The 110641-nt window shown below is 39.5% G+C and overlaps 1 protein-coding gene and 1 long non-coding RNA gene across 8 annotated transcripts; one reads left to right on the forward strand and one right to left on the reverse strand.

Annotated features, from left to right (window-relative positions):
• Positions 1-26032: 26032 nt before the first annotated feature.
• Positions 26033-94324, reverse strand: LOC105498088 (uncharacterized). 6 transcript variants are annotated; one of them, XR_011615852.1, is made up of 13 exons: positions 94232-94324; positions 92245-92740; positions 88597-88712; positions 78372-78527; positions 75305-75372; positions 74584-74662; positions 49360-49509; positions 48701-48807; positions 41632-41804; positions 40750-40962; positions 40138-40212; positions 38083-39533; positions 26033-26224 (listed from the first exon to the last, which is right to left on the reverse strand). It is a non-coding gene; the product is annotated as an uncharacterized lncRNA (long non-coding RNA). The 6 variants fall into 6 exon arrangements; XR_011615856.1 differs by lacking the exons at positions 38083-39533; positions 41632-41804 and having other exon boundaries at positions 26043-26224; XR_011615855.1 differs by lacking the exons at positions 41632-41804; positions 48701-48807; positions 49360-49509 and having other exon boundaries at positions 26035-26224.
• LOC105498087 (Fc receptor like 4) lies at positions 65900-90086 on the forward strand. Of its 2 annotated transcripts, XM_011769929.2 has the most exons (12): positions 65900-66263; positions 67820-67840; positions 74569-74820; positions 75922-76176; positions 76481-76765; positions 77548-77835; positions 82340-82453; positions 83595-83622; positions 85072-85154; positions 85382-85450; positions 88526-88557; positions 88646-90086. In XM_011769929.2, exons 1-12 carry the CDS (start codon positions 66233-66235, stop codon positions 88754-88756), a joined length of 1569 nt encoding a protein of 522 aa, XP_011768231.2. In that variant the 5' UTR covers positions 65900-66232; the 3' UTR covers positions 88757-90086. The 2 variants fall into 2 exon arrangements, with proteins under 2 accessions (XP_011768231.2, XP_070939284.1); XM_071083183.1 differs by lacking the exons at positions 88526-88557; positions 88646-90086 and having other exon boundaries at positions 85382-85697.
• Positions 94325-110641: the final 16317 nt, after the last annotated feature.

The raw sequence follows: 110641 nt of genomic DNA on the forward strand, positions 1-110641 counted from the left end.
TCATGCTTTAAAAATATTCTAAGACATGAGGTTAATAGCTTTATAATACTGCATCATATATAGGTACCCTAATTTATCATTCTTCTGGATATTTTTGCTTTTTTACTTTCATAAAAACTTTGAGATGAAATCTTTTCCTCTCTTCCTCAGAATAAACTTTTATTGGGAAAAGTAGTATAAGGAACTTTGCGTCTCATAATCCAGAAAGTTTTTACATTGTATGGTACCAGCAGGAAATAGTTTATGAGTTCCAACACTGGGTGCTGTAATTTCTTTATTGTTTTTGTAAAAATGATAACAAAAATTACATTTTATTGCTTAAATTTTAATTTATTTGACTATTAGTTAAGTAGAATATAATCTTACGTGTTTTGGGGAGTGTTCTTTTTTAATCAATAGTCCATTTAGGATAACAATTTTTCACATTTTCAATAAATTAAGATACTCTTTTCCTAACAAATTATGTGAGTTTTTTTAAGTGAACTAAGGATAGTAATCCTTTATTAATTATGTGTGATGTAGACATCCATGGTATGTCTTTTGCCTTTTACTTCTGTTTATGGTATCTTTCATCTACCAAGGTTATCTAATAGATTATGAACATGTGCTAATTTACCAAGATATCTTGCTTAGCCATAGGTTAAGACATGAGGACTTCAACTGAAACTTCTCTAAATGTGGAACCAAGACTTCATCTGAGTTTGAGATTAAGAGAAGAAATTATCACAGGTAATGTGGAGATGAGCCACTTCTCCAATTGCGTTCTCTAAAGTGTGGTGTTTTGATGGTCAAAACCTCCTAAAATTAGGTCCAGGAGAGAAAGAATTAGAAATAGGAATTGCTAATAGAAAAAGACCATTTCAGAATCATGGACTAAGGGTTACTGTTCAAGAGAACTATAACCCTTGGGCCACTCAGTCCAGAGAGCAGCTTCACTTTTTGCAAAAGTGAATATGGTGGCATATAGATTAAAGTATTAATTTTATTCTGTGCTACACACTTACAGGAGAAAACTCTTAATATCCAAGACAAAAACAGTGCCTTGCTGATGAATGAAGAGACATGTGTGTCAAAAATATAACTGACAAAAGGCCGGGCATGGTGGCTCACACCTATAAACCCAATACTTTGGGAAGCTGAGACCAGTAGATTGCTTGAGCCCAGAATTTCAAGACCAGCCCGGGCAACACAGCAAAACCCCATCTCTACTAAAAAAAAAAAAAAAAAAAAAAAAAAAAAAGAATATAACTGACAATGTAAGAGCCTCTTACAGGTTCCTTTGATGCCTTGGTTTCCTCTGTCTACTCTGCTTTTTGTGGTAAAATCATATTTGCAAACTCTTCACTTCCTATTATAAATTCTTATCTCTCCCTTATTTGGATTGAAGAAAGTTGACTGAACCTGTCTACACAAACTACTCTTAAAATGGATCATTACCCTCTTCCCTGTCCATGGGCAATTACCATGATTCTTCTTGAGTAGCTACTGTTTCTTCAGCCCTTCTGCTAGGATAGGACTGCTTTACATACAGCGTATGGAGTCAAAAAAAAACAGAGAGTAGTAGTCACAAAAAGAGGAAGTAGTGGTTAGTGGGTTCTTGAGAAAGTTCTCCAAAGGTTACAAACTGAAAAGACTGAAAAATTAACAGTTCTATGCTAATCTCTGGTTTCTCCTTTTTGGCAGCTCCATGCAGAAGAAAAAATAATCAGTGACTTCTGTACCTTCTTCATGATCTCTGGGCAAGACTGACTCTCTGACCAATGCACAGGAGACTCATCAATATCTATCTAAGCCCCTTCTCTCTAGCAGCTGCAAGAGCGTGGTCTTCTATCATCTCAGGCCAAGGAAGCGCAATGGTTACACTCATCTCCACTCTGGTCACCTGCGTTCCATTTTGTGTGAGCGGGTCTTGCCCTAAAAAGTAAATATATCTACTGAGAAATGCCAACGAGGGAGACAGAAGGGATCTTCAAAGGGAAGGACAGATGTTGTAAGTGGTTATTGATGGACCAAAGTCCATATTATAAATCTTCTCAGGGTACAGTAGTTGATTTAACTCCATTGAGATGGACCCTGAAAACAAATATGCACAAAAGGAATTTTGCAGATAAATCCATGTTCCATGCCTAGAATAAAGTAATATAATTATAATCATTATCTGCTTTCAACGTCCAGCCCTGCCATTTAGTTTCAGCTTCAGGTCCACCGGATCCTTCAAATATTTCTTCATACAATCTCCTTTTGTCCCTCAGGACCTGTTGGAAAGAAAGGCCTCCAATGCTAATAAGGAAAAGAGAAAAGCCTTCCTCTCCATGCAGGTTTAAATCTGCTGAAAGTGGAAATTACTCTTTTATCTATAAATACTGATAGGACTCTTTTGGTAGCAGGGAACATGGACCAACTTATGCAACCTTTTTTTTGTTGTTTTGTTTTGTTTTTTATTTTAACTTATGCAATCTTAAGTAAGAAAAGGTAATTTATTGTAAAGGAAAATGGATAGCTGTTAGAATGCTAAGCAGGAAGGTCATAAACAAGCTGGAATCAGAAAGTGGGAGGTTGTTGGGATCCTTGGAACTACCTCGACCCTGCAATCAGACAGACTCCTCTACCTGCCATCTATGTCCTTGGACAAAGTGCTCAACCTCACTATGCATCAGTTTCCTCATCTGTAAAATGGGCACAATGATATCCATCTTTTAGGATTTTTGTGAGGATTGAATGAGTTAACACAGGTAAAGAGATTGGACCTAGGTCTGAAATTTGCTAGCCACTCAAATACTAGTTACTGTTATTGGTTGTTTCATATTTTCTGCCCACATATGTTGATTTCTATTTTGTTTCTTTAAAATAATTTGCCACTTTCTGAAATTGTCTTATTTACCTAATTGCTTACTTGTAAAGCATGGGTCTTCTCCTCTAGTATGTAAGGTTTATCACTCCCTCAGTAGAGGGAAGGCAATGAGTGTTCTGCTACGTGTCCTGTTTGCTGGAGCGGAGAACTTTCAGCCTATTTCTGACCCAATCCTCTGAGTACCTCTGCTCTGAAAGCTGTAACTGTCTCTCATTCCCAGGGCTGTTTCTATTTCCTTAGCCAAAAGCCAGACTTTCTAACCCATGGAGGGGAGCTCAGTGAATCTCAACTGTAAGGCTGAATCAATCAGGATTAATTTAGTTTCAAGCCAGACTGAGTAGATGACCATTACTACTGCTACTACCTCAAGTTCTGCCCGCTTTCAAGGATTTCCTTCATCACTTTCTTTCAAGAACAACACTAATTGCGGTTGCATAATGCAACAGTCCACTTCCAGTTTTGCTAACATGTTATATAAAATCATCTGTGAAGCAAGTTCTGGGTTTCCATCTGAGGCTATAGATGTGAACTGCAGGAGAGGAGGGAATGCAGGAAAAGTTGGTGCCTTAGCAGTTTAAGCCACCTGCTCATACAACTTACTTATGCCAGGTTAAACCCAGTTTCATATATATATATATATATATATACACACACATATATATATACACACACATATATATATATACACATATATATATATATAAAATCCCACTCATGATAAGCAGTTCAAATTGCAGATTGCGTGGTCACTTGAAGTCCCATGTTAAGTATTAAGTTTTTAGTAAGGTCTAGGCAAACTTGATGCTATCTCCTAAAAGAACATTTACCTCCAGAAGAGAGTATAACTTTTATCTAAAATTCTAGAAGTCTGTGCTCTAATTTACTTTTCTGACTCCTTAGAAGCACCATACAACATCCGTATTTGCTACAGTCATTTCAGGCTACATTGGATCTACCACAAGTCTCAAGTGGTCAAGCAGCTTTCAAGGCAATCTGGAATTATTGCAGAGCCTTCTCTTGCCCTGAGCCTCACTCAAAACTAATAATGTTATGGGCTCCTCAGCAAATGGGTAAGCGTGGTGCACTTAAATGAGGATATATTGCATCCAAATTCCAAAGATATCTACCAGGTATTGTGCCTCTTCTTTAGTAATAAGAAGGTGCAAGATGCAGCAATTTTTTTTAACTTTGAAGACATTCTGACATGTGAAAGACAGCGTAATCTAACTTATAGGGGTTTCCTGAAAAGAAAATGAATTACTTAGCCCAACACATGATATTAAGTAAGTGTTTCATAAGTATGAGCTATGATGATGATGACAATTATGTTTATTATTACTACTCTAGTTGAAATTTAAGCACGACTGCATAGAGAAGGCCTTTTTAGATTTCCAAAAACTTCCCTTCTCCACCTCCCAACTACAACATACTGCAATCAGAGGAGTAAAAGAATAGAAATAATGTCTGAGGTAGAATTAATTGTATCTATATCTCTTCATAAAAAGTAGATATCAAATTCAAGAAGTCAGTTCTACCAGTTGTTATGTGCTGAATAGTTTTACATGTAACAATACGTTCCAGTAAAGTCTTAGACTGCTTTATGGTTTTTAACAAAAATGTGGCAGGAAGTGTCCTTACTCCATACTGATTCTATATGTTTGTGTGAACTTGTAGTGTGGGAAGGGGTGTGGAGAACAGCTCGGGAAACAGTTGCCTCCACCTCCAAGAAGATAAACAGGACTTTGGGACTGAAGAACTTAACCCTCCTTAATCCTAGAAGAAATAGGTCTTTAGGAGCTTCTGTGTACTCCCTAATAGACAACTAATCTCTACTTTGGAAAAGAGAATAAATGTCTTGAGTTCAGCAGTCAAAAGCAGTGGTGGATGGAACTGGAATGAGAATGAGGGGAAAGGAAAGAAAAACAAGATTTGGGTCAAGGAGGAAGGTAGTCATCTGCTCTTGAACAGATAGTGCTCCTCAGTGTCTCCCTGACACCGTTTCCAGGGCCTGCCTATGTCTCAGGAAGTGCCAGGGTCATTCAACCATAGAATCCACTACTGGGAAGGCCATATTACATTCTTTCCAATGAAGCTTCCTGAACACTCTTATGGTATCATTGTCACCCACAAACTTCAGAGCACTGGCCACACACTCAGCTGTGGAACTGTCATAAAAAAACCCGGGATACTTGTAAAATCGATGGAGCACTAAGGACCCACTGGGTGAAAAAGAGCTGGGCAGTATATACTCTGGAAGTGGACTGGAGCAATTTAGTGCATGCCAAGTTTGAGACAAATAGTCATCTCTTTTTTTTATTTATTTATGTATTAAATATGTCAGGCACTATTTGAAGGGCTTTCACATATTAACTCACATATTAACTCACATATTAACTAGTGATGAAGAAGTTGAGATTTTTGCCCAAGGAGAGAGGCAATAGCTTTTAGAGCACAGGAGTATGTTTAAAGGGTGTAGGCAAAACAGAATCTATAAGGAGCCACATGGTATACCGAAATATGGCAGATAAGAAGTACTCTTTGTAGGGAAAAGAAAGAGATATCAGACTGTTACTGTGTCTGTGTAGAAAGGGAAGACATAAGAAATTCTATTTTGATCTGTACCTTGAAAAATTGCTTTGCTGACATGCTGTTAATTTATAACTTTGCCCCAGCCACTTTGCCCCAGCCACTTTGCCCCAACTTTGAGCTCACAAAAACATGTGTTGTATGGAATCAAAGTTTAAGGGATCTAGGGCTGTGTAGGAAGTGCCTTGTTAACAAAATGTTTACAAGCAGTATGCTTGATAAAAGTCATCGCTATTCTCTAGTCTCAATAAACCAGGGGCACAATGCACTGCAAAAAGCCGCAGGAACCTCTGCCTTGGGAAGCCAGGTATTGTCCAAGGTTTCTCCCCATGTGATAGTCTGAAATATGGCCTCATGGGATGAGAAAGACCTGACCATCCCCCAGCCCGACACCCGTAAAGCATCTGTACTGAGGTGGATTAGTAAAAGAGGAAGGCCTCTTGCAGTTGAGATAGAGGAAGGCCACTGGCTCCTGCCTGCCCCTGGGAACAAAATGTCTTGGTATAAAACCCAATTGTACATTTGTTCAATTCTGAGATAGGAGAAAAACCTCCCTATGGCAGGAGGTGAGACATGTTGGCAGCAATGCTGCTTCACTGAGATGTTTGGGTGGAGAGAAACATAAATCTGGCCTACATGCACATCCAGGCATAGTACCTCCCCTTGAACTTAATTATGACACAGATTCTTTTGCTCACATGTTTTTTGTTGTTTTTTGTTTTGTTTTGTTGTTGTTGTGGTTTTTTTGGCTGACCTTCTCCTTATTATCACCCTGCTCTCCTACCGCATTCCTGTTGCTGAGATAATGAAAATAATAATCAATAAAAACTGAGGGCACTCAGAGACCGGTGCCAGTGCAGGTCCTTGGTATGCTGAGTGCCGGTCTCCTGGGCCCACTGTTGTTTCTCTATACTTTGTCTCTGTGTCTTATTTCTTTTCTCAGTCTCTTGTCCCACCTGACAAGATATACCCACAGGTGTGGAGGGGCAGGCCACCCCTTCACTCTTGAAAGATATCAAGTTTTTAAATTCTAATAGGAAATAGAGGACATGTTATTCTCTATAAAGTCTTTCTACCCTTATTAGACTAGAAATTACATGAAGATAAGGATCATGTCATCTTTGTTCAACACTGTGAAACCAGTGAAACACTGTGAATACTCAATAAATAATTGTTAAATGAGTGAATGAAGTCCCCCAGACACAGAAGCTAAGGAGACTCGAACCTTTCTAACAGGATAGCCAGTCTTAGTTTGTATAGCTGGATAGCTTCTTGTCTACTTCAGCCATAATGTCACCCTGTATTTAAGAAGACTTAAAAACAAGAAAACAACTTCATTTCCTTAGGACCCACCGCAGAGGAAATGCCAGTTAGCAAATAGCAGTATCCTTGCTTCCCTTTTTCAAAATCTCCTAGGCAATGCTCATGGGTGCCAATGTGGAGAGCATCTGTACTCACACCTGAATCGTATGGTCATTCTCCAATATAAACTTCCTTAGGGTTTTCCAGGACGGGTCCTCATGTTGCTATGGCCTTTGATGCTGGTTCTAGATGAGTGGACACCATGAATCTAGACCTGGATTGGGGGGCACTGAGCACTGACCTCAGATGCTCACAAAAGCTTCTGTTGTACTTTGTCCTAAGGCAGTCTCTAGGCTTAGAGGGGGCTGGGCAAACGTTTTTGGAATATAAGCCCCTGGCCTCTTAAATAAGAATTTAGCAGCACGTCAAAACAAAAATGATGATAATAGAAATGCTAGCATTTGTTGAGTGCTCACTAGTAATTTATATGTTTTAATCCATTTTAATCTTTACACTAAATACTACCAAGTATTTGTATCAGAATTGAAGCCCATATGGAAATTCACTGTTATTACATGAAAAAAAAACACATTAAAATGCTAAATAAAAGAAACCATATTGGTTAGGCACAGTGGCTCATAATCCTAGCATTTGGAAAGCTGAGATGTGCAGATCGCTTGAGCCCAGAAGTTTGAGACCAGCCTGGGCAGCATAGCGAAAACCCGTCTCCACAGAAACAATTAGCCGGGTGTGGTGGTGTGTGCCTGTAGTCCCAGCTACTCAGGAAGCTGAGATGGCAGGATCACTTAGCCTGGGAGGTTGAGGCTGCAGTCAGCTGTTATCACATCACTGTACTCCAGTCTGGGCAACAGACTGAGACCCCGTCCCTCAAAACAAAAACAAAAAACAAACAAAAAAAGAAATTGCATAATGACAACACATGTCAAAAGTATTGACATAAGTATTAAAAATCAATATCCATTCCAAAAATAAGTATTCTTAAGCCAGAAGAATACTACTTAACATGATAAAGAATATGTGTTCTAGACTGACAGCCAATATTACACCTTAAAAACAGGACTAAAATTGCCATTCAAATTGAAGCTAGAACCAAGATTATTGCAATCATCATCATTTGCAATAGCTTTTAGAACCTGGCCAACACACTAAATTAGCAACAAAAATAGGAAGCATACACATAGGAAGCCAGGATTTTAAAAAGTATTATTTATTCTTTATTCATTTGTACTGCATTTATCGATCACCAGCTTGTTTGCTATTATTGCTATGAAATATGCAGCCCCTGCCCCCTGCTCTTGATCATATCATCTATGTGGTATAGTTAGAAATGTATGAATATTCATGAATTGGGAAGATTGAACATAAATATTCAAAATTATGAAATCCATGAATATTATTAATTACCACTTGGAGATTATAATTAAGAAGTATCATCTACAATAGCAATAAAAGTGAAAACATAGGAATAATTAGAGTTTTTTAACCTAGAAAAGGAAATATATAAAACTGTACAAAGGAAACTTCAATGTGTAAGGACATATCATTAGTCTGGATAGAAATATTAAAGTAAAGATGTTATAAAGAGATCGGTTCTCTCCAAGTGGATTTGTAGATTCTGTATAATTTCAAACTACCTGTGGAATTTTCCGTGGAACTCAATAACATATTCAAAAGTGTACCTTGAAAAATACGCTGGTAAGAATGCCAAAGGATAGATTCTTTTTTAAAAAAAACAGAAACGTTGGAAATCTAATTTATATATTAAAGAATAGATCCCATATAAATATAGGTCAATGGAAAATAATACAAACCCAGAAATATATCTAATTACAGGTTATTTAATATATTAAAAACAGATATCATAATACAATAGACATTTACAATTCTCTTACAAATTTAAAAATAAAGTTCAGATAATCATAATTATATTTTTAATTTGTATCAGAATTGAAGACTATATGGAAATTCGCAGTTATTATATGAAAAAAACATAAAAATGCTAAATAAAAGAAACCATATTGGTTAGGCACAGTGGCTCATAATCCTAGCGCTTTGGAAGGCAGAGATGTGTAGATTGCTTGAGCCCATAAGTTTGAGACCAGCCTGGGCAGCATGGCGAAACCAAAAACATGATGGAAAATAAAATTAAGACTATTTTTTAACATAGATTACTTCTTCCTAAACATTGAAGTAGTAGAAAGATTAGCAATTTTAAATCCAAAACTTAAAAACGTATTTATTACAATAACATAACTTTAGTAGAAACTAATGTTGCATTAGGATATTTGTAGCAAGTAAGGCAAATAATTGAGATATGATACAAAGAATTCATGTTCATTGGCCAAAAAAACTTGAAAATGTTATTGGGTAAATGGATAAATATCAGAATTATAGAATACACAAACACTTCTGTAGCTGCTGCTTATTTGCCTGCAAGCTTCATAAAACCCATTGCTTGTCCTCCAAACCCAGCAGAGTGCCTGGAACATAGTTGGCATTCAATAAATATGCCTTATATTAATGAATAAATGCATTCAGTAAATGCACACAGAGGTACAATTTGCAGTCATTAAATTTGCAGCAACAACAACCCCCAAATGCTGGATACTGTACAGTGTAGGCAGGTTGGATAAGTTATACATTGCTGTGGCAGTGGAAATGGTAAAGCTCAATTAGAAAGCCAGTTAACAAGAAATAACATAAATAAGTACGTTTTGACTCAGTACTCCCAGTTCCAGAAAGCTAAGATAAAGTGGTAAGACTGCAGAAGATAATATTCATTGTAGTTATTATGGTAATAATGAGGGGAAAAGAGCAGAATAGTAAACAGTGTCTTAACACTCATGAAAACTAGGTTAAGATTATGCACATACAAGGTTAGTGTTTGGAAGGGAACAAGTAGTGAAACCAGATGAACTATGAAATTGAGAGTATGCATGGATTGTTTCACTTTTTAAAATACAAGCAATATTTAAAACATTTGAAAAATGATAGAAAAACTGAATCTCATGTTTTAACAAAACAGGCTCAACATTTTGACTCTGACTCATTCCTGTTATATGACAAGCTGCATAAACGGTCTTTTCTTATTCAGTAAAAGGGAGAAGTTGGATATTCTTTTCAGTGCTCTTACAATGCTCTATGTTTCCCATTATCATAGCCCCACCACACTGTGTTATATCGCTTATTAACTTAGTTTCTCCTCCAATAGATTATAAGTTTCTTGAGGGCAGGAGCAGTATTTCATTCTTCTTGGTAACTACAATATTTAGGCCAATGCCTGCACAGTAAGTGCTTAAAGAATATTTGTTGAATGAGTGAATGAATGAATGAATGAATGATCAAGGAAGTTGCCTCCATTGAGTGCTCTTGCAAAGGCACTCTCTGCCAGGTAAGATCTTGGTAAGATCAGGCATCTGCTAAACCCTGCTTTGTATAGTAAAGCCAAACCAGAGAGCAATTAGGGAAACCAGCTGCTGAGGAAAGGGAGGGGTTGGATGTCCTTCTCCTCTGTCCTTCCTGCCTCTGTGAAATTCCACATCAGCATCTGGTACCAAAGAAAGAGAACTGCAGAGGAGCCAATCCATCCTGATGTTGAACTGGAGAAGTGTTCTTTGCTGTTTGGGTTGAAGCAGAGTGACACAGAGAAGGCACAGAAGGAAGGCACAGAAGGGAAAGTGTGAGTATGCAGCAGAGGCTAATTTCTCATGCCTGTCCCTCCTGCAGTTCCCGTCAGAGGACAGTCCTGTAAGATTCCCTCTGTTTCTTCTCCTTGGCTTTGGAGTAATAGTGCCCAGCAGAGGAGCCTGGGAAGCCTGCACCAACCCATGTCCCCAACAGCGGCAGGGAACTATACTCCTTTCCACCAGGCCCAGTCACTTTTTTTCTGCCTACCTTGCTTGCTCTCTCTGACACCTTCCTGCTCGGCCCTGCACAAGAGTTGTGATTTCTGATGCCTTCTGCAAAGGGAAAATTGTTCACCTGACAAAGGAAGGGCAGGCATCGAGACAGCCTGTTTCCCTGCTCACAGATGGACTAAGGCTTCTGGGGACTCCCCAGTTGGAAGTCCATACTGGGGAGCATGGAGGCAACTCTGGAAAAAAGATATTTGCAGAAATGGTCTTATATCCAAATCTTTGGTCCAGGCTCAGAACAAGTTGCTGTCGTTTCTTCCTTTTTTACTTACATAGTCAGTATTTGATACTGACCCTGGTTCAACTTCCTAGCCCCTAGTCTGCACAAGGGTCAGAAGCCATTTGGATGTAAAAGGGGAATATCCTGTGCCCAAATATTTACTTATTTGTTCTGATCCATTTGATACCCTGATACAAGAAATCATATGAAGAAAGTCCCGTAACTACCCTACAGCGTGTGTACTCCCTGGTTCCTTAGCCATCCCCGAGCAAGAGATAAGGCTTTTGCTAACCTATTTAATGTTAGGGTCTCTTTCTCTGACTTTCTCAGACAGAGAGCACAGTTTAATTAAAAGATCATGGTACTAAAATTTAGAGACAATGAGGTTTATCCTATCTTTGTAACATTCTAGCTCTGTGACCACAGGGGCAAAACGACCTGAGGCTAATTTAATTATTTAAAAATTAAACATGATGATAATGAGTCCTTGGATTCAATGATCTCGTGAAAAGAATGTAGCCTGGAGTCTGGTGCCCAAGGGAGGCTTAATTCATGTCCATTTCCTTGCCCTGCCTTCTAATCAGTCTCCCCACTTCATATTGTGTTTCACTGAAGTCTGTCCACTTACAGAGTGCTCCATCGAAGCTCAAATTCTATCCCTGTCAATCTCCTTCTTGAAACCATTCCATGACACCTTGTGGCTTTTGTAATAAAATTAGAGCCACTTCCTCGGGACCTGCATGCTTCTCTGATCCTATTTTCCCCAACACTCCCAACTCCTGAGCACCAATCTCATTTCTCCACCTCTGTGCCCTTTCTGCCTTCATTACCCTCCACATCGTCTCTCTCCACACACAAATGCTAACTTTCACCTGCAAACTCATGTTCTCACTCACAGTTTTCTGAAGTATCATCTCCTTCAGGTACCTTCCAGGATCCATCCACCCTCTTCAACAAATATACACACAAACACACACTCTACACACACACATATATACTACACACAGGGCTAGGTGACTCTTCTGTCCCCAAGATACCCCATGTACTACACCCTGTGTTATAATTATATTACTTTACATTGTGTTTCTGTTTTTCCACCAGTCAACTTCTTGATGGCAGATACCATTTTTAAAATGCGTTTTAAAAATCCAAGCACCATGCCTTAGTATATATGAATATTTGATGAAAAAATACTGGATTTTTAAAAAATGAATTTTTTAATGGGAGAGGTAATACCTGCATTGGGGTAAAAAAGGATTTATCTTCTTAAAACAAAATAACCTTAGCTCTATATTCATCTCTGGCTCTTATTTTTGCAGCTCCTGTCAGTGGACAGTTTGGTGAGTTCTCCTGTCTTTGTCTCTTCAGCGTCTCTGGTTGAGTGTCTCTTCCTAATCAATAGAGAACATTTGTGATGGCTGCCTGAGATCTCTAATATCTCCTGTTTTCTCGCTGAGGTCAGCAGGGATGTGAAAGTGATGCCTGGTTTTTTGGCATCTCCCAAGGGCCAGGAGAGCTCCATGGTCACCCTCTGACCCTCCCGGGGGGGAAGGGGTGAATGCCCAAGCAGCTCCTGGCCTTTGCTAAGCCCTGCATTTACTGTTATTGCCAACAGATCCCATTTAGCCAGGCAGGACATCTTCAACTCCACGGCAAGTGTGCTGGACTCAGGATAGGATCCTCTCCCATCAGCAAGCCAGAAAAATCCCCAAAAACATCCCACTCTGCTGATGCCAGCAGGAATGCTGCATTCTCTGCAGCTTTGGAGTAAAATCCTCCTGGACATCCAACAACTGGGCCCTTACAAAAAAGAAAGGCACAGAAAGGGGAGAGAGGGGAGAAGACAAGTTATCTGCATCCTACATTTAATTAGTTCTGGCTCTTACTGCCGTTCCTTTGGCTCAGAGTGGATGATTGAGAACCCAGGAGTAGCAAGAACCCTTTACATCCCCTCTCCTTGTCCAAATCAGTGGTCCCAGCTGTAACCTTGTCCTAGTCACCTCTGGATGCCAGTGAGTGGCTTGCCCCTTCCTTGCTCTGCCACAATTAGCTATGATGGGGTTCTTCTGGGCATTTGAATCACCATCCACAAAATGAAGATGTTAGGTAAGTTGAGCTCTCGAGGTTTTCTCAGGGACAAATCTTAAGATAATATGATTTATTCTCTTAGGGAAAGTGCAAAATTGTGATTTTAACATCACCTTTGGAGTTTCTTATGAGTGTTTGAACATGATGAAACGGCAGCGCAGCATTGATTTTCTCTGGGACCCACTTCCATGTAAGGCTACCTAACTGTGATATTTGACGGTGAATCTTGCTGATGTCACTCTCCTGAAATCATTTTGCCCATTGCCATCCCCTGGGCAATTTCTCCCTTGGGTGAGATGAGGGCCACTGGCTGACAGGGAGCTTTGAGCTATCAGTGACCCTCCCAGAGGACCTCTTTCAGATCCTCCAAACCCAGGTCCTTCAGGCTATGCAACAAGAGGCCCTGAGGCTGGGCCTGCAGGTGCCTCCACCTCAGACTCCTTTTCTCTTTCCTCTCCAGCAAGGACACACAAGTCTGTTATATTCCTCCAGCCTCCATGGACCACAGTCTTCTGAGGAGAGAGAGTAACTCTGACCTGCAAGGGATTTTGTTTCATCATCAACCTGAGGATAGAAGTACTTCGTGGCCACAGGAGCAGATGGAAAGGCATGCCAATCTGAGTTGGGAAGTTAGAACATAGTTCTTAGAAGAACTCATGTGTGAGTTGAGACCTGAGGATGAGTGGGAACATTTCAGGAGAAGAGGATTCTAGTGAGGGAGGGAGGACATGTTCCAGAAACTGGAGGGGAGTCGGTTCTTGATGACTGAAGCATAGACTGAACAGTGGAGAAAGGAAGGACAAGGCTGGGGAAGAAGACAAGGTTAGACCATACTTAGAAGTAGAGTAAGGGCTTGGGCCATATTCTGCAGGGCAATCTGGGCTGCACGAATGGTTTACATGTTGGGGAAAACCACTTCAGCAGTACAGTGAGAAACAGGTCATAGAGCAGCCAGTTTGGGGAGCAGCCAGGAGTGAAAGAGAGGGCCCCACAAGAGAGTGTCCAGTTGGAGGAGGCCAGTCCTGGTAGAGGAGGTGGGACATAAGAAAGAAGAACTTTGGGCAAGGAAAGAGGCACTATGAGAGTGTGCCCCACTGTCACCAAGGGCAGAATGAGTACTAAGCAGAAGAGAGTGAGCCGGTTTGGATAAGGCAAAGCTAAGAGATGACAAAAGATAAAAACTAAGTCACATCCAGTGAATTTAGCCACAAAGTACTCTTTAGCAGAAGAACACAGGCTAGAGTCAGAATACCTGGGTTTGACTACTGCCTCTTCACTTACTGTGTGACTCACCCACTTGGGTCCTCAGTATCTTCATCTGTGAAATAGGGACAACAATAGTACCCACCTCAATGAATTGCTTTAATGATTAAATTAGTGTCTCTCTATATATCAATATTTACAAATTACATCCAACAAATATACGCACACCAGAACTTAGTTAAAGACACCATAGTGTTATTATAACAGACATCTATTTTATTATTTTTATCATTATCACCATAATTATACTCAGAAACATGAAAATCAACTTTAGTAAATTGTTGGGGATAAAAACAGAGTTGGAATGAACAAAATGCGCGTATAAGATGTGAGATAAAGAAGTAGAGATGATAAACGTCTGTCACTTATTCCAGAAGACTGACCACAGAAAAGTGGAGAAACAGACTGTGAGGAACTTCAAATGCAAATAGGGTTGTTTTTCTATTGTCTACTGGTTTTTCTAACATGGAGAGGGTTAAACACATGAAAATGGTGTTTGCAAGAAGCCAGCAGAGGTAAGAATATTTTATGTAGGACAGAGGCAGGTGTGCACAGGATCAAGAGACTGAAGACAATCCCCCCAGGCAGGCCAGGGAGGCTCTTCCATGGTCTCAGGGCACAGGAAGGAGTGAGGAGCTGGTGCAGGTAAGGGTGTGGTTCGGCTGGTGACAAGACAAGGGAATTCTTGCTGAAAGCAACATCTTCTCTGCAAAAGAGAGGTAGGGCATACAACAAGGGGAGCTGGGAGGGGAGAAAAGACGAGCGGTCTGGTGGAAATGGAACAGGAAGGGAAAGACCAGCATGGAGGACAGGAGAGCTGGTGAGAGAAGCCTGGGAAGTGGCTGGGTCACCCTGTGGGTAGGTGGAACCTGGAGACTGTGGACTGGAGACTGAATATCTGCATTGGCCAAACATTGAGTCTTTGAGCCAAAAACTACCTGAGACAGGTCTCAATGAATTTGGACGGTTTAGTTTGCCATGGTTAAACACATGTGCCCCAGATTCAGCTCTCTGCCTTCTCCAAAGATGATTTTGAGGGAAGAACAGACATTGGAGAAAGAGGAAGAAATTTTTAAAAGGTATTCATACATAAGAGACAAACAGTTTCACTCTTTTGAGTTTTTGATCAGCATTTATCAGAATATACAATTTACATGTGAGAGACAGGGCAGAGGAATAGTCACTTCTGTCTTCTTCTAGCCCAGTGAGTCTGCATTTTGAAATCAGGGAAAAAAATCAGATATGCATTTGTCTCGTGCAAGCAGGGATGACTTAGAGTTCTGTCTTTTGTCCTGTACCTGTGAAAATCAGCTATCAATTTACATTTTTAGGGTAAAACAGAAACATTTAAAACAGAACCATTTTAGGGTGAAGATCTTGGGGTCCACAAAGTTTTAGAGGGCAAATTTTCAGGGAGGTATGTAGCTTTGTAAAAAAGCCTTTGTGGCTATCTTATTAAGGAATAATTTTTTTAAAAAAAGGGTTTTTTTAAGGTCAGATTTGCCTGAAACAGTTCCCAGGTTGACTTTTCCCTTTGGCTTAGTGATTTGGGGTTCCCAATATTTATTTTCCTTTTACAAAATCTACAGTAAGAGGCAGAAACAAATCTTAACTAATTTTTTCTCTCTCTCTCAGTCCGTGTGTCTCATCCTGTCCTCACCCTCAGCTCTGCTGAGCACCTGAATTTTGAGGGAGCCAAGGTGACACTTCACTGTGAAGCCCAGGGAGGTTCACTCCCCATTGTGTACCAGTTTCATCATGAGGATGCCGCCCTGGGGAATAGGTCGGCCCACTCTGCAGGAGGAGTGGCCATCAGCTTCTCTCTGACTGCAGAGCATTCAGGGAACTACTACTGCACTGCTAACAATGGCTTTGGCCCCTAGCGCAGTGAGGCAGTGAGCCTTTCTGTCACTGGTAAGCCCTGGGTTCCTGCCAATCACCCACCCCTGGCCGAGAGTCCTCTCTCACCCAGTCCTTTAGAAGTCAGCATGTACCTTCCGGTTTCCTCTGCTTCTTCTTTGGGACAACCTAATGTCCTCCTCCACTCTGGCTCGCTGAACCTGCTGTCCACCACTTTCAGCCTTGTCTCACTGCAGTCTGGGTGCCTTCCTACCCCTGCCTCATGATGCAGCAGCTTTCTCTTCCCTGCTCCTCAAATTCTGAGCAGTCAATTGCTTTTCTCGTGCTCTCCACTTGTCCTGTAGATCCGCCAGATGCCTGATTTTCATTCACAAGATTGTTCTCAGTAGATATAGACTCAGACTCAGTTCTAGGAGCACAGAAACGTCCCCGTCCAGTTAATATCAGACATCAGTGAATAACCAGATGCAAAGTCATGCAAGATACAAAGACAAGTAGCTGGATCACAGTTACCCCAGCATGTCCCTCTTGCTCAAGCCTTTTTTAGAGTTGATTGGGCAGTTGGTAAGAAAGGCACAGGCAGTGGTGGGCTGGCGGCAGGCCAGAAGACAGCTTCACCTCCACTTGTTTGACTTAATGCCCTCACAGCTATTCAAGCAGCTGTCAAATACTTATGACATCAAAAAAGTTTCTGTGGTACTTTGGGTCTCATTTTGAACCATCCTGACTAAATGCCAGGTCCAATTTTTTTTTTTTTTTTTTGAGACGGAGTCTCACTCTGTCACGTAGGCTGGAGTGCAGTGGCATGATCTCGGCTCACTCCAACCTCTGCCTCCTGGGTTCAAGCAGTTCTCTACCTCAGACTTCCGAGTAGCTGGGATTACAGGCACCTGCCACCATGCCTGGCTAATTTTTGTATTTTTAGTAGAGACAGGGTTTTACCATGTTGGTCAGGCTGGTCTTGAACTCTTGACCTTGTTATTCAACCACCTCGGCCTCCAAAAGTGCTGGAATTACAAGCGTGAGCCACCACGCCCAGCCGCTAGGTTCAGTTTTTAAGCAGACAGTGTGATTTGGGCCTATACTTTTGACAGAGTGTCCAGTCTTTGCTGGGTCTGGAAGCAGTCTCAGTTTCCTCTCCTGTAAAACAATAATACCAGCTTGGAAGGCAAGGGAGAATCCAGTCCCTCCCACATGGATGTGTGAGATTGTAGAGGACCAGCGAATCCGCGGGGGGAAGATATCCAATGACTTAGAAAGAGAACTGTGCCCCTGACATCCAAAGGCCCAAGGAAAGTGGAGACAGTGACGTTGTGATCAAACTCACTCAGAGATGTATAAAGTCCTATTCGATGACTCATTTCTTCACCTAATAAATATTGATTGTATTTATCAGTAATAATACATATATTCAGTAATAAATACTGACTATTCCATGGATCAGACTGTACTGACATCTAAGGATGCATCTGAGACTAGACTAACCTGGCCCTGCCCACACAGTTCATAGGGACTAATAGCAAATGCAGACAAGTAATAGAGAAAACATCAACCTTAGGTTAGAAGTACCTGGTGGCTGCAGGAGCAGATGGAAAGGCATGCCAATCCGAGTTGGGAAGTGAGAAAAAAATTTCTTAGAAGAGCTCACAGGCGAGGTGAGACCAGCACGAGAAGACGATTGTGGTGAGGGAGGGAGGACACTTTCTAGTTCCGGAGAGGGGTCAGTTCTTGATGACTGAAGCATAGACGGAACAGTGGAGAAAGGAAGGATAACGTTGGGGAAGAAAACATGGTTAGAACCTACTTAGAAGCAGAGTAAGGGCTTGGGCCATATTCTGCAGGGGAATTTGGACTCCATGAAGGTTTAAATGTTGGGGAAAACCACTCCAGCAGCACAGTGAGGATCAGGTCATAGAGTAGCCAGTTTGGGGAGCAGCCAGGAGTGAAGGAGAGAGCCCAACAAGAGAGTGTCCAGTTGGACAGAACCCCCAGGCCAGTCCCAGTAGGGGAGATGGGACATGAGAAGGAAGGCCTCTGGCTGAGGGAAGAGGCACTATGAGAGTGGGTACCACTGTCACCAAGGGCAGAACGTGTTCTAAGTAGAAGATAGTGAGCTAGTTTGGATAAGACAAAGCCAAGAGATGATGAATGATAAAAACTGAATAACAGCAAGGTGCAGTGGCTCACACCTGTAATCCCAGCACTTTGGGAGGCCGAGGTGTGTGGATCACCTAAGGTCAGGAGTTCGAGACGAGCCTGGCCAACATGGTGAAACCCCATCTCTACTAAAAACACAAAAATTAACCGGGCGTGGTGGCAGGCGCCTGTAATCCCAGCTACTTGAGACGCTGAGGCGGGAGAATTGCTTGAATTCAGGAGGCGAAGGCTGCAGAGTGCCACTGCACTCCAGCCTGGGCAACAGAATGAGACTCTGTCTCAAACAAACAAACAAAAAGCAAAAACAAAACTGAGTCACATCCAGTGAATTTAGCCACAAAGTACTCTTTGGCAGAAGAACACAGACAGGAACCAGAATGCCTGGGTTTGACTGCTGCCTCTTCATTTACTAGCTGTGTAACTCAACCACTCGGGGCCTCAGCATCTTCGTCTGTGAAACAAGGACAACGATAGTACCCACCTCATTGAATTGCTTTGATGATTAAATTAGCATCTGTATACATATAAATATTTACACACTACAGCTGACAAATATACACACACCAGAACTTAAAGGCACTATACTGTCATTATGACAAATATCTTTTTTATTTTTATCATGATCATCATTGCTACATTCATAAACATGAAAAATCAGCTTTAGTCGATTACTGGGGTTAAAAACCAAGTTATAATGGACAAAATGTGCATACGAGATATAAGATAATGAAGTAGAGATGATAAATGTAGGTCACTTCTTCCAGAAGACTGTCCACAGAAAAGTGGAGACATAGACTGTGAGGAACTTCAAATACAAATAATATTGTTTTTGCATCGTCTGATAGTTTTTCATATATGCAATAAAATGACACTGATTTTAGTGGATTAGAAAACAAGGGATCATAAAAACTCCAGAAGTTTGAGGAGTTGGAATTTTATTGCATTATTTAAAAAAACTTTTGTTGAAGTGTGACATACATTCAAAAAACGTGTGCAAATTATACGTGTATGATTTGGTGTCTTTTAGGAGCTAAGTTGCTTCTTTATTATTATTATTATTATTATACTTTAAGTTCTAGGGTACATGTGCATAACGTGCAGGTTCGTTATATATGTATACGTGTGCCATGTTGGTGTGCTGCACCCATTAACTAGTCATTTACATTAGGTATATCTACTAATGCTATCCCTCCCTCCAACCCCCTCCCCACAATAGGACCCGATGTGTGATGCTCCCCTTCCTGTGTCCAAGTGATCTCATTGTTCAATTCCCACCTATGAGTAAGAACATGCAGTATTTGGTTCTCTGTTCTTGCGAAAGTTTGCTGAGAATGATGGTTTCCACCTGCATCCATGTCCCTACAAAGGATACAAACTCATCCTTTTTTATGGCTGCATAGTATTCCATGGTGTATAGGTGCCACATTTTCTTAATCCAGTCTGTCACTGATGGACATTTAGGTTGATTCCAAGTCTTTGCTATTGTGAATAGTGCTGCAATAAACATACGTGTGCATGTGTCTTTAAAGCGCATGACTTATAATCCTTCGGGTATATCCCCAGTAATGGGATGGCTGGGTCAAATGGTATTTCTAGTTCTAGATCCTTGAGGTAGCGCCACACTGTTTTCCACACTGGCTGAACTAGTGTATAGTCCCACCAACAGTGTAAAAGTGCGGATCACGAGGTCAGGAGATCGAGACCATCCTGGCTAATATGGTGAAACCCCGTCTCTACTAAAAATACAAAAAACTAGCCGGGCGAGGTGGTGGGCGCCTGTAGTCCCAGCTACTCGGGAGGCTGAGGCAGGAGAATGGCGTAAACCCGGGAGGCGGAGCTTGCAGTGAGCTGAGATCCGGCCACTGCACTCCAGCCTGGGCGACAGAGCGAGACTCCGTCTCAAAAAAAAAAAAAAAAAAAAAAAAAAAAAAGTGTTCCTATTTCTACACATCCTCCCCAGCACCTGTTGCTTCCTGACTTTTTAATGATCGCCATTCGAACTGGTGTGAGATGGTATCTCATTGTGGTTTTGATTTGCATTTCTCTGATGGCCAGCGATGATGAGCATTTTTTCATGTGTCTGTTGGCTGTATGAATGTCTTCTTTTGAGAAATGTCTGTTCATATCCTTTGCCCACTTTTTGATGGGGTTGTTTCTTTTTTTCTTGTGAATTTGATTGAGTTCTTTATAAGTTCTGGATATTAGCCCTTTGTCAGACGGGTAGATTGCAAAAATGTTCTCCCATTCTGTAGGCTGCCTGTTCACTCTGATGGTAGTTTCTTTTGCTGTGCAGAAACTCTTTAGTTTAATTAGATCCCATTTGTCAATTTTGGCTTTTATTGCCATTGCTTTTGGTGTTTTAGACATGAAGTCCTTACCCATGCCTATGTCCTGAATGGTATTCCCTAGGTTTTCTTCTAGAGTTTTTATGGTTTTAGGTCTAACATTTAAGTCTCTAATCCATCTTGAATTAATTTTCGTATAAGGAGTAAGGAAAGGATCCAGTTTCAGCTTTCTACTTATGGCTAGCCAATTTTCCCAGCACCACTTATTAAATAGGGAATCCTTTCCCCATTTCTTGTTTCTCTCAGGTTTGTCAAAGATCAGATGGCTGTAGATGTGTGGTATTATTTCTGAGGGCTCTGTTCTGTTCCATTGGTCTATATCTCTGTTTTGGTACCAGTACCATGCTGTTTTGGTTACTGTAGCCTTGTAGTATAGTTTGAAGTCAGGTAGCATAATGCCTCCAGCTTTGTTCTTTTGGCTTAGGTTTGTCTTGGCAATGCAGGGTCTTTTTTGGTTCCATATGAACTTTAAAGCAGTTTTTTTCCAATTCTGTGAAGAAAGTCATTGGTAGCTTAATGGAGATGGCATTGAATCTATAAATTACCTTGGGCAGTATGGCCATTTTCACAATATTGATTCTTCCTATCAATGAGCATGGTATGTTCTTCCATTTGTTTGTGTCCTCTTTTATTTCACTGAGCAGTGGTTTGTAGTTCTCCTTGAAGAGGTCCTTTACATCCCTTGTAAGTTGGATTCCTAGGTATTTTATTCTCTTTGAAGCTATTGGGAATGGGAGTTCATTCATGATTTGGCTCTCTGTTTGTCTGTTACTGAAGTATAAGAATGCTTGTGATTTTTGCACATTGATTTTCTATCCTGAGACATTGCTGAAGTTGCTTATCAACTTAAGGAGATTTGGGGCTGAGACGATGGAGTTTTCTAAATATACAACCATGTCATCTGCAGACAGGGACAATTTGACTTCTTCTTTTCCTAACTGAATACCCTTGATTTCTTTCTCTTGCCTGATTGCCCTAGCCAGAACTACCAACACTATGTTGAATAGGAGTAATGAGAGAGGGCATCCCTGTCTTGTGCCAGTTTTCAAAGGGAATGCTTCCAGTTTTTGCCCATTCAGTATGATATTGGCTGTGGTTTTGTCATAAATAGCTCTTATTATTTTGAGGTACATTCCATCAATACCGAATTTATTGAGAGTTTTTAGCATGAAGGGCTGTTGAATTTTGTCAAAGGCCTTTTCTGCATCTATCAAGACAATCATGTGGTTTTTGTCTTTGGTTCTGTTTATGCTGGATTATGTTTATTGATTTGCGAATGTTGAACCAGCCTTGCATCCCAGGGATGAAGCCCACCTGATCATGGTGGAGAAGCTTTTTGATGTGCTGCTGGATTCAGTTTGCCAGTATTTTACTGAGGATTTTTGCATAGATGTTCATCAAGCATATTGGTCGAAAATTCTCTTTTTTTGTTGTATATCTCTCAGGCTTTGGTATCAGGATGATGTTGGCCTCGTAAGATGAGTTATGGAGGATTCCCTCTTTTTCTATTGATTGGAATAGTTTCAGAAGGAATGGTACCAGCTCCTCCTTGTACCTCTGGTAGAATTTGGCTGTGAATCCATCTGCTCCTGGGCTTTTTTTGGTTGGTAGGCTATTAATTATTGCCTCAATTTCAGAGCCTGCTCTTCATCTATTCAGGGATTCAACTTCTTCCTAGTTTAGTCTTGGGAGAGTGTAAGTGTCCAGGAAATTATCCATTTCTTCTAGGTTTTCCAGTTTATTTGTGTAGAGGTATTTATAGTATTCTCTGATGGTAGTTTGTATTTCTGTGGGGTCAGTGATGATATCCCCTTTATCATTTTTTATTGCATCTATTTGATTCTTCTCTCTTTTCTTCTTTATTAGTCTTACTAGCGGTCTATCAATTTTGTTGATCTTTTCAAAAAAACAGCTCCTGGATTCATTGACTTTTTGGAGGGTGTTTTGTGTCTCTGTCTCCTTCAGTTCTGCTCTGATCTTAGTTATTTCTTGCCTTCTGCTAGCTTTTGAATGTGTTTACTCTTGCTTCTCTAGTTCTTTTAATTGTGATGTTAGAGTGTCAATTTTAGATCTTTCCTGCTTTCTCTTGTGGGCATTTAGTGCTACAAATTTCCCTCTACACACTGCTTTAAATGTGTCCCAGAGATTCTGGTATGCTGTATCTTTGTTCTCATTGGTTTCAAAGAACATCTTTATTTCTGCCTTCATTTCGTTATGTACCCAGTAGTCATTCAGGAGCAGGTTGTTCAGTTTCCATGTAATTGAGTGGTTTTGATTGAGTTTCTTAGACCTGAGTTCTAGTTTAGTTGCACTGTGATGTGAGAGACAGCTTGTTATCATTTCTGTTCTTGTACATTTGCTGAGGAGTGCTTTACTTCCAATTACATGGTCAATTTTGGAGTAAGTACGATGTGGTGCTGAGAAGAATGTATATTCTGTTGATTTGGGGTGGAGAGTTCTGTAGATGTCTATTAGGTCCACTTGATGCAGAGTTGAGTTCAATTCCTGGATATCCTTGTTAACTTCTGTCTCATTGATCTGTCTAATCTTGACAGTGGGGTGTTAAAGTCTCCCACTATTATAGCATGGGAGTCTAAGTCTCTTTGTAAGTCTCTAAGGACTTGCTTTATGAATCTGGGTGCTCCTGTATTGGGTGCATATATATTTAGGATAGTTAGCTCTTCCTGATGAATTGATCCCTTAACCATTATGTAATGGCCTTCTTTGTCTCTTTTGATCTTTGATGGTTTAAAGTCTGTTTTATCAGAGACTAGGATTGCAACCCCTGCTTTTTTTATTTTCCATTTGCTTGTTAGATCTTCCTCCATCCCTTTATTTTGAGCCTATGTGTGTCTCTGCATGTGAGATGGGTCTCCTGAATATAGCAACCTGATGGATCTTGACTCTTTATCCAATTTGCCAGTCTGTGTCTTTTAATTGGACCATTTAGTTCATTTACATTTAAGGTTAATATTGTTATGTGTGAACTTGATCCTGTCATTATGATATTAGCTGGTTATTTTGCTCGCTGGTTGATGCAGTTTCTTCCTAGCATTGATGGACTTTACATTTTGACATGTTTTTGCAATGGCTGGTACCTGTTGTTCCTTTCCATGTTTAGTGCTTCCTTCAGGATCTCTTGTAGGGCAGGCCTGGTGGTGACAAAATCTCTAAGCATGCTTGTCTCTAAAGGATTTTATTTCTCCTTCACTTATGAAACTTAGTTTGGCTGGATATGAAATTCTGAGTTGGAAATTCTTTTCTTTAAGAATGTTGAATATTGGCCCCCACTCTCTTCTGGCTTGTAGAGTTTCTGCCGAGAGATCTGCTGTTAGTCTGATGGGCTTCCCTTTGTGTGTAACCCGACCTTTCTCTCGTGCTACCCTTAACATTTTTTCCTTCATTTCAACTTTAGTGAATCTGACAGTTATGTGTCTTGGAGTTGCTCTTCTCAAGGAGTATCTTTGTGGTGCTCTCTGTATTTCCTGAATTTGAATGTTGTCCTGCCTTACTAGGTAGGGGAAGTTCTCCTGGATGATATCCTTCAGAGTGTTTTCCAACTTGGTTCCACTTTCCCCATCACTTTCAGGTGCACCAATCAAATGTAGATTTGGTCTTTTCACATAATCCCATACTTCTTGGAGGTTTTGTTCATTTATTTTTACTCTTTTTTCTCCACACTTATCTTCTCACTTCATTTCATTCATTTGATCTTCAATTGCTGATACTCTTTCTTCCAGTTGATCAAGTCTGTTACTAAAGCTTATGCATTTGTCACGTAGTTCTCTTGTCATGGTTTTCATCTCTATCAGTTCTTTTAAGGTCTTCTCTGCATTGATTATTCTAGTTATCCATTCATCCATTCTTTTTTCAAGATTTTTAGTTTCTTTGCACTGGTTACGTAGTTCCTCCTTTAGCTCTGAGAAGTTTGATCGACTGAAGCCTTCTTCTCTCAACTCGTCAAAGTCATTCTCCGTCTAGCGTTGTTCTGTTGCTGGCGATGAGCTGCATTTCCTTTGGAGGGGGAGATGCGCTCTGAGTTTTTGAATTTCCAGCTTTTCTGCACTGCTTTTTCCCCATATTTTTGGTTTTATCTGCCTTTGGTCTTTGATGATGGTGACGTACTGATGGAGTTTTGGTGTGGGTCTCCTTTCTGTTTGTTAGTTTTCCTTCTAACAGTCAGGACCCTCAGCTGTAGGTCTGTTGGAGTTTGCTTGAGGTCCACTCCAGACGCTGTTTGCCTGGATATCAGCAGTGGAGGCTGCAGAAGATAGAATCTTGTTGAACAGCGAGTGTTTCTGTCTGATTCTTGCTCTGGAAGCTTCGTCTCGGGGTGTACCCCACTGTGTGAGGTGTGAGATGTTGGTCTGCACCTAGTGGGGGATGTCTCCCAGTTAGGCTACTCGGGGGTCAGGGACCCACTTGAGCAGGCAGTCTGTCCGTTCTGAGATCTCAACCTCCATGCTGGGAGATCCACTGCTCTCCTCAAAGCTATCAGACAAGGGCATTTACCTCTGCCGAGGTTTCTTCTGCTTTTTGTTTAGCTATGCCCTGTCCCCATAGGAGGAGTCTGCAGAGGCAGGCTAGCCTCCTTGAGCTGCAGAGGGCTTCACCCAATTTGAGCTTCCTGGTGGCTTTGCTTACCCAGTTAAGCCTCAGCAATGGCAGGTGCCCCTCCGCCAGCCTCGCTGCCACCTTGCAGTTAGATCTCAGACTGCTGTGCTAGCAATGAGGGAGGTTCCGTGCGTGTGGGACCCTCTGGGCCAGGTGTGGGATATAATCTCCTGGTGTGCCATTTGCTAAGACCCTTGGTAAAGTGCAGTATTAGGGTGGGAGTTACCCGATTTTCCAGGAGTTGTCTGTCTCAGTTTCCCTTGGCTAGGAAAAGGGATTCCCTTCGCCCTTGTGCTTCCCAGGTGAGGCAATGCCTCACCCTGCTTCAGCTCTTGCTGGTTGGGCTGCACCAGCTGACCAGCACTGATTGTCCAGCACTCCCCCGTGAGATGAACCCAGTACCTCAGTTGAAAATGCAGAAATCACCCATCTTCTGTGTCACTCATGCTGGGAGCTGGAGGCTGGAGCTGTTCCTATTCGGCCATCTTGGGTGCCCCCACCTTCTGTTTTTACTTGAATCTTTGTTTAGCAGAAACTGGGGGAATATTTCTTTTCTTTTCAGAGAAACAACATGGTATGATAGAAAAATCTTGAAACTGATGTGTCAGACATGCCCCTAGTATAACTTGTTGAGTAAATAGGTCATTTTAAAAATGTAAATTTTCTGAGACTACTCCAAAATCAGAGCCAAATCTATCTAGGAAGCTTCTAGGCTTCATGCATTCTGTATCCCATTACCATGTTTTTATCCATGTTTTACTTTCTTCTCATATTTAGCAGCATCTTAAGCCTCTTTATTTTCTGTTTCTTCATGGTCACCCTTAATGCCAATGGAATGTAAGCTTCATGAGAACAGAACTGCATCCATCTTGGTCTTCACAACATCCCTGTGCCTACTCAGTGTTTTGAATGCAGTAGGTCCTCAGTCAACATTTGTAATTTAGTGGACAGATGATATGACAAGATGATGAGAGGAGATTTTTAAAAATCATCTAGCAAAGCCCTAGAGGAAAAACAACAAAGCTATTTTAGAAATGCCAAATTGAAGCAGTAAGAATACAATGGATACCTGTGAAAATGGTTAATTGAATGTAGAACCAATCTGAGAAAACAATACAGAATGCAAAGTAGAAAGACACAGAAATAAGGGCAAACATTATAATACGGAAATCAGACAATGGAGCCCCCCAATTATCCAGTTATGTCGATAATTAAAATGGAGACCCTCAGAAAATTGAACCAAAGAGTAAAATGAAACTCAAAGATGTAGTAGAAGTAAAGAAAACTTGAACATGTAGATCAGAACATATATGTTGATGAGGTTATTGACCTTTGAGGTTAAAAATTTATGTATGTGTTTATGATCACGGGGAAAAAAGCCATCATCTCAGAAAGAAAAATATCGAATTAGTCTTAGACTTTGCAGAGCACTCAGTGCCAAAAAGAGAAGAGTGATGACCAGACTTGGACCTCTGAGGGAGGAATAATAACTGAAAATTTTATATCAAATCCAAAAGGCATTGTCAAAAATACAGGGATTCGGAAACTGAGACTGCACTAAGCTTTTTTGAGAAACCATCTGATGACAAAATCCAGCCCAACAAGATGTAAATGAAGATAAAGGACTCATAATGAGGAAACTGCACTATGACTGGTTCTCAACCCTGGCTGCACATTAGACTCGTCAAAGACCTTTGTAAAAGACACATTACTAAGCCCCTCTCCAGACTAATTCAATTCAGAATCTCACAGATGGGGCCACAGAATCAATACTTTTTGACTCAACCTCAGGTGAGAATGTTGTGTATTGACCACTGATTTAGATATAGAAACAAAGGCTAATCAACTGTGAGAATTATGGTCACAGAATAGAAAGTAACTATTATAAACACTGGAAATGTGAAAAAAAAAATGTAACAAAGAAATATCAGTTGGTCAGAGGAAGGAGAGGAAGTAAAGGAACAATCATTTTCTCATGATTATTACTATTTCAGAGTAAATTGTGAATTATTTCACAATTCAAAAAGAATGCACAGGTTTTTGTTTGTTTGTTTGTTTTCTTTTTTTTTTATACTTTAAGTTCTAGGGTACATGTGCATAACGTGCAGGTTTGTTACATATGTATACTTGTGCCATGTTGCTGTGCTGCACCCATCAACTCGTCAGCACCTATCAACTCGTCATTTACATCAGGTATAACTCCCAGTGCAATCCCTACCCCTCCTCACTCCCCATGATAGGCCCCGGTGTGTGATGTTCCCCTTCCCAAGTCCAGGTGATCTCATTGTTCAATTCCCACCTATGAGTGAGAACATGCGGTGTTTGGTTTTCTGTTTTTGTGATAGTTTGCTAAGAATGCTGGTTTCCAGCTGCATCCATGTCCCTACAAAGGACACAAACTCATCCTTTTTTATGGCTGCATAGTATTCCATGGTGTATATGTGCCACATTTTCTTAATCCAGTCTGCCACTAGTGGACACATGGGTTGATTCCAAGCCTTTGCTATTGTGAATAGTGCCACAATAAACATATGTGTGCATGTGTCTTTATAGCAGCATGATTTATAATCCTTTGGGTATATACCCAGTAATGGGATGGCTGGGTCATATGGTACATCTAGTTCTAGATCCTTGAGGAATCGCCATACTGTTTTCCATAATGGTTGAACTAGTTTACAATCCCACCAACAGTGTAAAAGTGTTCCTATTTCTCTACATCCTCTCCAGCACCTGTTGCTTCCTGACTTTTTAATGATTGCCATTCTAACTGGTGTGAGATGGTATCTCATTGTGGTTTTGATTTGCATTTCTCTGATGGCCAGCGATGATGAGCATTTTTTCATGTGTCTGTTGGCTGTATGAATGTCTTCTTTTGAGAAATGTCTGTTCATATCCTTTGCCCACTTTTTGATGGGGTTGTTTCTTTTTTTCTTGTAAATTTGCTTGAGTTCTTTGTAGGTTCTGGATATTAGCCCTTTGTCAGACGGGTAGATTGCAAAAATGTTCTCCCATTCTGTAGGTAGCCTGTTCACTCTGATGGTAGTTTCTTTTGCTGTGCAGAAACTCTTTAGTTTAATTAGATCCCATTTGTCAATTTTGGCTTTTATTGCCATTGCTTTTGGTGTTTTAGACATGAAGTCCTTACCCATGCCTATGTCCTGAATGGTACTACCTAGGTTTTCTTCTAGGGTTTTTATGGTATTAGGTCTAACATTTAAGTCTCTAATCCATCTTGAATTAATTTTCGTATAAGGAGTAAGGAAAGGATCCAGTTTCAGCTTTCTACTTATGGCTAGCCAATTTTCCCAGCACCATTTATTAAATAGGGAATCCTTTCCCCATTTCTTGTTTCTCTCAGGTTTGTCAAAGATCAGATGGCTGTAGATGTGTGGTATTATTTCTGAGGGCTCTGTTCTGTTCCATTGGTCTATATCTCTGTTTTGGTACCAGTACCATGCTGTTTTGGTTACTGTAGCCTTGTAGTATAGTTTGAAGTCAGGTAGCATAATGCCTCCAGCTTTGTTCTTTTGACTTAGGATTGTCTTGGCAATGCGGGCTCTTTTTTGGTTCCATATGAACTTTAAAGCAGTTTTTTCCAATTCTTTGAAGAAACTCATTGGTAGCTTGATGGGGATGGCATTGAATCTATAAATAACCTTGGGCAGTATGACCATTTTCATGATATTGATTCTTCCTATCCATGAGCATGGTATGTTCTTCCATTTGTTTGTGTCCTCTTTTATTTCACTGAGCAGTGGTTTATAGTTCTCCTTGAAGTGGTCCTTTACATCCCTTGTAAGTTGGATTCCTAGGTATTTTATTCTCTTTGAAGCAATTATGAATGTAAGTTCATTCATGATTTGGCTCTCTGTTTGTCTGTTACTGGTGTATAAGAATGCTTGTGATTTTTGCACATTAATTTTGTATCCTGAGACTTTGCTGAAGTTGCCTATCAGCTTAAGGAGATTTTGGGCTGAGACAATGGGGTTTTCTAAATATACAATCATGTCATCTGCAAAGAGGGACAATTTGACTTCTTCTTTTCCTAACTGAATACCCTTGATTTCTTTCTCTTGCCTGATTGTCCTAGCCAGAACTTCCAACACTACGTTGAATAGGAGTGATGAGAGAGGGCATCCCTGTCTTGTGCCAGTTTTCAAAGGGAATGCTTCCAGTTTTTGCCCATTCAGTAAGATATTGGCTGTGGTTTTGTCATAAATAGCTCTTATTATTTTGAGGTACGTTCCATCAATACCGAATTTATTGAGAGTTTTTAGCATGAAGGGCTGTTGAATTTTGTCAAAGGCCTTTTCTGCATCTATTGAGATAATCATGTGGTTTTTGTCTTTGGTTCTGTTTATATGCTGGATTATGTTTATTGATTTGCGAATGTTGAACCAGCCTTGCATCCCAGGGATGAAGCCCACTTGATCATGGTGGATAAGCTTTTTGATGTGCTGCTGAATCCAGTTTGCCAGTATTTTATTGAGGATTTTTGCATCGATGTTCATCAGGGATATTGGTCTAAAATTCTCGTTTTTTGTTGTGTCTCTGCCAGGCTTTGGTATCAGGATGATGTTGGCCTCATAAAATGAGTTAGGGAGGATTCCCTCTTTTTCTATTGATTGGAATAGTTTCAGAAGGAAAGATACCAGCTCTTCCTTGTACCTCTGGTAGAATTCAGCTATAAATCCATCTGGTCCTGGACTTTTTTTGGTTCATAGGCTATTAACTATTGCCTCAATTTCAGAGCCTGCTATTGGTCTATTCAGGGAATCAACTTCTTCCTGGTTTAGTCTTGGAAGAGTGTAAGTGTCCCAGAAATTATCCATAAGAATGGACAGTTTTAAAATATTAGTGACAGATTTCAAAATGTTCATTTTGTAAATCATTTCTGAATACTTTGGCAACAGTAACTCATCATTAATGGTTTATACTTCACTAAAATTCCATGAAAAACCAACTAGTAGCCTGTAGGATCACACAGGATAGAACATGTGAATTCTTTGGGTCAAGCAACCATAGATGTTATAACTGACAAAAAATAAATTATAAAAACAAACCTGTACATTGATATGACCATAAATGATCAGGGAAAGAAGAAACAGAAAGTCTTGTACCCCATTATTACCAGTGTAAATTGGTTCAACCTTTTTTTCTTAATTGACACATTGTAATTGTATATATTTATAGAAGTGATGTTTTGATACATATACATGGTGTATAATGATGAAATTAGGATATTTACTGTACCCATCATCTCACACATTTATCATTTCTTTGGGATAAAAACAGGATAAAAACATTCAAAAGCCTCTCTTCTAGCTCTTTTGTAATATACTATACCTGACTGTTAACCATCATCTCCCTACTGTCCAATAGAACAGAATTTATTCCTCCTAATTATAACTCTGTACCCATTGACCAACTTCTGCCTATCCTACTTCCTCTCCCCTCCCCAGTGTCTGATAACCACTGTTCTACTCTCTGCTTCTATAGTATCAACTTTGGGTTTTTTAGATTTCAAATATGGGTGAAATCATACAGTATCAGTCTTTCTGTGCATGCCTAATCTCATTAATTATTACCTCCTCCAGGTCTTTTCATATTGCTGCAAATCACAGGATTTCATTATTTTTTATGGCTGAATACTATTCCACTCTGTATATATACCACATTTTATTTATCCATTCGTCTGTTGGTGGACACTTAGATTGCTTGTATATCTTGGCTATTGTGAATAGTGCTGCAATAAACTTGAGAGTGCAGATATCTCTTCAACATAGCAACTTTATTTCCTTTGAATATCCACACAGCGGTGAAATTGCTGGATAATATGGTAGCCCTATTTTTATTTTCTTGAGAAACTTCCATGCTGTTTCTTGTAGTGGCTGTACTAACTTACAATGACACCAGCAGTGTAAGGATTCCATCCTCTCCACATTCTCATCAACACTTGCTTTCTTTTGACATTTTGATAACAATCATTCTAACTGGAATGAGGTGGTACCTCATTGGAGTTTTGATTTGTATTTCCCCAATAATTAGTGATATTGAGCATGTTTTTTCATGTACCTGTTTTCCATTTTTATGCCTTCTTCGGAGAAATGTCTGTTAAAGTCTTTTGCCCGTTTTTTAATCAGTTTCTTTGTTTTATTGCTGTTGAGTTATTTAAGTTCTTTATATGTTCTGGATATTAACACCTGGTCAGATGTACACTTCGCAAATATTTTCTCCCATTCTGTAAGTTGTTTCTTCACTCTGTTCATTGTTTCTTTTGCTGTGCAAATTCTTTTCAGCTTGATATAATCCCACTTGTCTCATGTTTGCTTTGTTGCCTTACTTTTGAATTTTAAAAGGTCCAATCTTTTAGAAGAACAATTTGACATTATATGTTATTACTTAAAATGTTTGTATACTTCATCCCAGAAATTCCATGTCTAAGAATTTCTCCTAAGAAATGCATGTGTAAATATGCAATAATATATCTACAGAATTATTTAATGCAGCATTAGTTGACATTTAAGAAACAACAACATCCCAAACATCCATTAATGGGAAAATGCTTGAATGTGTTATAGCGTATCTATGCAATGGAATACTTTGTCATTGCTAAGAATAATCAGGTAATATTTATCCAAAATTATCAAGTTGTAAATTTAAGACTTGTACTTTATTGTGTGTAAATTATGCCTTAATATGAGTTTTACAAGTTAGTGATGTCGATCTTTAAGTAATACCACAGAAAGATGCCCATAATATATTGCTTAGGGGAAAAAGCAGGTTGTAGCCAGTATGTTATTGTGATCCCATGCACGTGTGTGCTCTTAATGTATTTATTTATGTGTCCACATGAGTATACTTATACATAGAAAATATCAAGAAAGTATCACCAAATACTGAACAAAGATAATTTCTGAAAAATAAAGAAAATGGTAAAACTTTTTATTTTTACTTAGGTAATTCTGTAAAGTTTGATTTTATTAAATGAAGATCTGGGTTTTCATTTTTTAAAACATTTCTGTTGTTTTGGGGAATAAGTGGTGTTTAGTTACATAAGTAAGTTTGCTTCAGACCTTTCATGAGTGGACAATTTTATTTCACACTGTGGTAAGACAGGGAGAGAGTAAAAAGTTCACAATACAACCAGACAGGGAATGGGATTAGCTGCTTAAGTTTACATATTAAAATGATGAAAATTTAAACTATCTGTATAAAACTCATTGAGCCCAAGGGACACTGACTTCAAGCAGTGTATCTAGAAGGAAATAATTATCATAAATATCAACTAAAGTTTGCATGAATGAACCGTGTGAACACTGTAGTTTCTACTGAGGGCATTAATGTCTCTAAACTCATGGTTCCTTCAATTTGAGTCACATACCCGGAGCAGTTTATTAATCATGCAGATACTCAGGACCTACCCTATATTTACTGAGTAAAATGCTAGAAGAGTAGGGCCCAAGAATTTGTATTTTTGCAAGCTGCTTTAGTAAAAGAGTATTTGAAGAGTAATTTATTTGAAGGTTCCTGAATCTATGTGTAGTTTTAAGCCATATTATTTGTTTGCAATAAATAAGTAGCAGGAGTTTTATTTTCTATTTAGAGAAAGAAAGAGACAGAGAGAGAGAGAGAGAGATAATGGAGAAGTAGAGAGAGAATGACAGATAATGGAAGAGACATTTCCTTTTTTGCCCTAAAACCACCTGTTTTGAAATTGAAACCACGTCATCCTAAAGTCCTTTAATTTAGTGAAAAAAGAAGCAGTGTGGTAGCAAGGAACAAATAAAATGCTTATGCTCTTTGACTTAACAATCTCTCTCTTAAGATTCTGCCTTCTGAAACGATCATAGATGTACATTCCTGAAAATTGCAGACCCTAAATTGTCAAGAATAAGACTCATTAAATAAATCATGTTTCAGCCATTTAGGGAACATTTTGTGGCCACTGAAAGTCAGATTCAGGAATGATATTAATAACATAGAAAAGTTTTCATAATATACTAATAGAAAAACAAGTTATCAAGTCTATAATTATAATTCCTATTCCATAAAAAATACACATAGACTGTCAAGTATATGAAGATGGAAAAGAAAACTGGAAAAACATATGCCAAAATGTGACTGGTGAGACATTAGGTAATTTTTACCTTTCAACTTTTTGCTTTTGAACTTTTCTCAAAGCTCATGTGTTTAAACAGAAAAAAAGAAATTATAATTACTGTAATAACCCTTTTTCCCAACCCATTTTTTTGAAATACAGTCTATTTGGAAAAACAATGAGAGGAAAAGGGAAATGATGAGATGAACCAAATAGCTGCTGTTGTGTTTCTCAGAGCTTCGCTGATCCTGCAAGCTCCACTTTCTGTGTTTGAAGGAGACTTCGTGGTTCTGAGGTGCCGGGCAAAGGCGGAAGTAGCACTGAGTACTGTGGACAAGAATGGTAACGTCCTGGCATTCCTTAAAAAATCTCTGACTTCCGTATTCATCATGCAAGTCTCAAGGACAATGGTGCATATCACTGTACTGGATTTAACGGAAGTAATTTCTGTGTTTCTTCCAACATAGTCAAAATCCAAGTCCAAGGTAAAGCCTTGATTATTTTGTGAAGTGAGTTGGTCAAATGGAGACTCCCTGGGGACATAGAGGTAGAACAGGAGGAAAAGGGTGGGCTGGAATACCATTAAACCTCGGGGTATATTCCTGCAAGGACCAAAAGAAGTACAGTAGTGTTTTGGGCTGAAGGAAGTCAGGGATCGATGGCATCCATTTCTTTGCCTGCTTTTGGATGTGCTGCTGCTTGAAGTGTGTTTTTCTCCAGAGCACATCTCAGCCTCATTGCTCTGGGACTATTGTGATTCTTCTCTCTAGAGCTGTTTTCACATCCAGTGTTGAGAGTCAGCTCCTCCCAGCCCATCAACCCATCAGACAGAGCCCAGTGACCCTGAGCTGTGAGACCCAGCTCTCTCTAGAGAGGTCAGATGTCCAGCTCCAGTTCTGCTTCTTCAGAGATGGCCAGACCCTGGCATCACGCTGGAGTAGCTCCCCGAAGTTCCAGATCAGCGCCATGTGGAGTGAAGTTTTAGGGTCCTTCTGGTGCGAGATAGATACTATGGCTCACACGGTCGGAAAACTGAACCTGAGATCCCAAATATGTGTGCAGAGTAAATGTTTGTAAAGGGGATATTGGAGACAGAAAGAGGAGGGTAGAGTAGGGACATTGCTTACACCTTAGTTCCTTTTTTCCTCTAAGTGGGCAGCAGGGGTCTATTCCAGACAGATTCTAGTGCTATCTTGAGTTCTGCTTTCTGCTAGTGCATTAAGAGTGGAATGATTATCAACAGACTCCAAAAAATATCAAAACTTCTGGATCTTTGCTAAATCTCTCCAAATTTGCCCTTTCATATTGCAAAATTATCAGATATTTATTGGGTGTCCATAATTGTGCTATAGTGGCTGTGGAGGACACAGATGATATATGAAGCTTTATCCCTACAGGCAGGAAACAACTTGCATTATAGTTGGAAAAGAAAGAGAGTACTCTATAATATTCATTAAAATTTGCTTTGTGCGCTACTAGTAGTGATTGTCAACGTTTATAAATGTTCCATTTGTACCTGAAAATAAAATCCTTCCTTTAATTATTGAGTGTTAGGTTTGGTACTTACCTATTAAATCAAATTAGAATTTTTCTCCTTATATATTTTTATCTGTATTTTCCAATTACTGAGATTCCTGTTAAGATCTCTTACTGTGAAAATAGATTTGTTTTTCAGTTCTTGCAGTTCTGTCAATTTTGTGTTATATATTATAAGGCTATGTTATTGAAAGTGTTGTTACGCATTGCTGGTAGATGAAGAATTATTGTATGACCCACACTATGGTCTAAATATATGTGTTCTCTCCAAATTCATACATTGAAACTCAACTCCTAAGATGATGGTAATAGAAGGTAGGATCTTTGGGAGGTGATTAGGTCATGCAGAGATCTCATGAATGGGGTTAGTGCCCTTATAAAAGATACACTAAAGAGCTAGTTACCCCCTTCACCATATAAGGACATAGTGAGAAAGTACCATCTATGAAACAGAAAGCAAGTCCTCACCAGACACTGAATCTGTGGGTGCTTTGATCTTAGACTTCCCAGCCTCCAGCTGTGAAAAATAAATTTTTGTTGTTTATAAGCCACCCAGTCTATGGTATTTTATTATTCCAGCCCAAATGAACTCAGACAATCTCCTTTCACTCTATCATGTCTCTTATAAACACTAGCTGAATTTACCTTTCTCTCAAATCTCTTCATTTCTGGTGTCTAATTGGTGAGGTTTTTCCCATTTAAGGTATTGTGACTGCTGATGTATATGGAATTATTTCTATCACCTATTATTTCCTTCTATTTGTTGTGTTTTACCTATTTTCTTTTCTACTTTCCTTCATGTAATTAAGTTGAAATCTTTATTCTATTTTTTCTCTACTTTTTTGGAATTTATACACTGTATTTCCATTCATGTAGAGATTTGACCTGAAATTTTCATATGTATCTCTAACACAAAGCCTATATAAATATCTCTTCATATCCACTTCCTAAAAATTAAAGGACTTTGAAGTACTTTCAAACTTCTCATCTTCTTCTTGTCTCATTCAATATTATTATTTTTCTGTATTTCCACTACCACAATTATAAATTATTATTTTTTATGAAATCAGTGTTCAGATTTATTCCCTGTTTGCCAATTTCTCTGCACACTATTTCTTGTCCCTTTTCAAACTTTCCTTCTAGGACCATTTTTCTTCATCATGAAGCTCTTTAGTGCTTGTCTAATGGTGGTGTGCATTCCCAGTTTTATTTTGCCTGGAAATCTCTTTAGTTTATCCTTGTTGAGTAATAGTTCCACTGAATAGATAATTCAAAGATTAATTGAATTGAATGTATAATGTTTGATGACATTATACATTATATAATCCTGCTGTATTGTAGTTTTCCTTTCATTCTTTTGTAGATAATCTGTCTTTTCTACCTCTGTTTATTGTACAATTTTATCTTTGTCTATAGTGTGTAATATATTTATTCAGCTGACCCAATCATAGGCAAAACCAGTGCCAAATGAAGATCTGAGTTAGACCAATCAATAAATTTAAAAAGTGGAAAATTAATAATATAACATTTATAATACAATCAATGCTTCCAAGAAAACAAGGTGTATAAGAAATGACTAAAGACCCCTGGGAAAAGTGAGGAGCTCAGGTCTAGAGAAGGTGTCTGGGGTTAACCAAGCCTTCTGCTTCCATCACTGGGGATAGAGCATCTCCCGCCCCAGTGGTTCCTGAAGGCACCTGATTCCACTGTGACCCTTAGTGAGATATTCTCAGTCAATGGAGGTCCACTTCTGACACGCACAGGCTCCCAAGTTGTGACTCCCTGGATTTACTTCCCTACTAAGGAAGTTTGAAATATTATCTGAATATATAGATATATATTTACCATCAATACTTTTTAATATTTGCTAATGTCTTTTACCTGTTTCTTTGCTTAAGATTCTTCCTTCTCATTCCCTCCTGCCTGTTTTTTCTTCAAAATATTTTGTTTTGTATTACAGGCTTGACTTCTCCCTTTAGCTCTTTCTAGAGTTTAAGCATAGTTTTCTGAAGCTCTGTTGCAAATTTCTCTGTTAACTGTGGTTCCCAGACTGAGACTTCTGGTTAGTGGCCTTTGCTAACTCTCTGTCAGAAGCTTGTGCATTTCCTAACATGTTGGTAATTTTTTACTGTTATCATATCTTCAGCAGTGATTGTTCTTTACAAGAGCCTACACTATGCCCTGAGCTGAGGAAGTCTCCTCTTGGTTTTATTGTTTCCCCTGCTGGGGTCCTATAGGTTTCATCTATTTTTAAGGTAGCTTCTGGGGTCAAAGTTCTAGCACAAAGTGAAAACTGATGTCCACACTCATTCACTGTGCAGGATTGGATTCCAATTTCTCACAGATTCCATCTTTAAGACAGGACAGGTGGCATTCCCCAACCTGGTTTCCCAAACAAGAAGACAGACTCGTTCTCCCACCCCAACCCCTCATCTGGCTTTGTGCAGCTTCACTACAAGCACAAACACAGCCTAGACTTCATTCTCATGTAGGGATATCAAACATGGGCCTCTAAGGTCTGCTTCTGGTTCTGATAACTTCTTGGGTCTCCAGAACTTCAAATCCCACTCACCCCCTTAGCATTGAGTTCCTTCTTGTTTCTGTACCTGGAGTTTTCCTGAACCTAAGTTACATAATTAAAATATTTTTGTTATGTTTTTATCAAGCACTATTGTGTGGTCAGAGTGTTAGGAGGGGCTTACTGAGTCAGTTCAAGTGCCTTCTTCTCTGGAAGTTTCCGAAGTATCTTTTCCATTTCTGTAATTCTTGTTGCCCACAAACATCCAACATTTGGGATGTAGGCAGCCATTACTTCAGGCAGAGATTAGACCCTACTGAGAACGCAGAACTCAGTGTTCACCTTTTGACTGCCAAAATGGGCAAGAACTAAATTTTACCGATAGAAAAAAAAATAGATTTGTGTGTTCCAAACCAAAGATTGTAGATTCAGAGGATAGAGTTCTTCCAAGTCACAAACTAAAACAATGCCAGGTAAGATATGTAATTTTCCACCATCTATATATAACATTCTGGATCTAAGTAAGCATTGAAGAAATGCCTAAAGTTGAGACTCTGATTATGACTTAGAAGGAACTTGATATCACCATTTCCTAGGGCTCAACAGAGGGGGCTGTGGGGCAGAAGGGAACAGAGCAGGCCAGGTGATAGGACCTCCAGATAGGCTGACAAGAAAAACAAAGGCAGGGGGATTAGGTCTCACTTACCTTTGACAAGGGAGGGCAGGGCCTCCTCCCAGGGGGCCCTGTTGAGCAGAAATTGGGGCATGGTATGTTTCAGAAGAACAAAGTCCTCTAGAAGTGCTACAATTTCTCCTCAGCCTGTGCATGATGCTGGGAGATTCTGAAGTTCTCTTGGGCCTCTATAGAGAAATGAATTACTGAGAGAGGTCGTGGGCCAGAAGATGCCTAAGCTAAAATAAGGAAGGTCAGAGTGCATGGACTTCATTACAGAGGCCGTGGCAGGAACCACAGGCGTCAGCAGCACCTGCCCACCCCAGTCCCTGCCAAGCAGGACCAGTCCCATCAGCAGCAGATGTGGAGAGTGATACCCAAAGACCAGGACAAAATTCCCTGTAAACACCTACAAAGGTGACAGAATAGCCAAAAAATGGACTTCCTTCCCCCAACTCCATGGGGACAGGCAGGGAGAAGCGGTAAAGAGGATGGAGATGAAAGAGACGGGAAAGGCCTTCCTGAGTAGTTCTACGTGGCCATCAGTTGGTTCTCTGGGCTTGACAGTGTCCAGGTGAATTATTTCTCCCCCAGGGCATTTTCACAGCTTCTCTGGATAGATGGCCTTTTTCACCCATGCTGAGAATCTGTATCCTACTTTGTCATTCACAACACACTCTCAGGGTGACCACTGATGACTCTCTCTTTGACCCCCGTTTCCTGGCTGCTCCGTTTCCATACAGACTCTCCCTACTAGGGTTCTATTTTCAAGTGACCCTCTTGAACAATTCTTTTAAGATCCCATGTCCAGCAGATGAAAAGCAGGTTCACTTGACTCCTCAATGGGGAAGCAGTTTCCCCACTGGTGGTCCTGACTCTGCGGCCATAGGCTGTTTCAGCAGCATCTCCCACCTGAGTTTCTCAGATGTGAGTCAGGCACCTGTCCAGTGCATCCCCAAGCTGCAGGGGACACACGTTGAGCTCTCCAAATGGTCTCATTGATGTCCCTCTCACCAGGATTGAGGTGAAGGGTAGGTACTCATGGGGTATGGAGGGAACTCACAGCATAGCTCTTTCCAAAGAACTTTTCTTCCCATGATCTCCAAATCCTAAGTTTTTATGCCTTCAATATAAATGAGAGCATAAGAGTCTCAAACCCAGTTTTCAGAACTAGCTTTGCAAATTCTTCAGTGGAAGGCATTTTCCCAAGAGGTTTTATTGTACCCTGCACGTTCTCTGGGGATTGTAAAGGGTCTGATGAGGCATTTGAAGAGCAATGAATGTGGACTCAGCTGCATCTAGTACAGGCAGGGGACACACAACTGGTGGAGGAAGCTGCGAGACTTTGGCTGATACACCTTCTCTAAATCTGGGGTTCTGTACCACTTTCTCAGGATATGACTTTGGGCAAACTATTTTACTTCTTCGAATCCTGGTTTCTTTGGCTGTGAAATATCTTGCCTGCTCAGCAAGGTGCTCTGAAACTAAATTAGATAATCAATGAAGAACATGCCTCAGAATAAAAATAATTATTATTTTATTCCCTCCTTCCCCAGAGTCTGTGCCCCTCCCCCAGATCCTGGCTCAGTCATCATCCATTATACCAGGCTAGTGCTACGTCACCATGGAGTGTAGGGTTCCAGGGACCACAGAGGACCTGAATGTGACCTGAGAGAGCCAGGGCCTCCCCAGGGAGCTAGAGCAGAGAGGGACACTAGGACCAGTCCCCCAACCCATGGACTCTGGCAGTGAGCCTGCTCCCAAGCCAGTGCAATGCCAGCCTCACTTGTGTGGTCAGCAATTATGTGGACCAGAAAACTGCCACCAAAAACCTTGGGGAACTATGTTGGGCTCAAAAAAGTGCCAAGGAAGGTGAGTATGCTCAGCTCAGAAGACATTTCTTTTCCTGGAGATTGGGGTAAGGGGAGTTGTGCTGACCATCCCATGCCAACCTTGCCACCTCTGGACAATAAATGCCAGCTGAGAAGACTCACCAATAGTAAAAATTTGCATATGCCCCAGGAAACTATCCGAGGAAGGGATGGAATCAGAGGTTTTGGGAAAAGAATAGCTATACTATGCACTTACCTCTGCTCTACTCTGAATCCTACTTGAACAGCCACTGAGTGTGTGAGGAGTCACATTTGTAGCAAGTGATTTCAACTGGGAAACATGAAGAAGTTAGAGAAAGGCAAGTTTTAACTCATAATATTAGAGAAGAGCTTTCTATGGTCAGAGTCATACAAAAATGGAATGGAAGACTTAGGACACACTGAGGCCCCTGTCATTGGTGGGGCATAAGCACAGCCATAGCCACTTGATAGGGGTATTATAAGGGCAGACAGGGGCAGGACTTTATGGTAAGGTGTTATAAGTGCATGAGGGGAGCAGGACTTTATGGTAAGTTTCCTTCCAGAATCTAGAGTTACCTAGATTCTAGGTAACTGTCTTTGACAAAAATCACATAGGCTTATTCCCAGCCACAAACCACCAGGTGGAGCAGAGTGCCTGACACTGAGCTAGTCCTCTGCAGGAAGCATGGCAGCCCCAGGACCCAGTCACCCAGTCACCTCTCTCTCCCTGCTCTGTTTCTGACCCAGTAGGGACTGGAACTTCACTCTTATTCCCATTACCATGGACGATGCTTGCAAAAAGCCTTGTGCTCCTTGGGCTCCTTGGGAAGCTGGGAGTGGAACTCACCAGGAAAAAAATTCCAGCAGAAGGGAAGTAAGAACTACCCAAGCAGCCTTGACAACTGGGTGGGACTTTATTCCTTGTTCACCAAGTTTTCTGAACCATAAATGAAAGCTTTCTATCTTCTGCCAAGATGTACATTGTATTTGTTATTACAAAAATGGTCTGTTCATTACAAGTTTGAGTGAATCCACTGTCAGTAGGATTTGGTCCTTAAGCCTTTGAGAGAGAAAAGATGAATATAAAGTTTTAAAGTATTTCCTGTGTTGGTTTTTTGAGTTTTATACACACATGTAAACCAATTTAAGTAATTTATGTTTTCCAGAAATTGTACATTTAGTGAATATTTTACATTAAATAGATGTTAATTATATATTATATCTCTTAGAGTTTTTTCTTGTTGTTGTTTGGCTATTTCATATGTGACAGCAGCTTGGTCAAAGGCTAAGTGATAAATTTGATGAAGATTCTAACCTTGAGAGCTACAGAATCCCATTCACCAGTTCACAATTTTTCTCATTGGATCTGTTTACCAAAGCAGTTTGGTGATTCAGCAGTTACTATGTGGTATGTGGTATATTGAGGGATGTCCTCTTCCTCTACTCCATTTACTAAGAATTTGGAAGTAAGGGAAATAAGGCTGTGCGGTTTTGTTTGTCTGTGTTTTAGCAGTTAAATGTAATTCTGTGTACCTAGCTCACAGGAGAGGTATAGAAATTCTATAAGGGTAAGACTTAATCTCTTAAGGGTAAGACTTAAGCATAAGACAATCTCACATGACCTAAGAAACAATACGTCAATCAGAAAGACAGGTAATTAGAAATGAAGCACAAAGAAAGGTACGTGATAGAGACAAATAAAGTGCCCTGTTAAACTGGAGGAGATTACTTTGCACTGATTCAGTAAGTCCTGTTGTCCTGATCTAGTAAGTATTACAATGTACAAGAAAAGCTCAGACTCCAGATTGTTGGCGGAATCCACACTAGCAGCATCTGCTCACTGGCTCTGACTCCCAGCTCCCCAAGCAGCTTATGGACGTCTTGGTTTCCCATGTGTTCTGTCTTTGGAAAGAGGATGCACTGGTTAGGGTAACAGAAATATCCAGTCCAGTTGACAAGTATACTTCTTACTGTCAATTAATAAATATGCATTCTGGACTCGTCTATTCATAGTTTATCACATCTGTTAGCAAGATTTTGCATCCCCAAGACAGGTCAGCTTTGGACATTATTTGATGAAGCATGAAGCCACTAGTCTCAGTCTCAGGGTCTGAGGGTCAGACTCAGAACCTTGGTGAACACACCAGGATAAAGCCAAACTGTGGGACCTCATCATTCATTCATTCATTCCTCAGCCATTAATTATTGTGCTGTACACTAAGGACATGCTGAGGATTGTCGTGGAAGACAAGCTGTCAGCCTCTGCTTGCCATATACATTCCCGTTTGAATTTTATGAAGATTCCACAAAAACCACATGTTTGAGTTCTCAAGTGCAATTATGCATGAGAATTACATATTGACTTTTTAAGAAACACAGATGATCCGCAATTTGGGGATAGGGTCCAGACATTTGTGTTTTTAAAAGCTCTGTGTGTGGTCTAATGAACAGCCAGGGTTGTGAGCAATTCAAAGGATTGTTCATTTGGATCAGCTAGACCAAAATTTCACTTTGCCTGTACTGTCTACACAGATCCAGAGATGATTATGAGTGGTTTCAGTAAAGATCCTGAAGGGGTTGTTTCAACACAAATAGAATGCAAAAAGAGGAGCATGGACATAAAAACTATAACTGGATACCAAGATGACAAGCCTCTTGTTGGCATAATGTGGCTTTATCTATTTGGAGCACAGCACTGAGCATGTCACTTGCGTGCTAAAAAACTGTAATAGATAATCTCTTTTTCTGATAAGTATTACAGAGAATCTGATGACACAAAATAAAAAAAAAAAACAGACCTCAGAAAATAACCACTGTTAACTGTTTCAACTTTTAGGCTTCCTTTATGCCCACGTAAACATGTGAATAGAGACAGAAGACACACTTCACAATTTCAAATCTTAACAGAAAGCTAAAATAATCAAGATGATGTAGCACTGACACAAGGATTGATCACGGGAATAAAATTTAAAGCCCAGAAATAAATCCATCCATCAATACACAATTGATTTTCAACAAGGGTGCCAGAACAATTCAATGGGATGAAATTAGAAATCAATAATGATAATAAGTTTGGAAAAATCACAAATCTGTGAAAACTTAAAAAGGTACTCTTCAACAACCAAAATGTCAAAGAAGAAATCACAGTGGAATTAGAAAACACTTTAAGATTTAAAAAAAAACCTTGAAAATACAACATACCTCATACCATAAACAAAAATTAGTTCAAAATGTATCAAAGACAAGATTGTAAGAGCTAAAACTAAAAAACTCTAAGAAAAACATAGCTGAAAACATTCATGAATGAAATTATTTGCTTATTAGGCAGTAATTTCTTAGATATGATATCTAAAACACAAACAACCAAAGAAAAAACAGATAAATTGGACTTCAACAAAATTAAAAACTTTTATGCAGCAAAGAACATTATCAAGAAAGTGAATGATGACCCAGGAAATGGAACAAAATATTTGCAAATCATACACCTTATAAGAGTCTACTATCCAGAAAATATACGGAGCTCTTATACCTAAATGATAAGAACACAAATAACTCAGTATTTTTAATGAGCAAATAATTTGAATAGACACACCTCAAATGATGTGGAAAAATATTTCACATCATTAGTTATTAAATAAATGAAAATCAAAGTCACAATGAGATACTTCTTTATATCTACCATGATATTATAATTTAAAAGTCACACAATACCAAATGCGACAAGCGTGTGGAAAAGTCAGAACCCTCATTTATTGCTGGAGGGAATGTGAAATGGTGCAGCCACATTGGAAAGCAATTTGGCAGTTTCTCAAAATGTTAATCACATAGCTTACACATGACCAAGCAATTCCACTCCCAGGTAAGCTTCCAACAAAATTGAAAACATATTTATATAAAAACATGACATTATTCATAATAAACAGGGTGAAAATAACTGAAATGTTCATCATCTAATGAATGACTGAACAAAATGTAGTATATGCATACAATGCAATATTTAATCTTTATTATTTTCTTCCTTCTGCTTGCTTTGGGTTTGGTTTGCTATTCTTTTTCTAGATTCTTAAATTGGAAGGTTAAGTTATTGATCTAAGATCTTTCTTTTTGTTTAACATAGGCATTAATAGCTATAAGCTGCCCTCTGCATACTGCTTTCAATATATCCTATAAGTTTTGGTATGTTGTGTTTTCAGACTTTTTCATCTCAAAGTATTTTCTAATTCCATTATTATTTCCTCTTTGACACTTTAGTTGTTGAAGAGTGCATTTTTAAATTTTCATAGATGTGTGATTTTTCCAAATGTCTTATTGTTACTGATTTCTAATTTCATTCCACTGGCTTTGGAGAACATACTTCGCATGATATCACACTTAAGTTTATTGAAGCTCATGAAATAAAGTTTTATGACCTAATATGTTGTCTTTTTGAAAGAACATTCCAGGTACAGTTGAAAAGAATGTGTGATTAGCTCAATAGCGAACAAGCAGTTCAAAAGAAGGAAGATGAATAGTTCAATAAACTTGTTAGGTCTACATGGTTTAGGGTATTCTATTGTCTTCTATTTTCTGAATAGATTTTCTAGTCATTATTGAAATTGTTTTATTAAAGTCTTTAATTGCTGTTGTTGAATTATCTATTCATACTTTCAATTCTGTCAGTTTTTGCTTCATCTTTTAAGGCTCTTTTGTTAGTTGCATGTATGTATGTTTATAAGTATTATGATTCTTTATTCCTACATTCTCACCTTTTTCATATCAAACAATTATTTTGTATGGTGTCATTTTAGTTCCCTTCTTATACTATATATTTTGCAGTTATTTTCTAAGTGGTTTTCCTAGGGATTACAATTGACATATTAATTTATACATATTTGGATTGTATTAATATCAGCTTAATATAAGCATTAATAATATAATATATTGCAGGATCTGGCAGCAGCCCACAATGCAACGGGGCTCTCTTTGTTCCCAGGTGGATCGGCAGGTTGAGAAATAATAGACACACACAAGACAGCAAAAGCTGGGTCCAGGGGGGTCACCGCCTTCTGGTCTCGCGGTGCCAGCAATGCACTGGATATGCCAGCATTTATTATTAAGTTTACTGAGGGTGGGGGCAGGTTAGTGAGGGATTTAGGGTCATTTGATTATGAGGTGAGATGGTCACATGGGGATGAAGTAATTCTTTAACATAACATCTGTATGCAAAAGTACAGTATACAGAGGTAAGAATTTACAATATAGTGTGTGCATCAGTAATTTCTAACAGAGCCTTAAAACAGGAATACAGTCTTTCCATAACCTATGATTAGTAAGATATTAATCAGCAGTAACAGTTGCAGCAAAAGCTGGTTGCAAACAATTCATAGAAATAGGACGTGAAGTTAGACAGCCGATTAGACCAGAATTTCTCAGAAGGGAGTATGCCTTAACTCTAAAGAGGCCTAGAGGAGTCGCAGCAAGATGAGGGCATTTATAGCCCTATCTTATCCATATGGACCAGCCCCCCCCCCCCCATGCATCCATTTATAGGCTCTCCACAAGGGTCGCATTCCATTACCAGAGCTATGAACATCTGCTTTTCTGGGATAGGAATCTTGGTGATGTGAAACCTCCCTGACTGCACGTCCATTCATAGGCTCTCTGCAAGGGGAAGCACATCACGTGCTGTTGGCTCATTCTGGCAGTCCAACCTGGCATTGTCTTTACACAATTCTGCATGCAATTTTGTATTTACAATAATCAGGAGCATTTCATCTTTTATTCCATAGCAATAGTTTCAGGGGGTCTCCCTACAACAATATATAATATTTAAATAACAGAACTCATTTAATTGTTCTGAATTTAAGGTCAACATATTAAAATGCATAATATATTACAACCAAATGTAAAACATAACTGAAGAAGAAAAGATACAATGCACAAAATTAATTTTTTTAATAAATGTAGAAAGGGTTATCCTTAACTGGAGATTGTCTCTCCCTCTCTCCCTTGAAGTTCTCAAAAGATCGTCAACCATTTTTTCACACTTACATATTTTAGGATAGAGAGGTAGTCAAGCCTTCTTTGCTCTTCTCTGTTGTATCCAAATCACAGTTTCTCCACAAACTGTTTGATACCCAGTCCTTTGAGGATATATCTGACTATATCACACTCTACACCTCCTTATTGCAGTCATCTATCTACCAACCTCCTGGTCATTTCTCACCAAAATCAAACTCAGACATTTTCTCTAGCCAAATTCCTGTACTCACCCTGCATGGCATCAGCACCCATGCATGCATCAACTAGGATACTTGGCTGCAAATAACCAGCTCTGATTCGGGGTCAGGAAGTCACCACTAGCACTGCTGGCTGCAGAGTCATGCCATACCTTCTAAATGCACATTGATTCAAGAAAAATCAAAGACCAACACCTTTTCTCCCAATACCCACAGATATAGAGAGACACATGTGGGCCTCTGCTATGGCAGAAAATCCAGTGACACCATCACTGTCCTTAACACAGAAGACCAGAAAAAGCAAAAGGGTGACTTCTGCCTCACTTCCAACCTCCAATCCCACCTCTGACAATGAAGCTTAAATCACTTTCAGAGCCCCAGCTGCCACAGAACCTGGTAAATGTGGGGTTTGCTTTACTGCCTCCAGGGTAGAGGAACTCCACTGAGTACCTGCTCACCATATCTACCACACCTCTTTTACTACCCTGCTAAAATCCCATGGATAAGCACATCGAACATTCCAGCCAGGCTCCTAAATAACTCTGTTTCACTACCACCAGGTCTTACCTAGTTAGCAAATCATGAACCTTGTATTGATCCAACCTCTGCACAACACTCACACTGCCTGACAGAATCACCAGTCTTCTGGATGATCTATCACAAATTCACAATACCTAACCACAACAAAATGTTAACACCATTCAACAACCAGTTAGGTGCATGACAGCTAAAGATAATATAAACTAATAATAGCCAGCACATATTGAGTGCTTCCTATGCGCCAAGACTCTCCAAAGCATTCTGCAGGTTTTAATTCATCTAATCCTCATAAGCACTCTGTGAGATAGATGTCACTATCCCCGTTTACAGATTTTAAAGGAAGAGACATAGAAAGACTAAGTCATTTCTCAAGTCCTCACAGCTGGGAAGTATCAGAACCAGGATTTAAATCCGGGTAGTTTGAATCCAGAGCCCACACTTTCATCATTCTGTTGACTGCCTCTCACATTCTCTCAAACTTCCATCTGCTGTGGACTGAATTGTGTTACCCTCCCCTCCCAAAATTCTTATGTTGGATCCCTAAAGCCCAATGTGATGGTGTTTGGAGATCAGAACTTTGTGAAGTAAGTAGGTTAGATGAGATCGCAAGGGTGGAGTCTTTATGATGGGATTAGTGTTCTACAATAAGACGAATATATCGACCTCTCTCTCTCTCTCTCTCTCCCCCCACGCCCCGCCCCTCACCCACCCCCATCACTCTCTAGCCACCTTGTGAGCACACGGTGAGAAGGCAGCCATCTGCAAGCCAGAAAGAGAGACCTCACCAGAACCCAACCATGCTGGCTCCCTGATCTTGGATGTACAGCCTCCAGTCTGTGGTGTTCTGTCATGGCAGCCTGAGCAGACTAAGACACTAACCTACCTTATCACTCATGGTAAATGACAGAACCTCCCATTTTTCAGAAAAAAATGAACAGTAGAAAGTAATGTCTTCAAGTTCTTACCAGTACACTTCCTACTGACCTGCCTTTATATTCATCTGTCCTAATTCTCTCCTGTCCCCACACAAAGCAGTGTGCTCCTGTTGTCTAAAGTGAGTGCCTTCTCCCGTGGTTCAAGTCCCTTTTCCTCCCACTGTTTCAGGAACACCGATCTCTAACGCAGTTCCCCTTTCTCTGGTGTGTTCCATGGACCCTGCTCACTCCTTTGCTGCAGCCCTTAAACATTCTCAGGACTCTCCCCTCTCAGCATCCCCTTAACCTCACCCTGCAACTATCTCCTGTTTCTTCATCTTCCATGTCACAGCTGCACTTGTACACTTGCTCCAAGACCCTCACTCGTCCGACTTCCTCCACCAGCAAGTACCCCTGAGAACTCCACCGGGTGACCAGGAACCGCCCAGCATTTGACACTGTTGACTCCTTTCTCTGTCTCTTTCTGAGAACTGTCTTCCTTGGTGTCCCTGATATCACTCTCTCCTGAATCCTCCCTCCACCATTCTCAGGCTCCTTTGCTGCCTCCTCTTTCTGCACCTCCACCCTCCCCTCAAGCACTGGGTCTTGTCATGAGCCCATTTTCATCTCATATTTTACATTCTTACTAGGACATCTACTTCCCTGCCTTCAACGATCATTCCCATGCTGCTAATGCCCATGTCTGTATCTCCACCCCCTACCCTCTGCCTAGCATCAGACCCTGCATTCAGCTCTCTACTAGACGTCTTCATTGACGCCTCAAGCTCAGTGTGTTCACTGCTGTGTTTATCTTTACCTTCTAGTCTATTTCTGTGTTCTCATTCTCAGCAAATGACCCCATCCAGGAGCCTGGGTATTACCCTTGGCTCCTTCCTCTCCTGACCCCCTGGGGCAGTTGATCAAGGACCTAGAATGTGTCAGATCCATTGCCAAGCACCTCACATGCAATGGTTTCATTTTATTGTCATAATCTTAAGAGAGAGGAAAGAAATAATTAAACTTCGGCTGTTTCTAGCACCTATTGGTGAGAACATTGTAGCAGAGCTCCCTAAGCCATCACACACCATCTCAGCTTCCCCACATTTTGTGGCATTTTCTTCCTCACCTCTGTTCCTAGGCCCAGACCAGCTCATGGGCCCTTTTGATGTTCTTCACTTGTCCCTTATCACACTATTTTGCAACATGGTAGGTTCTTTGTTTTATCATATGGAACTTGGAGGAAAAAAAAGATGCATTATTTGTTACAGAAAATGAAAGCAGAAGCTATTATTGTGTGTATTATCTGGCAATAAACTGGTATTTGTCTCATGGGAAAAGTTAGAATAGTTTCAGGTGATTTAACTGGTCCTGCAAAAAGATATTAAAAACTATCCTCTTCTCTCGCCGGTCCCCATCACTACCTCTATTCCTCATGCAAACAAGGTAACCTGTTTTTTGCTCAATTTTTAATGCAAACAAAAAAAATTGTCTGGTTTGTCTCTTCCCTTCAATCTCCCCAGCTTAGCCTTCAGTTCCACCTGTAGTATTCAGATTCCCAGAGATCAGAGGGGAACCAGAAAAATTTATTATCCCTCATCCCCAGCCTCTTCAAAGAACACACATACATGTACCACAAACACATGAATGTGTAAATACATACAAACACACAACCCACACACACCAGCTTCCAGTCAGGCCACTGTGTGTGAATTATAACTGAGATCATCCCAAACTATGAAGATTATATGTTAAACAAGGATTCTAAGTACCCGAGGACATAGTCACCTACTAGATGAGTTAGGGAGCAGCATTTCTCCCTAAATTGTTCAAGTACGTGTTCTGAATGTGGCTCCTTCCCCTTTAGGGTTCCAGAAGTTCAGCCTTGCTGGTGGGCAAGAAGCAGGTATTTTTCTTTCCAGGGTACACTGAGATGCACTATAATAGACAGTAATATTTTCCAAATAATCCATGGAGGAAGTGCCCCCAACTTGAATGGAAAAATGGTTCCTATTTTCAATTTATACCGAATGGTAAGGGAGACAGATGAGATTGCAGGTGAGTACACAAGTCCATGATCAGTGCTACAAAGCTTAACAGGGCTACATGCCACCACAGCCCTGTCCTCCCCTCTAGTCCATTTTAGAGGCCTGTAGAGATTATCTTCCTCTCTGCACACTCGTTCGAGGACCTCAAATGTGAGAATCCAATGTTTTCCCTATGTTAGATGTGAGGCCTGGTGGAAAGTGATCAGATCACGGTGGCAGATGCCTCATGAATGGTTTAGTACCATCCCTTTGGTGATAAGTGACTTCTCACTCAACTAGTTTGGGACCTCCCCCTTCTCTCTCTCTTGCTCCTGCTCTAGTCATGTGACATGCGGGCTCTCTATCACCTTCTGCCATGATTGTAAGCTTCCTAAGGCCACAGTAGAAGCAGATGCCAGCACCATGCTTCCTATAAAGTTTGCAAAACCATAAGCCAATTAAACCTCTTTTCTTTATAACTTATCCAGTCTTAGGTATTCCTTTAATTCAACACAAGAATGGCCTAGTACATCTTACTAAGCTCATTTGTTGGTTCTAGAAGGTTTTCTACGTAGAGAAACATGTTATCTACAAATAACAATGGATTTTCTCCACTGTCCAATCTATATAACTTTGTCTCTTTTTCTTGCCTTACTGCACTTGATAGAACTTGAAGTACAATGTTAAATAGAAGTGGTGAGATGGCATATTTTTATTGTTTCATTCATTTCTACTCTTTACTATTTGCTTTCTTCTACTCGATCTGGGTTTTTACTTTTATTTTTTTTCTCTATTCGGAATCTGCAAATTTAAATTCTAATGAGACATTTCTTCTTATCTAATGTAAGCCTTTAATCCTACCAGTTTCCCTTTAAGCACAGATTCAGCTTCATCCCACTAGTTTTATACATTATATTTTCATTTTCATTTAGCTCAGATACGTTGTAACTTCCTTTCAGACTCCCTCTTTGAACCACTGAATGCTTAGAGATATCTTATATAATTTCTAAGTGTTTGGAGATATTTCTGTTATCTTTCTGTTATAAAGTTGTAGTCTAATTCTATTATAATCAGAGAATATGGCTTACATTATTTCAAATCTTTGAAATTTGTCACATTTGTTTTGTGACCCAGGATAGGACATATCTTAGTGAACTTCTCATGTGCCATTGAAAAGAATGTGTTTTTTGCTGTTATTGGGTGGGGTGTTTTATTAATATTAATTGTGTCTAGGTGGTTGATGGTGGCATTCAATTCTATATTCCTGCTGATTTTCCCTCTAACAGTTCAAAGAAGTGTTAAAATCTCTTACTATAATGGTGGGTTTCTGTATTTCTATTTTAAGTTTTGTCAGGTTTTGCTTCATTTTTTGAACCTCTGTTTTCAGTGCATGCACATTTAAGATTGTGGTCTCCCATTGGTGAGATAACTTGTTCATCATTAGGTGATGTCCCTCTTTTTCCCTCATTGTGCTATAAAGTTTACTTTCTCTGATACTAATTAGCCATTTCAGCTTTTTAAGGGAAATTTTGTGTTTTTATTAATACAGCAAGTTGTATATACTTTGGGGTACATGTGATATTTTGACACATGTATACAATATGTAATGATCAAACCGTGTTAACTGGGATATCCATCACCTCAAACATTTGTCTTTTCTTTCTGTTGAAAACATTGAAAGTTTTCTCTTCTAGCTATTTTGAAATATACATCAAACTATTGTTAGCTCTAATTTCTATATTACACTATCAAATACTAGAAATTATTCCTTCTATCTGACTGCATTTTAGTGTCCATTAACCAACTTCTCTTTTTTCCCTCATTCCCCTTCCTTTCCCAGCTTCTGGTAACTATCATTCTACTCTCTACCTCCGTGAAATACACTTTATAACCTCTTACACATGAGTTAGACCATGCAATAATTATCTTTCTGTACCTGATTTATTTTACTTGATATGATGACCCCAGTTCTATCCGTGTTACTGAAAATGACAGGGTTTCATTCTTTCTTATGGATGAATAATAACCTACTGTGGATATATACCACATTATCTGTTCATCTGTTGACAATCTGTTGACAATTCCATATGTTATCTATTGTGAATAGTGCTGCAATAAACTTGAGAGTGCAGATGCCTCTTTGGTATATTGATTTCCCTTCTTTTGAATATACACCAGGCAGTGGGATTGTTGGATCTCATGGTAGATCTCTTTTAAGCTTTTTGAAAAACCTCCATACTGTTCTCCATAGTGGCTATGCTAACTTACATTCCTATCAACAGTGCACAAGTGTTTTCCTTTCTCCACATCCTTGCCGTCGTTTACTACTTTTTGTCTTTTTGATAATAGCCATTCTAACTGGGGTAAAATAATATCTCACTGTGTTTTTGATTTGTATTTCCCTGATGACTAGTGATGTTGAGTGTTTTTTCATATACTTGTTGGTGATTTGTATGTCTTCTTTTGAGAAATGTCTATTCAGGTTATGATTTATTTTTAATCAGATTATGTATTTGTTTTACAATTGAGTCATTTGCATTCCTTATATATTCTGGTATTAATCTCCTGTCAGGTGGATAGTTCGCAAATGTTTTCTCTCCTTCTGTAGGTTGCCTCTTCACTTTGTTTTATTTGCTGTGAAGAAGCTTTTTATCTTCATAAAATCCCATTTGTCTATTTTTGTTTTAGTGACTTGTGCTTCTGAGGCCTTACCAAAAAATCTACGCCCAGAGCAATGTCCTGGAGTGTTTCCCTAATGGTTCAGTAATTGCATAGTTTCAGTTCTTACACTTAAATCTTTAATACATTCGGAGTTGATTTTTGTATATGGCAAATGATGGGAATCTAGTTTCATTCTTCTGTATATGAATATTCAATTCTTCCAGCACCATTTATTAAGGAGACCATCATTTCCCAAATATATATTCTTGGTGCTTTTTTGAAAATGAGTGGGCTGTAAATGTGTAGATTTACTTCTGGATTATCTGTTCTATTCTATTTGTCAATGTGTATCTCTTTATGTGAGTACTACCCGGTTTTGGTTACTATAGCTTTGTAGTAAATTTTGAAGTCAGATAGTGTGAAGTCTTCAGCTTTGTTCTTTTTGCTCCAGATTGCTATAGCTATTCAAGGTCTCTTGTGGTTCTATGCAAATTTGAGGACTTTTTTTCTTCTTATAGTTCAGTAGTTTTTGAATACAGGTAGTTTTGGGCTACATGGATAAGTTCTTTAGAAGTGAATTCTGAAATTTTAGTGCACCCATCACCCGAGCAGTGTACACTGTATCCAATAAATAATTGTTTATCCCCCACCCACCTCTAGACCATCTCCCCTGAGTCCCTAAAGTCTATTATATCACTCTTGAGCCTTTTCATCCTCATAGGTTAGCTCCCACTTATAAGTGAAAACATACGATATTTGGTTTTCCATTTCTCAGTTAATTCATTTAGAATAATGGCCTACAGCTCCATCGAAGAAGTGCAAAAGACATTATTTTGTTCCTTTTTATGGCTGAGTAGTATTCCATGTTATATATATTATATATATCATGTATATATGTACATATAAATGTGTATGTGTATATATATGTGTATATATGTGTGTATATATGTAAAACATTTTCTTTATCTACTCATTGGTTGGTTGATGGGCACTTAGGTTGGTTCCATATCTTTGCAATTGCAAATTGTGCTGCTATAGACATGTGTGCGCAAGCATCTTTTTCATATAGTGACTGCTTTTCCTCTGGGTAGATACCCAGTAGTGGGATTGCTGGATCGAATGGTAGATCTGCTTTTAGTTCTTTAAGGAATCTTTATGTTGTTTTCCATAGTGGTTGCACTAATTTACATTGCCACCAGCAGTTTAAAAGTGTTCCCTTTCACTACATTCATTCTAACATCTATCATTTTTTGACCTTTTAATTATGGCCATTCTTACAAGGGTAAGGTGGTATCTCACTGTGGTTTTAATTTGCATTTATCTGATGATTAGTGATGTTGAATATTTTTTCATATGTCTGTTGGCTATTCGTATATCTTTTTTTGAGAAATGTATATTCATATTCTTTCCCTATTTTTTGATGTGATTATTTGTTTTTTTCTTGCTGATTTGTTTGAGCTGCTCGTTGATTCTGGATACTAGTCCTCTGTTGGATGCACAGTTTGCGAATGTTTTCTCCCACTCTGTGGGTAGTCTGTTTGCTGATTATTTCTGTTGTTATGCAGAAGTTTTTAGTTTAAGTCCTATTTATTTATTTTTTGGTTTTGTTGCATTTGCTTTTGGATTCTTAGTCATGAATTATCTGCCTAAGCTAATGTCTAGAAGAGGTTTTCTGATGTTATCTTCTAGAATTTTTTATGGTTTTAGGTTTTAGATTTAAGTCTTTGATCCATCTTGTATTAGGCGAGAGATGAAGATCCAGTTTCATTCTTCTGCATGTGGCTTGCCCATTTTCTCAGCACCATTTATTGAAAGGTCGTCCTTTCCCCAATTTATATTTTTGTATGCTTTGTTGAAGGTCATACAATATTGAAGGGTGTCCTTTCCCCAGTTTATGTTTTTGTATGCTTTGTTGAAGATCAGTGGACTATATTTGGCTTTATTTCTGGGTTCTCTATGCTGTTCCATTGGTCTATGTGCCCATTTTTATACAAGTACCATGCTGTTTTGGTAACTATAGCCTTGTATAATTTGAAGTCTGGTAAGGTGATGCCTCCGGATTTGTTCTTTTTGCTTAGTATTGCTCGGCTATGCAGGCTCTTTTTTGATTCCATGTGAATTTTAGGATTTTTTTTCTAGTTCTATGAAAAATGGTGATAGTATTTTGATGGGAATTGCATTTAATCTGTAGATTGCTTTGGACAGTATGGTCATTTCATAGTATTGATTCTTCCCATGTATACGCATGGGATATGTCTCCATTTGTTTGTGTCATCTATTATTTCTTTCAGTAGTGTTTTATAGTTTTCCTTGTAGAGATCTTTCATTTCCTTGGTTAAGTATATTTCTAGGTGCTTTATTTATTTCTTGTATTTGTTATAAAAGGGACCAAGTTCTTGATTTGATTCTGAGGTTGGTCATTGTGGGTGTATAGCAGTGCTACTGATCTGTGTACATTGATTTTGTAACCCAAGTCTTTACTAATTCGTTTATCAGATCTAGAGCTTTTTGGATGAGTCTTTAGGGTTTTCTTGGTATGCAATCATATGGTGAACAGCAATAGTTTGACTTTCTCTTTTCCAACTTGGATGCCCATTATTTCTTTCTCTTCTGTGAATGCTAGGATGAGGATTGTTTTTATATATTTCTGTGAAGAATGTCATTGGTATTTTCATAAAAATTCCATTGAATTTGTAGATCATTTCAGGCATTACAGACATTTAACAAGATTAATTCTTTCAATTCATGAGCATGTACTATCTTTCCATTTTGCGGGTCCTCTTCAATGATTTTCGTCAGCGTTTCATATTTTTCCTTGTAAAGATCTTTCACTTCTTTGGTTTAATTGATTTCTAGGTATTTTATATTCTTTGTATCTATTGTTAAGTGAGTTTTTTTTTAATTTATTTTTTAGATTGGGTGCGATTAGCAGGTAGAAATTCTACTGATTTTTATAGGTTGATTTTGTATTCTGCAACTTTACTAAACTTGTTTATCAATTCCAAGAGTTTTTTTGTGGAGTCTTTATTTTTTTCTTAATATAAGATCATGTTATCTGCAAACAAGGGAGATTCAACTTCTTTCAGTTTGGATGCCTGTTCTTTTATTCACTTGCTTAATTGTTCTGGTTAGAACTTTCAGTCCTATATTGACTAAAAGTGGTGAATATAGGCTTCATTGTCTGCCTCCAGATATTAGTAGAAAGGCTTTCAATTTTTTCTGTTCAGTTTAATATTAGCTATAGGCTTGTTATATGGCTTTTATTGCATTGTAATATGTTCCTTCTATACCCAATTTGTTGAGGGTTTTTATCATGAAGAAGTGTTGAATTTTATCAAATGATTTTCGGCATCTATTATAATCATCCTACTTTTTTTCCTTCATTCTGTTGATATAATGTTATCATGTTTATTGATTTGCATATAGTGAACTATCTTTGCATCCCTGGGGTGTATCCTACTTGACTATGGTGAATGATCTTTCTAATGTGTTGCTGAATTCTGTTTGCTAGTATTTTGTTGTGGATTTTGCATTTATGTTCATCAGAGATGTTGGCCTATAATTTTCTTTTATTGTTGTTTCTTTTTCTGGTTTTTATATCAGAGTATTTCTGGCCTTCTCAAATGAGTTTGGTTGTATTCCCTCCTCTTTGATTACTGAAATAGTTTGAGTAGAATTGGTATTAGTTCTTCTTCAAATGTTTTGTGGAATTCAGCAATAAATCCATCAGGTCTTTTGATTTTCTTTGATGGGAGAAGTTTTATTACTGCTTCCATCTCATTACTTCTTACTGATCTACTGTGGTTTTCTGTTTTTTTATGGTTCAATCTTGGTGCCCCTTTTGCTATATAACACAGATTCTAATATGTTGTGCTTCTATTTTCATTTTTTTCAATAAGTGTTTAAATTTCTTAATTGATTCATTGAACCATTGTTCTATCAGAAATATGTTGTCTAATTTCCAGGTTTTTGTGCAGTTTTCAAAGTTTCTCTTGTTATTTCTAGTTTTATTCCATTGAGGTCAGAAAAGATATTTGATATAATTTCTACTTTTTCAGATTTGTTAAGACATGTTTTGTGATCTAAAATATGGTCTATCCTACAGAATGTTTCACGTGCTGGTGAGAAAAATCTGTATTTGGCAGCAGTTGGATGAAATGTTCTGTAAATGCGTGTTAGGTCCAATTGGCCTAGAATATAGTTTAACACTGATGTTTCTTTGTTGATTTTCTGCCTGGAAGATCTGCTTATGGCCATAAATGGGATGTTGGAGCGCTCTACTATTATTGTGTTGCAGTCTATTTTTATTTCTCTATTATCTATCTCTTAACAGATTATTACTATAACAATCACATTTTAACATTTCTTATGGAATAGGTCTGATAAATTTCTTTACTTTTGGGGGCCAGAAGGGGTTCTGGGAAAGTCTTTGTCTCCTTTATTCCTGAAGGATAACTGTGCATGGCACAGTATTCTTGGTTCTTTTTTTTTTTTTTTTCTTTAGCATGCTGAATATATCATCCCATTCTCTTTTGGCTTGTAAACTTTCTGCTAAGAAGTCTGCTGCCAGGTGTACTGGATTTCCCTCATATGTTATTTGCTTTCTTCTCTCACTGCTTTCAGGATCTTCTTTTTTGGTTATAATTTGTCTTGTGGCATTATAATTTGGGTTGAATCTGATTGGAATCTTTGACCTTCCTATAACTGAATATATAGATAGATCAATATCTGGATATATCTATCTAATTATCATCATCATCTATTACTTATCTATATCTAGCTTTTCAAGGTTTGAAAACCCTTCCACTATTATTTATTTAAATAATAACACTACACTATAATAACACAATAATAATACCACTTTGCCTTTCTCTAGTTCTCTTTTTAACTTGAATAACCTGAGTATTTGCTTTTGATGTTGTCTCATAGATACCATAAGCTTTGTTTATTCCTTTTAATTATTTCTTTTTTTTCTCCTCTGACTGTGTACTTTCAAATAAACTGTCTTCAAACTCACCGATCTTTCTGTTTGATCAATTCTGTGATAATCTCCACTGCATTTTTTGTTTCATTTATTGCATTTTCAGCTCCAGGGATTATTGTTTTTTATTATTTCAATCTCTCTATTAAATTTCTCTGATAAATTTATAAATTCATTCTCTGTGTTTTCCTGAATTTTTTTGAGTTTCCTTAAAACAGCTATTTTGGATTCTTTGTCTTAGAAATCACACATCTCCATTACTTTAGGGTCAGTTTCTGGTATCTTATTTTGTCTCATTGGTGAGGTCATATTTCTCTGAAGTTTCTTGATATTTGTGGAAGTTCAACAATGTGTGCAGATTAAGATATTAAGTATTTGTTTTAAAATAAAAAAGCCACAGTCTGGCTTTTTGTGTGCCTGTCCTTCTTCAGAGGTCCTTCTAGGCATTCTAAGTTTTCTGACAGTTGTGTCCCTGACCCTGTGACCACTGCAGTTTTCTCAGCAATAAGAAGATTTTCTAATCTCAGGCTTTCTGTGAGTCTCATGAGGACTCTGATACAGCTTTCCAACCCAGGTGGATCTGGAGAAAACCCAAGGAAGGTACTGGGCTGCATGAAAACACTGGTCAGGGACCTTGGGCCAAAAGTCTGCCCTGGTGAGCCTTGAGTGGCATCCCTCTCCCAGCAAGTTCCTGCACAGCTGAGATAGCTCCCCGATTGCAATAGGAAGTGCCAGAGCTGAGACTGAGACCCCTCAGGATCCTCTGTAGTACAGAGCCTGGAGAGCCTGTGTCATTCATCCAGTCAGATATGCATATTTTAGCAGGTCTGAGAACATATGAGATAGTTCCCCATCTGTAGCAAGAGGAACCAGAGCTGAGACTGGCCCCCCTTGGGATCTGGTATAGGACAGAGGCTAAGGAGCCCATTGGTAAAGGTTAAACTCCCAGGCTATGAGGTATGGGTGAATCTTCCTCTGGGTCCTTATATAAGTAGTTCTGACGCCGGACCTCAGCTGAAGAAGGCTGTAGCAGGGCAACCAGGCAACTTTCAGGTTCACTGCCAAGACTGATGTCAGCAAACAGATGAACCTTTCTGCCAAGGCACTGGTGTGCACAATTTTTTCTCAGGCCCTTGACAGGTAGTTTTGCTTGCAAACTCAAGACCAAACAGAAAAGTAATCAACCCCCTGGGGCACTGGATTATTTTGGGGCTTGAACCCAGAAGAAATACTGGCAAGGCAGATCAGCCACCTGGATATCTGTCTGCACTCTCAAAATTTCCTTCTTAGATCTTTAGCTCCACTGGGCTTTTACAAACTCCTATCTATGAGCAGAATATCTTCTATTCTGCCATCTTGGTGACATCACTTTGATCAGTTTCAGCTTTCTTTGAACAAGTGTTTGCATAGTACATCTTTCTTTTTTTTCTCCTCTTACTTTTAACCTACTGATACCATTAATTTTAAAGCCAAGCAAGGTGGAGAATTGTGGTTGTGAGTGTCCAGTTGCCAGACTGCTCCTCCAGCTAAGGTATTCCCTCCACCACCCTCTGCCCTCTTCCTGTTTCTCCTCCACCTAAATGTCCATGTCGAAAAGCCCTACATAAATTACATTACCCCATTATTCATAGAGGACCTTTCTTTTTCTTGACTACTGATTTTCCGAGATCCTCTCTCTCAAACCTCTTTCTTCCCAGTTTATCTCCCATTCTCATTTATGTCTCAGTCAAAATATCATGTTTTATTTTTCTTGCTGTCATAAGGGTCCACTCAGCCCTAGATAGTGCCTAGTTGCCCAGCTGTAGCCAGTGTACTGCAATGACAATTATTTCCTTTGGGTTGATGTTTCAGGACTAGACTCAAGGGAGAGAAGACATGTGGGTAAGGGACTAGGAGTTGAGGATTGGAGGAGTCTCCTCACCACTTCAGCCCTGCTGATGTTCTCAAGACAAGAATGATGACAACAAGTGATGTTGATTTTACTCATCAAAGTTGATTACCATTGACAGAGACCAAAGACATATTGCTTGTCATGTCACAAAGACACAGGCCAAAACATATTCAAGAGCTAGAGAAACAAATTCCACCTCTCTAGGTAAACAGCTACAAAGTCACATTGCAAATATATGGATTCAGGGAAGAGAAGAATTTGTGGCCATTTTTATAATCTACCATGGGTCCTGAAGAGTTGAATGTAGTCTGGACAAATTAGTTAACATAATAGAGAGGTGACCCTATTGTGAATGGGGCTAACATTGAACTTGTTATGAAATTTAAATTCAAGATGGTAATGTTTTGTAATGACAGATAACTTAAATCTCATTATATTATTCACCAGACTCACTCTGCACCAAAGAGTTAAAAACAGAACATATCTCAAACTCAGTAATTAAAACCATGAGTTAGATATATTCCTGAGGTTAGAAGCACAGAAGCGTTAGCACTTTACTTGATGAATTAGATGCAAAGTATGCCGATCAACTATACATGAATTTTAGGTGGCTTGCTTGTGGCATGGTGAATTGAAAAAAAAAATAACTCTTTCATTTCACCCAATGAACAAACTTGGTCTTGGCTCCTTACCAAAGATTAGATCAAATACTTGGCCTTTTTACTGAACAATACAACCCATTTAAACACTTTGAATCTTTCTCAGATAAACATTTATGAATAATTACCGAAAATTATAATCCTATTCACTGAAATCAGTTTCCAGAAATAAAAGGATTGAATTATATATCCTAAATTGCTGAATTGAAAAGTGAATTCAGAAAGTAAAAATCTAAAAATAAACCAGCATGGTTGAATTGACTTTTTTCAATTAATATTGATAGCGGGACTGAAGAGTTACAAATAGCAATAATTATAGAAGTAGGGAAGACAATACTGAAAAACAATATGGCAATGTAGGAATGCCAGAAATCTACAAATATCTCAGAAGAAGCTATCCTAAATATAAAACTATTGTGTAAAGTTTCTATCCATGGGCAGAGTGCCTACATTTGCAAACAGCAATTTGCCTTTATAAAACAATAAACTAAATATCGCAACCATTTAAAGGATACAAAGCTGAATCCTGTGTTGCACATACACTGTGAAATGTAAGTTTTGCCGCTGATTTCTTGGTGCAAAAGAAGAGATGTCAACTTTTTAGTCCCCAGTTCAGAAATAATAAATAATAAAGGAAAAATTAAAAATTAATTGTGTCTGCATTCCAATTTGTATTTTTCAAATGTGAATTTAAAATATAACCTCCAACCAGTGTTTGTATTATGTTACACACATACCCAATAGTTCAGCAAAAATAATCAAATTTTATTAAATTTTGGCAGTTAGTTTTTCTCCCACATTACTTTCTTCATTCTACATTGCCTATCTGGCTCCCATAGGTTTTGAATTTACAGCCCCTGAAATAGGCTGAGCCAGATTAAAACTGATGCCAGGGGCACCAATCTACAAAAAGTAATCAAACCAGGGTGAATCGGTAAAATGTAAACTTCCTCCTCTCCCATGAAGTGAAGCTGACCATCCAGTTTAATTTTGTAAATACACCTCTCTAAAGTGTTTCTCTGTTGAGTGTTTTTGTGATGTGCAGTTCCAGCTAAAAATGAGTAGTTATAGACAAAATTTGGAAGCCATCAAATGCTTAGCTTAATGTTGTTTACCAGCGGATGCGTGATTTTACTTTAGCACCTAATTTTTTAATACTTCAATACACAGTCTAATAAATTGCTTCGTTTAAGAAATCTTGAAATCTAAAAATTATGATTTTAAAACTTTTATTTTGGTGATTCTTTTTCAAGAATCAACTCAGTTTTGGCTAATAGAAATGAATGTAGTAGAAAATCAGTTTCCACATAAAGTGAATTAATGGAAAAGCAGTATCTCCCTTCCCCTTCTAGGTAAGTGTTCTGTGCCTCCCTAACTTTTGTAGAGGCCCTGGCAACAGTGCAAGTTGAGGTCTTCCTAATACAAATCTGGGGATTTAAAAGTTATAAATTGGCCGGGCGTGGTGACTCACGCCTGTAATCCCAGCACTTTGGGAGGCCGAGGCGAGTGGATCGCAAGGTCAGGAGATGGAGATCGTCCTGGCTAACATAGGTGAAACCCCGTCTCTACTGAAAATGTAAAAAATTGGCCGGGCGTGGTGGCGGGCTCCTGTAGTCCCAGCTACTCGGGAGACTGAGGCAGGAGAATGGCGGGAACCTGGGAGGCGGAGCTTGCAGTGAGCTGAGATCGAGCCACTGCACTCCAGCCTGGGCGCCAGACAGAGACTCCATCTCAAAAAAAAAAAAAGTATAAATCAATCTAATAACCTAATAAGATGTGTTTTATTCTCCTACTTTGATAAATATACCTTCATAATGACCTGGAAGTCTGGGTTCAAATAAAACATTTAAGATCATGGGAGTTTTGTACTAGAACAAGGCATGATAAGGAAAGCAGGCTCTGGTCTCCGGTTCCAAGCTTACAGCTTCCTACTTCTCTTCCTGCTCCCAGCTCCATCCCATAGTACAACACACTGGAATGAGCCAGCCTGCACATGCAACCTTCTGACACATCCCTCAAACAGCACTGCCTTGGCCAATCCTCAGGAAAAAGCTGACCAAATATGGCTAAATGTTAATAACTGGTAACTCTCAGTGGAGCAGGTAAGTATTTATTGTACTATTCTTGCCATTTTTTGAAAGGTTTAAAATTTTTTGAAATAAAAATATTGGGGAAATCAAAGTTTGGTGTTAAAGTCTCCAAGTAACAAAATGGATTTGCCTTGAGCTACATAGTTTCTAAGTGATGAAGCAAAACCATAGCCAGGCCTTAGAGTTCAAATCTGGTGTCCATTTCACACCCTCTACTACATAACTGTGGATCTATGAATCTAGAATAGAGGGCACTAACAACCTGTGATTCTGTTCTCACTTTGGACAAGTTTTTGAGCAAAAAGATCTGTATGTTCATGAAGATAGAAGAGTCTCAACTTAGAACAAGAAATCATCTCTGAAAGGTCTCTAAAACAAAAGGAGATTATATTTTACCATTGAAGGCTAGAAATATTCTTATCTGCAGTCATGGAAAATAAAATGAAGTTTCTACATGGCACTAGCCTACAAATAAATGTAACTGAGCTTATTCACTGCCTTTTCTTTGAAGTTCAAAGTTGATTACTCCAAGCAGCTGTTCCTCCATCACTAACAAATGGCTATAGAAATCATTATGTATATAGCCACTGATTTGGGAGAAGGGTCTTTTAATAACAAGAACAACAAGTTTATCCCTCCAGTATTTTTCCCACCCATAAAGCACTGACAAGACCACAGACTCCCTGTCACATAGTTAAAAATGTATGATTCTCCCGTAGCAGTAAAGAACATACTCACACTCAGATCTTGGTTTCTAAATATCAATCTCTATTGAAAGGAATTGGGGCTCCTTGAAGAAGTGGCTGATTCTAGAGTTGGGGCAGGAAAATGTAAGATGAGCCAGGAGCAACTCGCAGTGCCAGAGAGTACAAAAATGTTCCAACAAGGAAAAGGATGAGGGTTTGTCAAAGGCTCAAAGAAGCTGACCTGAAAGAGCTCCCACTCACCAAAGCTGGACCAATTTGAGCAACAAAATAAATAAAGTATTATATTGTTACCAAAGTTTAAAGTAAACGTACAAATCCATAGTGATATAAATAAATGATTGAATGGATGGCTACATCAATAAGTAAATAAGAACAAGGAGACAAATCCCCCTACCTCACCTCTCGCCCTGACTGTGGGCTGGACTTGCTCCCAAACAGAAGAACATAGAAAAAGACAAACAGTAATTTTACATTGAAGAAACCTGGCAAACACTACCTTAACCAAGCGATCATAATTTACATTACCAGTGATAAGTCATGTTGAGATTCCATACCCCCAATGTGATGAGAAGGATACTCTACCACTGTGGTATTCTTTGTGAAAACTCATAACCCCAATTTAATCATGAGCAAAACATCAGACAAACCCAGAATGAAAGACACTACAAACTACCTAACCAGTACTCCTCAAAACTGTCAAGATCATGAAAAACCAGGAAACACTGAGAAACTCATAGACCAGAAGAGACGGAGCAAAGATAACTAAATGTAATGTAATATCTTAGAGGAGATACTAGAAGAGGAAAAAGTTATCAATGGAAAAACTGAAAAAAGCTGGATAAGCATGTAATTAATAGCAATGCAGCAATCTTTGTTTCTTAGTTTTGACAAATGTACCACCATGATGTGAAATGATAACTGTAGGGGAAATTGAAACACGTGAGGGCTTCCTATATGGGAACTCTTTGTATTATCCTTACTATTGTATATAAATCTAGAATTACCCCAAAATGAAATTTTATTTTTTAAACTGTGATGGTTTAAATGTTTTTCAAAAAAATTAGAAAAGTTTCAAATTTTCGGTTTCTTACATTCTCACTGAAAACAATTATTTTTGTCCTTTGTTAGCATAAAATCTAAAAGTTCCGGGTTAGTCAAGCAATTGCTTAATAAATCATGGTATATGTACTCCCTGGCTGATGTTTCAAAGTAAAACCATACTTCTGGAACCAATAACTAAAACATTTCTGTCCATGACTTAAACACAACAACAAAAATAGTACTTGACTGATGTAAACTTAAACATTTACACAGTAGTTATAAATAAATATGATTTTTGTGTTTGGACATCTTGTATAATGTCATAAATGTGAAATGTTATTTTGCTAATTGAAATTTATTCATTCAACAAAACTTACGGTAGAAACAAGAAAACAGGCAATATGATTTCAACTTCCCCTCAATCCTTAGTCAATCAATAAATATTGGAGTTCTAAACTCATGCAAAACACTATTTTCCAGTGTTATAAGGAATACAAAAATGATGGTAGAATATTATGTCAATTATAAAGTGCTTTCCAGTTCATTATACTTGTTACTTCAAGTATTACAGAATAGTTCTCAGCACAAGGACTGACCCGAGAGTTCTATGTCATTAATGTATTCATACAAACATCAATATCAACATCCACTTCAGCTGGACATTATTTTTATCTCCTTTTTACCAGTGTGAAAGAGGCTAAGTACTTGACCAGAGTCACCCAAATAGCAAGAGGTGAAGTCAAGGTTTGATCCAGATGTGTGGGATTCTACAGATCAGGTTCTTGACTGCCATTTTACACCCTTTCTCCTCCTGGGACAAGTGAAGGCAACTGAAAGATGACAGCAAGGTCACAAGGCAAGGAGACAAAGGACCCGTTTGCCGCCTTGACAGCTTGTGTCTCTATGGTTCCTTGTGCCTGTGTCTACTCTGGTCCTTACCACATTGATTTTTTCTAAGTCTTTAAGAGAGATTCACTTTATTCACCTTTTTATTCTTCTAAGGCCATGGACATTGTCTAAAATACAGTTGATGTTCGATACAAACCCTAGTTATAAAATAAACTATTACAAATATATAGAAAAACATTATATTAGAAAAATACAGACCACTCTTAATCCATCCTATGTCTATTATCTATTCACAGATATCTTGAAGATGATGATGATGGTCACGATAACTGCCTTCCATCTTAGTCCATGCTAATCTCTCAGTCCTGGAATGATATTCTTTCAGCTTGGATGTTACTTCCTCAGGGAAGCCTCTCGTGCATCCCCAGAACAGGGTCAGATTTCTCTCCTAGTGGACTCTCAGAACACTTTTCACTTGTATGTAATTTCCTGTTGACTTGTTGTCTTCCCCACTAGAATGAAAGCTTTCCAAGTCTTGATTAACACTGTACTTCCAGCACCTGGCACTATACCTGAAGCACCACGGTGCTTCTTTTTTTTGCCATTAACATTTTTTTATATCTATATACACAAGATAACAGCATAAAAAAGTTTTAAAGAGTTATACATACCAAAAGGTTATAGGTACCAAAAAAGTCATTATGGATTTTTCCCTGTTTTTTTTCTTAACTTTTTTTTTAAGTTCTGCGATACATGAGCAGAGTGTTCAGGTTTGTTATGGATAGGGAGAGCATTAGGTGTTTCTTAAAACACCAAACGGCATGTTGCCCAGTGTGAAAGAATCCAGATGACAAAATTCAAAATTTAATAGAATTATTTAAGTACCCACTCTGACATCCTGATGTCAAGGCTAAAGCCATCATATTTTCAGAACTCTGTAGCCTCTTGTCTTTCAAGGAAATCACAACTTATTCTCTCTGCCACCAGATACCAGGCATATGTATTTCAATCAATATATATTTGCCAAGACATTCCTGTAGCAAATTTCGGATTCTAGGACATTAAGTAAAAATGTTATGGTCTATTATCTAGGAAGAGCATGATGGGGCTATAATTTACTCCTCAGCTTGCCTTCTACTCAGATCAAAAGCTGTGGCTTCTCCCAGACTGATGAGTCAGGATACTTTCATATATATCAGACAAGGTGAGAGTTGCCTTGTGATTGAGATGTTTCATCAGATATACAGACGGCCTGCTGGCGGTGTTCCAGTAGAAGCATCAGGGGTCAAAGGAAGCCTTTTCCATGTTGAATGAGAAATTCTTCATCTCTGGTGAGATTCAGGGACATCCTTATATTATGTGGATTTCAATGTGCCTGCAATCTTACCTCATCTCTGGTAGCAGAGAGAATAGGTTGTGATTTCCTTGAAAGATAGAGGCTAAAGAGTCCTGAAAATAGAGTAGCTTTAGCCTTGAGAAGTGATTTACGCCAGGATGTCACAGCAGTACTTAGTTCTATTAAATTTTGATTTTTATGGTTTGGATTCTCTCACACTGGGCCACATTGCTGTTTGGTGTTTTCAGAAAGAGTCCTCTACTTCCCCCTTTCACTTCATTATCTCAATCAGCTTTATGTAGAGAAGAAGCTTACTGAGCTCGCTGCTGGTGCTGGTATAGGCAAGTGCTGCTTTGGCAATCTGGGCTGACCTGGCTTGTCTACTAAGAACTACTTCTCTAACCCTGGAGCAGGCTTCCATGCTGCTGTGGGCGTCCTTGCTGCTCTTTGGTAAGTGATTGAGAGGAGGCCTCTGCTTGCTGCAAAGCTGAGCCTCACCATGAGCAAAAGCCCTCTTTTCTGGGCTGCTGCAATCATGGATTTTTACTCCCATTTTAGAACAGCAGAAAATGAACAAAAAGGAAAGATAATGATTTACTGGTAGAAGGGGAAAAATGATAATGATTGATTTCCAAAGATGTATTTCTCATCTACTTTTGCTATTAATTGCCTATGGAAAATCATTTTATCCCCAAATGGACTTATTTTGTTTATGTAAAAAGAAACCTATGGCTAGGTTCAGTCCCTAAGTCACAGAGCATGAGGACCCAGAGGAGAAGATGGACTGAGTCCTTTGTGAAGGACCAAGTCCTGATTGTGAACTCAGGTAGAAAGGATCATCTGCTGGGAATAGTTATTTCTTTCTCTGTATTCTAAGACCAAACCTGCTCTGATGTTTGCAAAGAGCATGAGAAGAGAAGAGAGAAGATGGTTTCCCTTTGATTTTTTTCTTCCTGCTTTTGTACCACTTGTCAGTGTTTGTACAAATGAGGCACTGATTTCCTAGTAGCTCAAGCTAGGGATTTAAAGAACAGTCAGTCTGTTATACATTAAATATTTATTAAGCATATTTGTCTAGTTCCCACCTGATCCCCAGACCCCAACTAAGGGAAGACCTGTTAGTGTGATTGACATATGATGAGAACTAAGGAGTGAATGGATGGGTATACTTGGCATACCACACTGCTGGGCACCACAGAGGATATGGAGACCTGAAGGACAGAGATTCTGCCCTCAAGAGGTGACATTCTCAATAGAACCTCAATGTACATATGCAAGAACATCTGACTCGACAATAGGAGAAAAATATTACGCAAATAGTTATAGGATAATGTGTGAGGATGTCAATTAATTTTTGCTGAGCCCTGACTACATCCCACATTTCTAAGGTTACACCACGTGTAAATTTAGCCAATTCTCTAATATTTGATCGGGTGGAACTTTTATAACTCCCATTTACAAATGAAGAAATGAAGGTACAAAGATGTTGGTCTTATCCCTAAGGTTTATGCAGCTAGTACAGGATTCAAACCCATAATCTAACTTTGGAAACTAGGCTTTTAACTACTACCCCCTACTGTCTGTCTCATTTTGAGTTCCAAATTAGCTATGATAATAAGTGTTCTGAGTCAAGAGAAGAGGGAGCAGCAGCAGCCCCATACTAAAAAATTAATGACAGCAGCCATTAATTGAAACCTTACAGATCTAACTCATTACAGTACTACTATGAGGTCGATTTTGTGAGCCTCATTTTTCAAATGAGAAAACTGAGACTTGAAAGTTCATGTGGTTTGCCCTGGGTCATACAGCTAAAATTCAAACCAGACCGTCTGAGCCCACAGCCTGAGCGTCCGGCCACTGTGTTTCCTCACTTCCCCGGGATGGGTGAAACGGAACGCGTTTCTCTTACTCTTGGTTGGAAGTAGCATACGAGTGTGTGGGCTCTCAGGGTGAATAGTTTGGGACTCCTTGCCTATGCTGATGGCTGGCTCTTTACTCTCTTTCAGCTCCAGTCTGTGGACAATCTGGTAAGTCCTTATTTTCTTTGCTCCTTTATATCTCTAGATTTCCTAATAACTATATCTTATCTCAAATACTTACAAGAGTCCCCATTGTCCGTTTCATTCTTTTCCTGAGGGCTGCAGGGATGTGGAAACATCAGCTGGTGTGGTGACCCTGACTCTAAGAATCAGGCTATTTGGGGGTCACTCTCTTAAACCAAAACTGCCATTGTGCTGGATAAACATGGCAGGGCCTGGGATATGTGTCACAGAGTCCACAGGAGGAGGAGCTGCCACCCTGCCTGATGTGGGATTCTAGCCAAGCCTGATGGAATGCATAGCATCCCAAGAGGAAAAGGGTAGAAAGAAGCCAATACTTCACAGGGGGAGGCTGGGGCTCCAGCAGCTTTTCCACTAACCATGTGTAACAAATTTATCCCCAACTTCCGCATCCCATAGAGACACGCTTCTCTGTGAATAGCTCAAATTATGATGACCCTGAGTTTGCATCTACCCTACTGGTCAACAAAAAGTCCCATCCTCCATAGGGAGCCGCCTCACAGGTGTTGGGGCCATTCCTCTAGAGCACCCTAGGAGCTGCTGGAGCCAGCAAGGGTCTTGGCCCCCTTGAGGTGCACTGTCTCTTGCGGCTCCTAACTCTGCTGTTCTTCCCCTCCTTGGTGCCATGGACACAGACTGTTTCCCACACACCCTTCCTGAGACAAGATTATAACTTGGCAGACTTTGCTAATGGTTCTTGGATGGGGAAATGAAATACAAAAAGTGTCTTGAATTAACTACAGCCAAGGATGTAGTTCATCTCAGAGCCCATCAACTCAGTCTCAAACACACAAAGGCCCTGAAAAGTTATGTCCCTTCTTGGCCATAGGGCCACCTGCACATAGCAGGGGCAGCTTCCTCAGAACAAAGAAGAGTCTAGTTGCACATATCAAAGGAAATAAATTCTCCTTCCCTCCAGTAGAAGACCTATTGCCTAAGTCTCAATTGCCCCGCATCCAGGTGCTTCCCAGGAACATAGCCAGTAGGGTTTTCTATTCTCTTCAGCAGAAACACAGCCCCATTCCCACTGATGACATAGGGTATTCTGTCTAAACCTTTAAATACAGAATTTTCTTTTTAAAAAGTGTCTGCAGAGGCTGGGCACAGTGGCTCATGCCTGTAATCCCAGCACTTTGGGAGGCTGAGGTGGGTGGATCACTTGAGGTCAGGAGTTCAAGACCAGCCTGGGCAACATGGTGAAACCTCATCTCTACTAAAAATACAAAAAATTAGCCAGTCGTGGTGGCACGTGATTACAGGCTGAGGCAGGAGAATCACTTGAGCCCTGGAGGTGGAGGTTGCAATGAGCTGAGATCAGGCCTGTGCAGTCCAGCCTGGGCAAGAGCAAGACTCCATCTGAAAAATAAAATAAAATAAATTCTGCAGAGACACACAGATGTTTCACCTTACCAAACAGAACATTTAGCTTCTTCCTGTAAAACATGAAGTTGGGTTATTTTACAGTTTTCTTTTTTCCCCCCAAACAGAGAAAGGGCATTTTCTTCTCATTTAGATGTAACTAAAAGATCTATTTGGGAAGTTCTTCTGGACAAAGGCAAGAATGTTTACAATTTTAAGCTTTAAAAAATCAATTGCCTATAAATCCTTAAAGGTAGACAGTCCTCATCTGAGTAAAAAGGTTCCAAGAAGAATATAATTAGAATTTTTTCTATTAAAAATTTTATAGTAAATAGCAATCCCCAAAATTGAGATTTTATTTTTGAAAATCAATACAAACAAAAATGATGCATTTTATTTTCTACTTCACAGGAGTGACATTACCATAGGCAATCTGTAGGACAAAGCATGAATCTAATATTGACTTTTCAAAATGTGGTAGCTGCAACAGCTCCAGGCTTCATGACTTTGTTCAAGGCAGAAAGTGGGGAGAAGTAAGGAGGCAAGTGGAGAAGGAAAGCGAAGCTGTCAAAGAGCACCCAGTGTACATCTTTTCTTTCAAATAAAGGAAAAGCACTTCCCCAGAATCCTTATTCCCTAGTCCATCCCTAGCATTATTTCTCTGACATCCCTTTATTCAGACCTGGATCATGTAGGTGGGAAAGTTAGTACTTCATTTTTTCAAACACATTAGTGGGCAACAGGCTAGAGAGAAGAGCATTGGGACTGACTTTTGAAAGCCAAACAAGTGTTTTCCCTATTATTGATTTCTCCTTCATAATCATTAATAGGTCTTGCTGGGCCATACTCTTCAGTGATTTTATGACTGATCAGAGCAGTGGTTTCACATAACTATTACCAAGTTTATAAATTACTGCGTCTTCAGCAGAATCTAAAATAGCAATCAATTTTCATTTGTACACCCACTAAAGATTAGCCTACCAAAGCACTGATCTTGGAGAAGGCTAGATAGTAGTATTATATTGGTAAGGACATTTGAGTGAATGTTTCTAATAGTGAATAATTTGTGTTGTAGTTACTTTTGTTGTTAGCCAGCACGAAGTCAGAACTACAAAACTCAGAAAACAAACATTCAGATTAAAAAGAGCCTCGGAAACAGTTTCTTCTTAGAAGATACATAATTAAAAACAAAATCTCCTCCCAACTCAGAAATCCTCTCCACAAGGGTAGTAGAGAAAGGAAACATTTGTATTAGTGAATAAGCAATAAGCCAGAATATGATGAACATCACAGACAATCCACTAAGAAGCTGCAAAGACAGAAAGGAATTCCACCCCGTCGTCTTCAGTAACTGAAGGGAAACAAACTTCTGTCTTTACAACAGCAGGTGGTTTTGCACATTGGAGAAAGCTGAGGCCACCAAAGTTAGGTCCTTACCCTCCCACAGGAACTGAGAGAGACAGAGGAACTCTCTCCCTAGATGTTTGTATTCAAAAAGGTGGTTCCCAGGACTTCCCTGGGTTGTAAGCCAGGCAATAGGCTTATTTATTATATTATTATTATTATTATTATACTTTAAGTTCTAGGGAACATGTGCACAACGTGCAGGTTGGTTACACAGGTATACATACGCCATGTTGGTTTGCTTCACTCATCAACTTGTCATTTACGTTAGGTATTTCTCCTAATGCTATCCCTCCCCCAGCCCTCCCACCCCTGACAGGCCCCAGTGTGTGATGTTCCCTGCCCCGTGTCTGTGTGTTCTCATTGTTCAATTCCCACCTATGAGTGAGAATATGCCGTGTTTGGTTTTCTGTCCTTGTGATAATTTGCTGAGAATGATGGTTTCCAGCTTCATCCATGTGCCTGCAAAGGACATGAACCCATCCTTTTTTATGGCTACAGAGTATTCCATGGTGTATACGTGCCACATTTTCTTAATCCAGTCTATTATTGACGAACATTTTGGTTGGTTCTAAGTCTTTGCTATTGTGAACAGTGCCACAATAAACATATGTGTGCATGTGGCTTTATAGTAGCATGATTTATAATCCTCTGGGTATATACCCAGTAATGGGATCACTGGGTCAAATGGTATTTCTAGTTCTAGATCCTTGAGGAATCGCCACACTGTCTTCCACAATGGTTGAACTAGTTTACAGTCCCACCAACAGTGTAAAAGTGTTCCTATTTCTCCACATCCTCTCCAGCATCTGTTGTTTCCTGACTTTTTAATGGTAGCCATTCTAACTGGCATGAGATGGTATCTCATTGTGGTTTTGATTTGCATTTCTCTAATGACAGTGATGATGAGCCTTTTTTCATGTGTCTGTTGGCTGCATAAATGTCTTCTTTTGAGAAGTGTCTGTTCATGTCCTTTGCCCACTTTTTGATGTTTTTTTTTTTTTTTTCTTGTAAATTTGTTTAAGTTCTTTGTAGGTTCTGGATATTAGCCCTTTGTCAGATGAGTAGATTGCAAAAATTTTCTCCCATTCTGTAGGTTGCCTGTTCACTCTGATGATAGTTTCTTTTGCTGTGCAAAAGCTCTTTAGTTTAATTAGATCCCATTTGTCTATTTTGGCTTTTGCTGCCATTGCTTTTGGTGTTTTAGTCATGAAGTCCTTTCCCATGCCTATGTCCTGAATGGTATTACCTAGGTTTTCTTCTAGGGTTTTTATGGTTTTTAGGTCTTACATTTAAGTCTTTAATCCATCTTGAGTTAATTTTTGTATAAGGTGTAAGGAAGAGATCCAGTTTCGACTTTCTACATACGGCTAGCCAGTTTTCCTGGCACCATTTATTAAATAGGGAATCCTTTCCCCATTTCATGTTTCTGTCAGGTTTGTCAAAGATCAGATGGCTGTAGACGTGTGGTGTTATTTCTGAGGCCTCTGTTCCATTCCATTGGTCTATATATCTGTTTTGGTACCAGTACCATGCTGTTTTGGTTATTTAACCAATATAAACATTTACATGCATTTGCAAAGGACAGAGAAAGAAATTCTGAAAGAGGAAGAGAAGCCTCTTCCTTTTGTCAGAGAGAATTAAGCCTCTTATTTTTTATTTGTATTATCCTCAAATTCTTCAGTTTCTATCCACCAATGCTTCAAAGAGTTTAGGGCCTAATTTCATGTAGGGTTAGTATTTTACTGTCACAAGAGAGTGCTTTGAGGTCTGGGAAGTTAGGACCACCTAGCTCCCTGCACTCTTACTCTCTGCAGCTATCTAGATATATTTCTTATGACAGACAGAGCCTGCTCACCTCTCCCATACATATTTCTTGACAGTAAAAACATAAATTAAACCACTTTCCGTAACAGTCTAATTGACCTCCTGATTTCTATATTCACTCCATCTATAACCCCTATCCCACCACATGCTCATGCTACCTGTAGGGGAGGGAAAAAATTTCCATCTTTCTTAGGTTTGAAGAAAGCCAAAATATTTCACCCCAAAATATGGCCACTTGGTATAACTAGTATTTTGAATTAAAGGCCTTTAAAGATCAGCAGAAGAAACTTCACCCTATCCACCTAAAGACCAATCGACCCACCAGTAAGCACAACTGTTCTTCCCTCCTCTCTACTATAGGAAAGAAGACTGACAGGTGTAACCACACCTGAACAGACCCCATCACAAGAAAATATCTATGCTTCAGGCTCATTCATCTTCCAAATAGAACCATTTATCCATTAATTCACCATGGTCATTATTTATTGCTCTTCAAAAGAGTTACCTACATTCCCCCTCTCCCCACTCCCCTCCAAAAATGGCTGTGTAAGTGTCTGGGCCTTATTGGTATATTTGGGGAATCACTCTGTAATTCTGCCCTGCACATGTAAATAAATTTGTAGACCATTTCTCCTATGACTCTGCCTTTCATCAGTTGATTTTTCAGCAAATTAAGAGGGCAAGGAAAAATTTTTCTCTTGATCCTACAGGTTAATTTTCTGGGGCCCATAAATTAACTTGATAAAAGATAGACTAGGCCAGGTGCGGTGGCTCACACCTGCAATTCCAGCACTTTGGGAGGCTGAGGCAGGTGGATCACGAGGTCAGGAGATTGAGACCATCCTGGCTAAGAAGGTGAAACTCTGTCTCTACTAAAAATACAAAAAATTAACTGGGTATGGTGGCACTCGCCTGTAGTCCCAGCTATTCAGGAGGCTGAGGCAGGAGAATCGCTTGAACCTGGGAGGCAGAGGTTGCAGTGAGCCGAGATCTCGCCACTGTACTCCAGCCTGGGTGACAGAGTGAGACTCTTTCTTGAAAAAAAAAAAAAAAAGACTAACAAGTGAAAAAAAATTTTTAATTATGTACATAGACAGGGGAATTTACAAAGAAAACAATGGCTGAAGGAGGCAGCCAGATGATTGAGATTTACACAGGTTGAATATCCTTCATCCAAATATCTAAAATCCAAAATCTGAAAGTTTTTAAGCACTGACATGATGATCAAAAGAAATGCTCATTGGAGCATTTCATATTTCACATTTTTGGTTTATGTATATGTTCCAAAATCTGAAAAAAACTCAAACTCCAAAACCCTTCTGTTCCAAAGTGTTTTGAATAAGGTATACTCAACCTGTATATCATCTTGGACTAAACAAAGGAAAAGGAGTTTTGGGCTTCTGGGTGGGAGAGGCAGGCTGTGGCAGGTTGACTAGGAAAAACATGGTAAACAAGGGTTTTTATGCATATTTAAGTCAATGCCTTCTCTATCGATGAAAGTTGTTAAGAGTCTTCCTCTTCCTAGTGTGGGAGAGGGAGACACATTTACAAAAGGAAATTTCCCTTATAAGGGAAAACTTTTCACTTATAAAGGAAAACTTGTGCCTTGCTTTTAGAACTTTTCCTATTTCTGGTGATTCTCAATGGCCTTTGGCTCAAAATAATCCATATGCCAAAGAGACAAACCTGGAGATGGCATTTTCTGGTACCCTTCACACACAAGAACTCATCTTAGAGAGGTCCCTGTAACACCAAGATCTCAGGTGAGAGTCCAGGAGAAACGCGATTTCCAACTATCTACCTGAGGACTTGGTTCACTGAAACAAGTGAAAGGGTTTGTGAGCCTCGCATCATCTATCACTGCTGAGTGGATCCTGCCAGGGCTGCCCTCCCTCTGAAAGGCCAATCTGCTGCTATAGACTGCTGAGCAGCCACTGCACCCTGGAGAAGGTGAGCACAGCTCACCTGCAACCTGGGGAAACAGAAGTCATCCAGGGGCCTCTTAGGGAACTCCCAAGCCATGTCCTCCAGTGTAACCTACACAAGCCACTGCAGCTGGGACTGCAGGCACCTCCACCTCAGACCTACTACTCTTTCCTCCTCAGCAGCTGCACACAAACCTGTGATTTCCGTCCATCCTCCATGGACCACATTCTTCAAAGGAGAGAGAGTGACTCTGACTTGCAATGGATTTCAATTCTATGCAACAGAGAAAACAACATGGTATCAGCACTATTGGAGAGAAAAGTTGACCGTAACCCCAGGAAACACCCTCGAGGTTCGGGAATCTGGACTGTACAGATGCCAGGCCCAGGGCTCCCCGCAAAGTAACCCTGTGCGCTTGCTCTTTTCTTCAGGTGAGAAAGAAGGTGAATTAGTTGAAACTTTATAAAGAGTTTCCATTTGTCTTAGCTCCCTGGAGGTTCCACGAACTGGAGTCTTTCGTTGCTCTCTAACCCTCGATCCCATCTCCTTTAGTTTCACATTTTCCCTCCAATGGCTACAAGTGTTTTTCAAACTATGATTGAAACTTGAGTTTAAATGGTTAATATTAATCGACATCCCCACACACTTACACGGTCAAGAAAATGAGTTAGTTTTAGGGAGTACAAAAATGAAGCTGTCTCAGATCCTGCCCTGCAGGGCTTTATCGCCTCATAAGGGAGAAGTTACACACACATAACTGTGCTGAGGACAAAAGTGCCATCAGAGGAGCTCAGAGGTGGGAAATCTCCGAACTGATGCTTTTTATCCCCACCCGTTGTTATGTGTCCCTTCTTCATTGCTAGTTTTCCCTCTGATTGGCATCAAGCTCCCACAGCTCCTCCTGTCCAGTTTTACCTGATTGATAATGATTTTGGTCACTTGCAAGGGCATGGTCTACAGGCGTAGGCATTCAACACAGTCATCTAAGAAAGAAGAGATATAGCTAACCTCAAATTAGAATCATTAGAATCTGAACAGCATGGAATTTCCATAGAGGACCACATCCACTGTCCCTTGAACCTAGACTGTGTCTGTGTCTCTGACAAGAATCCTGCTACAAATCATGCTCCAATGCCCGGGAAGAGTTCCTCACATAGTTCTCCAAGTGCCCCTTCTTTCATAGTCCTGCTCTGGGACTCGGTGAGCAGGTTGGTTTTAAGTTCTGACATACTCTATTAGGTCAGGGATTTTGATCACCCTTCCTCTCAGCTTTTATTCTCCATATTAGACTCCTTATCTTTGGAATCTGACCTTGAATGATAAAATAGTTGCCTCTGGGATTTATTTAGGAAATTTAGGAATTGTATCTGAAGCATGTTACACTGATTTAGGAGTTTTGTGAGCTTGGATCAAGAGACTACCTCTTGTGGAAGAAAGAAGAAAACAATAAAGCCTTTGTAATTCAAGAGACACAAAAGAAGGAAGTAGCAGGAATGCTTTGAATGACGATCTCCTCTCTGTGTCTTTTCCAGACTCCTTAATCCTGCAGGTCCCGTATTCTGTGTTTGAAGGTGACACGTTGGTTCTGAGATGCCACAGAAGGAGGAAAGAGAAATTGACTGCTGTGAAATATACTTGGAATGGAAAAATTCTTTCCAATTTTAATAAAAGCTGGGATCTTCTTATCCCAAATGCAAGTTCAAATAACAATGGCAATTATCAATGCTTTGGATATGGAGACAACAATGATGTATTTAGATCAAATTTCAAAATGATTAAAATTCAAGGTGAGTCTTTCAGTTCATATAGATTTGCTTAGTAATGTCAGGGATAGGAAACTGAGCATGTAAGGAAGGAATTTGTGGGTTACTATTGAAACCCTGGATAGATGAGAGGCACAAGTCCTCTAAGAGGCAGAGAAAGTGGGATGATTGTACCTGAATAAACCTGTGGAAGAAAATTTTGATAGAGGGTTTGATAAGTTTGTCTTGCTGTGTGTCTGAAGTTTCCTGGGACTGAGCACCCAAACCTGTCTCTCCCAGAGTGCTAAATACTCTCATGCTCAGAACTTGATTTACCTCTTCTCTCTAGAACTATTTCCACATCCACAGCTGAAAGCTACAGACTCTCAGCCTACAGAGGGGAATTCTGTAAACCTGAGCTGTGAAACACAGCTTCCTCCAGAGCGGTCGGATACCCTACTTCACTTCATCTTCTTCAGAGATGACAGGGTCACCCTGTCAGACTGGAGCCCGTCCCGGGAACTCCAGCTCCCAGCCATCTGGAGAGAAAACTCAGGATCCTATTGGTGTGGTGCTGAAACAGTGATGGGGAACATCCACAAGCGCAGTCTCTCGCTACAGATCCACGTGCAGCGTGAGTGTTGGAGAGCCAGGCGTCTTCCCTGCCTTTCTGGGCCCCTCAGGCTCTGCAGGCATGGGGACTATGTAGCAGAGACCAGTTTTATCATCCCAACAGAGGAACCGGGCTTAGGCCAAGAAGTGAAGTACAATAATAAGAGAAATATATGACTTCTTTTCTACCTCCATTTTCCTAAAACCTCAGTCTTCCTTTGAAATTCTATGACTTCAGAATCACAGCTGACTCATGGAGTTATGTTTGAGAGCTATGGAAAACAAAACAAGAAAATAAGGTGCCCTGCTAGGGAGTTGGCAGATTCTAGAATGGCTAGATCTCAAAGAAAACTATTTAGAAGACAAGCATCCATCAGTAGCAATGAACAATGTGAGTGCCTATGATGTGTACAGCAGAAGAGAAGGAGAGATAGATAGGTCCAATAAACATCACTTAGGTACCAAACTATGACTTTTAAAAATAGATGTGGTCCAGCCTACTGCCATGATGGCCACTACTGCTATTACCTCTCCCTCAAAACAACTCGGACCTCCAGCCAGGATGTCAGACTAAACCCAAATGCTTCTTTTTTCTTTCCTGGGGCCTCATATATCAGGATGGAAAGCTTATCACATTTAGTGATATTTTCAGCCCTAAATTCGTGGTCTGTTGGTCACAATGTTAGTGCCTGCTGAAGAGGATATCTTGAAGTCACATAAGAAGTGACTCTGCCCAACACCCCAGCTACCCAACCCTGCCCTCCTTCACAACTGGCCCCGACCTGTGGTCTCATTTTTACATAGGGATCCCTGTGTCTGGGGTGCTCCTGGAGACACAGCCCACAGGGGGCCAGGCGGTTGAAGGCGAGACGCTGGTCCTTGTCTGCTCCGTGGCTGAAGGCACAGGGTACACCACGTTCTCCTGGCACCGAGAGGACATGCAGGAGAGTCTGGGGAGGAAAACTCAGCGTTCCCCCAGAGCGGAGCTGGAGCTCCCTGCCATCAGAGAGAGCCATGCAGGGGGATACTACTGTACAGCGGACAACAGCTACGGCCCCGTCCAGAGCGCGCTGCTGAATATCACTGTGAGAGGTGAGTTTTCATCTCTATTGACCTTATTTATTCTCAGCAAACTTCCTCAAATTAAGGGTGGGTAAAGTAATTAACATTACCCTGTGATTCTGCTTTTTCTGTTTCCATTTTGCCATGCTCCACTGTGATAAACGATTTCTTCCATTAGAATGTTAATAACTCAATCGGGTCAGAGTAAGGTCCTGTAGTGAGGTAATGCTGGCTGGGAGCCATTTTGCTTTTTGGAGGTGATTTTTTTTTGGTCTGTATTTGGACCCATTGTGTGTTTATCTCCAAGAGGAGCCTTCCCTCGTTAGCAGTGCTTCTGGGTGGGGCACAGCGCTGTCACCCTAACCTTTCCTTTCAGTAAATCATCCACACACATCAGACCAGCAGCCGCACAGAACCGAAAGCACGAGGCATTCCTTTCCTTCATTACTATAATAGAATCCTGAGGGATTCTCGGCAGCCAAATCGTATGTGGGTCAGGAAACTCACAAGAAGCATGGAGAGCAGATACAGAGCCCACTTTTGTCCATTGAGGAGAGAAGCCTTACTTTGGGATCTCACAGGTTTAGCTCATATAGGTCTCTTCCTCCATCCCTAAGAAGCCACACTGGGCCAAGCTATGTTCTCGCTCAGCTACCTTGGCACTAAGGAAATGGTCTTTACGGGGGTTCAATTCCTCTTCAATCTCAGGTTTGGTTGCATCCCTGACAAAAAAAAAAGAAAAAAGAAAGAAAGAGAAAGAAAGAAAAAGAAAGAAAGAAAGAAAGAAAGAAAGAAAGAAAGAAAGAAAGAAAGAAAGAAAGAAAGAAAGAAAGAGAAAGAAAGAGAGAAAGAAAGAAAGAGGGGAGGGAAGGGAGGGAGGGAGGGAGGGAGGGAAAGAAGGAAGGAAGGAAGGAAGGAAGGAAGGAAGGAAGGAAGGAAGGAAGGAAGGAAGGAAGGAAAGAAGGAAGGAAAAGAAAGAAAGAAAGAAAGAAAGAAGCTTTTATTAAGTTACTGGAAAGCTAGATTTCCCTTTTTTCTATATAGTAAAACTCCTCAATTCACTCTCCTTACTTCCGTTATTTTTTCTTCAACCCATCACCACCAGGCTTGCCTCAATCCACCAAAATTCCTAATGATCTCCATATATCTAAGGCCAGTGGAAAATTGTTCCCATTTGATTTGACCTACCTCCAGCTTTTGATAGAGTTGATCCCTCCCTCCTTCTTGAAACATTTTCCTGCTCAATTTCTGGGACATAACCTGTTAGTATTCTATCTATTCACCAGATACTTTTTGAAGTTTTCTTTCTGGATCTTTTAATATTTCCAACTTCTAAATTTTGGAGACTGCTCCCCCAAAACAGCTGCACTGTTTATACAAAGTCAGCTCTGATGGTCAGAGCCATAAACCTGAACAGTTTAGTCAGAGGCTCCAGCAAGGGGGTTGCTATGCTAATAGCCCAGTTGCTGGCAAGTCTTGTGATCAAGCAGGCCCCACCAGGTTAAGAGACTGAGGTGTTTCCCCAGAACTAAGTACCACAGCAGTCTGCATCTCAGTCTGGGAATAACACTGGGTGTAATTCCCAGCAGAGAAGGACTGAGACTGAGCTAATGTCATTTCAATGACTTTTTTTTTTTTAAGACGGGATCTCTCTCCATTGTCCAGAGTGGAGTTCAGTGGCATGATCTTGGCTCACTGCAGCCTTGACCTTCTGGGTTCAAGTGATCCTCCCACCTCAGCCTCTTAAGTAGCTGGGACCACAGGCATGTGCCACCGTGGCCAGCTATATTTTTTAATTTATTTTTCATAGAGAAAGGTTCTCACTATGTTGCCCAGTCTGGTCTTGAATTCCAGGGCTCAATGGCATTTCAAGAATCAGATTAGGGAAGAGAAAGAAGGGATTAGCAAAATTGCAAACTGCCAAGGGCTCCCTCTAAAGACTCCTGAATGCCCTGAAATCCAGAGTAACGCTGATGGTAGAGGGTGTTTCTTCTGCAGGAAGGCTGTTATTCTGAAAAGTTTGCCTCAGGAAGCTAAAAGATTATAATCTCTGAGGAGATAACAGTGAATCTGTTGGTAAGTATAAATTATTCCTCTCCCTTTTGGGGGTTAGGGTCTTTAGAATGGATCAGCTTCTCCCGATCCAGGCAGTGAACTGGCCACTTCATTTCAAAGTGAAATGTATCATTTCACTTTATTCTCATGACAGCCCTGGAAAGCAGGTGTCAACATCTGTTAAGGAAACAGATGATCTCAAAGATTAAATGGACGTCAAGGATCCAGTGATATTTGATGGAATAGGGATTCCCTCCTAAATATTTTTTAATCATAGACTTTGTGCAAAATCCCCTGTGCTTAGAAATAGGAGAATATATAACAAAGAGAGAAACTCTGCAGTAGCCTCATGTGCTGGGCTAAGGTGGGCTGTCTCAGACAACTTGAACTGCCATAACCGAATACCAGGGACTGGGGGGCTTAAACAACAGAAATCTATTTCCTCATAGTTCTGGAGGCTGGAAGTCTGGGATTAGTGCACTAATATAATGTGGATTCTTATGAGGGCTCTCTTTCTGGCTTACAGAAGGCTACTTGCTTGCTGTATCTTCACGTGGCAGAGAGAGAAAGCAGGACAACCTTTCTGGTGTTTCTTCTTAGAAGGCACTAATCCTATCTTTGGGGCCCCACCCTCATGATTTCATCGAAAGCCAATTACCTCTCAAAGGCCCTATCTCCAAATACCATCACACTGGGGTTAGAGCTTCAGCGTATGAATTTGGGGGAAAAGAGTACAAATCAATCCATAGCATGGACTGAGGTTGTCTGGGGTAGGGCTGTATGGGAGCAGGCTTAACCTATGGAGGTGTTCTCTAAGCTAATCAGAGACCAGCTTGAAGTTCCTGAGAGTCTAGGGCATGGTGTCAGGACCACAAAATAAGAACTAGTACTTCCCTAGACATAACACTTAAGTGTCAGGCACTGTCCAAAGCACTTTACATGTATTAACTCATTTACAACAGTAAGTAGTTGAAAACTGAGGCAAAGGGAGATTAAATAATTTTCCCTGCTCACACAGTGAGTAAGTTGAGGAGCTGGGATTCTAACCCAACAACTTGGATTTAAAATCTGTGCCTTTCTAACTGAGACAAATTTCAATTACTTTCCCCAAAGTAGCCATTTCTTTTAGGAAATAGAGTTACCAGGAAGGTAGAGTAACTTGCTTTCTGCCCATTGAGTCTAGAATCCTAGACCTGGGCATGGCTGATTCTAATTTTGCACAGGCAGATGCCCCAGCAGGCGACAGGGAAAGATTCAATACAGGATGTAGTGGCCAAGCCTCTCTGTCCTTAGATTTCTCTCCTGCTGTCCACCCTACTCTTTCAGCTGTTGTGGCTGGGAAGCTGGGCTGGCTGTCCACTGAATACTGTCTATCAGTGGAACCACTCAAAGGTCAAAGCACAGGTATGTTGGTATTGTCAGGGAGGGAAGGATAATATCAGAAATGTCACCAGCCACTCCTGGCCAATGGCTCCTCTGTGCCCGAAATCATAGATGAAAATAAATGGAAATCACGGTCAGTGTTGCTGTTGTTCTACTACCTGCATGTTCTCTGTCAATTCTGTGGTACCTGTGTCTGAGGTCTGAATTTAGTTTACCTGGGGACCAAGAATACGTATGGGAAAGTACCACCCCTCACTCTCCACTCTCTCTCCCTCTCTCATGCTTTTTGCTCTTTAGCTCATCACCACAGGGCATGGTATAAATTTATTTGTTTATTGCTTGTCTCCCCTCCCTGGGTTATCAATTCAAGAGCAGGGACTTTAATGCCTTGTTCACTGTTGTATCTTCAAGGGTTAGGTCAGTGCCCGGCACAGGGTAGCCTCAGTAAATACTTGCTGTATAAACGAGTAAATTGAATGAAACCTCCTTTTCTGTGGATGAAAGGATAGGAGAATGGACCCCATGGAAATATCAAAATCCCCTAATAATGCATGGATTGTGTGTACTTTTACCATCCGTTTTTTTCTCTCCTGCCCTTCAGAGCACACAGGCACAGGCTTCTGTGAGGAAGGAGGCTGATGCCATTTCATCACGGTGTCCCAATGCAGAGCAATCTCAGAGTTACTGTTGGTTCAATCGGCGCCCTAATCACTGGTGCAATTTTCATTCTCTCTCATGCAGTTTGCTGTTCCTAAGTTAGGTGCTGCCAAGCCACGGTCCCACAGTATCTCTCCAGGTGTCTGGGGGCAATTTGCAGGAAGCCAGGTTACCAGAATACAACATTAGGATTTCCCCTAAATTGTTAGTTTCTAAAATGATTTACTGAAGGTAGAGGGAGCTGTTTCCTCTTCTACTCAGGCCCTGGCCCACCCAGTGTGAGCTTTTCTGGCCAAAACCTGGCCCAAGATGTCTTTATGAGTCCTAGTCCTTTAGATTCTTCTCTCTTCCAGGGCTCAGTACCCAACCAAGCTGAGGAAAAGGCAATCCCAAGCCCTGAACCTCTCCACTGAGATTCACACAGGTCCTTTCCCCTTAGAGATCTCAGGCAACAGAGATGGCCTTGTCGCCGCGGGAGCCACTGGGGGGCTGCTCATTGCTCTTCTCCTGGCCTTGGCCCTGCTGTTTCACTGCTGGCGCCGGAGGAAGTCAGGTTTGTGATCTTTTCTTTGCCACAGTTCCTGCCCTGTCCCTTCCCCTGAACTCAGCGTGCAGCCAGCCTCAGTGGCCACCAGGCCACCACTCCCAAGTCTCCCCTCCCAGCGTTCACACACACTCATGTCTGTCCCTTCCTTAAGGGGTAGTTTTGCAAATAGAGGCCATGAATGAGAGCTGCTCATATCTAGTCTGATTGGCTAAGTCTCAGGGAAGGGGAGGAAAAGTGAAATTTTTAATGTAAAGTTCCAAACACTGTATCTGAACAGTTTACTTAGGCAGTTTCTTTGGTTCATACAGACTGGCCAGTTAGATACTTCAACCTAAATGCACCATAAATGGAGATTCAAAAGGAACTAAAGGGCTCTGCAGAAATGACTGAGAATAAGAGCTGGCTAATTTTATCCTTCTGTCCCCTCAGGAGCTTTTCTGGGTCTGAGTTTGAGCCTGCCATCTAGTGCTCCAGCAGCCCCTCTCTCCTCAGGTCAGCCTCCCCTGCCTCTTGGACATGGTCTGTCCCAGGCATTGTTGGCTGCGTACTTCCAAAGCCTTCTTGCTTCAGCCCACCTCAGGCTGGCTTTAGATGCCAAGAAACCTGGTGTAGAAGACAGGAGCAGAACCTTTTTCAGCTCTAGAACAATTACCCACATCCTTCAACTCTGTCTCTTAATTCAATTCAACTTTCCAGATTCCTGACAGCACCTTCTATGTGTCCTGCATTGAGCTGGAGGTAGGGAGCTTTGGACCTCTGACCGATTCTCCTTAGTGAGCCTGAGTCAGAGCCCGATGCTCCTCTGGGCATGACCACAGATGTTCCTCGAAGTTCACCCACAGCTCACTACTCTCCAAGTGACACTTTGGTTATATGTAATGTTTCCTGAGGGATTTCAACACAGACTTGAGTCTTCATAAATTCTCAAACAATTGCATATTTAACTCAGGAGTATGCAATCCTGGTCTCAACAAGTTATATGCTTTGTTCAATCTTTTTTTCACCTCATTTTCATGAAAACCCAGGACCGGGCAGGTGTTTGAATTGACTTTCTTGATGACATCTCTTTAGATAGCGCCTGTTATGTGAAGTCATTGAGAAAGGGCTCCCTCTGCTGACAAAAATGCATCTTTGCTTTATTTTGCAGGAGTTGGTTTCTCGGGAGACGAAACCAGGTGAGACCTCAGCTTCTGCCAGTTCCTTTTTAGTTTCCCAAGTACACAATATGCAAAACTGTGGGGTTACAAAATTAGGTCAAGTTATATCTCTTTGGCCCTGTAGCTAGATACTTCCATTTTCACACTCCTTGAATTGGTCAAAAATGAAGCTTCCTAGAACTTTGCTTGTCAGCTAATAGTTTGCAATACATAAAAAATGATAGATTTCTTATTTGACCTTAACCTACTCATCTAAATGGATAATACCAAAGGTTATAAATTTTCTGGGTTGGCAAAGAATATTTCTTGTACTATAATTAAGTTAGACAATGTGTTACTATAACTATGCATACAATGACTAGAGTCTAGATTTTCTACAAATGTTCTAGGTTTTCCAGGGAACTCTATGTTTCTAATAATCTTCTTTTTGCACCATACATGCATATATACTCATTAAATGTTATGTCCTTAACTTCCATTTGGAAAATACTGTCATCTTCCTCTTTCTATGTCAGTGTCTCAGTCTTAGGTTAGGAATAGGAGTGTGGATTATGTCTAATTCCTTCTTGAATTGTACAGACATTACAATGTAAAGACATTTTATTTATTTTATTTATTTATTTTCACCCAGATTGGAGTGCAGTGGCACAATCTTAGCTCACGACAACCTCCGCTTCCCAGGTTCAAGTGAGTCTTATGCCTCAGCTTCCCAAGTAGCTGGGATTGCAGGCGTGAGCCACCACATCTAGCTAAGTTTTGTATTTTTGGTAGAGACTGGGTTTCACCATGTTGGCTGGGCTGGTCTCAAACTCCTGGCCTCAAGTGATCCGCCCACCTCAGCCTCCCAAAGTGCTGGGATTACAGGTGTGAGCCACTGAACCAGGCCAACAGTAAAATAAAGACATTTAATCACTACTTCCTGATGATGAAGAAGCCAGTATGTATACATTTGAGACAGGATCTGGCTCTGTCACCGAGGCTGGAGTGCAATGGCATCATCTCAGTTTACTGCAATCTCAACCTGCCAGGCTCAAGCAATCCTCCCACCTCAGCCTCCCAAGTATCTAGGACTACAGGCACATGCCACCTTGCCTGGTCAACTTTATTTTATTCTGTATAGAGACAAGGTCTCACTATGTTGCCCAGGCTGGAAAGCCAGTATTTTTTAACCAACCAAGAGTAGTCATTCTAACTATGAGACGATGATTGTTATTATGATGTCAGAGACTCCCTAACCTTGTTTCCAGGCAGCCTGTCCATCCTACAGCCCCAGGATTTCTTTCAAAAGAACAATCTCACTCTACATAGACGTATTGAAACTCTGATTAAACCATTCAGGCTTTCCTGTTCCCTGTTGGCTGCTGACTTTCTCCAAATCCTCTTTCTCCTCTGCCGCTCTCCCTGAGTATCTCACTCTCCTGCATGTTATAATGTGACAGGGATTATTATGGTTTCTGTGTCTCGCAGGCTTCCTCCCACTCCAGGCCCAGGAGACTCCTCCCATTCCATCTACCCTGCCCAGGTGGAGCTTCAGTCGCTATGTGTCGATGGTGAGGATTCCCCTCTAGGAAGCTGTTCCTGGCCTCAGCCATGGAAAGATAATGCGCTTTCAGCCATGGGAAATGCCCCTGAACTCCCCAAAGTGTCCCAAATCCAGATATTCCCAGATAATTGTTCCGTTGTGTGTCCAAGAAGAGTGGAAATGATGCTTAGGAAGAGGTATCTGTAGCACTTTAATACTAACAGGAATAGCCTTGAAAATGTCTTTTCTTTCCAGTACACCCCAAAGAGGGAGATTTGATGTACTCTGAGATCCAGACTATTCGGCTGGGAGAAGAAGGGGAAGGTACGTCCCTGGGAAGAGATTCTGGCTGCAAACTATATTCATTCATTCAACAAACATTTACTGAGCACCTCCTATGTGCTAGGTACTATTGTAAGTATGGGAAGTCAACCAGTAAACAAGGCAGACAAAAATCCCTGCAGTGGGGAGCTTAGATTCTAAGGAGGGAAAATAGGTACTGAAATATACACAGTATACTTTTGCTGATGATCAGGATGGAAATTAAGCATCCTTCTGATAGATATTGTGATCATTATAGTGTATGTATTAAGGTCTCCCTTAGGTCTGAATGAATAAATGTTTGTAAAACGTCTACTATGTGGTAAGCATTGTGCTGAGAATATATATATATATATATATATATATATATATATATATATATATGCAAGGCATTTTTAATTAAGTGCTAGAAAATGTGATTTTTACAGTATTTTATTCCTCTAATTACTGTCAGATTTTAAATTTTATATTGGAGAAAGGTAAGTTATTTGGAATGAGTTGGATCCTTTTGAGGCTTGCTTTTAAGCTTTGTTAGGGTGAGTCTCAAGCAACCTTTAGAGTCGGGTTAATCTAGCCTGATAGTAAAGCATTGCATTTCTGGGGATTCTACATCAGATGGTCCATTAATTACAAGGTCTGCATCAGCTTCTGGGATTATTCTGCCTGTTTTTCTCTGGTGGTTCTTACCCTGGCCTGAGATACTTTCATCTTACAAATATGCCTATCAGTATTCAGCCAAAGACTCGAGGAGAGCCCTCTGCAGACTTCTGGAGCTTTCGATGTGTTTTCCTCCTGTCTCTTTGATACTGTCCTACAAATTCTAGCTGCTTTAGCAAAACAGAACTGTTGGTCTCTGTCACTTCAAGTCAGCAAGGCTTCAAGCCAGAAGTCAGGCTCTGTCTGGACTCCCAAGTCCATGCACAGCTTAGTGGTAAACTGGTGCAATATCTGAAAAGCACTGTTTTGTCCTTTTTTCTCATTGTTTAAAATGGGAAGACAAATCCAGTCCCTGTTAGTCCATTTTGGCCAGAATAAGCTGAATTGTTCCTTGAAGCTCTACTTCGCTTCTTTAATCCTATTCAGACTCCATTTTAAGACCCACTAATGAATTGAGATCTGTTGTTAGAAAAATATCACTGTAGGTAACTGCAACCTGTGGTCCACTTTGGCTTTCTGAGGTGAGAGCTCTATATCCCAGCATCAGGGAAATCACTTCAAAATCACTTCAGAAGTTCAAGAGGAATTTCTGAGATCTCCTTCACCAGGCTGGGGGCTATAAAATAGCGGTCTCCACCTGCTACTCCCACCTCAGAAAACCAAAGCAGAGACACATTGGACGTAAACTGACCAATCTTTCTAAAGACATCTCTCCAACAAATCTTTTTATTTTTTTCCTCCCCACACTTCCTTGCTTTGGTTGATTAACCTGGGTTCTTACAGTCAAGGAAACAAACAATTCTCTCTATTTCTTGTATAAATCTACCCATGGCACCTCACTTGGGAAGTTAAAATCTAGGAATTTCAGTTGTAACCTGATGCTGAAGGTGTTCTATGAAAATGAAGTATTACACATAAGACTCAGAGAAGGACTTTCTCAAGGTCACAAAGTCAGTAAAGGACAAAGCTAAGACTAAGTCTTCTGTCTTGCATGCACAGCCTATTACTATATTTGACCAACGTATATCACCTGATCACTTGCTTTGTCTTTCACTTTGTTCCCTGAGCCACCTCCATTAATCAGGATCCCCTTTGAATGGGAGCATTAGAAAGGCCACTACCTTTCTTGGGTGGATTGAGTACATCTTATCTTATAGAGCTATCTTTATCATTTTGCTTTTCTTCATACTCTTTCCTTGACATATTTATGAAAACACCATTTAAGCCAAGTATTCTGTTGATGGACTAGTTACATTTCAGACACTTGAAGTATTAATGATTTGTAGAACGGTTTCTTTAGCTGTTCCTCAAGGTTTACATGAAGCCCCTGAAATCATATGCAAAGTTTTATGCATATGACCATTATTCTGGGGAGAGTACATAGCTTCCATCATATTATGAAAAATATCTGCAATCCCTAAAGGTGGGGTAAGAATATGGTAACAATACAGTAAGAAACAGAGAGAAAGCGGCCGGGCGCGGTGGCTCAAGTCTGTAATCCCAGCACTTTGGGAGGCCGAGACAGGCGGATCACAAGGTCAGGAGATCGAGACCATCCTGGCTAACATGCTGAAACCCCGTCTCTACTAAAAAAAAAAAAATACAAAAAACTAGCCGGGCGAGGTGGCAGGCACCTGTAGTCCCAGCTACTCGGGAGGCTGAGGCAGGAGAATGGCGTGAACCCGGGAGGCGGAGCTTGCAGTGAGCTGAGATCCGGCCACTGCACTCCAGCCTGGGCAACAGAGCGAGACTCTGTCTCAAAAAAAAAAAAAAAAGAAAAAGAAACAGAGAGAAACCTCAAGTGCCCCAGAGTGTATCTTTTTTTCAGGCTCTCTCTCTCCATAAAATTGCTGTGCTGCTCTGATAATTCTACCTTTTACTCTGAGACTCTTAATTCCTAATATGCATGATCCACCAAATCATATCTGCTAAACTTACCTCTCACTCTGGCTCCAACTCTAGGAAACTATGGCAATAAAAATCAAGAACTAGAACTTGTTAATGTAGGAGAGAGTTTTTCTCACAGGGCATACATATGGAGCACTGTAATGGGAACTTGCCAAACAATCAGGGGTGGTGAGATGACAGTATTGTAAGTTAAAAGAAGCAAGAACTAAAACTAAGAAAAAAAATAATCTCTCAATATCTGGTAGAGGAAGGATGTGAGGTTTCTTAGTGTGGTATTGATGGAGGACTTTACAGATCAGTGGAGCTTGAAAAGAACTTGCAGAGGGCTGGGTTAAGAAATGGTAGAACAGAAAGTCAAATGTATTGTAAGACATGTTAGGGGAAGAGGTGGAGAAAACATGACAATCAATGGACAGGGCCCAGTGGCTCCCAGACTCTAGGGAATCAGCTAACAGACTGAGTTCTAAGTGCATCCTTGTGCCCATAGTCCAGTGATTATCTTTCTCTCCACAGCTAATACCTTCAGGACACTTCTAGAGGATAAGGTGAGTTTCATTTCCCCACAGTTTTATCTCCACCATTACCTGCAGCCTCACACTCCCTCTTGGTTTCCACTTCTTTCTTCGTTTCCAGGAGGTCTCAGTTGTCTACTCTGAGGTGAAGACACAACACCCAGATAACTCAGCTGGAGAGATCAGCTCTAAGGACGAAGAAAGTTGCGAGAATGAAAAGCTACGAGAATGAAAAGTTACGAGAATGAAAAGTTACGAGAATGTCCTACTCATGTGATTTGTCCCTTATGCAAAGTCCCAGGCCCAGTGCAGTCCTTGTGGCCCCTGGAATGATCAACTCATTCCAGCTTTCCAATTCTCCTCATGCATATGCATTCACTCCCAGGAACACTCATTCATCTGCTCTGATGTTGGGATGGAATGGCGTGAAAGACTTCACTAAAATGACCAGGATCCACAGTTAAGACAAGACCCTGGATTATTTGCTGTGGGCCTGGCCTAATACATTCCCTAGGGTCTGCATTAGCGAAGGGGGATAAAGAGAGAGAATGACTGTTTTTGAAAAACAGAAGCACACATTTTGGTGAATTGGGATTTGCACAGAGATGAAAAAGACTGGGTGAACTGGATCTCTGCTTAATATATCTACAACCATTCTCTCACTGGAGACTCACTTGCATCAGTTTGTTTAACTGTGAGTGGCTGCATGGGTACTGCACAAACAATGAAAAGCCCCTTCACTTCTGCCCGCACAGCTTACACTGTCAGGATTCCGTTGCAGATAACAGAACCCACCTGAAATGGTTTACAGACAGAGGAATTTAAAAGAGGACATCAGAAGAGCTGGAGATGCAAGCTCTAGGCTGCGCTTCCTAAAGCAAATGATAATTATGTTAATGTCATTAGGGACAAAGATTTGCAACATTAGAGAAAAGAGACACAAATATAAAATTAAAAACTTAAGTAACAATTCTCCAAACCTAAATTTGAATTTAAAATATTAGTATAAACTCATAATAAACTCTGCCTTTAAAAATAGATAAATATTTCCCACATCTGTTCACTGAAAAGGCCTAGAAATTAACTACCAACCCGTAAGCAATAAGCACTCCTTACAGATTCTCTAAATACCATTCCCTACTCAAAGGAAATAAGGTTGCTTTTCTTGTAGGAACTGTGTCTTTGAGTTACTACTTCATTAATGTGAGAATAATTCTTGCAATAAATGAAGAAAGAATAAAAGAAATAGGGAGCCACAATTTTGTATGGATGTTTCATGATATACCTACTGGTTAAATAATTGACAAAAACCAGCAGCCAAATCTTGTAGGTCTCCTGATGGAAGTGTACAATACCACCTACAAAGTATCCATGCCCCAAATGTTAAAACTGAATCCATTCAAGTCTTTCTAACTAAATACTTGTTCTATAGAAAATCCATGGAAAAAAGGAACTTGTTTAAATAATATTATGGGATTGCAACCAGCAAAACACAAACTGAGAAAAAGTGCTATTGGGCAAATGACCGGGCTTCTTTAACAAACAAATGGCAAAAAAAAAAAAAAAAATGAAGAGGAGAGAGGGGAAGAAAGGGAGAGAGAAGAAAAGAAAAATGATGAAAAGTAATTAGAATATTTCCAACATAAAGAAAAGACAAATATTTAAGGTGATAGATACGCCAATTACACTGATTTGATCTTTACAAATTATATGAATGGATGATTTTGTCACATGTATCACCCCCAAAAAAGAGAAAAAGTAAAAGAGAAGACATATCAATTAAATGAGACTTGAGACAATTCAACCAAAAGGAATGCATGGGTCTTGTTTGGATCCTGACTCAAATTAAGAAAAAAAAAATTACCTATGAGATACTAAGAAAAATGTGTACACTAATATTAAGAAATTGTTGTGTGTTTTATATATAAATGATAGTTTATTGTAGTGATGTTTTTATAAAAGCAAAAGGATATTCACTTTTATAGCTTATACTGAAGTATTAGATTAAAGTTTATTAATGTAGATTCAGTGTACATGAAATTAGTAGATGAAATTATGTGATTTGGTTTCAAATAACCCTATGAAGTGAGGGTGGGTAGGAAGTGGGTAGGTATAGATGTAGCAGGATCGGTCATATGTGCACCATTTCTGAAGCTGGGTGATGGGTAAGAAGAGGAGGTTTATGCTACTCTTTACTTTTGCATGTTTTAATTTTCCATAATAAAGAGTTAAAATATCTACACCCAGAAGACTGCCTCGTTATACCACCCCATTATTCTACTCTTGTCTGAGGTGCCACTCACTTCTGTTACAGTGGTAGCTTCGTGTCTCCCTTCTTTTTCCCTTTCATCCCCACAGCCCATTCTCAGCACTGTGGTCACTGTGCTCAAAACCCTGCAGTGCCTCCCCATCTCTCTTACAGTGAAAGCCAGAGGCCCTAAGTGCCCACAAGGCTACCCCTGACTGCCCCCATTGCTGCCAGTCTCCTGCCATTCTTCCCCTTAGCACTTCACAGAGAAAGTGCTGCCTTCCGTACTGCTTCTTGCACCCACCAGGTAAATGCTTGTTTGAGGCCTTTGCATGAGCTGCTCTCTGCTTAGAATGCTCTTCCTCCCTGATATCTACCAAAGCTTTGAGGTCTGCCCTGGTGACTCAAGGCTTTGAGTCACATGTAAATTTGGAAACTACTTCCCCCCCATCTTCAGCACCTCCAGTCTCCCTTACCCTGATTTGCTTTTTTTCCATAGCACTTATCACTTTCAAACATACTTTGAAACAAACGTTGCCGATTTACTACCCTTACTGCATATCATCTCTCTAAAAACTAGATTTCTTAAGGGCAACAAATCTTGTTCTCTTTGTTCATTGATATACCCCAAATACCTAGAACTCTGCCTAGTCCATAGTAGGTGTTTAATGGATATTTTTGAATAAATGAATCATCTGTTTCAGTGAGAAAAATCATTGCCTTCTCCATGATGGAAAGGATCCATTGCAAATAATCCACAACCATAGAGCACACGGGCCACTGAGGATCTGACTCTCTATCAGAGGCTCAGATTTGGCCTCTATGTCTGTCAGTTGGGCACTTAGCAGTGGTCAGAGAGGCCTGGGTGAGTACAAGCTTATGTTACTGAATCATTCCATAAACTCTGCACCTTCCACGAAGGCCGCTTCATTAATGAGCCCTTTGAGCAATCGCTGGAGTAACTGGAGAAAGAGGCTGCCTGACCTTCAGCCAGAGCACGTGACCACAGCCTCCTGATTACTGAAATCTTCCTCAGTAAGGGCTTGGATGAGTATTCTCATAAGACACAAATATTCTCGTACTCTAGATCCATTGGAAGAGGTCCAACAATATGATTCTTCCCTAATCTTGCAGTTTTATTCTTTCCAAATCCTGACCATACAGCTCCAAACACTAGCCACTGCTCATGAATCAGAGTAGAACCTCACCTCTGGACATCTCATCTTCCAGGTAAAGTGGACCACTGGGAATACCCACCTTTGTCACAATCCTCCAGGGATTCCCAAATGTGGTTGTGGTGCTGCAGTTGCCACCCTCAGCTGACGTGAGGGTGTATTTAAACTAGGATAGACTGTTTTTTCCTCCTCTGTCAGTTGGTCATAGGGAACTCACCACTAGGTCACAGTTGCTGGTTGAGAGAGAGAAGTAAAAAAGCAGCAGAATATGAGCTATTCATTGTTTATTCAACTTACCATTGCTTTCAGACCACTTTGGAGTGAGACCTCCTGTAAATCACTTCCACTTAATGATGGAATAATCCTCAATATATTATGAAGTTTTGCTTAGTGGATCAGACAGCTTCCAGTTCATGGGGAACAGCTCAGGTCTCTGATGGGCCATGTTCAAGTGTTCAGTGAAAAAGAAAAGTTACTTGAAGAGAACATAGTTTTGCTCCAAAATTTTATGGTTCTCAACTGTGATTCTCTTGTAGAGCCTTGCTGTAGCCCTTACACAACATCCTGACCAGCCATAACAGTTTTGGGCTCTTTGGATATGCTGGATCCTAAAAGCCAAAGTCCGTGCTGCTTGCGCTATAACCTAGACAAGCTAAAGACCCCTTGCTTGCTCAGGGGCCCACTCAAAGATGATAGATTTGTGAGTTATCCAGTTATTGAGTGAGAATAGGCAACCAAATGTGACGTCTGTTGCTTCCAAGATCCAGAGGCGTATCAAATGTTGGGCTTCTTCCTTAAAAGAATAGAAGCAACAATTTAATTTACTATCCCAACATGTTGCAGACACCTAATTGCACAATAAATCCCCATAAAGGAAGAATTAGATTTAATAGAATTTCTTTAACTATTAATTTTAACAGCAGAAATCTGTATATTTTGCTGAGAATAGTAGACCAAGGATAGAGGAGTATAATTCTGTTTGAGGCTAAACGAATTGATACAGAGACACTTGGAAGAGACTCTCAACTCAATGGACTAGATCAAGCAGCTGGGAGTGATTCTAATTAGTTCTCTCTTGGTGGATCAAAATCTTAGGCAACAATGGCCTTGGAAAAATAAAGTGAGATAATAACAGGTCCTTGGTATAATGTAGAAGAAAAATTCAAAGATGTATAGAGATGGGATTGTTGCGGTGGATTTATCACACATGTTCCGTTCATGTGTGCCCTGTATCTCTTAAAAGGGTATTTCCACAGAGCATTGAAAAATACATTAGTGATAAAAGTACCAGCACCTTTGAAAAGTATAATAGAAATAGGTCAAGGGCAAAGGTGAAGACATTGTCTCACAAGTAGGCCCCCTGATTATGATGGAGTCTCAGAGTAGCAGAGACAAAAGAAGGCATGGCTACAATAATGAGAAAATGGTAATGACAATACTGTGACTGACAAGAACTTTGGATCATAGGAACAAAATAGGTGAGCAGGCCATATGTATACAAATGACAGTAAACTAGAAGCCTGCTTAGAATCATCGAAGAGAATCATAGTCACCCCATTTTCCTGCCAGTTGCTCTACCAGTCAGGGTTCAGTGGCAGACAATAGAGGCCACCCTAACTGGTTTACGAAGAAAGGAATTTGTTTAGGGTATTAGTGGAAAGACTAGAGAGTAAGGCTCTAGGCTGGGCCTCTAGGAACAACTTCCAGAAGCAAACTGCCAAACTGGCCTGACAAGCCACTATCACCACAGCTGACTCAAGATCCGTGGGGCCTCTGCTGCTACTGCAAAAGTTCTCAAGTCAAAAAGCTGCCTAATTGCCACTCGGTACTACAAGATTAGACAACCAAAGGCCATAGCTCAGAAAAAGCAAAATATCCACTTGCATCACCCAGCTTCCAGAATAGCCACACAATTATGATTTAACTAGACTCAAGCTCACTTCTGAGTCTTGCAGGTGGTCTGTTTAGTGGAAAAGAGGCTATATGCAAAGACCCTGGCTTTACCCTTCTACTTCCTATTGAACAAGAAGTCACTCTAGAAGGAGCTTAAATTGCTATTGAAACAGCTACTCTTCAGTATTTACCACCATGTTTCTTTTAGAATGCTGTGCGTGCGTGCGTGTGTGTGTGTGTGTGTGTGTGTGTATTCTTTTAGTGTAATTAGTAAAAGTTGCAGACAGAGGGAGTGTATCAAAACAGAATACAGATTTTTAAATTCAAAAGATTTTAGTTCAAGTCCATAATGTCCCACTTATTAGTATAAGCCCTTAGACAAGTCACTTACATTTTCTGGGTTTTATGTCCTTCTGTGTAAAATGAAGATTACGCCTACCTTGTACAGCTGCTGTCAGCACATTTCTTCTTCCAAGCTTTTGCACTTGCTATTCTCTCTGACTGTAATGCTCTTCCCGTGGCAACCACTGTCTGTGACCTCACAACCTTCAGTGCCTGTTCAAATGCTATCTTTTTAAGGAGGTCTTCTGTTGCCACATGTTTAGAAGAGCAACATGCCCCAACCCTTATCAACCTCCTTCATCCTACTCTACCTCATGTTTCTCCAATGCCACTTTTCACTATCAAATATTCTAAAATATTCTCATTTATTTATCTGATTGTTTCACCTGTTGTTTATGCTTTATGAAGACAGAGACTTTTATCTGTTTTGTTCACTAATGTATGCCCACTGCATCCTATAGAAACCAATATATGGTAAGTGCTGAAGTAACATTTGTGAATTATGAGGATTATATAAAGCAGTGAGTGTAAGTGCCTGATAATATGTCTTTCTCATATAAGCACCCAATACATGTTAATCATTAGTATTGGTATTTACTACAGATATGTTTCTATGTCAACAAACATTTATTGAAGACTTAGTATACCAAATACAAACTTTGATCAGAAAAAGGTGTCTCCTTTGACCAACATACAGGTTGGGGGAAAAGTGTCTCTCTTTGTGAAATTTCCCCAGTAATATACTGGAAGAGATAGATGCATAAAGAGATAATTTCCATATAATACGAAAGTAACATTAGAACTAATAGGCCCTAGGTCTATGTGTTAGGGAAGATAACACTAGCAGTTTTAACAGATGATCCTAGAAATCTTAGAAACTCTCTAAAACAAAACACCCCATCACTTGCTCCCAGGGTGAAGGGCAAGGCTCTGCTCCACATGATCATTCAGGATCCTAGGCTCCTTACATCTCATGGTACCACCATCTTCGGGGCTTCCAAACTCTCTGCGAAAGGAGGGAGTATGTGGCAGATCATCCAGGAGACTCTAGAGGCCATTCCTGAAAGTGGCATGCATTCATCCTTCCCACATTTCATCTGCCAGAATTCAATCACAGTTCCTTGCTTATCTCAAGGGGTAGGAAAAATAGTCTAGCAATTGCCCAAGAAGCAGAGGATACAGATCTGCTTATCATCCTGGAAAGTAACTACCATACTCCCATACTCAGCAAAGGGAAACGTTCAGGGAAATTTTACTGGAGGATATAGCACACAGACATCAAGATAGTAACATGTGGAGTCATGAAAAGCTGAGTTGAAATTCAGGTAAGAATTAGTTGGCTTAGTTTAATCACTCAAACTCTCCAACCCATTTTAATCTCTAAATAATGGGAATAACAGTAAAATATAATAAAATTGAACCTATAAACTTATTGTGAGGATTAAATGTGTGAAATCCTTTTTTTTTTTTTTGAGACGGAGTCTCGCTCTGTTGCCCAGGCTGGAGTGCAGTGGCGTGATCTCGGCTCACTTAAATGTGTGAAATCTTAAGCACTGCATAATTACATAGTAAGCGTTTAATAAATGTTAGCTCTCAGGAAGAGGAGGAAGTATGAGAAGGCAAGAGGGAACAGAAAGAAGAGCAAAAGGAGACGGAGTTGGAAAATTAGACACAGAGAGGATGTGCTGGGAAATGAAGAAAATGGCTTTAGACTGAAATAGAAAATGTGCAGAGGCATAAGACAATAACATGTGTTCAAGAAATTACAAGCAATTTAGTATATTTGCAGAATAAAATTCTCTTTACTGGAAAATCATGTCAGTCCAGAGAGGGTGAGACCCTAGTAGGCCTTGGTGCCATAATCAGGAGCTTCATTTTGTAACAACTGAAAGCCACTGAAGTGCTTAATCAAGCAACATATCCAGGTTTGTGCTTCAGATAGATTCTCCTGGTGGTTGTGTAAAAAATAACTTTAAGGTAGGAGAGATTGGCTGGTGGCAGGGAGGGTGGTCGCTGTGACTATCACCTAGGTTAGAAAAAGAGGGCCAGAGTCACAGATGTGCTAGAGCAGAAGGGTGCAAAACTTGTTTTGTAGGAAACAGTAAAAGTAGTGATTGATTGGAGGTGAAGGAGACAGTCTAGGCTGACTCCCAGGAATTTGGCTTGGACAGCCAGGGGAATGATGTGCCATAAATGGAGAGAGAATGCAGCATAATCTAAAAGCTCCTTGGTCATATTGCAGTTTCATTCTTTTTCTCTTAATGTTGCATTTTATGCGCCATGATTTAATTTTCCAAATCTGTTCCCAAAACAATTTCTAGAAACTTTGACATTCATATTGAGTTTCTTTCTCCCAGAATATCACTTTGTGTCTTAACTAAAAACAAAAAATAGCCTTTGACAATTTCTTGCCTTTATTCTTGAGTCAAGGTAGAAAGTTTACCTATATAATCTCTGTGACCAGTGCCATGTATTCCATGATTCCCCTGTGCACACCATCAGCCTTCAGTGCACATAAGCCCCATCCCAAATTCTCACTTGTCATGTTTAATGAAATCTCCAAAGCTGGCATGAACTTTAGAGAAGATTTAAAAACAGCCCCCACACAAGCCACACGTGGTGGCTCATGCTTGTAATCCCAGCACAAGGCCGAGGTGGGCAGATCACGAGGTCAGGAAATCGAGACCATTCTGGCTAACACGGTGAAACCCCGCCTCTACTAAAAATACAAAAAATTAGCCAGTGTGGTGGCAGGCGCCTGTAGTCCCAGCTACTCAGGAGACTGGGGCACGAGAATGACTTGAACCAGGGAGACAGAGCTTGCAGTGAGCCCAGATTGCGCCACTGCACTCCAGCCTGGGAGACAGAGTGAGACTCCGTCTCAGAAAACAAACAAACAAAAAACTCCACAACCCCCACCCAAATGTTAGTTCTAGACTTTCAGAAAGAGGAACCTCAAGATAAATATATCATTTATGTTTATGCAAAAGTGTGTTGGGTCATCGGACTTCCCAGAGCCATGGAAAAATAACACCTCAAATATTTACATAAGCTGAGGGGATAAGGGGAAAGCCTCAAACCAGTTGCCTTCTATTTTCTGGTTTAATAATGAGGGTTTTCATGACAAAAGGAAGAAAGTTCATCTGCATAAGGCCTGCCTTCTCTGAGAACACATCTGTTCTATTATCTCTTTAAAAAGCCAAAGTCCTCTCTGGCAGTTACCCAGGGACTGCAGAAAAGAGAACAGAGTTAGATGCAAAACTGGCTACATGATTTGTGGGGCTCAGTGCAAAAAGAAAATGCAAGGCCCTTTGTTCAAAAAGCAAGAAAAAATGTGCCATTAAAGGCACTTTTTCCTTTATTCCATGGTCTCTCCCTTATCTTGTCACGATGCTTCTTTATTCGCTATTTAATGTCATTCTAAGAGAAGAAAAAAATGACATTTTAAATTATCAGTGTGAATTTTTACTGTTCATCTTTATATTTTGCACTATAAAAGCATTTAATCAGTATGCAGGATTATTAAAATTAGACAATACATACTTCATAGCTTATGCACACAGGCATTTTGTTCTTATCAGAACAGTGGAAATGCTATAAAATTTTTTAAAATACGCGATTCTTTTTGTTTTATTTCTTGATATGTGCACATTCTAACAACACTTTCTACCTTTGGTTTATTGATGAGAATGGAAGGAGGGAAAGGTAAAACAACTCCAGGTTGCCCTGTCTTTCCATTTCCTTCTGTTGTTTTCAATGAAAGTGATTAGCTAATATAAGGACGTAACATAAGGAAGATATGATAGAGTTCCTTGACTGTTTGTTTCTTAGAAACACCACTGCCTTCTTTCTATATGAGAAGCAAGATCTGGGTCAAATGCAAAGTGATGCCTTCGTGGGGCTGTCGGTCATTGATGTCATACACTTACTTTGTACTTGCTTTGCGTCTCACTGAAGTCCCACTCGTTGTGGGTGCACTTGAAATTCTGTGATCCTGTGATGTTACAATAGTGAACACGCATATTGCAAGTATCTCCTCAGCTCATGCATAGACTCTTATCCAATTAGACTTCATGTACTAAACACAAGTTCAAAGATAGAGCTATTACAAGTTTCAAGATGGCAACAACAAAGCGTTATACCAAGCTCAGGGCCCTTCTGAATGTTGGGCCCTGCGTGACCACACCGGACATATCCGAGGAAGCCAACTGTAGTTGAGTATTTTCATCAAGTCACAAGAGACTGGTGGGAGGGCTCTCCAATGGGGAACTGATCTTCTAGATTTAAACAGGCCCCCAACAATTTCGTACTCTCTTTTAATAAATTCTTTGTAGCTGTTTCAACCTGTCATTGGAATTTCTGACCATGACTGTGCTGTGCTTAGGGGGCTACTGAGCATCAAAAGCCCTGGCCTAAGAACAGCCTTGATGAAATAGTAATTGTGTGAATGGAAAGAAGACCTGAGGCCAGAGTTCAGAGGGCTAGGCTGATAAACTTTATAACTGCTATTTATGCAGCTTCTGCTATGTGCTTCTAATATTTACTTTACAAACATCTCATTTAATCCTGACAACAGCTAGAAGGCAAGTCTAACTAATACCTGCTTTATAAATGAAAAAACTGGGATTATATCTTGCAAAAATTTTCCTACAGGCACCCAGACAGTGACACAGCTAAGATTCAGTTTCATGTCTGTCCGATTCCAAAACCTATGCTCTTATTTATTATTTATGTATTTAGTTTTGAGACAGGGTCTCACTCTGTCACCCAGGCTAGAGTGCAGTGGTGCAATCTCGGTTCACTGCAACTTCCACCTCCCGAGCTCAAGAGATCCTCCCAGCTCAGCCTGCCAAGTAGCTGGAACTACAGGCACACACCACCACACCTGGCTAATTTTTTATTTTTTTACTTTTTGTAAAAAAAGTTTTTGCCATATTGCCCAGGCTGATCTTGAACTCCTGGGCTCAAGCAATCCACCCACCTCAGCCTACCAAAGTGCTAGGATTACAGGCATGGGCCAACATGCCCAGCCCAAAACCTATGTTCTTTCCATATAACAAGCTTTCTCCATTGCCAAGGATCAGCATCTGAATAAACAAGGCCAATGCTGTATTGAGATGCCTGCGTGGGAGAAGAGCCACAAAGAAGAGAAGCTGCTTGTGGTGGACATCGAGACATTTTCTTTCCTCATCTCTAGCTGTTGCCCTTATTTATCACATTCAAGTTGGTATAGGTAGTACACTCAGAAAATTGTGAAATATTCCAGTAGATTCTTTTTTCTTCTTCCCCTTTTTGAGCTAGGATTTCCCTCTGTTGCTCAGGTTGGAGTACAGTGGTACAATCTAAGCTTACTGCAGCCTCAACCTCTCAGGCTCAAGCAATCCTTCTGCCTCAGTCTCCCAATTAGCTGGGACTACAGGCACGCACCACCATACCTGCCTACTTTTTGTATCTTTTGTAGAGACGCGTTCTCACTATATCTCACTATATCGCCCAGGCTCTTCTCAAATTCCTGGGCTCAAGCGATCCTCCTGCCTATACCTCCCAAAGTGCTGGGATTACAGGCATAAGCCACCATGCCTGCCCTCCAATAGATTCTTAATAAACCTTTTTATACTGCTCTAGAATATTTAAACCGCAAAAAACAAATTCACAAAGTAGTGACGTATGCTATTACATGGATGAGCCTCAGAAACATTATACTCAGTGAAAGAAGCCAGATACAAAAGGGAACAAATTATATGAATTCATTTCTGTGTTCAGAAAAGGCAACTCTATAAAGAAAAAAAGTCAACTGGTAAACAGTTAGTAGCCTGGGTTGTTGGTGGGAATTGAGAGTGACTGCAAATGGATGCCAGGCTTCTTTCTGAGGTGGTGAAAATGTTCTAAAATTAGATGATGGTGATAAAACGAGTGAATAATATCATTAAATATTGTACCTCAATAGAGCTGTTAAATACATAGGCAGTCACCCAGGGTTTTTCATAAGCATCCATTAGCATAAGTAAAGACAACTGGTAGAAAGGCTGAAGTGCAGAAAGTGAATAGAACTTTGAAAAAGCAACAGATTTTGGTGTCATGTAGACAAAGGTTTCGAATATATTGAGTGTGATTTTTCACACCAGCCTAGTGAGGTGGGCATTGTGGTCCCCAATTTTTTTTTTTTTTTTTTTTTTGAGACAGAGTCTCACTCTATCGCCCAGGCTAGAGTGCAGTGGTGCGATCTGGGCTCACTGCAAGCTCTGCCTCCCGGGTTCACGCCATTCTCCTGCCTCAGCCTCCCTAGTAGCTGGAATTACAGGCGCCGCCACCACACCCGGCTAATTTTTTGTATTTTTAGTAGAGACGGGGTTTCACCGTGTTAGCCAGAATGGTCTCGATCTCCTGACCTCATGATCCACTCGTCTCAGCCTCCCAAAGTGCTGGGATTACAGACATGAGCCACCGCGCCCGGCCTGTGGCCCCATTTTAAGGATGAAGAAACTTAAGCTCAAGTTTAATAATTTGCTCAGGGTCACCCAGCTGGTGAGTTGCAGAGCCCTGAGTTTTTCTGGTAACAGGGCCTGTGCTCCTTCACCTCTCCATCGTGACAGAACATCGCCTGTAAGACTTTCCCTCAGGAAAATCCAATATTAATATTTAAGAAATTAAATCTTCGTTTTGCCCAGATTTGTTTTCACTGCCAGCACTTTCTCTTCATCTGTATCCACTCTCTCTCCCCATTTACCATAGTATATTTTGTGGCCATAGCATCCTGCTTGTCAGTATGCAAAATTCTGCTCATCCCTCCAGGAGCTCCTGAGAGGCTCTGCCCACTCTCCAAACTGACTGACAGAGCCCAAGAGCTGCTCCAAGCCCACTCGGTGATCATGAGATTACTGTGGTTAATTCCACACTGCCTGTTTAAATACGCCCTCCAAGAACCTTTAGTTTTTATCTCTCTGTGTTATAAATAGTACAGTGGTTATTTATAAACTTCAGAACTCTAAGTTTCCATTTTCTGTCACCAAAATCTTCCCCTAGTAATTACTCTTGAGAGGTAACCATTAAACCGTGGCCCCTGCTGCTGCTACAGCTGGCTGTAGGAAGATCTTGCATCTAGATTCCTGTTCAGATACCTGTGACTGTTGAATCTCTTTGTTGAAATTTTTAGGCTCATGCTCAGACAGCTCTCTACCACTTTTGGCTTTTGGCTTATGAGGTGCTTGAAAGTAAAGTGTGCAATTTCTTTGAACTTCAGTTTTTCTCATCTATAAAATGAGGATAAAAATACCTCCCTGAAAGAATATTTTCTGTGTTTTTTCCCTGTTGATTCAAAGGTTAAATAAGGTAATATTTACAAAGTATCTGGTGTGATGCTGTGTTACAGTAATCATCCAATATATGGTAACTCTTATTGAGATAAGGGTAAGGATCTCCTTCAGTTGAGAAAAAGGCATATCTACACATTCTACATACTGAAACCAACCACAAATGACCAAAAAACAAAAAAACAAACAAAAAAAGAAACTCCATCCTCAGTGAAACTTTTGAAAACCCACATTCCCCGACTTATAAACTCTGGAGAGCAGCTTCTAACCACAGTGATATTAAAATTCAAATCAAACCAAGGGAAGAATTGAGGTGGCAGGAAACACAGGCTCCAATACACTTCTAAAGGAAAAGCTCCAAGTTTTCCAAAAGTAAGGGGCAAAGTCCTGAAGCTCCAAACCAGTAAACTCATGCTCAGAAGACAAGGTGTTGGGAGTATGGAAACTGTAGCAACATCCTCAAGTCCCATAGAACACTCAAAAAAACAGGGACATACGGTCGGAATGACACACTTTGCAGAGGTGAGGAGAGATGGTATACACAGTACTGGCTCTGCAGATGTGAACATTATTTGCTGAAGAGAAGTACATGCTAAATCACCATATGAGGAAATATTCTGAAGCAAAATACCTAGGTCCAAGCTGTCTGCTGCCTCAGCTCACACACCAGCTTGTCCCACAAGCTGCTCTTCAGTCAATAGAGAGCTGGGAAAGTGTGGCCCTTGTTGAGAGATAAGCCGTAATCAGACTGTCACTAGCATGGGACTCAGGCATGTAGACAGAATGAAAAAGTGTAGGCAGTAAAAGAGTATAGGCAGAAGAAGCACAACGCCACCCAGCCACCCGGAAAAAATCAGACAACCTCTTCTCCATGACATCAGAGAAATTTTAAAAATAAAGTCTCTTTTTCATGGGCTTAAAAAAATGTAGCAGAAACAGAAGACTATTGAGGGTAAATTAATAAAGTTCAAAAACCAGAAGAGGAAAATCAGCCATATTAAAATCAGAAAACAAAAAATGAATAAAAATTGCTGAAAATATAGTAATGAAAGATGGATTTGATAAAACTAAACAAAATAAAATAGGAAAGAACAAAGGTTTAAATTATTACAGAGAAAATAATTGATATGAGTAACAGATAAAAGATCTCCAATATTCCCATAAGTGGTATTCTGAAGCCAACAGAATAAATGCAAATGAAAAATATTTAAAGATATAATAGAAGAAAGCATCCAGAAAACTGATACAGAATTAGCAACATGACATATTTAGATAAAGTTACTATACTTCAGAGATTTTTAAAAAAAGAATTTAATGGACTTTGGGAGGCCAAGGTGGATAGATCACCTAAGATCATGAGCTCAAGACCAGCCTGGCCAACATGGCAAAACTCCGTCTCTACTACAAATACAAAATTAGCAGGGTGCAGTGGCACACGCCTGCAATCCCAGCTACTCGGCAGGCTGAGGCAGGAAAATCACTTGAACCCGGGAGGTAGAGGCTGCAGTGAGCTGAGATGGTGCCACTGTACTCCAGCCTGGGTGACAGAGACTCCATTTCAAAAAAAAAAATTGAAGAATTTGGTGGACAACCAGAAAAATGTCAAGTTATGTGGAGGAGGGAAAAAGCTGTCTTCAAACTCATAGCTGCGTTCAAAACTAGAAGACAATAGTCTAATGTTTAAAGACCCTCTAGAGAAGAAAGATTAACCCAAGAATTTTAAATCCAGATATATTTCAGGAATAAAGCAAAGACATACTTTCTAACGTGCAAGAACTCCATGACTGTGGCACTTTAAGACAAAACATGACTTAAAACCTATGATGAGTATTGAATTCAATTAAATATAACACTCAAATCAGGAAATTATGAGAATTATGCGGTTATAGAACACAGCGTAAATATTACAAACCCTGAAAATATAGAAATTATACTATTAGTAATAAAAATCAGGAGGTGGAGGATATGAAAACATATGGGATAAAGTAATAGCAGGCCGATTCCTTTCTTTTTTAATAGGAAATAAGTAGATATATTATCAAATCAAAAAAGATAGCTATAAGAATACCAGAGTTACAAGGTTAACCACTGGGATAACTAAGAACAAACTATAATTCCTTCAAAACATGAGCAGTGCTGTACGCTCTTTAAAAATACAAAGGATTGAAAGAAAATAAAACATTTAAAAGCAAAAGTTTGATAACACGAATTATATAACAGAGTTAAGACCAACGACCTTTGTCTTATGAATGTGGAAATATGATAATTTTATCAAAGAAATAGATTTGTAATCTAAAAACAAAACCCAAGCATATATTATATGCAAGAAATAATTCTAAAACAAAGTAGTCTAAGACATGATAAAATGGTGACAAAAGCATACAGCCATGCAAACAAATGAGAACAAGAATCATGACATTAATATCAAACAAGTCTAATTCAGCTAAAACAATAAAGTATTAAATCACACCCAAAACAATATAGTATTAAATCACACCCAAAAAACTACTCTATAATTATAGAGAGTACAACCTGCAACAAATATTGGCTATGAATTTTTATGCATCAGATCTTGTACTTTAAAATTTTATAAATCAGTGAAAAATAAGTATTACATGAGGTTATAGAAGATTTATTTAACATATTCAATAACTGGCTGTAATAAATATATGTGAAACACCCTATCCTGAAGATGAAGAATACATCTTCTTTTATTTTTAAAGGTCCATGAAATACTTATCAAAAAAAAAAAAAAAAAAAGAGGAGAAAAAAGACCATATTAGATCACAAAGAAAATCTCAATAAATTCCAGAAAGTAGTAAATTCCAGAAACTACATATATCACGTTGTTGTATTAAAATGCAATGAATGGTAAAATGTCACTATTAATAGCAAAACCAGAAAAAGAAAAATCTACCATCTAGATATTTTTAAATGTTTTAAAAATTCCTGCATTAAATCAAAACTTAAATAGTAAACTATGTACAACATATTGTAATGAAAAGAATATATCAGAACCTATAGAACATGACTAAAGCACTGAAGAAAATTCACAGCCTTGAACATTTAAATTACTAAATAAGAAAACTGAAAATACATAAACATTTAAGAATTTAGAAAGCAAGGCCGGGCGCGGTGGCTCAAGCCTGTAATCCCAGCACTTTGGGAGGCCGAGACGGGCGGATCACGAGGTCAGGAGATCGAGAGACGATCCCGGCTAACACGGTGAAACCCCGTCTCTACTGAAAAATACAAAAAAAATAGCCGGGCGAGGTGGCGGGCGCCTGTAGTCCCAGCTACTCGGGAGGCTGAGGCAGGAGAATGGCGTAAACCCGGGAGGCGGAGCTTGCAGTGAGCTGAGATCCGGCCACTGCACTCCAGCCTGGGTGACAGAGCAAGACTCCGTCTCAAAAAAAAAAAAAAAAAAAAGAATTTAGAAAGCAAAAATATACCTAAGAAAAGCAGAAATGCGCACGTTAGAAAACAAAACAACAGAGCTGGTAATTAAACAGCTAATTTTGCTTCGAAAGAAAAAAATAAACCAATGCCAAGGAACAAAAAACAGAATTGCCAGGGAATAAGATAGAAAATTTAAACAGATAAATTATCATAGTAGAATTTTAAACAGTTTCCGAGGAACAATCCCATTATAGAAACCTATCAGTATAAGAGAGTTTCAAAGACAAATCTTTCTAACTTTCAAAGAATAAATAATTGCAAGTTACTTAACTGGTCCTGAGGCACACAAAAATTAAAACTAGAAGGATCTTTTTTTTTTTTTTTTTTTTGAGACGGAGTCTTACTTCCCCACCCAGGCTGGAGTGCAGTGGCGTGATCTCGGCTCACTGCAACCTTGGCCTCCTGGGTTCAAGTGATTCTCCTGCCTCAGCCTCCTGAGTAGCTGGGACTACAGGCACATGCTACCGTGCCCAGCTAAGTTTTTGGATTTTTAGTAGAGATGGGGTTTCACTGTGTTAGCCAGGATGGTCTTGATCTCCTGACCTCGTGATCCACCCGCCTCAGCCTCCCAAAGTGCTGGGATTACAGGTGTAAGTCACCGCACCCTGCCGGGCCTTTTTCTTAATGTGATAACAATTATGTATCTCAAGCCAAAAATTAGATTTGTATTTAATGAAGAGCACCAAAATAGTTTCCAGTAAGGCTGGAAAAACGGTAATTTAGAAATGTTCTGGTAGTGTGTTTTAGTGAGAAGAAGACAGTTTGAAACAACCCTAAAAATTTAGTGACTCAACACATAATAGCTTATTTTAATTCAAGTTACATGTCCAACATGAACTGGCAACAGATCCAGGCTCACAGAGGCTTCACCATTTTGTACCTGCACTGTCTGAATCACATAGGCTGTTTGGTGTCTATAGCAAGAGAAGTGATACAGGGGCATTTCTTGCCTGCTCTTGTATATGATAGCATGGAAATAACTTATACTACTTCCTCTCACAGCCTATAGGACACATCTAGTCACATGGTCCTCTACTATATGAGAGCTGAAAAATGTGGAGCATATGGGTGTTCTGTGAGCAGTAAATGTCTTTATTTCAAGAGAAATAAAACTATACAATTATAAAAATTGCAAAGAATGAGATAAAATTAAAGCATGCAAAAGCTATGCTATAAGGGAAATCAAGAGTTGAGATAGATTAAAATTAGAAAAGATGTGGATTTGAATACCATGATTCACAAGTTTGATCTAACAAGAAAAATAAATTTTAAACAAACATTACTAGAGATAACTGGATTATCACTTAATGACAAAAAATAACATTCCTAAACATGATGGAATAAGCCCATCTCAGTTATCTGTTGCTGCATTAAAAAAAAAAAAAAAAAAAGCCAAAACCTTGTGACTTAAAACAACAATGATTCTATAAATGGACCATGCTCAACTAGATACTCAGATTGGCTGAACATCATTAAAAACATTACAGCAAACACAGCATCAGATTCAGGTTTTTAAGCATAGCATCCAATCAACTGAATCAAGTCCAAATGTAGATGAGACTCTCCCAGTGTGGCTTTCAGGCAAGAAACAGAGATAAAGAGAAATATTTAATAATGGCAAGTGTGTCAAATTATCAGGAAGAGGTAACAATTCTAAATGTGTAAGCAATTCACAAAATAACTTCAAAGTATAAAACAAAAAAATGACAGAAATAAAAAGGAAGTTGACAAATTCACAATGATAATGGAGAGCCCTAACATAATTTTCTTGGTAACTTATAGAATATCAGAAAAAATAGTAATATCATAGGATATTTGAATAACACAATATAGATTATAGAATTATGTAACTGACAGAAATGAAATGCTGCAGCAACATTTGCAAATATACATTATTTTAAAGAAAACATGGAAAATTTACAAAACTTGACTGTATACTAGCCCATAAAGCAAATTTCAACATAGTTCAAAAGACTGAAATCATAAAATATGTTCTCAGACCACAGTGGAATTAAATTAGAGATTAATATCAACAAAAATGAAAATCTCTATTAGGAAAAGAAACAATACACTTCAAAACAACCCATGGGCCAGAAAGAACACCCTAATGGAAATTAATAATATTTTTAACAAAATAATCATAGAGATATGACATATCAAAACTTACACATTGCAGCCACACTTAGACAAAACTGTATAGCATATTAGAAAATAAAAGACTAAAAAATCAAAGGCGTAAGTATCCCTGTAAGAAGTTTTTAAAAAACAAGTTAACTTTTAAAAGGTAAAATGAAGTAAATATTAAAGAAAAGAGGAGAAATTAACAAAATAGAAAATGAACATACAATACAGAAAAATCAACAAAGCCAAAAAGTTCTTTGAAAATGCTAATTCAATTGATGATTCCCTCTAGAGTCTGATCAAGAAAAAAAAAATGGAATGACAAAGAGAAGACAGTTATCAATATTACGAGTGAAAAAATAAAAAATGTTACTACAGATCTCAAATATGTTAAAAAATAAATAAGGACATTGCAAATAATGTTATGTCAATAAACTTGGAAATATTGATAAGCAAATTCCAAAAAATATACAACATATCAAAACTGGCACAAGAAGAAATAAAGTATCTGGATAATCTCGTATCAGTTTTAAAAATCAAATCTGTAATCTGCCCTCCTCCAGAGAAAGTTCCAAGCCTAAGCATCTTTACCAGTAAAATCTTCCAAACATTTAAGGAAGAAATAACATCAATCTTACACAAACTCTTCACGAGAATAGAAAAAGAAGAAGCTTGCTTATGAGACCAATATAATTTTGTTACTAAAATTCATCAAGAAAGAAATTGGTCCATCTTTCTCATGAACACAAATGCTGAAAAGCACAGCAAATTTATAAATCAAATTCAAGAATATATAAAAAAGATAACACATCATGGCCAAGTTGGCATGTGCAGTTGATTTTACATTTGTAATCATCCATGTAATTCATCACATTAACAATAAAAGTAAATAATCATATGATCATACTAATAGAGGCAATAAAAGTAGTTACTGAAACAACATCTATTATTTAGGAGAAAAGAAAAATTTCTTAACAAATTAGAAATATAAGGAAAGGTATTTAGTCTGATACATAGTATTTACCAAAAAAATTACAGAAAATATTATATTTAATATTGAAATATTAAGAGCTTTTTCTGTGAGACTAAGACAAGATGCCTGATATTACCACTTCTCTTTAGTATCATGTTTGAGTTCCTAGTCAGCTCAATAAGTGAGGGAAAAGGAAGTTTAAAGTATTAAAAATAAAGAATAAAACTATCATTATATGATTGTGTATGCATGAAATCTAAAATAACCTAAAGATAAACTATTAGAATTAATAAGTAAATTCAGCAATTTTAGTAGATATTAGAAGGTCAGTAAGGCCTGGCATGGTGGCTCACGCCTGTAATCCTTGCACCTTGGAAGGCCAAGGTGGGCAGATCACTTGAGGTCAGGAGTTTGAAACCAGCCTGGCCAACGTGGTGAAACCTCATCTCTACTAAAAATACAAAACTTAGCTGGGTGCAGTGGCAGACACCTATAATCCCAGCTACTCAGGAGGCTAAGGCAGGAGAATCACTTGAACCTGGGAAGTGGAGGTTGCAATGAGCCAAGATCACACCAGTGCACTCCAGCCTGGGGCACAAGAGCGAAACTCCATCTCAAAAAAATAAAAAAAAAAAAATGATGGTCAGTAAAACAAAAAACTATTCTATTTCTATATACCAATTATACATTTTTAAAAAATCTAATGATGTCACTTACAATATCATCAAAAACATATCAATAACCTAAGGATAAACCTACCAAAAGATATACTTTCCACAGTCAAAGCTAAAGAAAATTACTGAAAGAATGTCAAGTTGACCTAAATAAACGAGGGGATATTTTATGCTTATGCATTGAGAGACTCAATCTCTTCTAATTTATACAAATTAACTTATAAATCCAATGCAATCCCAGTTATTAAAAGTCTTCTAGGCTTTTGGGGAGAGAGGGAGCAGGAATTGAAAAGGTGATTTTCAAATGTACAGAAAAATACAAAGAGCCAAAAATAGCCATAACAATTTTGAAGAAGAGCAGCATTTTATGACTTAAACTATCAGTTAATAAGCGTTATTTTAAGGCAACAATAATTAGAACAGTGTGGTATTGGCATGAGGATAGACGAAATAGACTAATGGACATGAAAGAAATTTCCAAAAATAGACCTACATGGCTTTCTGTTTTATAACAAAAGTGAAATTGCACTGTACTGTGGAAAAAATTAACTTTCAATAAATAGGGCTGGGTAAATTATCTATATTTACATTAAAAGTGAATATAAACACTCATACTATACACAAAAATCAATTGCAATGCTATTATAAATATAAAATAAATGGTAAAAAAAAAAATAAAGTTTCTAGAAGATAACCTGGGAGAGTATCTTTATGATCTTGGAGTAGACGAACTTTCTTAGAAGGGATACAAAAATCTCTAACCATAAAAGAGAAGATTGATAAACTGGACTATGTCAAAGTTAGAATGGTTGTTCATCAAAAGGCACTATCAATGAGCAAAGAAGCAAGCCACAGACTGAAGGAAGACATTTGCAATACATATATCCAACAAGGGTTTATATTCAGAGTTTAAAATAGCTACAAAACAGGAAGAGAAAGACTGAAAGTTAAGAGAAAAATGAGGAAATATTTGAAGGAGATTGCACATAAAAAGGATATCTACATCACCAATTAGACTATGAAAAAATGCTCATTCTCAAATTCACCAGAGACATACAAATTAAAACCACATTGAGATAATTCTAGCAGAATGGCCAAATTTTACTAGATGACAATACAAATATCAGCAAGAATTTTAGAACAATGGTAACTCTCATACATTGGTTGGTGAGTGTGGTGGGAATTGGCGCAACCACTTTGGAAAATAATTTGGTAATACTTCCTAAACTGAATATATGCATACGTTATGAGCCAGGAATTCCACTCTTGGGTATATACCCAATAGAATTATGTGCACACATGCTCCAAGAAATGTATACAAGAATATTCATAGCAGCACTATTTGTTTTAGCACAAAAAGTAGGCAAAGACTCTGTGTTCCCTTTGAAATTCTCCTCTTGTACTTAGATGGATTAATCTCTATTCACTCCTGTAACCCCTGTATGATTTTCTCGCCTCAGGGTGCAGTGGGTCGGATGTGACATAATATACCTAAGGTGATGTGCATTTGTAGATATAAAATTAAATGCCCCCTTAGGAAGACCAAGGTATGGGCCCAGAGAGAAAGGGTGGGAAATTATTTGAAACAAAGAAACTGGCACTCCTCATGGCAGCTGATGTCTTAGGAACCTCTGTTGATCCGTATACCAGGATGGAAACTTGACTTTTAGAAAATTATAAGAGCTATACATTCACATGGTAATTTTTTTTAAAAAATCAAACAGTACAGAAATACATAAAATAAATTGTCTTCTTCCCACCTATTACTCCTCAAACATAATCAGTATTTTTGTGTGTACGTTCCAGGAAAAAAAAAAAGTATACTTAAAAGAGTTGATGTACACATATATCCTATTTTTAATATTTACCCAATGGGATAATACTACAAAACCAATCTATATCTCACTTTTATTCTCTTCACA

This window comes from Macaca nemestrina, chromosome 1 (genome assembly GCF_043159975.1).
Source record: "Macaca nemestrina isolate mMacNem1 chromosome 1, mMacNem.hap1, whole genome shotgun sequence".
Classification (NCBI taxonomy): domain Eukaryota; kingdom Metazoa; phylum Chordata; class Mammalia; order Primates; family Cercopithecidae; genus Macaca; species Macaca nemestrina.

Bases quoted from the DNA above. Each gene is read 5' to 3' on its own strand.
- LOC105498087 (XM_071083183.1), top strand. From the start codon at position 66,233: ATGCTGCTGTGGGCGTCCTTGCTGCTCTTTG. The intron at 76,766-77,547 runs GTGAGTGTTGGA...ATTTTTACATAG, and splicing joins GCTACAGATCCACGTGCAGC to GGATCCCTGTGTCTGGGGTG. The intron at 82,454-83,594 runs GTTTGTGATCTT...TTTATTTTGCAG, and splicing joins CTGGCGCCGGAGGAAGTCAG to GAGTTGGTTTCTCGGGAGAC.